This window comes from Rosa chinensis, chromosome 5 (assembly GCF_002994745.2).
Source record: "Rosa chinensis cultivar Old Blush chromosome 5, RchiOBHm-V2, whole genome shotgun sequence".
Taxonomy (NCBI): domain Eukaryota; kingdom Viridiplantae; phylum Streptophyta; class Magnoliopsida; order Rosales; family Rosaceae; genus Rosa; species Rosa chinensis.
The window spans coordinates 20,926,374-21,067,535 of NC_037092.1; the positions used below are offsets into that span (position 1 = coordinate 20,926,374).

General features: G+C 39.6%; 12 protein-coding genes and 1 long non-coding RNA gene across 20 annotated transcripts; 7 read left to right on the forward strand and 6 right to left on the reverse strand.

Annotated features, from left to right (window-relative positions):
- Positions 1-201: 201 nt before the first annotated feature.
- On the reverse strand, positions 202-1,844 carry LOC112165767 (trinucleotide repeat-containing gene 18 protein). The gene has a single exon (XM_024302411.2). The coding sequence runs from the start codon at positions 1,665-1,667 to the stop codon at positions 384-386; it is 1,284 nt and encodes a 427-aa protein (XP_024158179.1). The 5' UTR covers positions 1,668-1,844; the 3' UTR covers positions 202-383.
- Positions 1,845-13,103: 11,259 nt separating this feature from the next.
- On the reverse strand, positions 13,104-15,347 carry LOC112166916. The gene is made up of 6 exons (XR_002923487.2): positions 15,166-15,347; positions 14,945-15,015; positions 14,058-14,142; positions 13,877-13,975; positions 13,684-13,774; positions 13,104-13,289 (listed from the first exon to the last, which is right to left on the reverse strand). It is a non-coding gene; the product is annotated as an uncharacterized LOC112166916 (long non-coding RNA).
- A 7,633-nt stretch (positions 15,348-22,980) lies between these two features.
- On the forward strand, positions 22,981-31,931 carry LOC112166585 (protein RRNAD1). 4 transcript variants are annotated; one of them, XR_002923333.2, is made up of 15 exons: positions 23,001-23,686; positions 23,990-24,101; positions 24,179-24,274; positions 24,357-24,440; positions 24,698-24,772; positions 24,987-25,067; positions 25,355-25,494; positions 26,042-26,242; positions 26,803-26,977; positions 27,358-27,441; positions 28,162-28,360; positions 28,490-28,695; positions 29,977-30,185; positions 31,116-31,225; positions 31,555-31,931. XR_002923333.2 is itself a non-coding variant. In XM_024303459.2 (14 exons), the coding sequence occupies exons 1-13, from the start codon at positions 23,322-23,324 to the stop codon at positions 30,166-30,168; spliced, it is 2,010 nt and encodes a 669-aa protein (XP_024159227.1). In that variant the 5' UTR covers positions 23,001-23,321; the 3' UTR covers positions 30,169-30,185; positions 31,116-31,510. The 4 variants fall into 4 exon arrangements, 3 of the variants coding, with proteins under 3 accessions (XP_024159231.1, XP_024159227.1, XP_024159229.1); XM_024303459.2 differs by lacking the exon at positions 31,555-31,931 and having other exon boundaries at positions 31,116-31,510; XM_024303461.2 differs by lacking the exons at positions 23,001-23,686; positions 31,555-31,931 and having other exon boundaries at positions 23,693-24,101; positions 31,116-31,510.
- Positions 31,932-38,091: 6,160 nt separating this feature from the next.
- Positions 38,092-42,927, forward strand: LOC112165510 (NAC domain-containing protein 21/22). Its single transcript, XM_024302056.2, has 3 exons — positions 38,092-38,381; positions 41,205-41,482; positions 42,236-42,927. Exons 1-3 carry the CDS (start codon positions 38,216-38,218, stop codon positions 42,815-42,817), a joined length of 1,026 nt encoding a protein of 341 aa, XP_024157824.1. The 5' UTR covers positions 38,092-38,215; the 3' UTR covers positions 42,818-42,927.
- Positions 42,928-69,893: 26,966 nt separating this feature from the next.
- LOC112165793 (photosystem II 10 kDa polypeptide, chloroplastic) lies at positions 69,894-71,548 on the reverse strand. Its single transcript, XM_024302454.2, has 5 exons — positions 71,329-71,548; positions 71,165-71,223; positions 70,993-71,048; positions 70,329-70,381; positions 69,894-70,155 (listed from the first exon to the last, which is right to left on the reverse strand). The coding sequence occupies exons 1-5, from the start codon at positions 71,483-71,485 to the stop codon at positions 70,061-70,063; spliced, it is 420 nt and encodes a 139-aa protein (XP_024158222.1). The 5' UTR covers positions 71,486-71,548; the 3' UTR covers positions 69,894-70,060.
- Positions 71,549-71,885: 337 nt separating this feature from the next.
- Positions 71,886-76,172, reverse strand: LOC112165792 (renalase). Its single transcript, XM_024302453.2, has 9 exons — positions 75,920-76,172; positions 75,718-75,817; positions 74,891-75,071; positions 74,180-74,255; positions 73,893-74,072; positions 73,284-73,381; positions 73,006-73,094; positions 72,730-72,903; positions 71,886-72,265 (listed from the first exon to the last, which is right to left on the reverse strand). The coding sequence occupies exons 1-9, from the start codon at positions 75,954-75,956 to the stop codon at positions 72,094-72,096; spliced, it is 1,107 nt and encodes a 368-aa protein (XP_024158221.1). The 5' UTR covers positions 75,957-76,172; the 3' UTR covers positions 71,886-72,093.
- Positions 76,173-83,456: 7,284 nt separating this feature from the next.
- LOC112168461 (cold-responsive protein kinase 1) lies at positions 83,457-88,498 on the forward strand. 3 transcript variants are annotated; one of them, XM_024305580.2, is made up of 7 exons: positions 83,457-83,762; positions 85,184-85,334; positions 85,747-85,862; positions 85,989-86,199; positions 86,551-86,788; positions 86,916-87,066; positions 87,859-88,498. In XM_024305580.2, the coding sequence occupies exons 2-7, from the start codon at positions 85,265-85,267 to the stop codon at positions 88,294-88,296; spliced, it is 1,224 nt and encodes a 407-aa protein (XP_024161348.1). In that variant the 5' UTR covers positions 83,457-83,762; positions 85,184-85,264; the 3' UTR covers positions 88,297-88,498. The 3 variants fall into 3 exon arrangements, with proteins under 3 accessions (XP_024161348.1, XP_024161347.1, XP_024161349.1); XM_024305579.2 differs by having other exon boundaries at positions 83,458-83,762; positions 85,192-85,334; XM_024305581.2 differs by lacking the exon at positions 83,457-83,762 and adding an exon at positions 84,069-84,092 and having other exon boundaries at positions 85,192-85,334.
- A 773-nt stretch (positions 88,499-89,271) lies between these two features.
- On the forward strand, positions 89,272-96,140 carry LOC112168460. The gene is made up of 9 exons (XM_024305578.2): positions 89,272-90,484; positions 91,512-91,641; positions 92,535-93,025; positions 93,764-93,844; positions 93,973-94,077; positions 94,282-94,395; positions 94,522-94,605; positions 94,988-95,059; positions 95,301-96,140. The coding sequence occupies exons 1-9, from the start codon at positions 90,164-90,166 to the stop codon at positions 95,565-95,567; spliced, it is 1,665 nt and encodes a 554-aa protein (XP_024161346.1). The 5' UTR covers positions 89,272-90,163; the 3' UTR covers positions 95,568-96,140.
- On the reverse strand, positions 96,095-98,202 carry LOC112168462 (release factor glutamine methyltransferase). The gene is made up of 3 exons (XM_024305582.2): positions 97,469-98,202; positions 96,660-96,905; positions 96,095-96,342 (listed from the first exon to the last, which is right to left on the reverse strand). The coding sequence occupies exons 1-3, from the start codon at positions 98,165-98,167 to the stop codon at positions 96,211-96,213; spliced, it is 1,077 nt and encodes a 358-aa protein (XP_024161350.2). The 5' UTR covers positions 98,168-98,202; the 3' UTR covers positions 96,095-96,210.
- Positions 98,203-100,234: 2,032 nt separating this feature from the next.
- Positions 100,235-103,968, reverse strand: LOC112165639 (heat stress transcription factor A-1). Of its 2 annotated transcripts, XM_040506652.1 has the most exons (3): positions 103,437-103,579; positions 102,932-103,044; positions 100,235-101,804 (listed from the first exon to the last, which is right to left on the reverse strand). In XM_040506652.1, exons 2-3 carry the CDS (start codon positions 102,953-102,955, stop codon positions 100,551-100,553), a joined length of 1,278 nt encoding a protein of 425 aa, XP_040362586.1. In that variant the 5' UTR covers positions 102,956-103,044; positions 103,437-103,579; the 3' UTR covers positions 100,235-100,550. The 2 variants fall into 2 exon arrangements, with proteins under 2 accessions (XP_040362586.1, XP_024158000.1); XM_024302232.2 differs by lacking the exons at positions 102,932-103,044; positions 103,437-103,579 and adding an exon at positions 103,596-103,968.
- Positions 103,969-105,052: 1,084 nt separating this feature from the next.
- LOC112202816 (translation initiation factor IF-2, chloroplastic) lies at positions 105,053-112,726 on the forward strand. Its single transcript, XM_024343832.2, has 12 exons — positions 105,053-107,174; positions 107,327-107,359; positions 107,602-107,715; positions 107,868-108,017; positions 108,159-108,257; positions 108,350-108,412; positions 108,629-108,784; positions 108,921-108,986; positions 109,752-109,988; positions 110,826-111,101; positions 111,242-111,430; positions 112,185-112,726. The coding sequence occupies exons 1-12, from the start codon at positions 105,630-105,632 to the stop codon at positions 112,344-112,346; spliced, it is 3,090 nt and encodes a 1,029-aa protein (XP_024199600.1). The 5' UTR covers positions 105,053-105,629; the 3' UTR covers positions 112,347-112,726.
- Positions 112,727-113,071: 345 nt separating this feature from the next.
- Positions 113,072-118,794, forward strand: LOC112201366 (kinesin-like protein KIN-14Q). 2 transcript variants are annotated; one of them, XM_040519483.1, is made up of 16 exons: positions 113,072-113,330; positions 113,434-113,508; positions 113,698-113,781; positions 113,893-114,269; positions 114,352-114,568; positions 114,645-114,721; positions 114,820-114,919; positions 115,005-115,103; positions 115,186-115,362; positions 115,463-115,748; positions 116,234-116,395; positions 116,494-116,709; positions 116,803-116,840; positions 117,019-117,182; positions 117,283-117,408; positions 117,492-118,794. In XM_040519483.1, the coding sequence occupies exons 1-16, from the start codon at positions 113,258-113,260 to the stop codon at positions 118,341-118,343; spliced, it is 3,123 nt and encodes a 1,040-aa protein (XP_040375417.1). In that variant the 5' UTR covers positions 113,072-113,257; the 3' UTR covers positions 118,344-118,794. The 2 variants fall into 2 exon arrangements, with proteins under 2 accessions (XP_040375417.1, XP_024198019.1); XM_024342251.2 differs by having other exon boundaries at positions 114,358-114,568.
- Positions 118,795-122,222: 3,428 nt separating this feature from the next.
- On the forward strand, positions 122,223-125,263 carry LOC112203402 (ankyrin repeat-containing protein At5g02620). Its single transcript, XM_024344374.1, has 4 exons — positions 122,223-122,292; positions 122,803-122,838; positions 123,995-124,515; positions 125,216-125,263. The coding sequence occupies exons 1-4, from the start codon at positions 122,223-122,225 to the stop codon at positions 125,261-125,263; spliced, it is 675 nt and encodes a 224-aa protein (XP_024200142.1).
- The last annotated feature ends 15,899 nt before the right edge of the window (positions 125,264-141,162 follow it).

Sequence of the window (141,162 nt, forward strand, 5' to 3'; positions counted from 1 at the left end):
TGGCAGCACTTCCAAAAAGCCCTCAATTTTTAAAATTAAAATGGATAAGCTCAAACCATTTGATGCTATTTCATTACCCACGAGCAGGTCAAGCGCGTGCGTCACATTCGCCGGAACTCGGTCACAGTCAGATATGGACATGGGTAGAAGAAGAAGAAGAAGAAGAAGCTATGAACCTAGAAGACCATTTTAGCTCTAACATGAGGAACCAAACAAGGACAAATATAACTACATTATCAGAATCTTGCCGCATATTTACATTACACCAAAAAAAAAAAAAAAATTAAAGCTAACGAGAAAGAGGAAAACGGAAGCCGGAAAAAACGACGACGTTCATGTTAGAAACGTTTTTTTTTTTCTTTTTTTTTTTTGGTTACCGAATTTCAGTTACGGTCTGCCCGGTTCTTGTTGTTATGACTCTGACTCTGTTGAACGTAATGGCTGTGCTGGCCGCCTTTCCCGGAAACTGCGCCGTTTGAGTCTCGTTTCTGAGGAGAAGAGAATAGCTGCCCGAATCCGAACCCGGATTTGGAGGAGCCCCGGAGGGAGCAGACCGGGACGTTCAGAACCGGAGTCACTCTGACGTTGGCTGAGTACGACCGCTCCATTCCTCTGTGCTTCAGCCGGGGCCCACCGTTGAAGCTGCTTGGACTGCTCGAGCTCCGCTCTAAGCTTTGGAACACTATTTTCCCCGACGAGTTCATTCTCGGGCTATCCACCGAGACGCCTCTGCTGGTCGCCACGGTGGCGGGTTCAGCCGTAGCCGCCGGCCTCCTCATCGGGCTCCTTCCCACCCTCGCCGCCTGATCCGCCGCCGCCGCTCTCTGCTTGATTTCTCGAATCTTGATGGCCGTTTTGGCCCGCGCCGGTTTGCGGTGGAGGGAGAACATCGGATTCGGGTTCGGGTTCGGATTCGGTTTGTCCGAATCGAGGGAGAGCCGGGGCAGGTCGTCGTGCTCGTGCCCCGAGGACGAGGACGAGAGCGAGAGGCGCGAGGAGATGGAGACGGACTCGCAGTCGGAGTCTTTGAGCAGAGGCAAGCTCAGCGAGGCGTCGGAGGATGACGACGACGACGATTTCGAGCTTCTGTGAAGGAAGTGCTTCAGTGATTTGGGCGCCGCGTTTGCGGAGGTGCTGCACGACGTCGTTTTCTGACTGGCCTCGGCCTTCGCGCCGCCGTTACCGTTACCGTTGGAGGAATTCTGGTACAGCTTCTTCAATCCCAATAGCTCTCTCCAACGGCTCGAGCACCTCGGAGCTTTGGGAGAGAACACGTACGGGTCAGAAACAGAAATCTCCTGTCTCCGGCGGTACTTAGTCGTCTCCGGCGATCTGATCTCGGAAGACGAGGGCTCGTTGACGGGAGGTTTGACGGAGAAGATGTGGAGCGGCATGAGCTTCCCGCCGGAGAAGAGCTCATCGGCGGTCAGCATGGCGACCGGATCTTCCAGCCGGAACTCGAACTCTCCTCCAGAAAGCTCCGGATCTGGACCTTCCGGTTGATTCTTCGCCGCAGAAGAGGACTTAGCTCCGGGAAGCCGGCCACCATCGCCGGTGTTATCGCAGCTGAAGGAGACTCTCGGGCTGAGCCAGCCGTAGGAGGGGTAGGTCGCCGGCGCGAAATTCTCCGGCGACATGCCGATGTTGTTGACGCAAGCGGAGGCCATCGGAGGGGCAATGCGGATTAGAGTTTCGGCTGGAATCACATTGCCGGGAAGTGCGGCGTGGGGGGGAAGAGAGAGTGAGAGATCTGAGGGAGGAAGGGTGGGTGAGTTGGCGCCTTAGGGTTTGGGAGTTATAGTCAGAGTGTTTGTTTTGCTCGGTGTCATTGAATACGGAACATGAATAAGAAGACTTGGATATATATAGCACAAGTGTAAATGGGTTTGTTTTTATTTCCGGCTATTAGGGCCACGTCGTCCCCCCACCCTATCATTTGATATTTAATACTTTTCTTGTTTAGCTTTTTGTTGCTCTTTTAGGGCGATCCATTTCCAATATCCGAAACTTTGTTTAGGTTTATCAAAGTTTTTTAACTTTTTTTTTTTCGATGAAACAAAGAAATTACAACCTAAATTCTCTAATACCGTCACCATCAAAATTATCAAAGTAAAAAGCGGAACTAGTTGAAACAGGCAGGACATTGGTCCAAATTTGTGTTGCTTTGAGGTGACGAGATTTAGCAAATTTATTACCAAAGTTAAAAAAGGCAAAAGGTCTCTAAAGTTGGGTTTTTTTTTTTTTTAATCTCCAGAAATCTCTTTTATTTTATATTTTCTTTTTAATTTATCTTTTTTGATAAATACAAATTAGGGGAGATGTTTGCGATCCTGATGACCTACTCTTTTTCTTCGACAAGATCTTGATGATTTACTTAGCAGAGTCATTTAATTGTCCTCATATGAGATGAGGTGATGATTTAGGGCCCCGTGTCCTGTCTCATTTGTTCTTATGGTTGTTATCAAATTTTCTTAATAGTAATATATATAATAAATTGTAAATTGTTTGTGTGATATTGTTTCGTTTTGTTTTATTGACAAAAACGTGAATATCAACTAATATTTTATTTAAGATAAATGATATTAAAGTGTAATTAATTTATTAGAATATTGTTACGAACAATATTTTCATAAAAAGAATTAATGGTTAAATTCATGTCAAGTGTATATTAGTAAGCAATGAGCAAGCACTTCTTTTTCCTCGATCCAGCCCTCACCGTCATCCATTTAAGTCTCGACCTAGAGCTATAAACTTAACTTTATAATTTGGAATCACTGTCGTACTGATACTTGAGGTTTGTGAACGTCGCAAGACTAGTGGTATTGTGTTGTTGGATGGTCTCCACCTCTAAGATTGCCTTTATTGAGTCTTTTGGTACCTTGTACTTCTTGTGTATGTTATTCAGGTATAGAGAATAATGGTGAATAAATCTTTGGTCTCTAGAAGCAAATCTCTGGTCGATTCTCTTCTCATTACGGCTTGATGGTTGGTAGCCACAGTGACTCGTCTCTCAATGATAGTTAAATCTAGGTTTTTTTTGTTTGAGTTTTTGGACTTTGATTTCTTTATTTCTTATTTCAAAAAACTCTGGGTTAATTAATTTTTTTGTTTATTGTGTCTCTGAGTCTCTAAGGCTATGTTTGGTATGGCTGTGCTTTTCAGAAAAGCTGGCTTCTGCTTATTTCTGAGAATAAGTGGCTGAAAAGCAAAGCAGCTGAGTGTTTGGTAAACTGGCTTTTTATAAGTGCTGTCAGTGGCAAAAGCAGTGGCAAAATGTTTGGTAAATCAAAACTGGCTTGTGCTTTTTATTTGTGGAATGACCAATTTGGACATAAAAGATTAATTAAGACAAAATGTTTAGTAATACAATGTTGTTCAAATGCTCTTGTTATCATTTTTAATCTTTATTATGTCCTTATAAATTTTTGTTAACTTTCAATTTTTATAAATCATGGTGACCATATGATTAATATTGGACAATTTTTAAAATAATTTGTACAAATATATTAGTAACAACTTAGATTTTTCAATGTGGGCATCTATTCTCATTTCTCCAACATCATGAACCTAAAATTGATGACTCAAAGTATAAAGATACCAAAGAGCAACTTTTTCTTTTCGAAGATAGTCAATACTTTATTAATGAGAATAACCAAAGAAGAGTGCATCTCTGACTGATATAAAAGCTAAACACTGGAAAAAGAACTTCAAAAACATAGAGAAGGTAATAGAACACCCCATGATGATCATCATGTACTACATGTCAACTTCTAGTGACCAAGAAATCACAGTCTAATCAAGAGTAGTTGACCTTCCTGCAATTCTTTCTGATCTCTCCCCTTGAACCTGTAATTGGTGAAAGATTCCCCATACTAATCATGGACTTGGCAAATTGCTCGAGAAAAGCTCGTTGTTCACTGCATATTGCTGAACCAATTGCTTGGCTACTTCACTCTTTGTAACAAGAACTTGGTCAGAGTTAAGCAGGCCCTTGTTAGCCAATAAGTTCTTGAAGTAGCTGTTGTCAAGCTTTGTTGGGACCAAATGCCATACTGGGACCAAATGCCAGAGTTAAGCAGGCCCTTATTAGCCAATAAGTTCTTGCAGATGTACTGGGACCAAATGCCATACTAACAAGTTTTGATGAGTGAAAAGTAGCTGACCAAGTAAAACAGTAATCAAATTTCTTAGTCACGCAACACTACTGTGGAATACTATCTTTGCCATCGGTAATTTCACAAATGTAATATGGTCATATAGAGAGAGAATAGTTAATTTTCCCTCACATGGTTTTCTAGAAACCAGTACCAAGCGCAACAGCTACAACATCAATTCATCCATTTAAAATTCTCCATATCAATGTGAAAATAACAGAAATCTCCAAAAAGCATGTAAATGACACCGTTTCCATGAAACTAAATCTTAATGGGATCCTATTAGGAAAAACATGCGTGCACACACTAGCTAACCCCAATGCATTGAGCATGATTGAGAAATGACCTTTGTCTATCTTAATGTAAATATATGCAGCCTAGCTGCGTGACATATTCTGGTGGAAGTTAGTTAATGACATATTCTGACATATTATGTGAAATCACTAATAATATTATCACAGATGACAGACCTCAATTTCAAGTAAGTAAACTTTCACATCAAAACAGCTTGCATATCACTTGCAATATCATATTCAAAACTTGAGAACTCAATAATACTCAAACATCCACCACATTTCTCCAGCTGCATCAATACATTCCCCTACTGTTGTTGAGAATCATTGTGAATTAACCAAAATCAAAGTTCCATCTAATTACATGGGTGGATACCAATTTCAGAATCTCAACATCTCAAACATTTAAAAGCATCACAGAAGCCAAGCCCCGAGTTCTAAAATAACCCGAAAACAGCTTGAAGTTTTAGTCTTTTGTGTCTGTGCTAGAAGTAGAAATAAAAGGAATAAGCTTTACCTTGCTTATCTATGATGCCATGGGAAAGAAGTCGAAAGCAAAACCAGACAGAATAGAGAAGTCGGATTTAGTTTATGTCTATGTGAAGGCAGTAAAAGCGCAAAGCTTTCTCTTGAAGATACTGATTTGATCTCCAAAACTAGGAGGAGGAATGACAACCGAGGAGTGTTTATTGCTGCCCAAAACCAAAAAAGATATGTTAGTGAAGCCAAACCCTGCAAAGCTAGGTAAAGGAAGCACCAGAATAACATGAATAATGGCATTCCAGAAGGTTGGGAACAATGGAAACGTAGTAATCACAAAAATTAGACAACCATTTATAGAAGTTAAACATTATGTTGCAATCACTCTATGCAATCGTTCGAATAGTTCCTTTATCTAAAGCACCTTCTCAGGTTCAAATTATCTTCAATTCCATGTTTGATCGAAGCTACTTAAAGAAAACTACTCGATCTGGTTTTGATTTTCCCAAATCAACCTAACCCCCATTGATTCAGTACCCAATTACACGAATTGAAACTGAAATAGATAGAAAACTGAAATCAACCTATAATAGATACAAAACTAAAATTGAAACCCAAATCAACCTATAATACCTCTTTTTTCAAAGAAATTGAAACTGAAATAGATATAAACTAACCCTGAATCAAATTGCCAAGCAGCCAACAATCAACGATTGAGGCTTTGATTTCGAACACGGATGAGAGGCGAGGTGAAGGCAGTCAGCGAGAGAGAACGCCTGCGGTGCTGAGGCTTCGACTTTGAACACAGAAGAGAAGGTTTCATGGCATTGTGTAATTGCTGAACGGAAGAGAGGATAGAAACCGGTATTTCAAAAATTTCATTAAACTACAGTATATACCGCTACAGTGAGAGAAACCGTCTCCAGCTTTTAAAAGCATGGGGTTGGCAGCTTCTGCTTTTCGATCAAAGAAGCGGTGGCTTCTGGAAAAAGTCCAGCAAAAGCTGGTTTACCAAACGCAGACCCTTGAGGCGCTTCTAAGCGGGGGAGCAAAAAAGCCCCCCCAAACACAGCCTAAGACTCTTGCTTCCTTAGTTCCTTATGCTTATTAATGTTTGCTCTGCCAGCCAAGCTTTTCTTTTTGACAGTTTAGGTTTAAAGTGTTATTGTGGTTTTGTTTTGTAATTCTTTTTTACAGGACCTGCCCCGGATTTTATGGTGAAATCCGAAGTGGCCTTGTGGGGCCTACCTTAAAAGAAATTCTACCAAAAATTTGGCGGAACTTCCACTAAAAGTGGACTACCCAAAACCTGTAAAAAGACATTTACACTTCTAATATCAAACACTATTCTCAACTCCTGGAGCCACCATGCTTCCCAAATCACAAAACAATTATAATCCCACAAGTTATCAGAGTAATACTAATACGAAAGGTAAACTAGGAAAACAGAAATAAGATGAATACGCGGAAGCTGTGCTGTTGACTATGCCTTGACTCCCTCCATTTACGCCCGACCTCGGCATTTGAAACCGATTGGCCCAGGGGAAAATATCGAAAAACACATTAGCGTGAGTGGACAAAGATAAATAAATAAGATAATTTAACCGAAGTAAAGCTTTAATACTTTCCCACATGTTATTCCTTTAAAAACCTCAATGCATGCAACAGTGATAAAACGTTTATCTTTAAATTCGAGAATCTCGCAAAAACAAGCCAGCCCTGCTGGTTAAATAAAATCGAACTAGCTCCGCCAATCAAAAATAATATAATATAAGTAGGAGAAGATGATAGCCATACGAGTGAGCCTCTCAGGCTAACGTACTCCCATACTCCCATATATACCCTTACGCCACTAAGTGCGGTGAAAAGGGTACTAGGCTTCAGAGTTACCACCACAAAGGCAACAACCCAGCGCCACAAAGGTAGATAGGCTTTCGTGATCCCATCACGTCACCACAAAGGCGGACTACATGCTAGCATGATAATATAATCACCCAAAGTATGGCATAAGAAAAACATTCGAAAACCCATAAATCCATAAGGCTTCCCCCAAAATCTCGCAAATGAAGTCATGAGTACTATTCCCAACTATACTCGGAGAATCTCATGATAAATCAAATACATCAACAACGTGTCCCACACGCCAAAAGAATATTACATAAATCTCAAAATGGACGAATAGAGTATAATATGCAATTCCGGAAATCACCTTGAAAAATAATTTGTTGAAAATCAACATAAATCATAAATTCAAAACCGAGCATAACAAATTCATATACAAAAATCATGACCGAGATAAATCATAATCAATCTCTGAAAATCATCATTGAAAGCAAATCCACGAGATAAATCGAAATCAAATTCCAAAATCAAATCATATGCTCAAAATATAATATGATAATTAAATAAAATATTAATTCAAGAAATAAACGCATGCATAATTATTTAAAACAAAAGTCCACTCACAGTACTATTTAGGCTACCGCGCATATGGATTTCTTTATCAAGCAGTAGCTCGGCACGTCGCTCTGTACACAATTTTATTTTGTAAACAACTATTCGCAAATTAAACTAAATACAATTCTAAAATGAAATCAAAACTCGTTATCTTTGACCCTCCAAAATCTACAAGTTTCAAACTTCACCAACAACATCCTTTCATCAGTTCTAGCATTCTAGAATAAAAACAAGGGAAATCCAACGGTCGGATTTTTGGAAATAAACACTTGAAACTCCGAAACTTCGTAAATTTCCAATCAATGTCAAACTTTCTCCAATTTCCACCAAATCATATCTACAAGTTCTACAACTCACAATTAATTTATCTAGCCAAAAATAGTAAACCAAAACCTGCCCGATGCACCTCCATGGGCCACCTACAGTGGCGGCGCGTGGGCCCCATATATCGCCGGCCGACCCAAACTGGCGAACAATACCTATGCCACAATCTTCCTCTCATCAAGCCCAACATCTTTCCCAACTATGACAAAGTCTTGAAATACCTTGGTTGGCCGAAAATCACATTTGACAGCAAAGGGTCGACATGAATAGTGCAAAAATTCAAGGCTTCAATTCGTCCTCCACGCTTCGATTCGCTTCAAGAGACTTGGAGGGATTCAAGTGTGTCTCAAGGCGCTCCTAATGAGACCAATTTGTCGCCGATAGTAGCCAGAATCAGAAGAAATTGCCGGAAAACCCCAATATGCTACAGTGGACTATTTTGCTTCGATCCCTTCTTTTCTGGCAAAATTGCAGTGACCCACCACTATAGGCTTGAGAGAAAGGAGTAGACGGTTCGAACAAGACCGTGGCACGTCGTCAGGTGGCCTGACGGCGGAGAAATGTGGGAAAAATAGAGAATCCGAACAAACGGCGTTGCAGTTCTCTTCTTCTCCATCATGTGCTTTACATAGTCCAATCCAAGTCACCAAACTACCATATAATTGAACAGGAGGAAGAGAGCTTTCCAACGATACCTGTGGTGTCAAAATTCGTCGAAGGACGGAGGAGATATGGCCGGAAGAAGGTGACTAAGTTGGGGAGAGAGAAAGAGGGAGGAGAGAGAGAAGCTCGAGTAAGTTTCCGAAATAGAAACTTACTAAAGTAACTCGCCCTTTTTATAGAAAAATTACCATAAATAACAACTTTAATTTTTCGATCATAACTTTAGCATATGAACACCGATTTAAGCATACCACGTGTTCACGAACTCGGTTTAATGTCCTCTACAACTTTCATGAAGACAATTTTCTCAAAAATTGACCTTAACAAAAAGTCAACTTTTTGATCCACTAAAAGTATCGAAACAAAGTAAAAAGTGAAAATAATTATCGTTTACCGTCCAAATGACTAGTAAACTGATAACTTGAGATTCGGGACATAACACTTTTTCTTCCATCGAAAAAAAAAACATGTTTGTATATGCGATCCATTTAATGAGTTAGCTATTTGTCTATAAATAAAAGGGGGCATTGACCTAAAGCACCAAAATAGACTAAAATTATCCCACTTACTCCAGCAACAATTTTTATTCCCACTAACCAAATTTAATATAAAATGATAATTTTGCCCCCAACCTAATTAATAAATTACAACCAATGCCTCTCTCTCTCTCTCTCTCTCTCTCTCTCTCTCTCTCTCTCTCTCTCTCTCTCTCTCTCTCTCTCTCTCTCGTACCTCCGATCTGGGCTCACTATCCTCAACGAACGCGACCATGTCTACCCAGTGGCACCATCTCTTGCGTCAACTATGTAGGAGCTTCTCGAGGCTTTAGCCAAGGCTAATGCAAAGCTTTGAGAGTTCGAAATCTTCAATTCGGTTCAGATCATGCTTGATTCTGGCCCACCGGAGCTTCTAGGAAATGCCAACCTAATGGATGCCATCAGCTTTTTTGACTACAGGAGGCGACGTTGACCTCCTTCCTTTTTTTGACTTTCTTTGCTTCGCTTGCTTTGCAGGTACAACCTTGATTTTATGGTTCTTAAGGTCTCCACGGTTCCAGCACCCGTGTGGCATATTAAGGGTCATCATGGGTCGGGCTAGGGCCAGCCATACCCTAAATTTTAGGGCTTAGGGGAGGGCCGGGCCGGGCCTAGTCAAAGTCAACAAAATTTAGGGCCGGGTAGGGTCGGGTTGGAGCTTAAATATGCTAACCCTTACCCGCCTGAAAGGCCCGAGCCACTAGGGTCGGGTCGGGTAGGCCTTTCGAATAGGACCAAATAGGGCCGAAATGGGCCTTAATTTGTTTAACAAAAAGAATATACATTACTTTTATTTTTTATCTCAAAATGTAGCTCTCAATGGTTATATAGGTAATACAAGACTCATTATTTTTTATTGATCATATTTAATATAAATATATATATATATTGGAATTAACTTATAAGTTATAACATTTATAAATATTAGTTAAGATGGCTATATTCAATTAGCTTTCTCTCTAAATCTCCCAAAATTAATTGTTGTTTAACAAAGGAAACAAAAATTAAAGAAAATAAAGCTTAGGAAATCAATTACAGAAAATAGATATGTTGTATGTTATAAACTAAAGAGAAACATATTTAAGAAATAGAAAAAATAGAAAATTATTAGGGCTTAATTGGGTGGGCTTAAAGGGCCGGACCGGGCTTGGCCCTAACGGGCCGGGCCGTAGGGTAGGGCCGGGCTTCATTTGCATGACCCTTACCCTACCCTATTTGAGAAAGGGTAGGGCCGGCCAGCCCTAATGCAAGTTCCGGGTAGGGCTTCGGCCCTACGGGTCGAGCGGGCCTAGGGCGGGCTTAGGGCCGAAAGACTAAATGATGAGGCCTATGGCACATGATGAACATAGTGCTTCTTCACTAGTAGTATATTTTTTGATTCCTATTTGTGCAAAGCTTTCTTTGCTTTTCTTTTGAGTTTCTTTTGGGAGTTTAATAAAATTTACAAAAGTGTCAAGGTTGGGATAGTATGGATTGGTAAAAGTGGAGTTACTGTATCATCCATAAATTTCAGATTCACTATAAAAATTAAGAATGCAATAAGTCCTTTATCACAAATGATAATGATTATTTATTATTGATATGTGTGTATCATAGTGTTTGTATATGAGAGAGCTTATGTCCTCTGTGCAATTATGACGTTATGTCTACGGCGACACCATCAGGTTCGTCCTCGGGGTCAAGCCCCAGCCCAGCTCTCCTGCACCCACGATGTCGTTTTGCCCACCATCTCTCTTTCTTTTACTTTTTTTTTTTGGGTAAAAATGGGGGCCAAAGACTCAGAAGGAAAGAAAAAAAAAGTTTTATTATCTTCTAATAAAATATTTATTGCGGGTTTAAAATAAATGTTTATTGCCTCCCAATTAATGTTTTGAATTGATGTAATCTCCTCATCTTTTTCTTTAATCATAGTTTTATTTATCTAATTTTAAGGAGATTGGTTCCCATTCTGGCGATTTGAAGGTTTATTGGGGGGCAATAAAGGTGTATTGGGGAGGTAATAAACCTCTTCAGCGGCTTATGTGATCTCTGACAACCTCTTTGGAGACCTCTGGCAAGGTTTTCAGAGTAGTCTGGCGATCCGTGACTGGATTTGGGCAACCGGTAACCATATTCTGGCGACCGACCGCTAGTGCCTGGATTCCTGCGATTGGAATCCGGGAAGTCTCTTATGGCTTCTTTCTTTATGTGACAAAAGGGTGAGGGAAAAATTTTCTCAAAAATAACAAAAAAAAAAACTAAATTAGGTATCAGGGAACAACTTATTAGAGTAATTATGGGTTAGTGGGAAAAGAAATAAGTGAGTGGTGTAAGGGGGAAAAAATCTCTAGAATTATGGTAAGGGTGATTCTAGTTGGACCTACAAATTTGATATTTGGACCTCTATTAAACCTCTAATTCATTTTTTTGAATACTGAAAAAGCTAAGTACACCTCCTTAAATTACCAAAACACACTTGAACAATTAAATTTGTGTCTTCAACAATTTGTACGTTGTTCTTCTTTTTTATCTCTATCAATTTGACCACAAAAAATGTTGTGAGGGAGTTGCCTAGATTTTTGGTGTACTTTCAGTGGAGGAACCATAAAGTAATTCTTGGAGGGGCCGAACAAGTAGATAATTTTAAAGATATTTTATGTTAATCCAGATCATTGTTTTTTTTGTTTTTGTTTAGAAGATTTTTTTGTTTGTTTTGCAATATGGATAGTTCTAAAAAAGACTTTGGTTCTCAAATAAGTAATATATGTATCAGAAAAAGTACTGGCATATTGGAAACATCCTTCTAAAAGGCTAAATGTGATGGGTCTTTTCATTCAGAAACGAAGAAGGGGGGTTTAGGTTTTGTTATCGGGGATTCATTTGGAGCTTGCTATCAAGGAGGGGCTAAACCCTTGACAATATTCTCTTAGCTGAGCATACCGAAGCATTAGCCTGTCAAGCTATTTTGGTGCTTGCTAGATATCATAGCTTGATGCCAATTATTTTGGAAACATATTCTATTTTGGTGCAACGTCAAGTTTCATCTGGAGCTATAAGGAATACTTCCTTATTGGAAAGACTTTATGAGGACATTGCAGAGGTATTGAACTGCTATCCAAATATTAGTATACTACATACCAGAACGGGGGTCAATCTGGTGGCTCATCTTACAGCAGATTATGCCAAGTCTTTACGGCATGAGAGCTTTTTCTTTTCTATACCTAGTTTCCTTGTAGCTGCAGTTGTAACTGAATGTAGTGCTTGTAATTCTTCCCATATTCAATAAAGTATGGCCTCATTTTACTCAAAAAAAAATGTAATATATGTATCGATTAATCTAATTAAAAGGAGTCGATATTAGATCTTAATTAGTAATAACTACACGTAAATATTCAATGAATTTAGTTTAAAAAAATTTCAAATCAGATTGTTTTGAATTTACTTTTGTATTGAATGATGGGGTAATGTATAGAAATTAATTGTTTTTACTTAATTGTTTTAGGTAATTATAAAATTATTTTTACTTAATTCCTTAATTTTTTTCTCTCTTTAGCCTTATTTGTCTTTTTATATGAGTTGACAAAGTCTATTAACAACTAGAAAAAAGATTGAGCACTAGTACAAAAATTGAATCAGACGACGGCTAAAAACTGTCGTCTGATGCGGAGCTGACTGTCGTATATCTCGCTGCCGTCTGATGAAACATGATTTAGAGAACTGTCGTCTGAAGAACTCGGCATCCATGTCGACAGCATGTCGACAGGCTGTCGATAGCTTGTCGACATCATTAACTGTCGTGTGAACGTCACTCAGACGACGGGCAACTTAAGAACCCGTTGTGTGATTGTGATTCAAAAGTCTTTTTTTTTTTTTTTTTTTTTATAACTGTTGTGTGACTGTTATTCACACAACTAAAACATTGATAGCATCTGTGATCTGTATTACTCTCACACAACAGTTTTTATTGTATGGCTGTTGTGAACATTGTGTACGTACAACAGAAAATGAAATCAAAAATCACCAAATGAACAGTAATTACCAATACGTATCTAACTAGAAATTGTGTCCGTGCTTTGCTGCGGGACTTAAATCATGAACCAAATCAAGATACAGGCAGCAATTAGCAAAGGATAGCTGGAGGTATAAATTTTCGAAGTGATGCATCCATACAATTCAATGAGTGCAAAACAAATTTTCATAAAAAAATGCAAACTGTCTAAAAGTATGGATGCCAGTTGTTTAATGAAATTATAAATAGAATACGACATTGATATGGTTCAATGAAAATCTAAATAGAATACAACATTGATTTCATGCTGCTGTTGGTCAGCCTCAGAGTAAAACTTCTCTGCAGCAACTCTTCAAAACCTTTCTCCAACTTCTTGTTCAATGGATAAAGATAACTGAAAGAGAAAAGAAAACAGAGTAATGACATGTTAATTATACTCAGATCAAATACAATAAAGACACTCAATATTCTGAGTAATCATGACTAATATTGTGAATTTTTGAAGAGTAGGAACAGCTGTTAATTACCGAGCATTGTCTTTTTCTTCCAATGCATAAGCAGAGGGGTATTTTCTCATCATTCATATTATCTTAACTTGATCAAATAAATTGAACAAAATTTATAAGCTTTTAACAGAGTAACATCAAAATCTAGACATTTTTTTAAAATGAAATCATTGAAAAGAAAACATAAAAAATGATTGGGACAGATGCAAATTTAATATTACAGTGAAAACAACATAATTTACATCAATTTGTAACCTATCCTATGTTACAAACAATGCTTACCCTTCCAATTTTTCTTCTGGACACGTATCCCATCTCTGTTATAATTTCTCAATCCTCTTGAGCAAATGTCTTTTGACAATAGTTAGAAGAGCTAAAAAGAGGTTCCGAGCAATAGTGTAAGTGCTACAGAGATTAAAGAGAAATGCATAGACTGACAAAAAGCAGAATTTCATTGCATGAGAACAGAACTAACCAATGTATGAACAAAAATGTATTTATGTTTCTATTCTGATTCAACTGTTTTTACATTAGCTCCTCAGAGATGTCCTTGGTTGTCCGTTGCTGAGATTGGCTAGAACTGATTGTCAGGAATTAGTTAAACTGAAGTATTTCATAAGTATTTGAGGTCTGTCATAGAGGAGTTAGCAGATTACCTTCCTCACTTTTACTTTGGTATGAAGGGATATCCAAGTTCAATTGTCTGAGATTCCCAAATGTTGGCAAAGTTTGGAATGTTTTCTGTACATAAAGATATAATTATGAAAGTTAAAAGGCATCAAAACATGAATTTCATGCTTTGGTATCTCAAGTCAAAATATTAATAACCAAAAGATCAATTAGTATTATTGAAAAATTGAAAGTTGCAATAGTCTGAAACCATTAAGTCCTAAGTTCATTAGAAAATAGAGAATCAACACATTGGGATAGAAATGATATGATCAGTATAATTGATAGTTTAACCAAAAGACATGACTAAAATCACATATGTCAAAATCATTTAACCAAACAGTCACGATTAGTATCAAGGGACATCAATAGTTTGATGTTAGTGATCAATGAAGGATCAGTGAGGCTCAGGCAAGGAGGAGGAGGTTTAATATTGAAATCAAGATCAAAATGCGAAGACTGTGAGAATGAAGCAAAAAAATAATGTGTGTACATGAGATCCAAGACCAATAATCAATTTCTTTCAGTAAAACTAATCCACCTCTCAATCACAAATGAGCCAAATCCAATAACTATGTGAACGAAATTTGACAGATTCTGAAAAAAATTAACAACATTCAATAGCAACCAATGTAACCAACAAATTACAGAGCAAATTGTAAAAATTTGAGAAACGAAATCCATCGAATCAAATCAACCACATACCGTGCAACCCACATATATTAACTGAAAACCAAAATTCAGAAATGATCTAAAATAAAAACCCATGATCAATCAAATGCATAAACTTTGAGAACTCAGATACCAAACAATCAAACATAATGACTCAAATGAACAAAAATCAAATGGGCAAAAACTAAAATAGAATATAGACCTCCTTGTAAGCTGGGTTTTTGGGTTTAAAGCCATCAGCACCATATATGCCCAACCCAAAAGCTGCCATTCCTGTGTATCACAAAATCACAAATTGGGTTTTCTCAGATTGATACAAAATCACCAGACAAACACAATTTGATACAAAAGTCTTCACAAAACAGAGAATAAAAATGATAACTTTTCTAGTATGAGAAAAGAATCAAGAAGATGAGGTAGTACCAGAGACTGCAGCTAATTTGTGCCATAGTATAGGATTCATTGTTGTTTCTTCCCTTGCTTGGTTTCCTTTCGGAGATTTGATACAAACCACCAAATAAAAACCTGCAAATTGAAATCCAATACACATCCCACATTAGGATAAGAGAACAATTCAAAATTGAAAAAAAAAAAAAACCAACAATTGGGAATTTGGGACTGTGATCAAAATCCGAATCCCTCTCCCACTTCTTTCTTTGTGTACCTCTCCGATCACTGTCGTGATGAAGAGTAACTGACCTCTGCACTAAATAAACCAAAGAATTCAGATAAACAAAGATCACAAAAGGTTCCAACATCTTCTCGAACAACTCTAGTGCACTTGTTTACTCATCTTATTCAACAAAGATATAAACTTTACCCCAATATCAGTAACCCAACCTAAATTAAACAAACAAAACCTAAAACTCGCCTCAATTCAGAACCCAGTACCAATCGAAACAAACCCCAAAGCAGTCGAATTGAAATTTCCAGAACCAATTACTAGGGTTAGGGTTAAGGATTCAAAAAATTGAACTTTCAATTAGAAATAGAAGTGCACCTCTGGAATTGAGCTCGACTCTCTGGGCCTCGAGTTGATTGAGATTGTGGGTCTTCTGGGGGACCTGGAGCTGGAGCTCGTGAATGTGTTGGAGATAGTACGGTCGAAGCCCTTCGCCGAGTTTGGAGGGGGTTTGTTACCGGTGAGATTGTTGGATTTGATGTTAGCCTGAGCGCAGTCGGAGTAGAGCTCGGAGTTGTTGGGGTCGTGGCGATGGCCTGTGTGTAGAGGTTAACGGCGAGCTCAAAGTGGTCATCGATGAAGGCCTTCATTATTTCCCAGATCGAATAACCCATTAGGTTTTGGTCGGGGTTTGTCGAGGGGGGGGAGAGAGAGAGAGAGATTTAGTTGGGTTTGTGGAAGAACAGATAGGGTTTGTTGAAGAGAGAGAGAAAGGTCGGGGTTTGGAGAAGAGGGAGAGCTTTGTCGAAGAACAGATACAGTCGGGATTGCCAGTGAATGCCCGAGTGTCGAGAGTTTATGTCGACAGTGTCGATATGTTTTGTTATTTTTTTGATCGAGTGCGTTGACTTGGACAAGTGCTACAAGGACTCACAAGGACAAGCCTAGCCTACTGCATCAGTTTTAAATTTGACTTCCCTCCGTAGGGAGAGAGAAAAATGATGGTGGGAAATCTACCTCCTTTCTATCAAACATACTAATCAGACCACAGTTTTATTATTTTTAGTCGTATGATTAATACATGGTGGGGGAAATTTGGATTTTGAGATAGGGTTTGGCACCACTAACATGGTGGGAAACTTGGCGCTCAATTTTTTTTAGTGTCACACAACAGTTTTTATCTTAAGCGCCTTCTGAACTAATTCTTAAGTCTCTATCAAACGACGGCTCTTACAAAAACGACGTATGGAAAAAAAAAATTTAATCACACGACGGATAATTGCATAGCGTCGTCTGAGAGGTGTCGTCTGATTCAATTTTTGTAGTAGTGGAGGTTCAAATATCAAATTTGAAGGTACAACTAGAACCACCCTTAGGGTAAATGGTCAAAAACCCAAATAAAAAGTGAGCAAGCATATGATGCGTGAGACAAATGCTCTTTACTAATTGGCTATGCAATGATATAACCAATACTAAAGCTCTAACTCCTTGTGAACAGTAACGTCCATATTGGTTTATTGTTTTACCCCTCTTTGTTGTTTTACTATGACTATACTATTTAACATTCAATAGTGAACAATAATATTTGTGTGATTTTACTATTTTGCCTCTCCTGCAAGATCCACCACCCACTACAAATATATGCACATAATTTTGGCCTTAATATATAGGGTCCTTGACCAATAACACTAAAATGAGTTAAAATTATCTCACTTACCCCAACAATAGATTTTTATTCCCACTAACCCAATTTAATATCAAATGATCGTTTTGCCCTTAATTTAATTAACAAACTACGTCATGCCACTACTCTCTATCTCTCTCCTCCCTCCGACCCCCCCCTCTCTCTCTCTCTCTCTCTCCCCCTCCCCACCCCAACTCTGATCTATCTCCAACAGTGACAGATCCGACTCTCTCTCTCTCTCTCTCTCTCTCTCTCTCTCTCTCTCTCTCTCTCTCTCTCAATCTCTCACGATTTCGCTCTTGTCTTCCTCCGATCTCCAGATCCGGCAAGTTCCAAACGGCATCGTCTCAGTGCCGGCGGCTCGTGATTGCCTACGCTTCAGACAACTCCGACGATCTAATACGTCAGCTGGTCGGCGTCCTCGAGTCCGATTCGATTGAAGAGCAGAAGCAAGCGGCGATAGAGATCAGGCTCCTCACCAAAAAGAAATTGAAGAACTGCCTCAAAATCACGGAATACGGAGTGATTCGGCCGTTGATTTCACTGGTCTTCCTCCTAGGCCTGGGCGTCCGAACCAGAAAAATCAAGGACCCAACCTGAACAGATCAAAAAAGCCCGATTCGGTTTGGTTTTATATTGAAAAAAATCTGTTCAGTTCATGGACCGACCCGAACACAGTTTTTCAGTTCGGGTTAGGGCTTCATAATTTTTGAGACTGAAAGACCAAAGGAGACCGATTTCTCCTCTCATGCCACTTCCCATTATATGATTGGCTGGTAATAAAAACATAAAATTATTATTAATAAACCCTAAAACACTAACACATTCTAGTGGCATACCCTAACCCATTTTCGCGAACCATTCAGCCTCCCTCTTAAAACCATCTCAGCCTCTCTCTCGAAACTAATCCATGTTCTTCAGTTCTTCCCCAATTCATTCCCCATCTTTATCAAGCAATATTGAGATCAAGATCGAGAGAGAGAGAGAGACTGAGAGAGAGGTTGTCGTCGCTGCGTGAATCGAACTAAATCCGGAAATTCTCTCCCCTTGTCTTTGAATTGATTTGGGTGTCCATGTTTTGAGGTGTTCGAATTTGGGATTCGAGTGGTTGATTGGGACTTTGGGAGTGGACTAAGTGGCTGCGTCTTTACTCTGTAAGCCATTTGGAGGGTAGAGAAAATAGAAGAAAGAGTCTGTAGTTGATCAAAAGAAGAAACATGGATGCTTTTCTCAGGATTCAGTTCTATGATTAGTTTGTTTTATTGAGTATTAACTGTTTTCGCTATTGACGGACCAGTTCAAAAGAAATGTCCATCCCAGGAAGCATTTGCTGTGATCAGAGAGCCTAGTTGTAGGCATTCGTCCCTTTGACTTTCAACTCATAGGTACATTTATCCTTGGATTCTCTACATACTATCTCAATCTTGTTGAGTTCTTTTAGTTAATTAGTTCTGTTTGTTGGGTTTTGGTACAATTATTATATACTTTTGTTTATGTTTGTTAGAATAGTAAAAGCTTGGTAAGATTGGAAAAGTTTGGTTAGATTAACATTTTTTTTTTCTGGAAATTTTGCTTGCCAGTTCATTCCTATATCGCAGTTCATGGCATCAACGGAAAATTCATCCCACAGTTCGTCATCCGATGAGTTGTTTAATGAGTTCATGAATTCATCCCACAGTTCATGGATAGTTGTTTAATGAGTTGGACAATGTAATTGTGATTTGTGACTTTGCATTGTAAACTTTTAATAAACCATCTCAGCCATTAAGGTTGTAGTGTTGTATGATCAGTTATGTTAATGAGTTTGTCAATTTGATATGCATCCCAGATTTTCAGGTACCAAAATGAGTGGCAAAACTGCCAGGAAGTCCAAAATTTCAGATGATTCTTTGAAAAAGTGGGAAAACAGTAAGCTCTGACTATCTGGATTTTGGGACCAAAAAATCTGAAAGATCGAACCGACCCAAATGGGATCGGTTTCTGTCAGTTTCTATTTTTGAAGAAGCCCAAACCGGCCCGAACCGACTACTTGGGTCTCAGTCTCGATCTTACCAAATTTTGGGCCCAACCCGAGCCGAGCCCAGGCCTACTTCCTCCATCTCCGCCGCACATTCGACGTTTGTGACTCCGACCTCCATAACTTCGATCTCCTCCCCAACGACATCCTTTGCTTCAGGTATATCGTCCTCTTAACCACGTTGACGAGCTTCCTATCGTTGACAATAGAGTTGTGCACGCTTCCCGCCATGGGTCGAAACCCGACGAACAGAGGTAGGTTGTCGCGCCAGGTTCAGGATCTGCAACCGGAAAGAAGAGAGAAGAGGACCTGGGTGCCCAAATCTTTTTTTTTTTTTTTAAGTAATGGGACAGTAGGAAAGGAAAAAAATTTGTTTTGAATGTCTATTGGGGTGCAATAGACGTCTATTGGGGGGTAATAGACGTTTTGAATTAATGTAATCTCCTTATTTTTTTTCTGTAATCAAAGTTTTATTTGTCTAAATTTATGGAGATTAGTTCCAATTCTGGCGACTGAAAGTCCTATTGGGGGCAATAGATGTCTATTGGGGGCAAAAAAACCTTTCCGGTGAGATTTTCAGCAAATTCCAGTGGGCGGCGGCCAGTGACCAGGCTCCGGCGAAGCTTCCTATGGTTTCTCTTTCTCTCTGGGGTGAGGGTAAAATGGTATTAATTTTTTTTTTTTTAAATCTTAATGGGGTATTAAGGAAGACCTCCTTAGAGTGTTTTGGGTAAGAGAGAATTAAAAAAATTTAATGGAGTAAGTGGGAAAAAATCTCTAAAAATGGGGTAAATGAACAAAAACCCTAATATATAACTCACACACAATTCAAGTGGTGTGTTGGCAGTTTCTAGCTGTCTCTATTTTTTTTTTTTTTTTTTTTTTGAGTTGAAAAGGTCAATCTTATTAAGCATTTCAGCAAGCAGTACAATAATGGCCTGCCCATAGGGCCGTCAGAAAAAACCATTACACAGAGTACACTAAATAAGCACACCAAAAACAAATGTACCTCTAAGCACACCTACCTTTTAAACATGAAGCACAAAAACAAACAACAAACAAACTCCGAATTTAAATAAAACTACCTACAAAGTCTCTTTATTACTTGTCGATTCCTTCCACTCATGCAGAAGATAAATTCACCTCACTTACCACAGTTGAGGTAATCACATCCCCAACTGGAAGCGAGTCTTCCTCTACCGCGGAGCTCACTTCCGCATCCACTTTGGAAACCTGCTCACCCTCAGGCTCCTTCATTGCATCAAGTAAAGTCATCACCTTTTCAACTTGAACATTCTCTGCAGCTAACGACATCACTTCATCAACTAAAGAAGTTTTTCCTTTCACCGAAGAGGGCTCACTCACCTCCTCCTCTTCGAGTAGCTTGAGAAATCTCTTTCGTCCCTTAACTTTGACTCGAGCATCTTTCTCCACAGGAACTTTAGTCTTATTTTTTTAGCCCTTTGGATGACCTACCTTCTTCTTTTATGGCGAGATAATCAAGTGGTCATCGTTCTAAGGTAAGGCTAGGGACAGATCTCCAACCCCAGTCATAGCAGGAGCAGGTAAGGCGAGGAGCTTCTTACTCGGGCACACTAAAGAAAGGGCGGCACCACGCTTTTGGCCACAAATAATGCCATGAGCCTCCTGTATCTTGATAGTCTCGAATACTGGCCTCGTAAAGCCACCATCTTTGCATGTTTGGATGAATGGATCCCCAGGTGAGCTATGTAACATGCTACTGACGAAGCTACGCTTTGGTTCCACAGGTGGTCCTGGCTTCACCAATTTTTGTAGTAGACCAGCAGTCTTAAGGCCAGAATTGAGATGCTCCGAGAAGAAAGCTGCTTGACCACGGTGTTGTGTCGCATGCTCAACAACCTCTGGAGAAAGGAAACTCTTCTCCTCCTGTTGACCATGACCGACAGCCCTAACTTCAGAACTACGTCTTGCAGCCACTTGGGTGATACTAGATCGAACCATAGAAGGCCTTGCATCGGAGAAAAGAGTCAAACCGGCCATCGCATTCACAACTGCAACAGATTTGAGGGCTTCCTCCTCCTTGATAAATAACCGATCACACCCATCAGTCGGGTGTTCAAACAATCCACACTCGCGACACAGCCTACAGACTTTCTCATATTGAATTGTGACATCAACTTCGACAGAAGCAGAGAAAGAGGAGCTTCTGAAAACCCTAAATCTTCTCCTGGTATCAATGACTAACCGGATCCTCTGTTCCTCGTCCTTACGGTTCAAGGCCACCGTGTCAAGTCTCAAAACCCTACCAATGGCAGATCCTATCATAGAAAGAGAGAGTTGATTTGCGCAACGTAGGAGGGAGCCCTCGAACAGTGATCTAAAGCTCCAAAGAATGAAGCGGGATTGAATCTACATTAGCAATCCCATCATACAGAGCCAAGAGAAGCATGGTATTGCGGTAAAACCTCAGATCTCCGTGAAGATAACGATTGCGATCTTCCTCATGATCAAACTGGAAAACAAAGCGATTTCCAATCGCTCTGATTGACAAACCACCCTTCATTCGCCATATCATAGGCATCGTACCAATGAAACCGGCCAGATTTGACCTTTTTGTGAGGAGTTGTCCCACTATATAATGGTGGTTGTCTTGCAGCGCCGCTTCCCCTGTCAACCCGAGATCGACATGCGCATTATCATTGAGAGTGAAATCAGCCACTAGGCAAAATCAGCCGCTAGGCTGGAGATGGGATCCGACATGTTTGAAGGAAAAAGGTTTTTCGAAGAAAGGTCTTCGTAAACCCTAGCAGAGCACAGAGCGGCTAGGTTTTGTTCTAGTTGTCTCTATTTAACAAACTCTAAAACTGTGGAGTATTTTCTCAAATTTATGATGTGTAATTCTTGAATTTTCAATACACCCCATCACGTGTGACATAACTACAAGCATTGAGAATCTGATCGTTACTCATTTACTACATATTTTCGAATGCCCCAATCATCCCTTCAATATGTGGCCTTAGTCCTTCAAATTCAAACCCTTAGCTCTTAACACAATCAAAGAGAATATATAATCCACTCTATAACATGTGAAGAACGTGAGGAAACGTTGTAACATCTACTAATTAGCATTCAACGCCCTACATTGATTTACTCTTATGTGGTGTAAGCATTCGAAACCCTTCACGATTATGTTCCTTTGCTAGAGTTTCTCGAATCCTATATATATCGTTACAGAAAGCCTTACTTCATAATTCGGATCCACACACCTGGTTTCGGGTCATCGGTATTTTAAGGACAAAAAAAAAAAGGGATAATGACCATTTACACTATTTTAGAATTAAAATTGCCCACTTATCCAAACACTCTAAGAGATTGCCTATTTACCCAAACACTCTAAGAGATCATTTCCCCAGTACCCAATTAATTATTTTTTTTATTCATTTTTATTTATTTTTGGGACATTTTTGCCCTCTCTTTCTTTGTCACTTAGAGAGAGAAGTCATCGGAGATCTTACCGGACACCGGTGACCAGTGGCCGGCCGCGGACTCCTGTGACTAGTGGCCGGAATTCGAAATTCGGCGACCGGTGTCCGGAATCCGGATACAGGACTGGTGACCGGATTCCGGCGTCTGAATTTATTGCCCCCTAATAATACCTAGTAATCATATTATTGCCCCCCAATAACAAGTTCATTGGGGATCAATACTTATTGAAAAATGAAGATGTTTTAAATTTTGAATGTTTTTGTAGGTTTATCCAAATAAATAATCTAATTATTGCTCCCCAATAATCTTATTATTGCCTCACAATAATCTTATTATTGCCAGCCAAATTATAATAAAAAAGGAAAAATGTCCTTTTTCTCAGTGAGTGACGAGTCTCACTCTATGGCTCTCTCACTTTTAATAGAGAAGGAGAGATTGAAATAAGCTTGTAGTCCTTCACATGGAGACACGTTATCCGGGTTCGCACATGTAATTAATGTACTAGCTTTACTGACCAAATCATTCATTTGTGTCAATGCATCTATTGTACCCTCCTATAGGATATAACACATCCAGCTTCAGATTCCTATTACTTTCTGGTGACAACCCAAGAAGGAAACTCGTAATCCCTACAAAGTTAGCACTAAGAGCGACCACAGAAGCTGACCCCAAACCAACTAGGAGCCGCCGCTAGAACCTGGATGCCAGCAGTGCAAACTGCTCTGCCGGAGACCTCTCTACCTTGATCGTTACCACTTGCAAGGCCGCTTTCCGGTTGCTGGAGAATTATGGGTGTGGAGAGGTTCAGCGTGGTGGAGAAGCCGGCGTCCGATTGTGATTTCGGTTGGCTCAACGGGTTCCTATCCTACCCAAATTCCCACATTGGGACCAGCGCCTCCGGGAGCTTCCAGAACGAGGGTTTGGTGGCCGATACTAGTGCGAGCAGCAGCGACGCCGAGTTTGTGCTTTCGAGGGGCGAGTCTGGACGAGTCAACTCGCCGGGACGATGTAGTTTTATCAGAAGCTTTGACGGTGGGCTTGAGGTCGATGAAGATTGTGCTTGGGACGTGCTTGCCGGCGCGGGTCTCGGAGAAGAAGGTGTTGTCGCTCGGCAACTGGCCGTTTGGCTGGAGAGAGAGAGAGAGAGAAATCGGTGAGGGGAGGGGGGAGAGAGAGATAGTGTAATTTATTAACGAGAGCAATACTGTCGATAGATGTTAGATTGGATAAATGAGATTAAAAAAATCTTTAGTAGAGTAAATGATCAATTTTTAAGTTAAAATTGGGTAAGTGGTTATAGTCCAAAAAAAAAAAAAAAAAAAAGATAAGATGAACATAGAATAGGGCGGTCCTTCCGGTCAGAAAGATACAGCGGTTAGAATTTTTCTCATTCATATTGGGCCAGTCGGTTCCTACTTCCTAGTGTTAGTAGTACTCAGGCTTGTGCAATGTGCAGCAACTACTCGTGCGAGACTGCCAGCCAGACCCTGGCATGGATCAACGCCATCATCGACTTCATAAAACCCTTCTCTTTCTTGACCAACGCTCGAGTCGTCAATTTCTTCAAGGTTCCTTCTCGCTCTTCGGAGATTCCATTTCTACCGCAAATCAAAATAAGTATACTGATTTTATTTCTATTTTGCAGGATAGACTGTGGGAGGCGATTGATGAGGAATGGATGGATTGCTTACGGGAGGAAGCAGTCGAAAATCTGCTCCAAATTCCTCGCGGAGCGGTGCAGGTACTCTTTTGATTGCTTGCTTGCTTATTCTAAAATTAGAAGGAAGGAAATGAATTTGAGCTGAATTTGAATTTGTGGTTAGGATCACTGGCCGGCTTCGCTGAAGGAATTTATTGTTACTTTGAGGTCTCTTGCGCTTCCTCGACAGCAGGCCGACTTGCAGGCGGTATGGTCTTGAATTTGTGTTCGCATTTGGTTTCAGTGTGATTATGTATCTTGGGAAACTATAAAATCCGAAAAGTTCATGATACTTGTGTTAAAATGGGCGATACACAGGGTGAAAAATGATCTCGCGGTACTGCAGTATGGTTGGGAGTGTTAAGTTATTGGAGTAATGAGAGATTGAATCAGTGGAAAGATGTATTTTGGAAGAGTGAAAATTTATATTGTTTCCTCATGGTATATTCGTTTTTGAAATGACAGGTATTGCCTGGAATGTGCATGACTTCACTCAACAGTGTTCTTTCGACGGGCATGAATTCGAAAAAGAAACATGAAGTGAGTCTTGGCATTTGTTTTGAACCTTGTCCTTTCTTTTACCCCTCTTATAAGGCTCCTTATGCTTTTTCGAAGCATTGATTAATGATGAATTCGTTTGTTGATCTTGGTGTTCGATTCCTAGACTGGAATTTGTGATTTCAATCCTTCTTTTTCCATCTGATCAGTGATTGTGTAGGGATACTTCATTAAGAAAAGGTCCTGGTATGTGCAGGTAGAAGTTCTTTCTGCTGTTGTCAGTTCAGTTGCAAACAGCATCGGTGCTCACGCAATAATTGATGTTGGTGCTGGTCAGGTAGTCCTGCTTTATTATACATTTCATTTGTTGTGCGTGTGTGTTCATTCTGTTTCCCTTATGACCAAATGGCTAAACTTGACTTGGTCAACTTTATCCTAACAGTAGGTTCACGTCTCCCTACTTCCTTTGGCTGAAAGAAAGATGTTTCTTTTCTCCAAGATAGATTAGAAATTTGAATTAATCAGAAACTAATGGTAGGAAGTGCTTCTGCTCCCCCCTTAAATATGATGGTAGTAGTACTTGGTCTGAACTAATTTACCATTTTTGAATAAATTATTTTTCAGGGGTATCTTGCACAAGTACTTTCCTTCCACTACCAACATTCGGTAATTGCAATTGATGCCTGCTCTCACCATGGAAGGGTTACCAATGCACGAGCAGAGCAAATCAAGAAGCATTATGCTGCTCAGATGCGTAAATCTGTGTATGGGACATATCCTTTTCTCTCTCTCTCTCTCTCTCTCAGTTTTTATTTTTTATTTGTTATTAATTTTTTTTTTTTTTGTACTTTAATTATCTCTCATAGAAGAAAGACAATCTTTTTGTGTTGGTCATATGACAAATGTGGCATGCTGAGGGGTTGAACAATTATTTTTAGCTTTAGAAAGTCATACCATCGAATAACCCGATAAGTAGTTTGTAAATTTAATCGAGTTTATATTCAAGTTTTTGCTAGTTTGTCCAAGGGAGAGAGAGAGAACACTTAAACCATATGATTGGTCAACTCTGTATCCATCTCAAACCTCAAAGAGGCATATTTATTTGATGGGATGGGGTTCCCATTTCTCACAATTTATCCTTTTGGTCACTAAGTAGTTTATAGTTTGGGTAGTATGTGATTTGTTCAGGGAAGAAGGCTGCCTAGGTTAGATGCATCAATCACTTGCTCTTGCTTTATTTCAAAATATCGCATATTGTATCACATTTTGCAAGCCTTATACTTATAAATTGCTTTTTCTTTGGGGGGTTAGAGCAGGAAACAGGAGTTTGAATGTGCCTAAGACAGTCACATGCAATGTGATGTCTATTGACATGTTAAAAGCTTTGGCTGATACATCACTGCATAAAGATAATGCCTCTCTACTACAATCTTCCTGCAATGCAGATTGTGAAACATCATTGGTTCTTGCTGGGCTTCATGCTTGTGGAGATCTTTCGGTGACGATGCTCAAGTGAGTTCTCAAGTGTTCTTTGAATCTTATGTCTCTCTTTTAAAAATTAAAATAAGTTTAGCAGAAGTTACCCTTAGGCCTTTACTCTTCTTCTTCCATTACTATAGCTAAACAATCTTTCTACATTAGTTGATTCCTTAACTCCTATGGTAGTTAAAGTTCCTTCAACATTTTTAGCCATTCTATTATTGCTATAAAAAAATAAAAAATAAAATAAAATCAATAATTAAAATAAAATTAAAAAAAAAACCACTATATGAGAATTACTCTCTTAATCGCTACCATCCTCTTGAAATAATTGATCAGGATTCCCATAATGATCACCATTTAGTAATTGTTGACGATCAGTCATCACCTGTCCTAAGCTTGAGTTACTAATTTTGCTTTTCCATTACTCGATTCTGATTCTGCATAAACCATAAAACTTTATCGTCAACTTGTCACAGAGGCTACAACATTCAACAAAAGGATGTATTTGTTTTATGCCATGTATTTTATGGTATCATTTATGTTATATACCCTGTTAGTTGCAAAGGGATAAGTGTACCTTTTTGAAACAGGACCTTTATGGAGTGCGAAGAGGTTAAAGCAGTTGTTAGTGTTGGCTGCTGTTACAACTTATTGTCTGAAGAGGGTTTCAACCATGTGGGGTCTCAATGTGGTTTTCCCATGAGTTGTGGTGTTAAAGCTGCTGGCTTGTCACTTGGGAAAAGTTCGCGTGACCTTGCTTGTCAAGTAAGGGCATATGTTGTTTCTCTGATTACCTTCTTTCTGCCTTGCTTTCGCTCTTGTTTTTATTTGTTTTGTTCATAGAAGTACATGGAAATTCAGAAGGAGTGAGGTTTCATTTCACCTTATCAAAGAATAACAGCTCTTGGGTGTGGGGAGGACTTTGCTTAAATCTAATTGATGAAGAAAAATGAACATTAAGGAGGATCAAACTATTTTAAAGGTTTTGCTGATGGGAAAAGCAATATAATTACTAATGCTGTCATATTACATTAGTTCTCTCACAGTTCTAAGAAAAATTTGCAAAATTCATCCAGGAACTTTTGCAAGTTAGTTCTTTCTCTCAGGCTTGAGTCCATAACTTCATGTTTACTTTCTATTGTTAGAGTGCAGAGAGATGGAGTTGTCTGGAAAATGATGCCGGTCTCCATAATTTTGAGTTGCATACTTTCCGCGCTGCTTTTCAGATGGTATGCAATATTTAGACCTTGCAGTTAACCAGCAGTTTGAGTATTGAATATGTTATACATTTACTTTAAAAATTCTTTTCTGGTTGCAGTCATTTACATATTTTCAGACTGTGCATCAGTTTATACTATAATATGATATTTACCACTTAAATATTATGGTATCCAGGGTTTGTTTAGGTAAGAATAATGTCAAACCAAATTGGTTAGCATGGTTTTATTTTTCATTTTCATTTTTTTTCTTTTCTTTTTTGTGCATTGATTGCATTGCAGAAATTGTAATTGGATCTGACAAAATTGTTGAACTTTCCCAGAGCATGAAACTCTGATGCATGTATCTACATACTCGAGTTGTTAACAGTTCCTGGTCGAGTTCATGATTCTTTTACCCAACAAAAACGTTTCTATTTCTAAGTTAGAGAGAGATTAGAGAGAGATTTGAAGTAGGAGGAAAAGTTTTCTAATTTTGTTACAAGTTTAGTTTTGTTGCTTGCACTCCCTTGGCACTTCAAACTAATTGATGGACTTGTATAAAAAACTTATGGATTTTACAATCAGTTCCAATGCCCCTCACACAAATTTTAGTTGTTTATTCATGTTTTCATTATCATGTTCATTTCTACATGATAATTTTGTTTGTTCCTGAATGCTGTACAATCTTCTTATTTGAGTTTGTCTATAAAAGGCCTTTCTGTTATACATAACATACTGTTTGTTCTGAAGGTTTTGAGTCTATATTATCCTGAAGTTGTGATAACCAGTCCATCCATTGGGCGTCAAGGGAAGGCTTTGCGTCGCCAGCAACGAAGGGGCATTCCAGACTCTGCGAATCCGAAAGAAAGCACATGTTCAACATTGCCTCAATTAGCTTGTAATATGAAAGAAAGTGGCTCTCACCTAAGAACCACAAAAATCAAAGAAGGTAACAAAATGATCAATTGTAATTTGAAACTGGTAGCTTTCCAATATTGTGTAGCTGCTGCATCACATTATGGACTTTTCAACTGATTACAGTGCAGTATATAATTAGATAAACAAACATATGTCACAGATGACAGTTTTGAGATGGAGTTTGAGACGACAGCCATAGGCAATGGACATTCATCTAGTAAGGCCACGCAATGTGAGGGGACTCCACACATTAGCAAATATCCACTTTTTAAGAAATACTGTTTATCTGGATTATGTCGCCTGGGTCTTGAGCCTCCGAAGGATACAGATCTCCATGGAATATGGAAGAAAGTTCAGCCTTTTGCTGTATGTTACCTTAATACCATATATCTAGAAGTGCACTGATACTTATGCTTTACTTATGATAATCTGTACTTCATGTTGGAATCTCGTGCACTTGCAATGATGGTTGTTCATTAGCTCCATTGATAAAATGTTTTGAATATTCAAGTCCCAAATGCATATCATCTAAATTGCTTACCTTTTCCTCCTTTTTTTTTTGGAATCAATGTCTACATCCTTTCTGTTTACATATGTTGCGCATATGTATTATATTTGGCCTCTGGATCTGGATGATGCAAGAGTCTTTAGGATTCATTCTTCTACTTTACTTTGTCATCTATAATGATGGATTGTTATTCTTGCTAATGACCTATGAATTAAGAGAGGCTCATAGGCAGATATTACTGTGGCATTTAGTCAAATATGGTGGGCTAGGCTCCAAGGAGGCTACAAATTTAGGCCTTAATGGCTTTGTAAGAGCAATAGGAAGCCTAAGTTGTACACAAGGGGAAGGGCCAATTGGCTGTAGGATTACCAGGCTTTGTAGTAATGGGAAGGACCTATTTACATGTTTCCAGGAGAATCATATATTGGCTGCAGATTTTTGGTCATATTTATGTATTGATGGAAATTTTATAGAGATTCTATATATATCTTTGATCAGAATTAATTTTGATGAAAGAATGCATATGTTGGTTTTGGCTTTGAAGATTCAATATATAGTGAAATTTCTAAGAGAACTGTATTAAAAAAATTACAAATTACAAAGTCCAGATCCCCTATCTCATTGTTTGGATTAAATGTCTAGTAAAATATTATCGGAATCAACTTTGTACTGACATCTTGGTCCAGGCAATTGAGACTTGCAGTAGGGATGCTCTTCCTTTTAATTTCCTTTGTTAATGACAGTTATATTTAAGGGTTAAAGTAATTCTTACTTTGTTGCATATGAAAGGATTCCATTAGAATTTCAAATTATGTCTTCATGGTGTATGAAACAACACAGCCTCACATGGTACTTGGATTATATGGAAATGATATGGTTTACGCTTTACTTGAAGTCTAGGATCCACAGAAGAAATGCTTTCTCTCAAAAAAAGAAAGAAAGAAGAAGACGGTAACTAAATAGTAAATACTAAGCACAATATGTGGTTGTATGCTTGTATGTAATTTTCTTCTTTTTTCATCATTTACCTTCCCCTCATTTGCTGGATATCACATATCACTCTCTTTTCATGACGTGCCTGCTCTTTCATTTTTTCTTTCTTTTCTGAACAATAGATGTAACCATGCTGTTATGTACAGGAACTTATTGGACCTTATTGGACTCTTCGAGCTGCTTTCGGGCCTCTTTTGGAAACTTTACTTTTGCTTGATAGATTATTGTTCCTACAAGAGCAAGGCAGTTCAATTGAAGTAGTCATGTTACCTATTTTTGATCCAGCATTATCCCCAAGGAATGTGGGCATTATTGCTAAAAAGTTGACACAAATTTGACACTGGCATAAAATATAGTAAGTAATACAGTCTTCCCTCTGTTCCACCTTCTCTCATGCCATTGCATGGTGCACGTGTGTCAGAGAGCACTGTTATGCGCTCGTGCATTGTTATCCTAAAGTAGCTGTTTGTCTACCTAACTTGCTACAAGTCTAATGTGCTTGTAAATTATTTATATTTTGGACGACTTCTTTTCTTTTCAAGACTTCATATCGTTTTCTAATTTCAGTCTTGAAAATTTTTCAAACTTTAATAGTTGTCCTTGACTTTAGTTTTCATTATAAATCAATAATTAGCTCTCTCAATAAAGTATTCTGTACTGTACAATTAATTTGATTGAACCCTCTTGTTGGCTCTCTGGATGAAGATGCCTCTGATATCTGAAGCTAGATGTAGTCTGCTGGCATCAGTGAGCATCTTGCTAAATTCAGTAATAAAAATCTCAAACAAATTGATAGTTCAGCTTCAGCTTCAAGTCTCACTTAAATCCCACAGGATTGACAGATATTGTAATTTTTTGAAGCTATTTCTGTATTTGAAAGATGAAGAGGATATTAGTAGATGAAGGGTATTTTCGGTCTATAGTGCTATTTAAAGACTATAGACAACTAGTGTGCGGTTCTTTGTTTTGGTCTAAAACTTGTCTGCGGTCAAAACCTTCTTGCACTTTTTATTGGGTTGCAGTGTGGGGAGATCAGCAAATCACCTTGTAGTTGAGTTGACCATTTCTTTGCGAAAACTTAAACAAAGAAAAGTTAAAAAAGGAGAACAGCTAATCCAAGTTTAATTAATTTGTTTGTTGGGGGCATTAGTCTCTCTCTCTGTACATGAGCTCAAAGAAGATCTTTGAGGATTGATGAGCCTGCATATCTCCTTTTCATGCAAAATGCTATGCTTTGCCATGGTTTGGTATCCCAATTATTAATCACTTCCTCTTGGCTTTGCAGAAACTTGTTGTACGACTACGAACTTATTATCCTGCAATGCAGATTTAGACGATGTATACATCATCCCACTTTATACAGTCTCCTAGGGCAAGCTGGATTGAGAAAGACAGGTTTGTCTGTATTCACTTTTGTAATATTTTGAGTTTTTGACCCATTCCCGGAATGATTACTACTTGAAGAAGATCCACTATACTATTAAGAAATTTCAGATTGAATATCCTTGCGATACCTTGGAGATAATTTGTTCCTATTCTTGTATCTGGGAATCCAAGCGTTTTGTCGATATAAGAGACAAATATGGCAGCCATCTGCTGAATCATTTTCGTTAAGAAACTGTGCTGGCTGCGTTTCAAACACTAATTGATTTGGAGCTGTGTGGAAGCACAGAATCTACATGACTAGTTTGAGTGGAATAAGCAAAGTTTTCTTGTCTTTTCAGGTGTTGTTGCTAACTTCCTATAGTAAAGCCACTGGGAGGCTCGTGAGAGGGGACACGTATTAATATTTGACTGACTTTTGTCGTTTTCTGGAATAATAGGACACGTATTAATATTTGACTGACTTTTGTCGTTTTATGGAATAATAGGACATTTAATTCACTTCAAGTTCCTTTTGACTGGGTGGTCACAACCCACAACAGAACAGCAATGGGACTTTTAGATAATGCTTGCTTTGGTATGAGAAAAAAAACGACAAGGAAATAGTCGTCGCTGTAGTTTGGTCCATTTGTAGCTTGGGATGTACACGATTGATCTCATCTTATGTGTGTGTGGAAAGCTAGTTACTTGAGTCGAACACAACTTTTTGTGAATTGAAGTGAATTTAACGTTTGATTTAGACAAGATGCTCTCATTGTGAACTCCGACAGTGACTTGTGTTTTAGGGGTGGTTTTGTCTTTGGTACTTCGGGATAAACTTAGTCTCAAAGTACCAAAGAGAAGACATACTAAACTTGGTCTCAAAGTACCAAAGAGAAGACATACCATTGACGGTCTTGCTAGAACTGGTGCTCTAACCTTTCACCTTGCAAGTGACACTGATCCCAATGTGCACATCCATTCTTCTCATTTTTAAGGTGAATTTATCAAACATGGGAATATGCTTTCATAAAATTGAATCGTATTACCTTAGCAAATCAAACACTCCCTAAATTAGCCAAAGCCCTAATCAAATGTTTCATGGCTTTCCTTTTGTATATCATTTTGTTGCTGTTCAGATTTGATCAAAGCAAATGCTCTATGCTACCTACATTAGCTTGGAAACAGTACATAACATATTATGTACTACTGATTTCACTCCATCGTTCAGATTGCTTATTTTACAACAGTACATAACATATCGTCTGGTAAAAAAACATTAACATAGTCTAACGGATAATATTACAGTAAAAAAAAATGTAAAAAAAATTGACATTTATGTACTTTAAAATTTCTACCTGAAATTTTACATTATTAAGTTTCAGTAATAATCTTAATTAACTATTTCTCAATCTAACGACTCATCATATAATATGATATTTCATTTGGATTATCATATATAGGTGGATAAGGAGATTGTGTTGTAGGGGTTAATTCCAGCTAGAGGTGGCAAATGGGCCGCTAAGCACAAGCACGGCAAGGGCTCGGCACGCTTAAAAGCGGCCCGGCAAGGCTCAAGCCCGTTAGTGGCCCGACATGACCTGAGCACATTAGAATAATGGGTCGGGTTGGGCCTAGAAATATTGGCTCATTGGCCCGGCCATGCCCGAGCTCGTAATGGGCCCGGCACGGCCCGAGCATGACATATTATGGGTTAGCCCGTTACAAACACAAAATTTCACTTTGTTTTTAAAAATATTAAAAAACTACAATGATGACATTTGAATATTAGACATCTTTATTTAAAATCTCATGACAATTCCACTAATATTATTTCTTTTATGTTATCAAAATAGTGAAATAAAACATTATATCCTTGTTTTGACATAAGTATTTTTTCTAAATATTAAATATACGTTTATTTATTTTTTTAATCAAACCCAAACCCATAGGGCAGGTGTCAATATATTCTCAAGTCAGAATAAGCCGTTACATATCTTTCCGCTACCATCTATAGACAGACAAGAAGATTGTGGTAGTACCCACAACGATACATAGAAATAGACCCACTCATTAAACATGTTTCAGACGTAGACATAGCGGAGATCCTCCTTTGGTACTACTCTAGAGGCGCTAGAGATACATAGAGTGCATATAACGTGCATTAGCTTCCTAAAAGGAAATTATTGTAGATTAGCCTAACTAAAAAACATAGAAAAGGCGTAGGACTTAAAAACCCCGACCTAAATTTGATAGCCCAATAGGGCAGCCCTAAAGAGAGAAGGCCCAGCTCAAGGTCCAACAAGACTGGGTTGACCCAAACCCAGACCAGCCATCCACCATGCCGGCAGTAGCTTGTGTATCACCGCCCTCAAGACCCGCCACGAACCGATTACGCCACAAGCTAGCCTTACAATGAACCAGCCTTGCCACGAGCCACGCCGTCAAGCTCCGCCACAAGACAGTAATGTCTCAAGCCCCGAACCACTGTTGAAGCAGCGCCCAACCTCGATAACCACAAGCCGCCCCGTCGCCCAAACACCCACGATTCACGCCGCCGCCGGATCATTCCGTCCCTGCACAGAAAACCACCACAGACGCCCATAAAAGCCACCTACACCTACAGTCAAAACCAACCTACCAAACCACAAGCCACAACCATCTTCTCTCCCGAACAAAGCCTAGGGCATTGAAGTACCCATCCGGCAGCCAGCATGAAGACAACGCGGCCGAAGCCAGCGCTATCCATGGCCGCCGCCAGACAGGGAACGATCTGGTGGTGTTTGCGTGCTCTCGTGGCGCTAGGGTTAATCCCTTGTGAATTTTACATAATTATGTTTAAGCATACCTTAGCATTAAATATAAGTTTATTAATAAAAACTAATCTCATAATAATACAACTATAGAATGAAGGAAAAAAAATGATACTAAATCTTCATTATATTAATAAAGATTAATCTCACAATAATATACTAAAAACAATATATTTGAGGTATTTTTTTCTTTCTTTCTTTCTTACAGTGGAATATAAAAAATTATTATAAAACTAATCTTAAAAATCTAAGATTAAGAAAAACGTTGTCGAACTTAATTTATTTTAATTTTCTAAATAGTTAAATAAAATTAATTTTTAATTATTCAAATTAAGATTTTAAAATCATGCTTTATAGTGGGTAGGCACGAGCACGATCCGTTTATTGACCCGGCACGATATGGGCTAAGGCCATGCTCTTGACCGGGCTTAATGTTTAAGTAAATGAGCCAGCACGAGCCCAACACGATAATAAATGGGCTAACCTAAACACGGCACGAAGCACGACTAGGCCCGCTTAAAATAGACCTGGTCAGGCTGGCCTGGCCCGTTTGCCACCTCTAATTCCAGCATATCTTGTCAATTATTCGATTATTTTATGAGTTAATTACATATAAGTGCATCTTTGATTGTTTTTTTAGCCATAAGGCCATCAACTAGTTTTTTCCCTCATAAGGCCACTAAATTAAAAAAGGTGTTATATTTTGGATATTAAAAACCAACATATTTACATAAATACCACTAGAGTACAAAATCAACAATCATTCTCTCTCTCCTCTCCGGCGAACTCCGGCCAACTTCCGGCGGGTCTTCGGCAGACCTCTGGCGACCACAAAAGCTACTGTGGCTAGCAACAAAAGCTACTCTGATGAGATTCCCGGCCACCTCCGGCGAGGTCACAAAAGTTACTATCACTAGCAACAAAAGCTACAGTCACCAGCAACAAAAGCTACTATGGTGAAATTTCCTGCAACCTTTGGCGAGATAACAAAAACTACTATCACCAACAACAAAAGCTACTCCTTATCAAAAAATCTATGCTCCCCAAAACGAAAAAGCTACTATCTCCACCAACAAAAGATGCTGTCACCAATATCAAAAACTACTCTCATCAGCAACAAATGCTACTCTCACCAACACCAGAAAACTACTCTTACCAACACTAAAAACTACTTTCACCAACAACAAAAGTTACTGTCACCAATACCAACGAGCTACTCTCACTAACATTAGAGAGCTACTCTCACTAACATTAGAGAGCTACTAACACAGGTACAGAAAGCTATGATCACTATGATGGAAAACTACTATAATAGTTACAGAGAGCTACTGATTTGGAAAAAAAAAAAATTATTGACTAGCTTGAAAATATACTGATATAGACACATAAAGCTACTATCACGATATTGAAATGCCACTAGGACAATTACACGGAGCTGCTAACTTGAAATAATGAAAATGAAAATAGAAGCTATTGACATCATGTTGAAAAAATACTAACATAGATATAGAAAGATATTATCACTATGTTGAAAAACCGCTATAACAGTTATACAGAGTTACTAACTGCACTGCAACAAATAACATACAAGAAATGGTTCATTATTCATCAATCAAAATATATGACAACACCATCAGAAAACAGAATTCAACCACAAAACCATCCCCCCATCACACAAGAGCAAAACTCTCTCTCTCTCCCCTGCAAAATTCCACAACAGATGAGTTCAAACAAATCCAAGCCCATTTATTCCAATAAATCACAATCAAATCAAACCAAACTAAACAAATTCTAATCATGCCGTCTAATTTTTTTCCGAGAACAAAAATCATTAACAAAACCAAAAAAGTAAATTGGAGGTGTAATTAAGGTCGGTGATGACGAAACAGAGGTGGTGTGGGAAGGGACGTCAACGACACCGCATCAAAGAAGCAAATCGGAGCTCAGATATGCAATCTCATATCCTAATGGATTCAAATCGGAGCTTAGATGCAATCTCAGATCTCGGCGATAGGAACGAGTTCGAAGCCGCCAGAAGAGGTTGGGGTCGCCTTCGAAGGCGGAGACAAAGATTCAACTTACAGGTAGATGAAGCTAAAGTGGTTGCGGTCTGGTGATGAGGAAGACGGTGCTGATGAATCTCAGGTCGTTGAGAGCTCTTTGCGCGCTCAATCTCGTCCTTTGAAGCTTCGTCTTCAGCCTCCTCACCTCGCGTCGAGGGACTATCAAGTTGCCGGAGTTGGACGACACGGCGATGGGTTTGCCGTTTGGATTCGAAGATCTGAGGCCGAACTACTCCAGCTCGTCTCTGTTCGGGCCAGCTCTGGATGAGAAAGGTAATGAAGAACGGAATCGACGACTGAGTTGTCGCATCCGACGGTCCTGTGCTGCCGGAGCCGAATGAGATGGTGAGGAAGGATGCTGCCGGAGCTGAGCAAGATCGTGAGGATGGGTTTTCTCGCCGGGGGGAGAGAGAGAGAGATTTTCGTTTTTGCAATAGATAGAATGAATGGATGCAGTTGGTTTTCTTTTATGAAGGGTAAAATGGTCAGAAAAAATAATTTAAAGATGCAAAAATAATTTTTAAAGATGCAGTTGGTTTTTTACAAGAAAAATTAAGTAGCCTTGTGGCTAATTAAAGTTTCAAAATGACACTTGTGAGTAATTTTCTATTATTTTACTATGACGTGAACAAATTATTAATTTCCATCTCATAATTACACATGCGACAAAAATACACATGCTCCTTCCTTGAACATGTTCTTGTTCATCATTCATCTCCCTAATTCTATCTCTATCTTTCACCATTCTTTTTAATTATTTTCTTTTTGGAACAGATTCATATTCCTTCATCTAAGGTGACCGCGAAAAGCCTATTACATCTACATTAATGTAATCCAGCTTATTCTACAACTAATTTCAAAAATACATTTAATTTGACATAGTCTTTTTGGGGTTTAGGTTAAAAACAAAAAGGAAAAAAGAGAATGCCATCGCAGTGGACCCTCCTTTTCTGGTTCAGGTGCAAGTGCCAAGTGCCAAATTCCAACTCTCTTCTGAGTCTTCTCCATCCAAATTTTTGGTTTTAAATATTTAATTCCAAGAAGATGGAAAAGTAGAGAGGACCAAAATAACTACTACTGAATTCCCCAACTCCAACTCCAACTCCAACTCCAACTCCAACTCCATCACAATTATTAATGTACACATAAGCAGGTTGGCGCTAATCGGTTTGTCCGCAACTTCACATCATCTTGACACGTAACAAATTCTTACTCTCCTTGAAGTCCTGATTTTTCGTTGTATTAAGAATAGTGTTTTTAGACTACTATTATCCTGTTTGGGATTTGCTTTGTTTTTAAAAAAAATTAATTTTTGTTTAAAATTTTAAATTTTATTGTATTTAGTAAATAAATAAAAAGTAGCTTTAATAAAAAATTACATGTCACTAGTAGCAGATTTTATAAGCAACCCAATTTTAGAAATTGTTTTCGATTAAAACACGCTATGAAGTTGTTTTATGTATTGACAACACTTTTACTTTTAAAATTTATTAAACACGAATCTGTTTTAATTAACAGTTGATGATTCTCACAACACAACAGCAACCATTTTTTTTTTTTTTAAGTCACAGCAATCTCAAATTAGCCCTATCATTTGGTGAATATGTTTAATGACTGCGTATTTAAAAGGTTAGTAAAGGCAATACTTATCACTCAACCTTAAGTTTTTTTTATTGAATGATCTATAATTATATAATTTTTTGTTAATTTTTTTAAGATGCTAGATGAAATACTTCAAATAAGTAAAAATAGTAGAAGAAGTTGTACAGATTTAGAAAGTGAAAGAGTTGTTGGGAGTTTATCATTTTCTAAAGAAAAAAATTTATAGATCCGTCACTGCATCCGTGCATGTTTTTCATTTATTCAAACCCACCTTTCTTTTCTTACAATTTTACACGGAATAACCAGTTGACTTTACCCCCATTGTTTTCCCTCTTATTCATTTGTATATATAGCTCCACCCACTTGCCTTGGTTTGAGAATTGGGATCTCTCGAAGAGAAACATTTGCTCTCTGCTCCATAATCAACCCCCCCCCCCCCTCCCCTCCCCCAATAAACCTCTCCTCCTCCTCCTCCTCCTCCTCTCTCATCTCTCTATAACTCTCCCTCTCTGAGACTTTGGGGAATTAAAGACAAAAACCAGAAAATGAGCAACATAAGCATGGTGGAGGCAAAGTTGCCCCCTGGTTTTAGGTTCCATCCCAGAGATGAAGAGCTGGTCTGTGATTATCTGATGAAGAAGGTGACTCACTCCAACTCCACTCTCATGATCGAAGTCGACCTCAACAAGTGTGAGCCTTGGGACATTCCTGGTGAGTTTCTTCATTCTCATAATTCCTCTTCTGGTTCGATTAAAACTCATTTCTTAATTTGATTCATGTCCATTTCGTCTGCATGAAGTAATAATATACTACGGTATAAACCACCATATCATATGTACTGTTATTTTGAGCTCCTTTTTGGTTCGAAATGGTTCTTGCAAACACAAACAAAGCTAGTGATGAAACCTGAAAGCTAGTCTTCTCTTCTGTGGTCATAATTACAGACCATTAGGCTGTTGCAGCTGTCTTGCTCTATTAATTTGGTAATTGACAAAACGAAGAGGTCAGTAAAAACAAAACTGCAGGTTGAAATTTTCATCAATATGATTAGAACTCTATATTTTTAAGGGTGTCCAATCAGGTTGTGAATTTGGGTTTGTCATGGCCTCTACCAATCAAATAGAGTGGACCTGCTATCATGTGACCAATAGGATCAGTGATGCTGATATATTAGCATGTTCACACAATAATTGGGCACAAAGTTGCTCACATTTTATTTCATTGGAGAAAAGGAAAAGAAACAGACAACTTGTTTTTTTTTTTTTGACGAGGAAATAGACAACTTGTTGATCCACTATATATTTGATATATAGGTTTTCATTTCTACAGTAATTAGAATATGCCATTTATTTATGATATAATATATCATTGAAGTTGTTAATTTGACGTATTCTTGGCATTCTTTGTTGCTGATTTTTAAAAGACTTTGGATTATAAACAAAAATAAATTCGGTTTTATAACGTTGCTTTTCACTTTGTAAAATGTGAGCAACTTTGTGTACAATCATCAGATCTTCTTGATTTGTTACATGCATATGTTTATGACTAAAGTATTTTCTACCCCCATACACATGATTTATGTAAAACAAACTCAAATTACTTAAATAAGTTTTGTAGAGCCTACTTCGATGGTACTACGAACTCATCAATAACTCCCTAAATCGATGCGTTTTTGGCTTTGAATTTAAGATTTATTACCTAACTTTAACTGTAGGGAGAGTTAGCCATGTGCATGAGTGTACACGGCTTTGAACTGTACTGAGTTGTGTCTAAAGTCTATGGTCACTCGTTAACATGTGACATCCACCCACGTGCATATGTATGATTTCAATTTCTAGCATTCCATGATAATTTTTTAAATAATATTGTAAACTACTAATATGCAATTAATTAGTTATGGTCGATAGCCTATTCTTGCATACGATAAAACTCATGAGAGAAAATTATCTAGAGCGAGAGGACTTATACTCATCACAAACTGCTTGTAGATGACTTTAATTATATTTTTAGAGCTTTGAAATTAAGGTTCCTTTACCTAATTTTAACTGTACATAGCATGAGCAATCCACCGGCACGGATAAATGACTTTGAACCGTAGTTTGTTTGTACCTGAGTCTACACCTCATTTATTAGGTGTCATCGACGCCCACGTAAATAGAGAAGAATAATGTCAACATAATATGGACTGAAAAGATAATTTCACTAATTTCGAACTCTAGTGGATTTACGAATTGCATATTTAGTCAATTAGTTGAGTTCATATTCTTATATGCAATAGAACTTATTGGAGAGAATTATGGAGGCTTCCCTACCGCCATTTTGATGAGGTTGAGAGCTACATATGATCTTTATTTTGAATTCTCTGGAAGCTAGATAGCTCTCAAAATTCTATGTATAGGGGAAAATTCATTCCCCCATAAATGGCTCTATCTTAGTTTGTCACTATGATACAAAAGATTTCCCGTTCATTACTTTTTGAAGAAATGGACTTTCCCAATTGGTATGCTCCCAACCAAAAGTTGAGATAGTGATTGTGATAACAAAGCAAAACCCTAAAGTCTAGTTCCTACCCCATCGTGACCACACGCGTGTATGATCAGGTTAGAAAGGAATTAAACTTTGTTATCCATCCTCACCCAATCCATTTAGAGGCCGCTTAAGGCTTGTCACCATCATCCTCTAATGATATCGATCTCCTTTGATTTTTCACACATAAATCTTTTCTCAATCATCTCTATTTTATCTCAAAATAGCCAAACAATAGAAAAGGTCTTCCTCCTGACAGGTGTTCACTTATTTAATTATCAACAGATAATGACACAAAAAGCGTATAGAGTAGAATTTACATACATCAACGATTGATAAAACGATCATAAGTCGTATTATTTGTAATCATGTCCCCCTTTAAAGCAAAGAAACTTGTATTGTGAAATACCAAAAGGAAATAGAGACTTTAGTATTGTGACCTTAGCACACTTGACAGTTAATGCAACAATTTAGGTTGAACAGTTTTCTGAAGACTTGGACATTGACCTCTCAACTGCATAAACATAATAGTTTGGATATAGTTCAGCTGTTTTAGCCAAACATGGATGATGATGAGTCACCACCGATGCTTTTTTGTCGCCATGTGTTGGCTATCTATGCAAAGAAGTCTTCGCTTGACATCACTGCATATTAAACAGTTGATTAATACTGGCACTATCAGATTCGATCTGAAAATTTTACCAAAAGTATAAGATATCGAATATATTAGTACAGTGGATTAATACTACATATGTTATAAATAGTATTAGTAAATTCCGTAGTGCATGGCAAGGAATAAGTCAGAGCATTGTCTAGGGTTCTTCCTAGCTGGTGTAGCCGTTAATTATATCAGAAGGTGTTCACCTAATGTAAAACCCTGGAATTTCATTGAAACTTGAAAGCGCTTCTCATTCTATATAACATTATTTCATACATACTAACACTACCATTGTTTATTATCAAAATTTGTGATTAATTAGTGTTCACGATACATGTTTGACATGGCAGAAAGTGCATGTGTCGGAGGAAAGGAATGGTATTTCTACAGTCAGCGTGATCGGAAATATGCGACGGGGCTTCGAACAAACCGAGCAACTGCAACTGGGTATTGGAAGGCCACCGGAAAAGACAGGCCAATCTTTCGCAAAGAAACAACCCTAGTGGGTATGAGGAAAACCTTGGTGTTCTACCAGGGTAGGGCTCCCAAAGGCAGAAAATCCGACTGGGTGATGCATGAGTTCCGGCTTGAAGATCCCTTTGGTTCTCCCGAAATATCTTCACTCAAGGTACTTGCTGATATTGTGTTCATAGTTTTTGCATATCAAATCCTAAACACTAAATTGTAGAGTCAAAATAACCCTAATTAACCCTAAAATGAGGTCGTAATATCAACACCATTAAAAGATTATCAACGATTCCTATTTTCCTACTTCAATTAGTGGAGCAAGTGATATATTTGCAAATTAACAGCTGCCCATAATAGTTATTCTGACAAAGCACACAATAGTGTAGTTTCAATTATGCTAATTATATCATGAGAAACTTTAGGCTATTGGCGTTTTTCAACTTTAATTAGCTACCTGCTGCTAAACATCCAAATCCTCTTTGTTCTTGTTAATTAATTTCAATTGGTAATCTACTGAGAATTTTGAAGGAGTATGGGGTGGCAACTGGCAAGTGGCAACTTACAAAAGAATTTCTATTATTTATGATATTTGACTTCTTATGAAAATATTTCATCTCCATGTATATAGAGCCAAACGCATATTTGTCTACATTTGTCATGACAAATTTGCCAATTTTATCGTATCATATAAATTGTGGTAGCTGACCTAAGCACATTCTAGCCGTTTATTAAATACTAAGTCTATCTATAGTTAATTCTTGTCAGCTGTAATGCATTTTAAATGAAATAAAGGTCAGCAAAAACCCTAGTATTAACTAGTGGCTGCTAGTTAATTCTTAATTAATCTCATGTGTCATATATTTCCATTCTAAGTGTTTGTTTATTAAATTGTTGTTTATTTATGTATGTGCAGGAAGATTGGGTTCTATGCAGGGTGTTTTACAAAAACAGAGAACTGATTGCTGCCAAACCCAGCATGGGATCGTCGATTAGCTGCTATGACGATGATACAGGCTCTTCGTCTCATCAGCTTCCAGCTCTGATGGACTCTTACATCAGCTTCGATGGACAAACTCATCAACAGCAACAGCAACATCACCATGATTATGAGTATCAACATCATCAGCAAGTGCCCTGCTTCTCCATTGACACACTTTTCTCTCAAAACCAAGTGACTATCAACCCAATTTTCACCACTCAAAACAGCAACATTATGGAACAGAACGTACCCTCCACCGGCTGTGGCCAGTCGTCGAATGCGGCGACAACTACATTCCTTGACACTGCTAATTTTTCATGTGACAATAGGAAGGTACTGAAGGCTGTTTTGAGTCAGCTTACCAAGATGGAAAGCAGCTGCTACCCTAGCACACCGTCGTCGGTCTTGAAAGGCTCATCACCACAAAGCTTCGGAGGAGAAGCTGCTGGAAGTAGTTCGGATAACTACCTGTCTGATCATCAAGTTGGTATGCCCAACGTTTGGAGTCACTATTGATTGATATTTGCTCCATTTATGTACGTAGATTCAAACAAATATTCAACGAATTATATTGTAAAGTCAAGTTTAGAAGTATGCATATGCATGGAATTAGCAATTAGTTTGCATGTGGTGGTTTAACTTGTCTTGGCTTGCGTTTCGATGCAAGTCCTTGGGTGTATTATAAATATAAGGGTTTGTCTTGCTTCATAATTCATAAAAGAAAACCCTTAAATTTATAATATACGGATCGAGCTAGTAAAGAAAAAAAGAGACAATTAGAGAAATTAATTTATTTGGTAAGTATTGCATTTGAATTTCAATTGTAGTTTTAATTAATATTGCATTCCTCCATTAATTGTGTAATAACAATTTGAAAGGGAGCGGATAAGCAAATTGTTTTTTCTTCTAGGATTTTTCCTATAATGATGGAGTGCGTAGTATAGGGTACAGATTTGCTCACCTAAGGGACAGTTTTTAAGGGACTGTGAGGGACAAATGCATCTCAACCACATGTATTAATTATAAAAGTAGAAATTATTACAACTTAAAACTGTGCATTTATTTTCAGCCGTCAGATTCACTTGTCCCTCACAGTCCCTTAAAAACTGTCCCTTAGGTGAGCAGGCCTAGTATAGGGTAATAGGATATCGTATGCAGTTTGGAACAACAACAACAAAATCATTAATTATATATGTGAAGGTATACGTCTTCCTAGTTTGATCAATAACCTGTCTTCCTAGTTTCTTCAGAGCTCAGATGCATGGATGCTTGGCATTAGTAGGTAATGATCAGTGATGGCACCTAGTCTTTTTTAATTAGGCAGGCACGTACGTAGCAGTTTGCAGATCCCATCTTACTCCATGAAAACTGGCTATTTTTTTTTTTTTAGTAAAGGTCCATTGCATTAGATGATCAGCCAAAAAGTTAAAACTTACAGACACTTAAAGACAGAGGTCTAAGTACTGCAAACTCATTACAACTTTACAAGTCAAGTTGAACCCGCTATTAAAGTGAACTCATAAACAAAGAACGACTCTGTGTCTTCTGAGGAAAAATCATCTTCTAATCCTCCATCAGCCAGACACGCAATTGTGGTACGAAAAGAAGCGACTTCCCAGCAAATAAAGAGGAGCCAATTCCTCATCTATGAGCAGCTTCCGCCAGTCCAACTCAAGATAATTACCAATTCCATAGAACCATGATCTGAATTACGATTGACACTTTAAAGACCTTTAAAAAGCCCAAATAACCCAAGTAGGTCAAATTCTCAGGGCAGACCCGCCCGACACACTAAATAATGGATGAGGGTGGCAAGATACCCTCCTTGGCAGCCCACAATTTAGGCCTAGGTATAGAACCCAACAACCCAAGTTTGAGCCTAGGCCCAAACTCGAGCAAGCAAGACAGCAGCCTTAGCTCCCAGTAGCCAAGCCGCAGTCCATCCCTTCGACTGCCAACCGCGACCGAGCTTGACCATGGTGAACTCAAGCCACAAACCCAAATTAAAAACGTCTCCAAGCACCTACACAAAAACATTAACCAAGAATCGATCACCTTTGTTGAACAGCCCTGCACCGACAATCGAGATTGAAGGCGATCAAAACTGGTCCCCCATCCAGACCCCAGTCACGTTGGTATCAGCCCGACACACAAAGCCACAAACTAGTCGCACGTAGTTCGGTAGTTGTTCTGGCTCTCAGGAACCGCCACCAATCTTCCTTAATTTGACAGCACAAAGCCACAAACTGGTCGCCAAGATCCTAGCTAGAAACAAGCGGGATCTTTCCAACCCTCTGTCACCTCCAAACAGACATGAGATCTGCAACTTGAAACCTACGACAAGGGTTCGCCGGTGAAGATTATCGTGCCACCGCTACGGTCTGCTAAGAAACCCTAGAGGCTTTGCTTGATAATTAATAGAAAAACTCTACGCAAAAAGTTAACCCATTCACTATAACCTTCTTTTTTTCTTCTTTTCTTTCCTAAATAATGATTAATATAATAGAAAATTACAATATAACCTCTCCCAATTGAAAACTGGCTAGTTATCAAAACATAGTCTTGGTATTTATTATTTGGAACATCTTCTGATCCTCATCTTTCGCAGGTTTTTTTCATTTTTTGTTTTTTAAAGATAGTTTTGAATTAATGCCCCCATTTGGTCAGTGTGATGCCAAAAATAACCCAACAACCAAAGGATTTATACAGATTTTGTGACTGTCTCTTTCCTCTATAAAACTAATAATATATATAGGAAAAGACAATCCGGGGGATCGAGGAGAGAAAATAAAATCCTACTGACCTCAGCACACGGATTTGCTGACAAGTTTTCCAACAGTAACCAACTAGATTTAGATGTATTATTGTCCTAGAGCGCATAGAATACTTTTCCATGCTTGATATAAACAATGTTTGAAGAATCATCATTGTATTGATCTTTGAAATGTAATACAAGAAGTGATTATGGCAGGGAAGGCATAGAAAGCTCTCAATCTCTCTGTGATTCTGCTAAGAGCAAGAAAAGATTATAATTCACAGTTCATGAGAAAATGAAACTAATGGTGTCCTTGTTTATTGTAATTAATGATTAAAGTACCACTCTAATACAAAATATATTCTAACTTTGTTACACCAGTATTGCTCTTGAAATTTAGACTGTATGGAACCTTAGGGTTACAACCTCACAGACTTCATAGGTAGCTGTTGGATCATAATTCATATATATATATATATATATATATATATATATTTGTGCTGTAAAACATGAAAATTACTTGTTCTAAAAGTCCAATTTAGTGTTGACTAATCTAATTCCATGTTTTGTAGAAAATCTTGACAAGAGGAGAAAAAAGTGAAATTCCAGCAATTTTTACATGCACCACCACTTTTGGTGGCATAAGTACTTCATGAAGCAATCCTAGAAAAATAGGAGTTTAAATGGAGCAATGAAGCCATAGACCATAAAGTACTGATGCAAAGGACTAAGTTTGATCACTCTTTTGGCCGGAAATTACAAGGGAAGTCCACATAAATAATTATGCAAAACAATTGCTACAAAGCAGGAAACTTCAGTTTTAGAATCAGCTTTTCGGAAACAGTTTTGGAGAGCGTTTCTTGCATTCTTCCAAACTGCACCTTTACATAAAACATTCTTTAAATATATGATGTTGTACTTCAATATGAGCTAAAAACCTGGTCAGAATCATCAACGAGGCAGTAGGAAATCAAGTGCAAAATAGGCTTACCGATAAGGCAGTAACTGTTAGCTTTTCACGAAGCTTTTTGGGAGATCTTTTCTGGATACTTACTTGGAGTTTTTCTAGAAGATTATTGATCATTCTTAAAGATATATATATATATATATATATATATGTATATATATATATATATATATATGATGTTATAGATCATGGATAAGTCAAGAACCATCAAGAAACATGGCAATAGCAAGTCAAACCTAGTCCAAGAAGAAAGCTTCGGAAGCAGAAAACGAATCCTAGTCAAATAAGGGTATCTTGGCCGAGAATTCTTTTTGGATGATTTTTCTATGCATTTTTGGAAGGTTTATGATGCTGAGATTATCTAAGAAAATCCTAGAATAATCATACAAGATTATGGCAAGATTAATCTATCATATTATCTTTTAGAAAATAGGCATCTCTTGCACACTTTCTCTCTCATGCTTGTCACCTTGATTTTGGTGACCTAAAACCACTCCAACACTCTGGGAATCGAAGCACATCAGTCCCACATCGGAAACAAGAAGAAGATCAACCTCTTCCTCAACTATAAAAGGTTCTCTCCTCTCTCCTCATTAATTACGCAATTACTACTCATTTATTGTTATGCTGCACATATACAGTGACTGACTTAGGCATCGGAAAAGTGAAGACCGCCCAACGCGGTCTCCCTCTGACGCCCTGTCTCTCGTGTTGCAGTAAACGGAGATCATCTAATCCTCGGAGTAACGGTCCGCTCACCGGACCCGCGTTAAACAAGGATTCGGCTACCGCCGGACTTGAGCATTAACATTGGCGCCGTCTGTGGAAATCCTTGAACAAAAGGTCATCCCGCCACAATCACCATGACTAACGACAGCGGGGGGAACACTGAAGAGCAGGCAGATCAATCCGCCATTCCCCAACCCACCAACCCAGCGGTAGGCATCAACCGTGCGTTATTCACCACCCCGGTCAACCCCGGCGGTGAGACAAACCCAAGTAGCAGCCGCCCGCCAGGCCAAGACCTCGCCTCTCTATATGAGCTGGCACTAGCGGATCTTCACAAAGCGAACAGAGAGCGTGAACAAGAGCGCAAGGAAAAGGCCGAGGCCCAAAGGCAAGTGGCCACGCTTGTGTCCCGCTTTGATGAGCTAAAGAAAACGATGGAAGCAACCGCCAACCCGGCGTGAAGCAAGCAGTCACGAAGCACCAGGCACAGCCGACCTGGTACCGGAGCATTAGTACCAGCACCAGTCGTGCATCTGCAGGTCCCGCTGCACCCACCAGAGCTAGCGGGAATGGGACCACCCCCTGTACCCCAGCTAATGCTGGAACAGGAGGCAGAGTCATCACTGCACACCCACCGCTCGAGACCTCGGGCAAGAACAGAGGGAAACCCACCCGCTCCCAGGCGAGGATCAGTTCAGCGGAGTACCCGGCTAGACCCTGCCGGCGATGCAACCGCTCAAATACTGGAAAGGATGCAGCAGTTGGAACAAAGGTTAATTCGGGCGGAATCAGGCACCCCAGCACCAACTTCAAATCCACTTTTCGCGTCCAGGCCAGGACCATTTACTGCTGCAATTTTGCTGGCCGTCAGGCCGGCGTATGCAAAGACCCCGAAAATGTCACATTACAGGGTAAGACTGATCCCTTCGTCCATATGGACACCTTCAAGAAAGTCACCAACAACAAGGGATTCGATGACGCCACCCTGTGCCACTTGTTCAGCGAAACGCTGGACAATGAGGCAATGAATTGGTTCTTCGAATGCCGGCCGGGATCCATTGACTCATTCCAGGCATTATCGCACGCTTTCCTTTCCCGGTTCATCCTACTGTCCGCCGAGCACCACAACACAAGCCAATTGTTCAACGTCAAGCAGGGCACGGAGGAAACACTGAAGGTGTTCGTCACAAGGTGGCGAGCGGCGACATCCCAATGCCGTGATCTTGATAAAACAATGGCTTCGGCGACTTTTAAGCAGGGACTCCTCAAAGGGCCATTTCTCTATCACCTCAACTACAATCATCCAAATGTCGTATACGACCACCTCATGAGTGAGGCAGTCATTCATGCCCAAGCAGAATTCATTACATATGGAGAGACCCCACCGCCACCAGCAGCATTAGCAAAGTCGATACAACCCTCCTCCAGTCAGCAGGGGACCGCCAACAAAACCTCCACACCGCCAACTGGCAAAAAGAGAGAGTGGCAGCAGGGCCAGTACCAAAACAAGCGACAGAAGGACCAACACTACAAGGGGAACCGCCCATCCCATGGGGACTACCGCAACAAACATACAGAGTCTTCTCAGCGGTACGCAGTGTTTACAGTCCTCACAGCCTCGTATGAAGAAATATACAATCAGTGTAAGGATCAGATCCCACCGCCGCCCCAGGGAAAATACCCAAAAAGGGGAAAGCCAAGAAACACCGGCAGGTGGTGCAAATACCACGAGGACAGCGGTCATAATACCAACAGCTACAACGCCCTCAAAACAGCCATTGAGACCTTGTACCGTGATGGCAAGCTGGAGCAATTCAAGGTGCGCCAACCGCCACCTGTGATCGCCGACATTGAGCCCATGGGCCGCATCAACACAATCGACGGAGGTGCTCCAATCACCAACATGTCTCACAGAGCTAGAAAGCGTTATGCGCGAGCTAATCACCCAAAGGAAGTCTGCAACATCCGCTACGAAAGATCCACCAAACTCCCAAGGTCTGGTTGGGAACCTATTACCTTCTCAGATGAGGAGGAACGCGGAGTACATCTGCCCCATGACGATCCCTTCTTGATCGACACTATTCTGGGCAAAATGTCAGTAGGAAGAATCCTGGTTGATAGCGGGTCCGCTGTCAACGTTATATTCAGTGGTTGTTACAACGACCTTAAGCGGAACAGAAAATTGCTCCAAGATCATGAACCACTGCTCAGCTTCTCTGGTGACGTTGCGCAACCGCTGGGCTCTGACTATATGCGGCTAGTTATCGGTACTAGTCCATGTATGGCTGAAGTACCTACGGAGTTCATAGTTGTCGATTGTTTCAGCTCATACAACGCCATCATTGGTCGGCCAACGCTCAACAAACTCAAGTGCATTATCGCCGGGTACATGCTGCTCATGAAGTTCCCCACACCCAACGGCACAGGCTGTGTCAGGGGAAGTCAACAGTTGGCACGCGAGTGTTATTCTACTACTATAGCACAATCAACCCGCCACCATGAGATCCTAGCGGTAGGCAGTCAGGCACCGCCACCAAACATTTTTGAGGACCCCAGGGAGGACGAAAAGAAGTACGTAAGTAAGGAGCCGGTCAACCCAGAAACATCACTGAGGGTTTTCAGCATCTCGGACGAGCACCCTGAGCGGACAGTCCGCATAGGCGCTCAATTAGACCCAGAGCTGGCGGCGGAGCTCACTCAGTTCCTACGTGACAACGCTACGGTCTTCGCCTGGTCATATGCAGACATGCCAGGTATCTCCCCTGAAATCATCTCACACAAGTTGAGCATCAAACCATCCTTCTACCCTATCAAACAGAAACGCAGAGCCTTCTACGAAGAGAAGTACCGTGCTATAAGAGAGGAGGTTGCCAAGCTCCAGGGCATTGGGTTCATCCGCCAAGTCATCTATCCCCAGTGGATTTCCAACCTGGTTATGGTCAAAAAGGCTAGCGGCAGGTGGAGGATGTGCGTCGACTTCAAAAACCTTAACAAATCATGCCCGAAAGACAGCTTCCCCCTACCCCGCATCGATCAACTCGTCGATGCAACCGCTGGACACGAACTCCTCAGCATGATGGATGCGTTCTCCGGCTATAACCAGATCAGGATGCATCCCGACGACCAGGAGTGCACCACCTTCACTACCGACAAAGGCTTGTACTATTACAATGTAATGCCTTTCAGTTTGAAGAACGCAGGGGCAACCTATCAGCGATTGATGAACACCATGTTCGCGGAACATCTGGGCAAGATAATCGAGGTCTACGTAGACGACATGTTGGTCAAAAGTATAAAAGCCAGCGGACATGTGGCAAACCTAAAAATCATAGTAGCCATCCTGCTGACCTATGGTATGCGCCTCAACCCAGAAAAATGTTTCTTTGGCGTCACCGCCAGCAAGTTTCTGGGGTATATTGTCAGTGAGCGAGGCATCGAGGCCAACCCTGACAAGGTGCAGGCCATCCTCAACTTGAAGGACCCGGAATGGAAGGTGCACGTCCAATGCCTCCAGGGCAAGCTAACCGCCTTATCTCGATTCATCTCCATACTGACCAACAGGTGTGCCCCATTTTTCAAAGTCCTTAAAACAACCCACAAGAAGGTCATTGATTGGAACCCAGAGTGCCGGGCGGCGTTCCAAGGCTTGAAGGAATACCTGGCGGCAGTTCCACTCCTCTCCATTCCTGTCCAAGGAGAAACATTGTACAATTATCTAGCGGTATCTCAGTCAGCGGTGAGCTGCGCCATCGTCCGGCGGGAAGGCCAGGACGAGCTCCTGGTTTTCTATGCCGGTAGGGGCATGAATGGAGTAGAAACACGGTATCCTCCATTGGAGCAGCTTGCCCTCGCACTCATCGTTGCCGCCAGACGCCTCTGCCAGTACTTCCAAGCCCATACAATCCATGTGTTAACCAATCAACCGCTGAGACAAGTAATGAAGAACCCTGAACATTCGGGGCGCCTCAGCAAGTGGGCCATTGAGCTCAGCGAATTTGACATAGATTACAAACCACGAACCGCCATGAAGGGCCAGGCGGTGGCAGACTTCATTGCTGAGCTCACCGAGCGTTAGCCCGAAACCAAGATCGATGTACCGCCCGGAACGGAAATAGTTACGGCCGTGGAGCCGGCTCCCGAACAATCAAACTGGAACCTACACGTGGACGGTTCCGCTTCCGCCAAGGCCAGAGGCGCCGGAATCATCTTAACAGGACCAGGGGGGCTTAGCGTCGAATACGCGTTGAAATTCAACTTCAAGGCTTCTAACAACATGGCGGAATATGAGGCACTCATTGCCGGCCTACTCCTCGCCATTGATTCAGGGGCCGACAGTGTCAACATCTTCAGCGACTCTCAGTTGGTCGTTAACCAGGTCAACGACAGCTTTCAGGCCAAGGACCAGCAGTTAGCGGCATACTTAGGGTACGCCAAGACGCTGCTAAAAAAATTCAAGTTCCACACCATCACACAAATCCCCAGGGAAAAGAACGCCAAGGCTGATTCACTGGCAAGACTGGCAACCGCCCAGCCACACCAGAGCCCAGCGGACACAAGGGTAGAGTCTCTGGACAGGCCAAGTATCACAAAAACCCTGGCGGAGATCTTTAACATTGAGGCCAATCCTAGTTGGATGGACGAAATTATTCAGTACAAGCGCAACGGGACATTGCCAGAGGACAAGATCAAGGCGCGACAGCTCCAGCAGAGAGCAACCCGTTACAACATGCAGAGCGGCAAACTTTACCGCCAAGGATTCACTCACCCTAACCTCCACTGTCTAACCCCAGAGGAGGGAAAGGTCGTGCTGGCAACAATACATGGCGGGGAATGCGGAAATCATTCAGGCACCAGATCCTTGGCTAATCGCACAATGCGACAAGGCAACTTTTGGCCTACGCTTGGTGATGACGCCCGGCGGATATCAAAATCTTGTCACAAATGCCAACAATATGCTGATCTTCCACATGCCCCGGCGGAACCCCTGTCGGTTATCGTCAGTCCCTGGATTCACTCAACGTGGGGCCTGGACTTGATGGGAAAATTCCAAACCGCCAAAGGTCAGTTCAAATACATCATTGTCGCCATCGACTACAGCAGAAAATGGATTGAGGCGGAGCCTTTGACTGCAATAACTATCGCCAAAGTAATTCACTTCCTCTGGAAGAACATCTACTGCCGCTACGGTGTCCCGCATGTAATCATCACAGACAATGGCACACAGTTCAACAATAAGGAACTCATCTCTTTCACCGCCAACCTGGGCACCAAGATGCGTTTTGCATCAGTCGCCCACCCCCAAACCAACGGCCAGGTCGAAGCGGCAAACAAGATAATCAAGAAACTGTTACAGAAGAAGCTCGCTGAGGCCAAGGGTTTGTGGGCGGAGAAGCTCCCGGAGGTTCTAAGGGCCATCAGAACAACCCCAACCTCCGCCACAGGTGAAACCCCCTTTTGTATGATGTTTGGAACTGAGGCTGTCCTGCCTATCGAGGTAACCCAACCAACCGCTAGGGTCGAAGGCTACTGCCCCGAGACCAACAGCGACGGCGTTAACCTCGACAGGGATCTACTAGAGGAAAAGAGAGACGCAGCCCATTTGTTCAATCTCCAGAACAAGCGACGGGTATCACGTTTCTACAACGCCAGGGTCAAAGCCCGCAACCTCCAACTGGGGGACTGGGTAATGAAAGAAGTCATACCACCGCCAACAAAACTCCGCCCAACTTGGTAAGGTCCATACAAAATTGTAGAGGTCGTTAGCCCAGGCACCTTCTACTTAATGGACAAGGATGGCGTCACAACGACCCACCCTTGGAATACCGAACACCTTCGGTATTACGACAAATAGTCATACCGCTACCCAAGAGCATCTTGACTTAGCTAAATTTTTGTTCAATATTTAGCTAAGGGAAGCTACCCAACGGGTACGACCCCGCTTTTGTAAACGCTGTTCAGACAGCTATCAATGAAACGAGGAATTATTCAAACCATTGTTACCAAGTCTAGCACTGGGGGCAACTGGCAACGCCAGTCAGCGGACTACGTCGGCTACATTGTGCACTTGGACCAATTTTAATTCCTTTAATGTTTCATTCATGGCCAAAAAACGAAATTGTCAAGACCCCTAGCGGTACACACATCATCACAAACAAACAAAAAAATAGGGTATAGGAGCTTAGGTTCCAAAATTTCATTTATATCCCAAAGAGAATTACATAAAATATTTATGCCTCAGCGGCTACAAAAACTTTCCTACTCCTATTCAGGGGTTGGCGGGGTTGGCAGGGTTGGCGAGGTCGGCTCCGCTACCTTCAGCATTCCCACTGGCGGCCTGCGGTGGATGGGAATGGCTCGTCTGGTCGGACCCTCGGGCTGTGGGACCGGGGGTCTCTATTGTGCCATCCGCCTGGGTGTGGGCCGCCAAGAACCCAGCGCGGGACACCTCGAACTGTGTAGGCGTCCGCTGAGAGTCGCCCTCTGGAAGCCCGCCACTCTCCTCGCTACCCGAGCAGGCTCCTTCAACATGACCAGGGGCGGCAGTGGGAGCGGTACTTGTTGTCGGCGGAGCTTCCTTAGTTGGTTGCACGACCGGCATCGACGCTTTTGCCCAGTCGATGGCGCCCTTCTGCTGCAGCATCTCCACATTGGCCAGGGCACCAGCCCTCGCTGCTTTGGTCAGCGCCTTCTTGTACTCCGCTAACTGCTTGTATGACTCAACAGCAGCGGCTGCAGCACGGCTCCCCTCAGCCTCCAGGCGAGCGACTTCACCCTCTAGCCGCTTAACCTCGGCCTGTTTGGCAGCGGACTCCCGTTGAAGGATCTCAACCTTCTTATCCTTGGCGGCCACCCGATCCCGCAGCAGGGACATGTCTTGCTCCAACTTGGCGAACTGTTCGTTCCGCTCCAAGTGCCGCTCAATGGCAACGTTCAGCTTGCCACGGGCGTCTGCCGCATCGCAGTCGGCCTTTGTCAAGCGTCGCTCGACGTCAGCCAACTTTTCCTAGGCCTTCCCTAATTCCCTCTATAGACCCGCCACCTTCTCCCTGAGCTCCCGCTCAACCAGGGCTGTTTTGATGCCGCCTGGAACATCTCATGGAGCCCAACGGCGATGTGCCCAAAGGCTGTGCTGAAGGGCGATTCGCTGACGGCGGTCGACCGAACAATCCCCTCCAGGCCGCCGAACCCCAGCCGCTCGCACAGGTGATACAGGAACTCCCGTTCACCATCATTCAGAAACTCGGCGTAAGCGGCAAATGAGTCCAGGCCACTCGTACCCGCCGCTTTCGCAAAATCAGTGGGAGCCTCTGGCGGAGCCTGCCTTGACTTCTTCGGCTGCTCGCGGGCCCCAATTATCTCCACTTCCTCCTCTTCTTCGCCCGAGTCGGGTTAACGGCGTTTTCGCTGAAGCACCCGCGTGCTCCCAGCAGGCCTCGAACCCCCCGTCGGCGGCTCCAACCCCGCTATGGTCACACCCTCAGTTGGGCGCACCGCCTTCTTCGGCACCCCGCGCCGTATTGCCGGCGCTCTCTCTTTCCGCGACGCCGCCTCGCTCGCCACGCCTGTCCCCGCCCGAACAGCAGGCAACCCGTCACCACCAAGGTGAGATTGGTGCGGCATTGGCAGCGCCACCGGAACCTCGGACGGGCTCAGCGCAAGCGTCTCTGGGTTCACCACCGTCTTCTGAGCCGCCAGCCCAGACACGTACATGGCTTCTAGGAAATTGTCGATCTCAGCACGGTCCATAGCTTTTGCAAAAGCGTCACTGCTCGCCTTGTTTCCCGGTGGAGTCTCTACAAAAAATATATAATGGCAGGCCGGTTAGCATGAGGCAACCTCACAAAAGGTGCGATACGGCGGAGAGTACTTACCCACGGCACACGTCAGTTGTTGAGCTACCAACAACTCCCACCCGGTAAGGAGACGGAAGTCCAGCAAGTTGCGATTCCGCCAGCAACCCCTGATGCGTGCTACGCGGCACTCTTCCTCATGAGTTAGGTTGTACCGCAACCCCGCTGCACAAAAAAGGTCATTATCAGTACAGAGTACAAAAAAAAAAAAAAAAAAAAAAAAAACAGAAACCCCGCCAATCGTGTTCAGTGGAAACGGCAAACAACCTCGGATGGGCTGAAACTCCGACTTAATTCTAAACGTCGGCTCCCCCTCGTTAGACCCCGCTTGGTACTCCCACCCCGCCGTGGCAATGTAGAAGGAACCCCGCCAGTACGACATTGAGTCCCTCAGGTTCTCGATCAGCTTAGGCGCTCCTTGGCGACGACTGAGGTTTACTTGCCCTCTACAACGCTGGCGCTTCACGTACACCAGTTAGTAGAAGTGTAATACCTCCGCCACGGTTGGTCCTTCGCAACCAGACAATCGCCACAACGAGTTCAGCGCCAGCAGTAACCGCCACATGTTGGGGCACACTTGCCCAAAGGTGATGCCGAACTCGCACACCAGGATCTGTATGTTGGGCACCAGCGGGAAGGTCACTCCCTCGTGGAATATAGCCTCGTGCACCGCGGAGTGGCCCACTAGCAGGATTGAAGTCTTCTCCTCTACCGTCGGCGGACGTAGTTTCACCACGCCGGGCAACCGGAACACTCGCTTCAGCCGGTTGACGGCAACAACGATCATCCTACCACCCGCCTCGGCAACAGGGGTGCTGTCCTCAAACACCCAAGCCGACTCTGTATCATCCTCCGCTACACCTCCCCCCCCCCCCCCCCCCAGTGGAACTATTGCTTTCTAGGCGCTCTTCGTGCATAGTATGAGCAGCGGCAGCCTCCCCCACCCTAGAACTCTCCGGACTCGATGCACAACCCATAACTACGTCCCACGGTATGGTCTGTAGCGGCTCGAACTCTAGCGGTTCTGGCAGTGAGGTTCCTGCACGGGCAGACGGACACAACGAGTCAATAAAATTTCTATCCGCCGCGCTGAACGACACTTCATATCCGGAATCCTAACTGCTCGAAATCTCTATGACGTCGGCCATCCCAAAACCCTAAAACCCAAATCAGTTAGCTCACACAAGATCTAACCTATCCCTATATCAGTCAGTGCCCAAGAACATCAACAACACTCAACCCAGAAAATACCAAAACAAGAACAAACGCCCTCAAACCCAGATTCGACCATCAAGAAAATCCCTGAAAACCCCAATTTTGTCAAAAACAGCAACCCAACCCCTAACCCACTCACGCCCTCACAGGACATCAAAGAACATACCACAGGAATACCCAAAACCCAAAAAATCACCATGGCAGACATCCAATGAAACATGAATATACGTCAGAATACCAACCTCAACGATGGAGTCTCTGACAGCAGTGTGAGCACTTGTCTCCGGAGCCGCAGGTCGTCGGTTCTTCCACGTACGAAAACTCGGCAATATCGCCTCAACCTTCTTCTCCGATCTCAGACGCAGAAAGCTTGAAGACGACGAAGCACAGTTCAAAGTTTAGAGCAGTGTCAAATATGCCAACTTCCCCCCTTTTATGTCAAAGTCAAACAGTCCTACACCGTCCATTGAAAAACGACATCAACTGTCAGCCGTACACGTGTCCCACAACTACAGTTACTCTCCGGATTAACCGAGGCGTCGCCTCGGTTACGAAATCCATCATTACTCGACATTAATGGCGAGGAGACGGCTAGGCGGAGGAGACACACCTCCGCACGCTAACCCTTTAGGGGTTCGCCACGTGTCAACCACCATCAGATGAAGCGTCTGGTAGAAGCCACTACTTTTGGAAGGAAGGCGCCAATCGTCGGCGAAGTCCGCTGAACGGAACCCCGCTAGCGGAACTTCTCACTTGTCACTTTCCAAGTGTCGAAGTCACCGCTGAGCGAAACCCCTCTAGCGGAACTTCTCACTTGTCGTTTTCCAAGTGTCTAAGTCCGCTGAACGGAACCCCGCTCGCGGAACTTCTCACTTGTCACTTTCCAAGTGCCGAAGTCCGCTGAGCGGAACCCCGCTAGCGGAACTTCTCACTTGTCACTTTCCAAGTGTCGAAGTCACCGTTGAGCGAAACCCCGCTAGCGGAACTTCTCACTTGTCGCTTTCCATGTCGAAGTCACCGCTGAGCGGAACCCCGCTAGCGGAACTTCTCACTTGTCACTTTCCAAGTGCCGAAGTCCGCTGAGCGGAACCCCGCTAGCTGAACTTCTCACTTGTCGCTTTCCGTGTCGAAGTCCGCTGAGCGGAACCCCACTAGCGGAACTTCTCACTTGTCGCTTTCTAAGTGTCGAAGTCACCGCTGAGCGAAACCCCGCTAGCGGAACTTCTCACTTGTAGCTTTCCAAGTGTCGAAGTCACCGCTGAGCGAAACCCCGCTAGCGGAACTTCTCACTTGTCATCTTCCAAGTGTCGAAGTCACCGCTGAGCGAAACCCCGCTAGCGGAACTTCTCACTTGTCACTTTCCAAGTGCCGAAGTCACCGCTGAGCGAAACCCTGCTAGCGGAACTTTTCACTTGTCACTTTCCAAGTGTCGAAGTCACCGCTGAGCGAAACCCCGCTAGCAAAACTTCCACTTGTCAATTTGCAAGGGGCAGCCTCAGCTATACGTGACACTGCCGGCATAAGCCCCTTCATCTTGCAAACCCCGTGCGTTGCTGAGCGCAACTCCGCTCAGTAACCACCGCCGAACACGTCTACGCGACGCTGTTTCCTGCTACATCCAGCGAGGGGTATCCGCCAGCGGCGAATCCCGAGGCTACGCCTCACTCTGACAACGACCGCCACGTGGTGTTACGGTCAGATCGTCCCTACGGGACACAGGGACTTGTCAACAGTCTACGACGACCCTGATCAGGTACGTTGACTCCCGTCACTTGGGTACTAAGATTGGGCTCGCTACCCAACACCCTCTGCTCCGCGCAGCTTCCCCTCAACAAACAACTTGTCGACCATCCGGAGGTCCGTCTTGGCTAGAGAGTGGGGGACTCCCTGGCGGGCCTAAAAGGGGCCCACCCGGAAGGGTATAAAGCGTTCGCTCAGTAAATCCATGGTTGACAACGCACTGACGCTAATTATGATGTTGCAAGTCAAGCGGAAGTAACGTTCACACCGCCTATCAACTCCCCAACCAAGATTGCCCTCCTTGACTGGGGACTTGGGGGACTTGTACCTACATGTGCCAGAACGAGCATAATTAGCTATAATGAGTCACGCTCATTGTACCGCCAGAGGTACCGACTCCCAGCAAAGGGGTGACCTGCGAAGGCACGGCCAGGCAAGCTACCGCTTGAGCCCTGGACCGCCCCTAGATCACCGCTGACGCGCCGAGTCAAGATAGCATCAGAAGCTCCAGACACTGGGAATCGAAGCACATTAGTCCCACATTGGAAACAAGAAGAAGATCAACCTCTTCCTCAACTATAAAAGGTTTTCTCCTCTCTCCTCATTAATTACGCAATTACTACTCATTTATTGTTATGCTGCACATATACAGTGACTGACTTAGGCATCGGAGAAGTGAAGACCGCCCAACGCGGTCTCCCTCTGACACCCTGTCTCTCATGTAGTAAACGGAGATCATCTAATCCTCGGAGTAACGGTCCGCTCACCGGACCCGCGTTAAACAAGGATTCGGCTATCGCCGGACTTGAGCATTAACAATCATCGACATAAATAACCCGTCTCATGAAGATATTCCGGATTATGGTTATGTCCAAGAGACATCATTGGGGGACGCTCCAATGTTAGAACCAATTCCAGGGAATAGGGAGATCTCCATGAATTACACTAGTGTATATGAGGCGTTGAATCGAGATTCTATTATCCTTGATGATGTGTTTGCATATTCTATTGCTCAAGGAATTATAGAAAATGATGATATCGAACCTCGCTCCATTGAGGAATGTCAACAAAGAGCAGACTGGCCTAAATGGAAAGATGCGATCTAGGTTGAATTGGATTCACTAACAAAGAGACAGGTATTTGGACCTATAACGCTGACACCCTCAAGTATAAAGCCTGTTGGCCATAAATGGGTCTTTGTTAGAAAGCGTAATGAGAAAAATGAGGTTGTTAGATACAAAGCCCGCCTTGTGGCGCAAGGTTTCTCACAACGCCCTGAAATCGACTACGAGGAGACATATTCTCCCGTAATCGACGTTATAACGTTTCGCTACCTTGTCAGTTTGGTAGTTTCTGAAAAACTTGACATGCAGCTTATGGATGTGGTTACAGCATATCTCTATGGGGATCTAGATTCAGAGATATATATGAAGGTTCCAGATGGACTTCAATTACCCAAGTCAAGTGGCTCTAAATCACGGAGTGCGTTTTCAATAAGATTGAGACGCTCACTATATGGATTGAAATAATCTGGATGGATGTGGTATAACCGTCTAAGTGACTACTTGATTGGGAAGGGATATGTCAACAATGAAATATGCTCATGCGTGTTTATAAAGAGGACAAGTTCCGGATTTGCAATTGTAGCAGTTTATGTCGATGACATGAACCTAATTGGAACTCTAGATGAGTTAAAGGAAACTGCTAAGTACTTGAAATCCGAATTTGAGATGAAAGATCTTGGGAAAACACGGTTTTGCCTCGGACTAGAACTCGAGCACCGTAGTGATGGGATTATGATCCATCAGTCAGCATATACTCAAAAATTATTAAGGCGCTTTAATGAAGATAAAGCAAAGCCTGTGAGTACTCCCATGATCGGTAGTAGTCTTGAGTCTGAAAAAGATCCGTTTCGTCCAAGGGATGAGGACGAAGACTTATTAGAGGCTGAAGTGCCCTATCTAAGTGCAATAGGTGCATTATTGTACTTAGCTCAATGCACAAGACCGGACATCTCATTCGCAGTGAACTTGTTAGCTCGACACAGTTCTCTGCCAACATGCCTCCATTGGATTGGCATAAAGACAATCTTTCGATACTTGAGAGGTACGATTGATATGGGCTTGTTCTATCCCTACAGAGAGAAAAGAAATAACGGAAGTGTGGGATCGGACTCCACAAGGAAAAACGCCACCTTCCGTGCTCCTCCTCCCTTCCATCAAAATGACAACGATGTCTTGATAGGTTTTGCTGATGCAAGGTATCTCTCTGACCCTCACAAAGGTCGCTCCCAAACGGGTTATGTTTTTACCATGGGAAGCACTGCGATATCATGGAGGTCTACAAAGCAGACCCTTGTTGCTACTTCCTCAAATCATGCAAAGATTATCGCTCTACATGAAGCCGTGCGAGAATGCATATGGCTAAGGTCTGTAGTTAGACACATTTGAGGAACTTGTGGTTTGAAGTCTACCACAGATGAACCTACATGCATTTATGAAGATAATGCAGCTTGTATTAAGCAAATGAAGTTAGGTTTCATCAAGGGCAACAACACCAAACATATATCGCCTAAGTTCTTTTACAATCAGCAACAACAAACACTTCAAAATATTGAAGTGAATCAAATCCGTTCAGAGGATAATGTAGCGTACTTGTTTACCAAGTCGTTACCTAAATCCACCTTCGAGAAACATGTGAAGAGCATTGGATTAAGAAAGTTATCCGAACTCCCATAATTGTAGAAATCAGGGGGAGACCTTGACATCAGGGGGAGGTATGATGTCTACATGTTCGATCTTGAAGAGTGAAGGACGTGTTGTGCTCTTCTTCCCCTTCGACTAGGGTTATTTTTGTCCCACAGGGTTTTTGTTACCTGGCACGGTTTTTAGTGAGGCAACGATCAAAACGTCATCACCGAGTTTGAGCGGCTCAAGGGGGAGTGTGGAAGGATGTCGACTACTCCACATTCACGCGCGTTGTGCTCTTTTTCTCCTTCGACCAAGGTTATTTTTTCCCACAGGTTTATTACTTGGCAAGATTTTTGGCGAGGCAACTTAGAAACGCATAGCAGAGGCAACACTATTGACATGGAATATCCAAGGGGAAGTGTTGTAAATGATAATGACTATTCATACAATAGGTATTGCTTAACGTATGCGATTGACAGACTCGTAATGTATGCGATTGACATACTTGTAATGTGCGATTGATTAGTATAGCTATTACGTATTGCCTTTTGTATACATGATGTAACCCTATATAAACCTCATGGTGAAATGAATACAATTCAATTATCCAATTCTCTACAACACTCGTTTCGTTGGCTCAAATATATATATATATATATATATATATATATATATATATATATATATATATATAGAGGGCTTCCACTAAGGGATCCCTTTTTTTTATCTTTTATAGGGATAGGCATTAGATCAACTTTTAGATCATATTTTCACATCTTAACCGTTCAGTTTTTAGGTCCTAATGTATAGATCACTTCTGCATAAGTAATCTATACATTAGGACCTAAAAACTGAACGGTTAAGATGTGAAAATATGATCGAAAAGTTGGTATAATGCCTATCCCTATAAAAGACCCAAAAAAGGATCCCTCACTAGAAAGGCCCTGATATATATATATATATATATATATATATTTTTTTTTTTTTTTTAAGCTTTCCTGACGGAAACTGTGTCGGAAAAGTTTTTGTTCTTTTCTTTTTCTTTGTGATCTTTCCGACTACTGTTTGTCAGTAAAAGTATTGTTTTATTTTTGAGAACTTTGCCGTTGAATTTTCATTGGCACGAGCCTCTTTTTATTTTATTTTTTTGAACACTTTGCTGAAGGAAACTATGTCGCAAAAGTTTTTTCTTTTCTTTTCTTTTTCTTTGTGATCTTTCCGACTAATGTTTGTCAGTAAAAGTATTGTTTTATTTTTGAGAACTTTGCCGTTGAATTTTCATTGGCAAGAGCTTTTATTTATTTATTTTTATATCCCTGACAAATATGTGATCGACAAGTGTGTTTTTTAACTATGCATCTATTCAATTAATGAATGACAATGTATTTGGCTGAAATTTTGATTAGAAAAAATTATTGAAATTCGGCTCTAGGTCGCAACCATTCTATATATATAGCATGACCCTCCTCGTTTTTTTTAGGGTTGTCACTACGGCTATGCCTTCACGGCGGCGTTGTTTCTGAGATGACTGCAACCAACTCTGGTTTTGCTATGAGGGTTGCCTACCCTTGGGCATTCATGTGCCCTTTGGATGAGAGTTCTCCTCCACAGTTGCCAGTCCTTAAGGTGAAGAGTTTCGCTTTCATTCTCTCTGACTTGATTGAATCTTCTGTTTCAATTAGTCAATTGATGGCTCCAATTGTTCGTGGGGACAAAACATATGTGAAAATCAATGAGGCTCTATACCAAGAACAATTGAAAAAATTCAAAACCAATCTTGTTGGTAGGCTGCTGTTACGTAAGGGTTCAATGTCGTTGAAGACCATTGCTCTCAAGAAATTGCTCAATGATATCTGGAAACTGTCGGCCTAGTGGCGATTGGTTCTGCTTGGGAAAGGATATTTTGACATTCACTTTGCCACTGAGGATGATTTACAACGAGTTTGGGGAGGCGGAACTTGCACTCTTGCTAATGGTCTCTTCAGACTAGCTCAATGGAAGCCAGATTTTGTGCCAGGGGAGGCCCTCCCACAGACACACGCCCAAAATTAGGTAAGATTTTATGGATTAAGCCAGGATTACTGGCACCCCCAACACCTGATGGAGATTGCTCAGGGAGTGGGTACTCCAATGCAACTGGATAGAGCTACCAAAGAGCGTGAATTTGGATATTATGCGAGTATTGGTTGATGTAGATGTTGCTAGTGACTTGCCTTCTTCATTGATGGTGGAGAGGAGACTCATTGTTTCCCCATTGAGGTTGTATATGAGAATAAGTGAACCCACTGTGGTATAGTTGGGCACATTGCAGATCAATGTCGGCAACTAAATAGTGCTAAGGAGCTAAGAAACATTGGAGAAAAGCTTTCTAAAGCTCCGCAAAAGGTGACTCATTATGAGTACAGGGTGAAAACTACATCAAAATTACAAGAGCATACTAGTCTACATGTTAAGCCAACAATGACTACTAATCATGCAATTGAATCAGTAGCTCTGGAAAATGTTGATAATCATGTAATTACTCCAATTGGTGCAGCTTCTAATGGTGTAGTTGTGGGCATTGATCCTCCTAGTGTTGATCACGGCTCACCTCAAGAGCGCAAAATTCCTATTAAGAAGAGTGTTCAGCAGGATATGGTTGATAGGATAAGCCCTAATAATCAAAGGGAATCTTCAGGTTCAACACCATGATAATAAAGGCCTTTCCCCGGTTCTTCGAGAAAACCAATATGCTCTTTTGGCCCAAGAAGCCATTGAGGGTGTTGCCAATGATTTAATTGAGGACATTGCAGACTAGGTAATCAATGAAACAAGTGATCAATCCCTTGAGCTCAGGGAAAGACTTGAAACTTCGGATAAGGGTACAGTTTCAAATCTTACCTTACCAAGCGAGGTCAACGGAGATAAGGCAAATGATGTTGGCATGACACTGGTGCTTTCAAGATCACAACAAAAAGAATTTAAAAAGAAAATGTGTGAGGATAGCATACCTCCAACAAGATCTACATGTAATGGCAATGTTTCGACTTGTAACAGCTTTAAGATCCTTGCTCAAGTACAACAAGATGAGCCCATTATTGTAAATGAACAAGAGATAGTTGAACTCCCCTTAAACACTTTGGTCGACACTGAGGTTTTGGTAGAATGTTAAGATAATGTTCCAAAGATGTGTTGGGCTGATTTAGAAAATGAAGAACCTCTTGGCAATATACTTCATGCTCAACCTGAGATCAATTATCAAACTTGGTTTGATGAGGGTGAAGCAGCTTTAGATGAGAATCATCTTCGCGGTCTCCCAAAGCCTCAACACAAAAAATCCAAGGCAAAACAATGTCAAATGAGTTCAAGGTACCAGGCACGCAAGCGGACACCTACGGTGCGTCTCAATCTTTAATTGTTGGGAATTGGTTTATCTTCAACCATATTCATAGTTTGGTAATGTTTTTTGCATTTTTTTTTCTTTTTAAGGGTTTTTGATCTCATGTCTCCCCCTTTTGATGTTTGATCTCTCTTTCATTTAATAAATTTTTTTTCCTTTGCCAAAATAATAATAATAATAATAGATTTCCTCACAGCCGATTCATCACGCTTAGCCCCTCTGAGTCTAATAATTGCCCTTTACTCATTGAAGCCTATAGTGAAAGACAAATTCGAAGAAAAATCAATCGGCCCTTTTGTTTTGAGGAGTGTTGGTTTGGCAGAGAAGAGTGCATGAGTATCAATGTATCATTTAGCAACAATGGGCAGTGCCTACCACCGGTAACACACTACAATAGATTGGAAACAAAACAAAAACTCTCGGTGACAAGTTGAGTAGCTGGCATCAGACGAACTTTAACCAACAGCAAACGGAGATGAGGGTAATTCAGGAGAAGCTCAGAGAACTAATGAAGCAACCTCACTCCTCAACTCTATGAGAAGCAAAGGAAACTTCATGTTCGTTATAGTCAATTGTTATCACTGTAGAAGAAATATTAGAGACAAAGATCTCGAGCCCTGTGGTTGAAGGACGGTGATCGAAACACGGCATACTTTCATAGGAAAGCAAGTAACAAAAGAAGTCATAATCTCATAAAAAAGCTCTTGGATTAATAGGGTGTGTGGCATAATGAACCACAAGAAATACAAAGGCTTCTCATGAAATATTTTCCAAACATATTCTCAGCAGAGCAAGATGATGAGGAGGCAATTGAAACTGCTGTTGCTGCAACTCTATCTCGAGTAACACAACAAATGAATGAATCACTTTTGTCTTCATACACAAATGAGGAAATATAGAAGGCCCTCTTCCAAATACATCCATCAAAAAGTCCTGGACCTGATGGTATGTCTCCCATTTTTACCAAAAATATTGGAACATTGTTTGTGAAGATCGATGTTTGCGGTCCGAAACTTGCTTGAAAATGGTGATATGTGGCCGAATTCAAAGTATACCTACCTATGTTTGATACCAAAGATCCAAGACCCCAAAGAAGAAATGCACTTTAGAACCATAGCCCTATGTAATGTCATTTGCAGAATTAGATCCAAAGTTGTGGCACACAAACTCAAACTCTGGGTTCTTGAAATTGTCTCTCTTTTGCAAAGTGCTTATGTCCAGGTAGACTGATTTCAGACAATAGTTTAGTGGCAAACGAAGCAGCACACTTCATGCACAAGGTCAAGCATCAAGAAGCAGGTTTCTTCTCTTTAAAGCTTGATATCAGTAAAGCCTATGACAGATTTGATTGGTCTTTTATTTCTACTATCTTGACAAAGCTAGGTTTTGATTCTCATTGGATTGAGATCATTATGAATTGTGTAACATCTATTGCTTATTCCATTCTACTTTATGGTGAGTCATCTTCCTTAATTACACCTACTAGAGGTATTAGACAAGGTGATCCACCTTCACCCTATCTGTTTATCTTATATGGTGAAGGCTTATCAGCGCTAATCTCACAAGCAGTGCAGCAGCATACCATTCAAGGCCTCAAAATGTGCCCTCAAGCCCCTACACTACATCACCTTTTCTTTGCTGATGATAATATACTCTTTGGCTCTGCTACAAATGAAGAACGTGTGCATTACATAATGATCCTTGATACATATGAAAAAGCCTCAGGGCAAAAGGTGAATTTTCAGAAAAGTAGTGTTGTCTTTAGCAATTATGTCAGTGAAGATAGACAACAAGAATTGCAGCTACTTTGGATGTTCAATGTGTCAAAGAACATGATAAGTACTTGAGATTACCTATGAGAGTAGGGAGGTCCAAGTCTGCATTTTTGGTTACATTCAGGAGCACCTCACAAAGAAACTGGTTAACTGGAAAGCAAAAATTCTAAGTGCAATAGGAAAAGAAATCCTCATCAACGCAGTACCCCAAACCATGCCTTTATATGCAATGAATTGCTACTTGCTACCAAAAAGCCTCTGTGATAACATCCATCAATTATGTGCTTCATTCTATTGGGGAGACACAGATGACAAGAAGAAAATTCATTGACGAAGTTGGGAAAAACTATGTCTAAAAAAATGAAAGTGGAATAGGTTTTAAGAACATCTTTGCTTACAACCTTGCCATGCTAGCTAAACAAGGGTGGAGGTTGATTTCCAACCCAAACTCCTTGATTGCAAGACTTTACAAAGCCAAGTATTATCCCAACACGTCCTTCTGGGATGCAGACTTGGGTGACTCGCCATCCTTCTCTTGGAGAAGCTTACTCCAAGGAAGGCCGATATTGAAAGCTGAAGTTCAATGGTGCATTGGCAACGAAACACAAGTCAACATTTGGAAGGATAGATGGATTCCAAACTGTCAACAATACTTAATTCAGAAGACACCAGATTATGTGTGTGAGTTGGTTTCAGACCTAATTGATTCTAGTACGAGGCAATGGATTCCTGCTGCCATCCATGCCATTTTCCCACCTGCCATTGCTCAATAGGTACTCTGCATTCCTCTTAGTCATCGAAATACGGTTGACAAGCTTTGTTGGAGCCCTGAGAAGAAGAGCTTTTATTATGTTAAAACTACTTATTAGATAGCAAGAACAAAAGTGTTGGAAAACACTCTTGCTTCCACTTCTCAGGGTAACCCTTATCAAGCACTGTGGAAACACATTTGGAAAGTAAATGTACATGGAAAAGTTTGGATCTGTATCTGGAGAGCTTGCTCTAATTTATTACCCACAAGAGCCTAGCTATACACTAAAGGTTATAGGGGTGATCTACATTGCCTGTCTGTTCCCATTCTAATGAAGATATTACTCATGTCTTCTGCAAATGTCCCACTGCAATACATACCCTAACGACACCACCGTTTCACTTAGAGAGAAGTCTGCTACCTAATATTGACTTTAGAGAATGGCTGCTTGATCATGCTTTGCACCTTAAGCAAGATTTGATTGAAAAGCTCTTGATGGTCTTGTGGGCCTTATGGAAGAATAGGAACCATATGCTATGCGAAGGCAAGTGTCAATGTGTGAAGGACTTGACTCTAGCTTCATTGACATGGCTGGAAAAGTTTGGTCGAGCTAGCAAGACGGAAAAACTAACTGAACTGAAACAAAAGAAGCACTGGCAACCAGCAACTCAGGGTCGATGGAAACTCAATGTAAATGGTAGTTTTCTACCCCAAATAACTCATGGTGGAGCTGGAGGCATACTGAGAAACAATGCAGGAAATTTTCAAGCTGCATTTGCAGCCCCTGTTCACTCAATTACCTCGGCCAAACAGGTGGAGTTATGTGTGAAAATACAAGGATAGAATGTGTTTTCTGGAAAACGGGGATTGCAATGCACGGATCAATCCTTACTGGGCAGCAGAAACCAAAATTAACAAACAGAACACCAAATTTTAGTTACGCAGTGAAAATCTCAACTTCTGAGATTAAAAACACTTCGGGGCTCTTACTCTTGAGAACCCAAAATAAGAATTAACTTATGATGAAGGATATTTTCTTTACGAACTTGAATAGCACTAGCTCGGCTACAATGATTAGATGAAAACTAATACCAAGTTTGTCTTCCGTCTTGAACTCCTTCTTCACTTGAACGATCACCAAATATCGCTCTCCTTTCTTCACAGCTCCTCTACTGATCTCAAGAGAAGTTATGCATATGAAACAATGATCAAGAACACTTAAACATGGACCAAGTATTTTGACTCTTGTGAAGATTTTATCTTAGGCAAACAAGCAAGACTCACCAACTAATTCTTGAGTCCCTAGATGCATACCCATTGACCGTGTATATTTCTGAATATATGAAGGACCAACGGCCAAACCTCTAACGCAAAAATTCTACCCTAATTCTCCTTTAATTAGGAAAGAAACTTTCCATATAAGAAATCCAACAAATCTTAAGGAAAATCAATTAGGAATAGACAAGTCCTAAAAACCCTAGAACATCAACACCATGATTTTAACAATCAGAAAAATCTTTAAAAACGTAAATACATAAAACCCAAAACTTTCCAAAATCAGACTCCACATGAAACTGACTACTGACTCGGGGATTGCAACACACATTGCAATCCCATGCATATGCAGATGCATTTACCTGTGATTCTCCGAGAACAGTAAATAGATTTTGTCATAACTTTGTATGGGAATGCCAACACGACCTGTACAAGAATTGTACCTACAATGTGCTATTGCGGAGGGGCTCCAACTAATGAAGAGTTGCAGGTAAGCAATGTTGTCATTGAGATAGACTGCTTAGAAGTTGTATCAGAAATTGCATAATAAGATTTTACTGAAGGGATCATAGATGACATTTGACCTGAGCGCTTAGAAGTTGTATGAGAAATTGCAGAACAAGATTTTACTCATGTTGCTACTGAAGGGATCATGGATGACATTCGACCTGAGCTGCAATTGCTGCCAAACATCACATTGCAGCATGCACCTAGAATTTGTAATAGAGTATTACACTGTTTGGCTAACACTGCCTATGAAGCTAATACTAGCTCTACTTGGCTTGACCATCCTCCAGATTTCATTCTGGACTTGATCAAGTTTGATTGTAAGCATATGGAATAATTATCTCTCCCATTAATATATGTTTTGATTAAAAAAAAAGAAGTGTTTTTTATTTTTTAGACCACTGCCGATCAATTTTTAGGGTTATTATCACAAATGGTACCTGAACTTATCCTCTATTTTATCGATGGTACCTGAACTTCAATTTTGATCACAACCAGTACCTGAACTTTTCGATTTCATTTTAAATGGTACCTAAGGCCACATTCGGTCACTATTCAGGCCAAAAAGCCAAATCTAAGAAAACAAAAAAAACAAGTTCAAGGCAAGTCTAGTACTAAAAAATCATCACTATATGTGATCGCAACCCTCGAAATCATCAAAAATCATCACTATGATCGCCTCTCATGTAGTTTTTAGTCGGAATAGTGACCGGATGTGGCTCTAGGTACCATTTAAAATGAAATCGAAAAGTTCGAGTACTGGTTGTGATCAAAATTGAAGTTCAGGTACCATCGATAAGATTGATGTATAGTTCAGGTATCATTTGTGATAATAACCCCAATTTTTATTAGCAAACTGTTTTTATTTTTGAATAATTGCTCCCTAGCTAAAACAATAAATTTGTTTAAAAATAAATAAATGAAAAACACAAACTAGTAAACTCGAACTTTAATGATGAAGATTTCGTCCGCAGAGGTTGTTTATTTCATTTCTATGTTACTCTGTAAAACGGTAAAACCTATAAGATATCTCACTTTGTTGCTCAAAACATCGTGTACTCATATCTGGGATTACTAACTAGCTCCGGGGTAAAGTTTTTAGAAAAATTTTGAATACGAAATTCTTGGGCTGGTAGCACACATCATATTTTTTGTTTGGCCATGCTCCACTATAATTAAATACGATGTATAACATAGTTCTTGGTTCTCAATTATGACCCTAAGAGGATCCAAAAAAAACTGCCTAAGGAACTAACCTTATTCAGTTGTTCATCAAGAGAGAGGTTTTCTGCTATTCTGTTTTATTCTTACTTTGGGCAGCAAAAGAACTTGACCAACAAAAAATCTGCAATGGAGAGGCCCAAATTATCACAAGCACTTTTTCACTGTTACTTATTTTCCGATGTGGGAAGACACTACATATCTCATCTCTTTAGGCGGGAAGAAATCATAACGTGTGATAGCAGATTAGAGAAAAAAAACAAACACAAGAACTTATTTATAGGACCATGTTACAAGACGGCATATTGGTGATGGTTTATGTGTGAAGATTTGGGGTGATGGTTCAAACTACAGCATACAAAGCATTCTGTTTTATTTAATTTATTTATTTATTTATTTTTTAGTATAAAATCTCTTGCAAGAAGTTAAATCTTCTCCAGGTAAAAAATGGTGATCTCCAGATTATACCAGAAAGGAGCTAAACTTTGATGGGGCTTGGGAAAATTTGAACGGGAAGCGTGGCGTATACAGTGGCGGTCCTGCAATATCACAATAAGGTTCTTCCACGGGAAAAAGAATAGGGCATTGAGGTAGCTAGCAAATGCCTTGAGTTGGAAATAGCACTTCTCATTGCCTTGTACGTCAAGGCTTGGTGATGGAAGGGGGTATTTCTATGGAGTCTATATATATATATAGACACAGCCCTACTCTGCCAACTAAAAAAATGAACAGGTCATGGAGAAACGAAGGTGAAGTTCAACAGCAAATATTACAGGCATCAAATTTAATCCTGGCGAAAACATTACAAGTACACATTTGCACAGAGTAGTTCTTTAATGTTCTTGTTTAGGATAGCTAGTTGGAATAGGCTACAACAATTTACATCACAAGAGAGAATTACTTTTCTACTGTGACAATGCACTGGTGTTGTAGACAAGAAGAGCACCCCCGACAAGAATGCCGAAAAGGGTCACAGCCCAGATAGCCAAGCCAGTGGCACCTGCAATTTCATGCATACATATTACTTAGATTCGATTTAATTTAATTTACCTCCCGAAGTATTACTATGAAGCCTACATACTAGTTACAGGAGCAGGAAGGAAACACAACTGTGCCTTTTGAATAAAGGAAATTATTCAAGGAAATTCTTGTTATAAAGTTGAAGATGCTTACCACCAGCGTAGCTATCACCACTTGCGGACCATTCCTCAGGGCTGTAGATGGGACTGCATTCATACCAATAGAATAGTTAGACACTATCAAGCTGATTAATTAAAAGGATAGTTATTCTCAACCCAGATACCAAGAAAGTATAGCAAAAAGAGTTTGTATCCGGGATCTGATATATTGAAGTCTAAAATTGGAACTGTTTGATAATTAAACAAAGGGTATTTTGAGTCTCAGTCATCTATTAGGCATGTGATTGTTTATCGAATCAATCTATGAAACTACTGAGCAAGAAGAAGATCAAGGAACTCCTCTTACAGCAATTGTTACTATATAACAGACTCTATTACAGTCAATTCAGTAGATTTAGAGGTATAGGGGTTGAACATGGTAAACTAGAAAGTAAAAGATTTCGTAAAAATTGTTAGTCTGGAAATTTCCTGTAAATTAAGCTAATCATAGGTTCTTCTCTCTATCAATACAACAGGGATGTTATGCTCATTATGAAACTTTTAAGGCGGTGAATTAAACTCGTTGTAACAATTCTAGACATTTATGGATAAGTGATGTTATTACTTTGTTAATGTATCAAAACCAAATCAAAAGAAGAGTGGAATTACTAAAGAATCAAAGATATTTATGGCCAACATTACTGAAGTTACATGTATACCTGTATCCATCAACATTAGCACCATATTTGTCTACAAACTGGTAGACACCCTTTCCCTGAACCAAGTGAATTAGGTCAAAAACTAATTACAAGGTAGCAGATTAGTACAAATCTTACAATTCAAACAAAAAGCAAAGAGTGAAACTAAAATGCAAAAGACCAATTAATTTACTTTAGGCTTCCTTCCTGATGCATCTTTCCCTTCCCTCAAGTTCATGCCACCACCAGTTCCTGCACCAAATTTTGTTTATCAGAAATGAACCATGCATGATATGTATCTTTATCACACAGGGTTTGTCAAATTAAGGCAAAGCCTACATATATATTTGAACATACCATAGGGTGTATCAGTCTTGATCTTCTTGCCACCACTGGCTTGGACCTTGAATGAGGCAGAGGTCCTAGCAAGAGAGGGAAGGCCTCTCCCTGCTGACTTCTCAAAACTGAAAGGAGCTGGTTTCAAGCTCACTGAGGCCATAACTGAGGCTGCCATTTACTCGACCTTCTGCTAATTTGCTTCTCTTGCTGATTGTTTTTTGTGTGGTGTGTGACTTGTATAACTCCTTGATAAATCATAATAACAGTAAACAAGGTGCAGAAGTGATTGCAGTGGTGACACGTGGCAATGGTTATGTGGTTCAATCTGGATATGGTATTGCCAACATTATCATTTATCAAGATGGGAAATTCTTTGTCAATCAAAAAAAAAAGAAAAAAAGGGGGAAATTATTAGTTCCATTGGAGAGGCGCAAATCCAGGACCCCATCTTATATCATGACACGTGGACAAAGGGCCAAACATAAAATGGTCTTGAAATTATCTGCTTCTGGTTTTGCCTTATTTTTGTTATTATGACTACAAATGAGCTCAGACATCATTACCTACAAATAGAATTTGAGAATTAACATTCTGTTCTTTTATAGTTCACAACTTTATTGAATACCAAATTCATAGAATCTAGTCGGATAGCAATTTGCTTACAACATTGAGATTATTTTCTGGTAAAGTCGGATCATGTTACAAATTTCCGCAATGAATACCAAATCCAGAGGAAACAAAAGCAAATTACTTGTTGAACTTGTTAGTCATAAACGCCGAGTATCATAAGCAGCTGAAGACCTCCGAAAGTTTGGAAGCTGCGGCCAGGCCACTAACTATAGCACCTTCAACATCTGGACTAACACAGAAATCACCGCAGATGGCAAACCTCTTGTTCCCATCCCAAAGACATTTCTCCTCTCTGGCTATGCTTGTAGCTGGAAAAGCACTTCCCCTATAAACAAAACCAAGATATATCAGATCGCTTGTCGTTCTTTTACATTCTGAAAGCTGCACTTTCCAAAGATTTTGGACAATGCAATGCAAGGTTTCTATGTTCTTGCAATCTAAACAGGAAAAACTTTTAATCTCCTCATCAAAATCTTGTATCATGAACATGGTCATTTTGCTTTGTAAAACTATATCAGCATGGATTCATTAAGAGAATGCCATCTTCCTCATTGTCAAGAGAATGAGGTGCAACTCCAAACATGGTTATTGCTGTCAAATAATTATCACGTAAGAGAAGAACAAACAAAATTTATCTACCAGACACCTCATAAGCCATAGTGCCATACCTGAACTCATAAGTTTCTTATTTAATTTGTAGTTAGTGTACCAAATGCATTCCCAATGGGTATAGACTGGTGCTCATACAACTAACACTAAAACTTTGGGTCTAAAGTAATATATACTGACCATCTATGAGCTTTCTTGAAAAAGGGCTGTGAAATATTAAGTCCCAGGCTTTGTAATTCTTGGAATAGTTCTTCAGCCACTTTGGTCAATGTTGCATCTGAAAGCTTCTGAAGTCCAGTTTGAGCAATTATTCTCTGAGCATACTCCATTGTAGAATGCAGAACCCATCGCTCACTTCAAAAGAGATTAAAAAAAAAAAGGCTGATAAGTGAAAACTCATTGACAATGGAAAGAAAAGAATGTAAGGAGAGGTAGACCATTATATTACATCACTACCTAGAGGTAGAACGGCCAGGCTTGCTGCTATCACAATGAGCCCAGCTTAAAACTTCAGAATTTTTTATTGAGAAGCCTTTAAAGGGTATCTGAATCAAAGATTAGGTACCACGGTCATCCCATGCGAAAAAAAGGTTCAAAAATAAAATTTAAGACATAAAGCCGAAACCAAGCATCCCAAGAGAAAAAGGGATGCTAAACCATGTAGAATTTTATTGATCCACAGAGTTTGCAAATGATTACAAAGCTCATTTGAGACTGCATAATAAGTATCTCACCGATGTCAGAGGTTCTGCAAAGGCTATCATTAGAGCAAAGCACGGACGAACAGGAATGTCATTCAACTTAACTGCTAACTCTGGAAATAATTTCAAATCTGCAGAGATTGGAAATGGTTAGGCCACCCTTATGCTATGCTTCAATAACAATGCATGTACCAGACAACGATTATAACAGAGATTGACAGAGGAAAAAGACATGCCAGTCTCACAACAATGCCTGAAACAGCACATATTCCTTTACTTATACTGGTTTTTCTAATTCACAGAATAGGCATCCTAATGTTTATAAAGCAAAATAATTTCTAGATGCCATTTTGGAGAAAAGGGGGAGACATTAAACCAATTCATGTCACTTTCCAGCATGTTTTACCAAGTGGAATTGTTGTAGCAATCTCTACCTAATGATTAATGATGACAGCAAGGTCACCAATATGTCCGTCATCAAGACAAAGCATGCGTTAAGTAACTTGCTACAAAAAATGATAAGCTTTATCAAACTGTCACCTAATGCTCAGAAATATATCTATTGATTTCGACCGAAAAGTTCTGCAGACTTTTATCTACACATTCTTCCGTCAAAAAGAACTTGAAAGAGAGCATTATTACCAAGAGGTAGCGGTTTTCCTGTAACACTTGTAAACCTGGGTGAAACTATGTTTTTGTCTGTTGCAACCACTCCCTTAAACTGACCAAGATTTTGTCCATCCAAACCAATCAATGACCACAAATTTTGATCCTCTAGCCACTCCAATCTTCCAACACTTGTCCCAAACTTACTTTCAACACCTAAAGAAAAAAAGAGAGAAACACATGCAATCTTTTTACTATGCACAGTCCCACATAACCTTCAATGGAAATCCTTCCAATGAAAAAGCTGTACGATTAAAACATACCAGGCTCACGGCATAATGCTCTGCACACGGAATTCATCCCTGGGATACCCAGATATCTCTTACTTATTAATCCTTCCTAAATGAAATTGATATTCAGAACATGTGATATAAACAATATATATCCCAACAAAACACAATCATATCAGTGCAACTGATGCCTTTGTGTTATAGTCTTGGGTTCAATCTTTGCATGTATTCAAGTTATTATCATGCTGTTTAGTTTTAAAGAAAAGAAGAATTGCCATAGGTTCACATTAGTTGGCAAAAACTGTAGTTCATCTCAAACATTACTTGATTGGTACAAACACAAGATGCAGCTTCAAAAGATAACAGGTTTTGGTACAATTGGCAGACATGACAAGCCTCCTAAACAAAATGAACGTCACAGGACATTCTTTCATTCATGGAAGCTTGGCTAGAAATTAACAATAGAAACAAGGATAAGAATTCCATTATCCTAAAAGAACACCATACAGCAGAAAAGAAATCCCACAAAGCCATATTAAAAAGTTTGGAACCAAGCCAACACAACAATGCTAGAAAAATACACTAATTAATCAAAGATAGCCCCTAACAAGGAAGGGGGCAAGGGATTAATGATTTTAAACAAGATGGAGCATAGCTATCAATGGGCTGGCCTATTTCACTAATCAAATATCTTGCCAAGCAATTATAAACCACGTATGTTAAAATACAGGAATACTTGCAAACCTGTTCTAGGTCAACAAATTTGTTCGACGTGCGATCAAAAGAACCAAATTTCTCTTTCCAGATAGCTGCCAGACCCTTCGATTCCCACTCATGGACAAGACTCAGAACCTCGGTGTTGTTGGCAGTGAAAAACGGAGCACCATGGTCAAACAATAGCTCCTTCCCGTCTTCAACATTTTCTCTACATGATTTCAAGAGGATATGGAAACTAAAATTTTAGTACTGAAAGAAAGGGATGCTCATATCGAACAACTCGTTCCCACATATAAGCTTGGGATTCCAAATAACAGCAAAATCAAAGCCCATTTCTCTCAAGGAAACTCTCAATGTACTAAGTAGTCATATCAATTTGTAAAATGGTGACAAACAGACATGGCATTTAACAAGCAGTCATATCGGTGATAAAGTAATCTGGGGTTCACATCCAAAACCAATTGGCAATGGATGGAGTGACCCAAACCCTTATAAACCCATAGGCAAGGTCCCATTTTTCCCATGTGGGATGTGTATATTCTCAACAATCGGTTCATAAATCAATTTCCTGACTATTTACTAATCACAGAGATGGAATTATGGAGGGAAAAAACAGTAGAAAACCCAGTCATACAGATAAAAAGGCCAAAGTTCAAAGTTCAAAATTGGCAATCAACAATAAAGGGATTGAGACTTGTAATCCTGGTCAATCTGCTCAAATGCTTTCACATTGCCCAAAAAGACCCAACTCGAATCAGAAACTCCTATAGCTAAATTTATTGCACCTCTAATCTCATTAAGTAAAGGTAAAAACTTTAACAGAAAAAATGGATGTGAAACCAGAAAAAAGGTACCTTCTTTGAGACATGCGGCCACCTGGGCCTCTAGCAGACTCGAACAGTGTCACAGAGAGTCCATTTCTGGCAAGACTTGATGCGCACACAGCTCCTGAAACTATGTATAAGTTTCCAGAAAAGGAAACTAGCGGTTAGACAAAACTGAATAAAATAAACCAGAGTACAAAAGGGGTTTTGAATTTTGATGCCCTTTACTTACTTCCACTTCCCACCACTGCAACCTTAGTGCCTTTCATATTCCTACGACGTCGGCTTGTCTCCGAACAAAAGAGATCCAGCTGCTGAAAAAGAAAACCCAGTTTTCGCGGCACGAAGGTAGTTGGTAGTTGAGTGTTGACGCGGTAATTTACTGACTGGTTAAACCCAACCAGGCCAGTTTAAGGTTCTCCGTCTTGGTCTCGACTCTCGAGTGGGGTGTAGGTGTAGACTATAGAGGTGCACTAGGACATAGTTGACTGCCGTCATCAACGGGTAGGACCATTAATGACTGATCCTGCGGGTCGTTGACAGCATTACCAAGGAGCCCGACTGATGGCCCATGCTTCACCCACAAGTTATGGCAAACTTACAAGTCATTATGCCATAAACAAAGTTTACCTTTTTTTGTAAGGAATTGGTGGATTGGTAAGTTTGGTTGCACTTTTGATCACTCACTTAAGAATCAAGTCAATCAACCCTCTTGGTTTTGATAAAGTTTGATTGGTAGGACGATCGTGAGATTGAGTTATAAAAAGCACACAATCGGTCAAATCTCTGTCGATTGTGTGAACCTTATTAACAAACACGTTGTATGTACGAGTTAGAGGGTCAATTCACGCGGTATGCATTCTTTCCTAGTTGGTGCACACCAACTTGATATTCGAGGACGTAGTTTAAATTCATAATCATATGTAATCTTGCACCGCGAAAATTAATATTATGGTATGGATGATTTCTTGACTAGAAATTATAAATTCAGCTTCTTTTAACAGCCTAAATCACCAACTTCTTCTTCTTCTTCGCACCTACACTTGGGGGGCCAATTGGAGAATTTAAAAGCTCATTAGGTTTATTCTAACTCGATTTGGGTAAATTAAATTATGACAATGTCACAAGAGTATCAACATCATCTTTCATCCGAGTGAAAACCAACCCATAAACTATTGGACATAGGGAAACTCCAAAGCCAATGGGTCAACACAACTAACCAGCTCAATGAAGAGAATATAATAAGGGAGTGAAATTCACATTCCCCATTTTACAATCCACACTTCATGTTTCCTTTTTTAGTAACTTAAACTTTTGTCTTTAGTAACTTAGTTTTGTTTTTTTTACAAGAATTTCAATCAAAAAGGAAAAGAATGAGTGTGAATTATAAAATGAAAAGTATGGTTTTCAGTCGGGTCCTTGACCACCAGCCCCAAAATAGGCTAATTTTAGCCCACTTACACCATCAACAAAAAACTGTTCTCACTAACCCAAAAACAGATTAAAAAGACGATTTTACCCACTAAAAATTAAAAAATTACACAATAGCAGCACTACATCTCCTCTCTGTCTCCACGATAAGCACAGCTCTCCTAAAACTGTTTCATTCTCTCTCTCTCTCTCTCTCTCTCTCTCTCTCTCTCTCTCTCTCTCTCTCTCTCTCTCTCTCTCTCTCTCTCTCTCTCTCTCTCTCTCTCTCTCTCTCTCTCCCTCGGATTCCGAACCCGATGCGTCCGAGCCCGGTGAGCTCCACGACGGAGGCTCCGGTGAGTACTCCATCATCGATGGCGCTGCAGGCTGTCGTTATCAAGTCCGGCACGACGAGGAATCGGAGAGAGATCCACCACTCACCGGATCCTTCATGGGCGGAAGACGACGTCGATTGCATACGACGAAGAAGCTCCGGTTGTGGCGTTTGCTTCCGAGTCGGAGAGGAACTGGATTAATGCTAGAGCGGCAGCCGGAGTTCGAGTCCGAGTCCGGGTCGGGTCCGGAGTTCAAGCTGGAGTTCGGTGCCCTCTCTCTGAGTTCGACACTCTTCCTCTGTCAACGACGTCGTTCTTCTGTCTCTCTTCCCCGATCTCCACCTCCGGTCTTTCTCTCTCTCTGATCTCTAACTCCGGCGCGGCGTCGAAACAGGATTTAGGTCGAGGAGATGAGCAGGATCGGTCCACATCGTCGGAAGTCCGGTGGTGGACTAGTGGTTGTCGTCGAAACACGGGCAGAAGCACAACATCTCTCACCGGAAGATTCCGATTCCGGTTTCAAATGGTTTCGCCTTCAACAGCCAAAGATCGACTGACATCATCAACGTCGATTATCCTCCAGTGCTCGACGCAGGTTGTGGCAGAGAAGAAAGATGATTGGGTGCCCACCAAGTCCGACGCCGGCAGGTTTGTCGACTGAGGGTGCTCTGGTCTTGGGTGCCCAGAGCATTTTTTTTTTTTTTTGTAAACTGTGGGAAGAAATCCGAGAAGGAAAGGAAAAAAAAAAGAAAAAAAAGTTGTATTGGGGGCAAATCAAAATGGTTCTACTTCTGTTTTGCAACAGAAGGCCCGAAAGGAAAGAAAACAGGAAAAATAATATTCTATTGCTCCCCAATAGACATCTATTGGGGAGCAATAGACATTTGAATTAATGTAATCTACTAGTTTTTTGCTTAATCAAAGTTTTATTTATCTAATTTTAGGAAGATTAGTTCTCATTTTGGCTATCGAAAGTTCTATTGGGGGGCAATAGACGGCTATTGGGGCGCAATAGACGTTTTGAATTGATGTAATCTCCTTGTTTTTTTTCAGTAATCAAAGTTTTATTTGTCTAAATTTAGGGAGATTAGTTCCCATTTTGGCAACTGAAAGTCGTATTGGGGGGCAATAGGCTTCTATTGGGGGGCAATACATGGTTGATAGTCGTCTATTGGGGGGCAATACATGGCTGATAGTCGTCTATTGGAGGGTAATAGACGTCTATTGGGAGGCAATAGACGTCTATTGGGGGGCAATAGAGGTTTATTGCCCATCTACTAGGGGGCAATAGATGTCTATTGGGGGCAAAAAAACTTTCCGGTGAGATTTTCAGCAAATTCCGGTGGGCGGCAGTAGGTGACCGAAATCCGGCGACCGGTGACCGGATTCCGGCGAAAGTTGGCCGGAATCCGGTGAACGTTGGCCGGAATCCGGCGGCCGGTGACCGGAATCCGGCTACCGGTGACCGGATTCCGGCGGCCGGTGACGGGCTCCGGCGAAGTCTCCCATGGTTTATCTCTCTTCTATTTTTTTTCTCTCTCTCTCTCTAAGTAACAAGGGGGTGAGGGTAAAATGGTATTAAAAAAAAATTAAAAACAAAAAAAAAGGTATTAGGGAAGACTCCCTTAGAGTGTATTGGGTAAGAGAGAATTAAAAAAACTTAATGGGGTAAGTGGGAAAAAAATCCCTAGAAATGGGGTAAATGGACAAAATCCCGTTTTCAGTCCCCTATAATAAATATAATCATTTTAGTCCCCTATAATGTCTTTATTCCAATCCCATAAATAGTGAAAAAATCAAAGAAAATGAATTTTGATTTGGAGAATATGTACTTTTCTCTTGAGAATGGTTTCAACAAGGTTGGAGGGAAAAGAGACTCCAAAGTCCTCATAACATATATTTGTGGCAAAGTTTATTTGTTCCATGACGTAACAAAAGAGTAGTTGGGGCCTTGAGGGCATTCGACACCTTGGCTCTTCCTTTCTTTCAAGAGCTTGTTCAAATATATTTTTCGAGAGACCTTCTCGAATATAAGTTGTAGTTAATTGATTATTTGAAAAACAAACATCGTGGATGTCAAGAGTTTGAATCTCACTATCATGTGAGAATTGATGAGATGAGGTTAAAGAAGCCAATTTCACCATTGAGTCTTTGTCAAAGTCATGACAGTTCTTCAGCTCGTTCCACATGCTTCCATATGTACGTGTTATCTTTTGCTAATAGTAAATAGTTTTAAGCTTTCGAGAAAGAGATTTAGAGCACTGACATGCACTTGCATTAACATGAACATGAACATACAGTTAGATAACATCAAGTGTATTTTTTTGTTATTAAAAAATAAATTGACTACAAATATCAAGAACTGAGATTAATTAATAGATGTAGGGTCACTTATACTACCTGTGCATAGAAGCAATTTTATTATTGTCCTCCCATTTTTTCCTTTTTTTTTTGTTTTTCAAAAAACCCATTTTTTCCTTTTAGATTGTTAGTCTTTTTTATATAATAAAAAAAAAAATACCTAACCAATAATAATAACCAGCTAGTTGCCATAAAGTTTCAAATATTTTGTTATCTGTGGCTTAATGTGGATCTCTAATCATTATTAGTTTTTTTAAGGCGTTTGGATAATTGCGGGGACAACATGTGTTTCTTGGAACTTAGTAGTTGATCTGTGCCAACCTTGCAAAGGGGAAAGGCTGCTATAGAATATGTGACACTGTGACATGTAAAAGATACATGCACGTGGTAGTCTCTTATATTATATCTTAACAATAATCAAACAATTCTATTGAGCAACAATATAAATCTGCCCTCGTTTTCTCAACGTTTAGACCTCCAATTTGTTTTTGGGTGTAGTTATAATCTTTGCATTCTCATTGATGATCAGACTGTTTTTCATAATAATTCAAACTTATATTTCAATATGACATGTAAAAGATACATGCACGTGGTAGTCTCTTATATTTTAACTTAACAATAATCAAACAATTCTATTGAGCAACAACATAAATCTACCCTCGTTTTCTCAACCTATATATAGACCTCTAATTTGTTTTTGGTTGTAGTTATAATCTTTGCATTCTCATTGATGATCAGACTGTTTTTCCTAATGATTCAAACTTATATTTCAATAAATGATAATTTAATTTCAAGATATAAATTTAAATTTATAAGGTAGAACTCATAAATTCAATTCTCGTAATAGTTTACTCGTTGGGGTATATAATAATAATAATAAAAAGCCTTCTAGCCTTTAACCAAAAATCATTATGAAACAAGACCAAAGATGCCATTGTGTGGCCGCAAAATCTAGAAATTTATAACAGACCATAACATCAATTTAAAGTCATATATATGTCAATATCAAAATGTGAACATTATACCTTCAACGAAGAAACTCTTCATGAACCTTTAAATTAAAAAAATAAAGTCTCCTACCTCCCATTAATCAACTAGAAGAATTATTGATGATATAAAAAAAGCTAAATCTTTATTTTATTACTATATTTAGTTGGGACCCTAATGAGGTGGATTGGTATGGATAAACCATTTTCTTAAAAACCCTAGGTATATAATATCTTCAAGAGGCAAGAGCAAAAGAGAGTTGTGTGAAAGCTTGGATGAGTAGGATATAATTTTGGTCCACGATAACGTGGGTTGAAGACTTGAAGTTTTGATCAACCACTGAATGAATTCTTAGACCAAAAAAAGGGAGATTAGCTATTCATTTCTAAGTGATTATAAGAATTTAAAGTCGTGATAAGAAATCAATTATTTTATTTCTATCGAAAAAAATACCAGTTATTTTATTTCATTAATTGATAGTTCATGTTTCAAATAGGATGAGCATAAGATCCTAGGTTAAAAAACCTATGCTTTCTCTATTGGATGGTGGATTATTTTTCTTCTTGTTGACTTTAGAGTAAAAACAAGCACAACTATTAGATTCAAACTCTCGTAGAAAACCAACACTCAATCGTTCGATACATTTGATTTATGAGCAATTGTACAAATCTGAAATTTATTTCATAGTCTTACACGTAATAAAAAGCCATGTGTTAAATCTAATCAATTTGAGTTTATGTAACTGTTTTATCTATACTATTATTAAGAGAAGATGATTTGTAGAAACTGACTATTTCATCAAGCAACGCAAACCCTAGCGTTGAGCAGAGAGACCGGCGGCGTCGTGGTCGTGGTGTCAAGTCTGGCAGTGGTGTCGCTTCGTCGCAGGGTGTGCGTCGTGGTCGTGCGCTGGCAAGCTTTGAGTGCGACAAGTTTGGTCACTGTGGTGTTCAGAGATCGTCGGCGAAAATTGCAGAGAGTTTAGTTAGGAGGCTGTGGCAGATCCTAACGCCAGGCGAGCAGAGGGGGCTGGTTTTGGTGACGCTGTTTCGTCGGGCGAAGAGGACCAGGGCGGGTCGGCGTCCGGACTCCGGCCGGTCTTGGCAGGGAATTCTCTGGGTTCTTGCTAGATTCTACTACCGGCTGCAAGGGAGGTTACTGATCTGTAGCTTGACGGGGATGCGGTGCTGGAGTGGTCGGCCGCCGGAAAACTTGGTGGCGACGGTGATGGATGGGCAGATGTATTCTAGGGTTTCTGCTCACTTTGCTCAGGTTTGGACTTGGGTCTTTGGGCCTGGGTTCAAGCTTGAGTTGTTGGGCCCTATGTGGTGGGCTAGAGGGGAGGGTGCCTTGCCACCCTTTGTTATCAGTTAGTGGATGGGCCTGGCCTAAGAGGTGGACTTTCTTGGGCAGTTGGGCTAATATATGGTCCATGACCAATCGTTTGCGGATCATGACTTCTTCAAGAGTTGGTAATTATCTGGAATAAGATTGACATTTTTTCAAGCGGCTTATGGATAAGGAATTGCTCCTATTTGTTTGTTAGGAAGTGGCTCTCTGTTGATACCGCAATTGCGCGCCTGGCTAATGGGGATACTAGTCATTGATTTTGCCCTAGAAGACACGGAGTTGTTTTTTGTTTATGGGTTCGCTTACAAAGCGGGCTCAAAATTGACTTGTAATGAGTTTACATTACTTAGATAGGAGCGTGGTTGTTACCCCGCCATTTTTCTGTCTTCAAGTGTATGTTAGACTTTGGCTTTTTGGCTGGTAATGCAATGAACCATTGTTTCAAAAAAACAGAGAAGGTAATTTGTTAGCCAAAACAAATGTTTTTTACTGAAATAGCCCTCAAATATTAAAAATATTTAAATGTGCAAGGATAAAGCTGTAAATTACAAAAGAAAAAAGATAAAGAAAAATATAAAAATAAATATTATCCATCTGCTCTCTCAAACTGTCGCCACTATAGTTGGGGTTATATCCCTAGGGAGTGTAATAAGGCTGCCCATTGTGTGGCAAGAGCTGCTATTTCTTTACCATTTCCTACATATTAGTGGAGGATGACGCCGGAGTGGCTAAATCCACTCCTAGTTGCAGAGTTAAGTTATTGAGTCTTTAAATAGAGTGTGGTACTCTTCCCTATGGTTGTTATAGGGTTAAATGAAGCCACTATATACTCCTTGATGTAGTACTTTATTATTGATGAATGAATTCACTTTCAATAAAACAAAAACAAAAAATTATTGCCACTAACTTTAACTGTTTTCCATATTCAACTGCTAAAAATTGGTTTCATTATTTTAAAATACTGTTTTTTTTTTTACAAAATTAAATGCAAACTCATAATGTGTGTTTTCCTTCTAGTCTCTCTAGTTGAACTCTGAACCTCTTACAGTAACTCGATCGATTTTTCGCCCATCCGCCACCTCCACTAGAAAAAAGAAATTGAAAAGAAAGCTTGAGGGAGACTCAAGACTCGTCAAAATAAAACGTGGCAGTAGGAAACTGGTGACGACTGGTTCGTGCTGACGATCAAGCTTGACTTTTGACAATGTCTATTCCACTCTTTGCAAGTAAACGCTGTATAATGTACGCGCCACATTCTCTCTTCCTCATTTCAGCTCTTACATAAGGAAATCCTTTAAATCCTATATTATTAGTGGTGTGGGGTTTGTATGTATAAGCCTTTTTGGCTAGTTTGAGAAGTGAGTTAAGAGTACCAGACGCAGAAAATTCAAAGGGGGCGTTCGCATACATTAGTAGACTTTGCCAAGACTTACCAAGAAGCTACTTGGTTCCGTTTCACATCAACTCACAAAACCCAAATATTGTTGCACCCAAAACCCACGTATTTATTTTCATTTCTATTTCTTCAAAGGCCACACTACTCTCTCTTTTTTTTTTTTTTCCAGCAAGAAGCCATTTTCCGGCAAGAAGCCAAGAACAACTACTGGTCTTTCATTCCCTGAGCCACCTGAGGTGATTTTCTCTTCTGGGTCTTTTACAAGTTTCCTCCTTTCTTTCTTTAGAACCGTGATGCTTCCCTTGGCTGGCTTAAAGCTTCTGTCTTTTGTTTGTTTTGGATAAGACTGCTGATTCAAGTAGAGATTTTTGTGTTGTTCATGATGGTCTTGATTCATGATCTATTATGGTTTGTGTTTTGTTTTGTTGAATGTTGGGACTTTTTGAGTGATTTGGTGAATTCAATACCGAATGGAACAAACCCTCATGATGAATCTTCTTCCTGATTGGTCTTTCATGCTGTCAATATCATCAAACAGCAAGATTTGCTGATTTCAATTTGCATAGGTTCGGTCATTTCCAATGACGATGGAATTCCGATTCTTGCTTGTTTGTGTGTTTTACTGCACTGCAAATAATTGAGAGGAAAAATCAAGCTTGAACTAGAGTCAATAGGCTTGAAATACCGGTGCATTTATTCGTTCCTGTCAACTCCTTGTAGTAGTAGATAGTTTGAACTTGAAAGATTAGTCGTAAATTCGTGAGCCACAATTTCATCTTGTTTTGCGTCTTATGCTCTTGTGGTAACTCGTACTTAATCTGTATGCTCTTGTGGTAACTCGTACTTAATCTGTATGCTCTTGTGGTAACTCATACTTAATCTGTATGCTCTTGTGGTAACTCGTACTTAATCTGTATGCTCTTGTGGTAACTCATACTTAATCTGTATGCTCTTGTGGTAACTCGTACTTAATCTGTATGCTCTTGTGGTAACTCGTACTTAATCTGAATAGATGGATGAACTCTAGTTTCTATACAAGCATGAAATGTACTAGTTCAAACTTGCTAATCAGTGTAGTTAGCATTGCTAAACAGTCTGTAACATAAATGACAATCCACAAGTAGTTGAAAGAGTCTATATTTGGTATAATCTTTTCTCTTGGCACTCTAAACCTGGCTGAGAATAAAGTAGTGATCATAATTTTTGTTTAGTTTAGAGAGGGGAGAGCTCTCAAGTCAAGACTCGAGAGCGTTCCTGATAGGTTGCATGCTAATTGCTGTTTCAACTTTAAACAAGTTGCAATACTGGTGAACATTTCTTTTAAAAGGAATTAATTTTCGGTAATATGTATCAGTTAACATTAGCATGTCTGAATAAAAAACAAAAAATGTCACTGAATAATACATAATGCGATTGAATAAATAGTCTAATTGCACTTTAGTAACTCCAAGCTCCACCCAGATTTTAGATTGCTTACGTCTCTGATTTTATGCACATAATATTAGGTTTTGATTGTTATCCTGGCCTAGTTTTAATTTTGATATGGTTTGGAGTTGGTTCAGGATCTGGAGAAACCAGTGACATTTTCTTAAATGTACCGTTTACTGAAATCTTTTCATATTTAGTTCCCTAAACACACATGCTCACAATGATGCAGTTTTGCAGGCCTTGAAGCGGCTTTGTTTAAACACTTGTAGACATTTGACCTTGAAAACGTGGTCGCTGGTGTATCACAGTTATGAGTTGTTTATCCTTCATACTCGGTAGAAAGGACTCATCAAGAAAACTTGGGTTTGAAGTTGATGACGGTAGGCTGCAACTTTGATCATAGTAATAATGGAGGAGCTTGATAATCTCTCTGGAGATATTATTCCTACACAATACTTTCAATTTGAGATCAATGCTAGAGACACCATAGGTCTTCCCAAAATGTTTTTCACGAAATTGTGTGGCGAAGGACGTTATTAATATTTTGAGTGAGACATAAAATGAACAAATGAAATGCTAGTTTAATTATGCAACAAATCAGATTGGCATGCATATTTTGAAATTTGTTTTGGTGTCTGTAGCATTGATCTTATCAAAATGCTTGCTTATTTTTGAGATCATATACCTAAACTAAGTAAATAGAAGACTCTTCTCTTGACATGATATCTCAAGTCCCAAAGTTGCCTTGTGTCTACCCCTATAAGAATCTGAACAAGTTTTCTCTGTCAACAGAACTTTCTGGCATTCATGATGTTAAACTATACACGTATAGAGAGTTGAAGTTGGTGACTGAAGATTTTGATATAGCGAATAAAATCGGGGAAGGTGGTTTTGGTTCTGTCTATAAGGTAACTGCAAATTTTCTGTTTTTACATATTTTTCAGTATATTGCTTGTCTTATCAGTGTTGTATATGGTATAGTAGTGGAAAAGATTATTTCTCACTCTAATTGAATTGCTGTTCTGGAAAACCAGGGACGACTTAAAGATGGAAATCTTGCTGCTATAAAAGTTCTTTCAGCTGAATCAAGACAAGGGGTGAAGGAGTTTTTGACTGAGATAGATGTGATCTCAAAAATAGAGCATGAAAATCTAGTTAAGCTCTATGGCTGTTGTATAGAAGGGGACCAGAGAATTTTGGTCTACAACTACCTCGAGAATAATAGTCTTGCACAAACTCTTCTTGGTAAGTATATAACTTTGTCCATCAGCTTAAATTCCTTGTTGGTGTTTACAAGTGTCTGAGTTTGTGTACGTGTGTGGTTTTGATATATACATATATAATATGTGTGTGTGTGTGGGGCCTGCGTGCTCTCTACTGTGAGGATCAGTTCTGAATCTTCTGAGGCAATGATGCTGACAATTTTCAGGAATAGTTTTATGAATGTAGTTCTATATTCTTGCCTTATAATTATGAATGCCAACAGTTATCTAAGATCTAGTGATCTGTCATTTTCCATTAGAATTGAAATCAGTCGTTGTCTAATATTATTATTTTTTATTCGGGAAACTTATGTTCTTAGATGGTTTGTTACAGGTGGAGGTTTCAGTAATATCCAGTTTAATTGGCGAACACGGCGTGGAATATGTATCGGAATTGCATGTGGGCTTGCGTTCCTTCATGAGGATGTACGTCCACATATTATTCACAGGGATATCAAAGCCAGCAATATTCTCCTTGATAAAGACCTAATGCCTAAAATTTCAGATTTTGGCCTTGCAAAACTTATCCCGGCCAACGTGACTCATGTTAGCACACGAGTGGCAGGAACAATGTAAGTTGTGATGCTTTGATAAGCTCATAGAACACTCAGTTCTTGCATTATCATACTTCGATAAGCTCACATTAAATTTCTCTCTGTCCAAATATTTACCCTTGTAATTTTATGTTTGTGGTTTTAGAGGTTATCTGGCGCCAGAATACGCAATACGAGGGCAATTGACGAGGAAAGCAGATGTTTATAGTTTTGGGGTACTCCTTGTGGAAATAGTCAGTGGCAGATGCAATACTAATACACTACTACCCATTGAGGAACAGTATCTGCTTGAAAGGGTATGGATTTTAGTTTTGCTGTTTTTACAATATATTCTTTCCTGAAAAAAAATAAAAATAATAATAGGTGGTGAAGGTGTAATATCTGATCTTTGTAGAAGCTACTGCTTTGTTATTTCCCAGTTAGAAAAACCTTTTATTTCTTAAATTAAGTCAAAGAGCAACGCCATTAAAGGCTGAAATGATCAGAGTAATTCATGAAACTGGTAAACCTAAACCTCTGTTATTGGACATAGGTGTAATATCTGATCTTTGTAGAAGCTACTGCTTTGTTATTTCCCAGTTAAAAAAACCTTTTATTTCTTAAATTAAGTCAAAGAGCAACGCCATTAAAGGCTGAAATGAGCAGAGTAATTCAAGAAACTGGTAAACCTAAACTTTTGTTCTTGGACATACTGGACCTACACTGATGAGGCTTCTGAAGTTTTAAACTTCATTTCCCTTCACATTGTTTGTTGAGGATGCCGGTAAACTTTGTCAGTTGCATTTTTAAAGTCTGGAATCTCTTAAATATTAGAAAAGTGATTTCATAGAGTTATATTGTATGTATAGTATAGGCGCCAATTCTGGATGTGGAAATCAGATTGATAAGATAATATTTTGAAGAGGTGGTGAAGAAAAAATGGAATGGGGGGAGTCATACGTAACTTTTGGAGACTTTGCCTTGGTTTTCATTTATGCCATGTTGACTACCAAAAATCATTTTGGATGGCTTGTTTATATAGAGTTTCTGCAGATGACATATCATTTACTTTAGGCACTGTTGGTAATAATTGCATTCTTCTATTGCAGACATGGAATCTCTATGAACGCAGGGAGCTGGTTGGTCTGGTAGACACAGCATTGAACGGGGATTTTGATGCTGAGGAGGCTTGTAGATTCTTAAAGATTGGTCTTCTCTGCACACAAGACACTCCGAAGCTCAGACCATCCATGTCAACTGTGGTGAAGATGCTAAAGGGTCAGAAGGAAATCGACGATACTAAGATAACAAAGCCAGGCTTGATATCTGATTTCATGGATCTCAAAATACGAAGCCAACCGAATGGTAAGAAGCCTAGTGAAAAGACCACTGCTTCGTCCTACAATGAGTCCTCTGGTTCAGACAACCCGGACAATTCAAACCTGTCATCAGAAACCTCAGCTGCTGCTACTTCCACTTTCATCACAAACTTGTCGTTTGAAACCATGCCTCCGGGTACTACAACCTTCAGCTTCAAAACCATATGAACTGAGCGGTTACAGAATGTGTCGATTTGATTTATTCTTATATATAGGGTTTTGCGGCTTCTTGTAAATTGTATAATTATGTTTCTTTTTTCCTCTTTTTTTTTCTTTTTTCTTTCCATACTACACCTTCCTAGCTGGAGGTACTCCAATGTAAATGGATCATACTTGGTAATTCAGAGAAATTTTTCCTGGCTTCAATGTCTTTCCGGCACCACAGTAGTACAGTCATCTTCTCGAAATGTATCTAATGTGTTTTATGGACTATATTTACCATTGCAATTAGGGTGCTGTGGTGGACCGTAATGATTTCCATCATTGTTGTATCTTGACTTGCTAACACATTGCTTAGAGCATCTTGATTTCATCAGCCTTGTATCTTGACTTGGTAACATATTGCTTTTATAAGCACAAACAATCTTTTCCTTGTGCCTTCATATGTTCCATCTAGTAGTCAATCAATTCTTAAATTGAAAGGTTATAGTCACACCTCTCAAGTTGTTAACTCACCAACTTTCTATAGTATCCTATGATCTTTAGCTCTCATTGAAAGCCACCACACTCGATAGTCATTTGGTTTGACATCGTCACTTGAATCTTTGATTTTGAGTCCACGTAAAATTGGGTTCGCAAAGAGACTTGCCCGGCGGCAATACTAGAACGCCGATGAGGCCTAGAGGGAAGGGGGTGTGACTAACAATTAGGTCATTTAGGTGTGACCACCACCTCTCTTCCTAGACAGAGACACAAATGTATGGCTATAATCAATCTAGTTGTTTGTTGTGTGTACGCATTACACTAAATTGCCTATCAACATCACACTTATCCAGTATTGACAAAAAGAAGGTAAAGCAATAAAGTGGCAAAACCAATAGTTGGTGGTGACTTATATCTATGATTGGTATGTGGATTTAAAACATGGGGGTAGCGGCAGTTTAGAATCACTAAAAAACCCAACCAACATTTCTATATATTCTCATGGGTGTTCTTCATTTCCCTTTTTTTGTTTTCTATTAACCATTAGGTTATATCACTTGCAAAAAAAGATAGGACCCACTTCAAAAGCTCAAAGAATCCAACCCCAATCCACAAAGTGACAAAGCCAGAGCCAGAGCCAGAGCCCAACTCTACTCCGCTCCCCTCTTCTTCTTCTTCCCCCTTCACCTTTTCCCAACTTTCCAACTTCTTTTTCACGAGCTATCCCTGCAAATAAAGCTAGGGTTTCTCTCTCTCTCTCTCTCTCTCTCCTTCTCTCTCTCTATCTCTCCTACTCCGAATCCATTAAAGCTTCAACCTTTAAGGCTTTGACCCCTCCTAACTCACCTGTCGGTGCTCCAATTCCTTCTCTCATTCCCCAAGTTCTCAACTTTCCACCACACCCAGATCATCTTCATCAAACCCATTTCACTTATTTTCAAAGAGACTGAGTCTGATAAGCTGCTATTGGTTTTGGGTATCGTTGTGGGTTCAATAGACATTCAGACATTGCAGTCAGAAAAGCACAGAGAAGAAGCATTATTTCTTAAAAGTGGAATCTTTGCATTATTTTTCCTACTTGTACTCCTTTAGCTTTAGTGCGTGTTTCTGTTGGCTTTTGCCCAAGCTTGCATGTGAAGCAATATCAAATGAGGACCGTGATTGAATTTTTGGGAGGTTGGGAGCTTCTAGATCTTGCTCTTAATCCGTGAATTCGAGCTAGGCTTTTTTTTTTTTTTGCTTTTGCAGCTTGGTATTATATCAGATCAGGGTTTTGTTTTTTCTCTGTTCTATGGACTACATTGATGGAATTCGGATTGGAATCCATGGTTGTAGATAGCAACATCTCTAGTAAGCAGTAATTGGTGTGTGTTGAATCAACGAGGCTGCAGTGATGGAGGATATAGGGCTATACAAGCAAGGCTTGAAATGGCTGCAGTCTCAGAAGCATGTTTATTTTAGATCGAAAACAGCTGTCAGTGGATATAGAGATAAAATGGGGGTGTTTGCAGAGCGGCATTGGCCGATGGTGTGCAGTGGGTGCTCCAGAATGGGGCGGCTGTTGCTCTTGTTGTTGTGTTATTGGAGGGACTGTGTTGTAAGAGGCTTTCGGTCATTTATGGGGTTTGGTTCTGCAGCTTTGCTTCTTATAATGTGGAGTTGCTTTCTCAGTTTGACTTCCATGTCTTGCTTGGTTTATGTGCTTCTCAGTATGGTATGATTTCTTCTCATTTCTTTTTGCCTCTTGATCTTTTAATTGTTTTTTTCTGCCACTGATTTGACTTCTGGTTTACCTAACAGTTGTATGTTATTTATCTTCTTTTCATTGTCCAATAAAAACTTTTTTAGGAGTTTAGTTTGATCATACAAATGGGGAAATGATAATTGGGTTGTCTCTGATTTCTGGGCTTTTCCGTACGTTTGGTTAATAGGTTCAATCATTTACCAAAGAAAGAAAGAAAAAGATAATTGGGTTGTACAAGGTGGAACTGATATGTGACAGCACCAAACCCATCAAAGAATGATAATTACTTTTAAAGTTCTAACACCTTGGAAGGATTTGATTGATATTTTGTATAGGGGGTTAGAAGTAATGTGAATCAGATGAGCAATTTATGATATAGGATATGCCTTTAGTTGGCCTCTGGGAAAGCACTAGTGGGGCCAACATTTGGTGGTTGATCTATGTGGATCCTTGAAATAGAGCCCGGGTCTCAACAGAATCCCAATTAGTAAAAAGCTGAGTAGTTTGGTTTCTGCAGAGATTTACACAATTATAAGAAATTCGATTTAACTTCTAATTCAACTGGAATATACTGTCTCGAAAGCTGAATCTTTTTGTATTATTTTGTTGTACATTGTGTTTCATTTGTAGTATATGGAATCATTTCCTCAAAATGAAATTCATCTATGTGTCAAATAATCTAGGAGATTAGTAACTCAATGTCGTCATATGAAGCAGCTTTATTTCAGGAAGATTTTCTTTAGGAGGCCAATGAGATACCACTTTTGGGATAACAGCATGTATAGGTCCTGCTCATTAGATTTACTCTTTAACTTTGTCGAACCTTCGTAGACTTATTGCCATAAATCCTGATATCAGGTGACAATATAGATAGCTATGAGGTGAGAGTAGTGGATTTTGAAACTCAAAAGTAGATACTTTACTTGAATAAGTAATATACATAAATGCAGAATACAGTTTGAAAAACTGCCACTTACAGTTGGGCCCAATATTTCAGGGAGCCGCTGGAGCTGCTGTTCATTACTTGGGATACACTCCCGGAATTTTTATTGTAGGGCTCTTCGCTATTCTGATCTTATGGATGTATGCTAACTTTTGGATAACAGGAACATTATTTATAGTTGGAGGTATGTTCGATTTCTTGTGAACCTTAAATTTAATTTCAGTAACATGATGCAATGGTGTTATCCTATTTAGTGTGTAATGTGTCTACCATTCTTTTCACTCTAGCTCTGTTGCCAATTTATTTATGTTGTATGAAGCATGCAAGCTAGATACTTACCACTCACCGGCTTAGCAAAAAGTGATGAACAGAAAACAGATTCTGGTCATCTATAGCTGACTGTTACTTGACCATCAATATGTATCCTTCTTTTTTCTTTTTGCTCTCCTCTTATCTTGGGTAGCGTGAGGAGTTTGTTTCCACGATACAGACCCCTTGACTATGGATTTTCTGCAAATTTTGTGGGGATTTTTCATGGAAAAGAAAGCACCTATATCTGTCTGGTGATTTTGGAAACCTTCTTTATGAGAAGTTTTTATTGCTTTTTCTTTAGGCTGCATAGGCGTGACATGTGCCTGAGAAAAACTTGCAGTATATCAATGGGCTAGCGGCCTGGGAGGGTGTGCATAGTAACTCTTTTTTCACTTGCTCAATACAAATTCCTGAACTCTTAGATTCACATAGAAAAATCTGAATATAGTTATATCTTCTCACAATAATAAATTTTTTAGGTGGCTAGTACATGCCCTTAGATAACCAGTTACATTCTGCTGATGGTTGGTGGTGAAGGTTCTATGGCAGATGGGAGACACAAGGCCTGAAATAAAAGATAAAAACCTTAAATTTCTCATAGATTTTATTTTTACTTTCGCCATTTAGTCATGTCTTATGTGCATTTGGTAATGTATTTGCATTTATTTTCATCTCTTTCATTCATAGTGTGTGCTGTCAATCCCGGATGACCTCAAGTGCTTTTCGCATGATGATAAACCTACTTCAAATTCTATGCAAATGCAGGTTATTTGTTCTCCCTTAATCATGCACGGTTGGTGGTCTTGATGGCAACTGTATATGCTATTTATTGTGTCAAAGTACAAGTTGGATGGCATGGGGTTCTGCTCGCAATAAACCTTGCCTTCTTCTCCAACGATGTATTAAATTATATTCTCCAATGGTGTGATAAGGTGACTGAGAGCCCACATTTTGAAGAGCAGAAACAATCGGAAGAAGTTATGGAAGATGACTTTTCTACAGAGTGTGATTACTCTATTCCTACTGATGAACCTGAAAAGGTGCACTCATGTAAATCATCGAGCAAGCCAGCTACTTCAGCTGTCATTAATATTGAGAAAGAATCCTGTTCTAGTAGTAAGGTGGTCAAAGAGGAAACAAGTTCAGCTGATGAGATGCAAAAAATACTAAGCAGTATTAATCATTATGAAGCACTGGGATTTCCTCGCCACCAGAAAATTGATGCTGCAACTTTGAAAAAGGAATACCGGAAGAAGGTGAATATTAAATTTCCTTTATTATTTCTCTTCTGATGGATTGAATGACTAATAAGATCTGTTTTCCTCCCTCTTTCTATGTACTAAATTTTATATAATTACTTGAGGGAGAGGAGGTACTTTAATCGCTTTGACTAAACTCTAGGACCATCTAGTAGTGACTAATGAAAATTTATTAGAATCTATGCACCGTCTTTTTATGAATATAATCATCCTCTAATCAGGTTCTTAAATAATGATTTATCAACTATCAGATATTGACAACTGGGCCACATGGGTCAGATGCATCTTAGTTGCCTAGATAATCTGATTTTACAGTTAAGAAAGAAGTCCCCATTAAGTATCTTATTACAGAATATTTACTTATAATGATAGTCTCCTACCATATAATTTGACATGCTATGGTATAGACTGTGAATCATGATTGTATGTATATTGCATTAGCCATTTAAACATTATTCTGTCTAATTTCTGGTTTTGTTTGACTTCTTAACAACACTGCATGCCATAAATGTACATGTAAAGGGACTAATCCTGAGCCTTTAGATATCTGTTCAACAATGAAGGTTAAAACACTTAAGATGAGAATGTGTGTTTACTTCTCAACCTAGTGATGCAGGAGTTGTTACTTGTTTTAGTACTCTCTCTTGTGGGGTCATTTATGGATATATTTATGAGCTGTTATTTAAAAGCTTACTAATCTCCTCTTTCTCAATTATTGCCTGTTAACTTGTATAGGCCATGCTTGTGCATCCTGATAAAAATATGGGAAGTGCACTAGCAAGTGAGTCATTTAAGAGACTTCAATGTGCATATGAGGTATGTGTAAATAATGCACTGTTTTTATTCTACTTTTGATTTTGATATAATTATCTAGTTATTACTTAGAGACGTTAATGTTTTCATTGTAATCCTGCTCTGCTACTCACAAAGGTATATGTTTTTAGGTTCTTTCGGATTCCATAAAGAAAAGAGATTATGATGAGCAATTGCGGAAGGAAGAATCAAAGACTAAAAGTGTGTGCCAGACCTCTTATGCTACTTCAGCTCAGGTTAGTGATGTTTGGTTGCGTGCTGGGCAAGTATGATGCATTTACAATATATAATGTCTGACTTGTCCTCTGGTATGAATACTCATTTCCATATATTAAAATTGTAGAGTTGCATTTGTAGGGTGTCTTATCTAATGTTAGTAAACGCTAGTTTCTGTAATTTGTCTGATCAAGATTGTGTCAATATACTTCTACTGTAAGCAGGACGGTCCAGGTTATTGTTCTGAAGAGTCGCGACGTATACAATGCACCAAGTGTGGAAATTCTCATATATGGGTGTGCACAAATAGAAGTAAGACCAAGGCTAGATGGTGTCAGGTCAGACATTATATTGTTATATTTTATTTTTTCAAATTTTAACACTGTTAAGTGTGCACTGTCTATCTTATCAACTTTTCAGTTTGTTGCATGAGATATAATTGTTTGGATCTGTTGTGGGACTAGGATTGCTGCCAATATCATCAAGCAAAGGATGGAGATGGATGGGTCGAGTACAAAGGATCCATAGTCTTTGATAGGCCTCAGAAGGTAGTTTTCTTGCAATAAGTGCTTTTCTTTTATGTTTCTGTATCTACTTCTTAGACCTCATGAGTTCTTAACCTTTCTCAAATTTCAATCAATTTTATTTTTCCTTTGTTTAGTAACTTGGGAAAGAATGATAATTTGGAAGGATGTAAGTTCAAGTAAACTCTCAATTGCATAGAGATGAGAGCCAGCTATCAATGATTCTTTTGAACGATTTTCACATGATTTCCCTGTTTCAATGTCTATAATGCATGTTCTAAGGAATTATTTTCAACTTCAATATAAAAAGATGCTTTATTGAATGGAATCGAATTATGATGAATTTCCTTCTTGCCAACACTGTACATATAAGCAATCCCTCTTATCTATGTTGAATATTTGGTAGGTGGAAATACCGCGAGCTTTTGTTTGTGCTGAGAGCAAAATCTTTGATGTGTCAGAATGGGCAATTTGTCAGGTCAGTGTTCGCAAGTGTGGCCTTGTTCTACATTATTCAGTGCAGTTTGAACAAAATACTTTCCAGAGTGGATTGGCCAATTAATTTATTGTAAAAAGTGATCCTGAAGTTGTCAGATTTTTGTAAATGGACGCTTAACTTGCCATTTAGAACATGCTGATCCTTTTCAGTACATAAGAAAGCACCTCGTAAGAGGAAGATCATGGTTTGACATCTTACAGCTTCAACTTCTTCCGTACAGGGAATGGCATGCAGGCCCAACACCCATCGGCCTAGTTTCCATGTAAACATGGTTGGTTTGGAGAAAACTCAAAGATCCCACTCAAGTAGATTCCCATGGGATTTGGATGCTGAAATGATGGATGAAGATGAAGAAGAATTTGAGGTGTGGCTTCAGCAAGCTCTGGCCTCGGGTCTCTTTTGTGAGTCCTCAAAACGCCGAAAAAGTTGGGCTCCATTCAAGTTTCATCAATTGGGGAAGAAGCAATGGCGAAGAACTTCGTGCTAATTAACTCTCCAAGGTTGTGCCAGAAAAACATCTGCACATCCCATTGAGAAAAGGATCGGACTATTCTGGAAGCAAATAGTGAGGATTGTCAAGATAAAGATTGGCAGCCTTGCTTACTTTGAGAGAGGTGGGTAGGTATCAAATTAAGAGAGGCAAATGGCTTGGTATCTTATGATCAAAAATGGATAGACCCTTTGTATCACTGCCCCAAAGACAGGCATAAGAGCTCAGGTTTTTGTTGCTTTTCTCAAGCATTTAACCCTTTGTGTTCAATCAATTTTGGTATATAATGCTTCCTACCCAAATGATGCAGCAAAATCCACCATCAACTGAGCCTTTTTGTACATATTCTTTTCTTAATAAAACTTCTTTCCACAGTAGAAACCAGAAAAAGTGGTGTGTGTGTGTGTGTGTAGTTTGCTTGTATAAGAGGGGATTTCAATTTTGATGATTCCGTTCTAAAAAGTTGTTTATATCCATTAGCCATTGGCTATTTTCAAGAAAACACAACATTTTCCAATTGTTCATATGATGCAAGCTTCTTTCAAATTGCATTCTATTTTAACTGGTGCAGACAGCAGACTGGATAACACTTTTGGATACTTCTTTTTATACTCTTGAAAGCCAATACAGGAATCTGGAGTTATTTATGGAATCCGGTAACAAATCTATGAATACCCGCAAAATCAGGAATTATACTCAAATTACAAAAGCTGCCTCTAGCCTCATTTTCCATGTACTCCACAAGATACTTGCACTGCTTCTCACCATTTGTCTGCAACAAAGAGCAAGTGGAATAGAGGTTAGAAAAATGAGTCAATTTACCAATTACAAACTAGTGGAAACAACAATACATTTAGCCAGATCTTGCACAAGAAACACCTTATAGTCACCAAGTTAGAGCAGTAGGTGTCTCAGCTTCACCAAGAACCTGTATTTATCTCTAAAGTTCTATTACACTATCTCATTTACAGAATACTTGATCATTAACCAACTATATCGCTGTGCAACTTCAGCTGATTTCATTCAAGTACTGTTATTAACTAATCATACTCAGCTAATTAAAACTTTCAGAGAACAAAGAATAGATACCTCAAAAGCAAAAAATCCACCAGGTTTCAAAATGGAAGCAGCCCCTTTGCAAAGATGTAAGAGATCATCCATGCCATCAACACCGCCATCCAGTGCAACTCTGGGTTCATGTCTTCCAACTTCAGCTTGTAGCCCCGAGATATTGTCACTTGGTATGTACGGTGGATTACTTACGAACCCCGCAAGTTTACCTTCCACATCCTTTAATGGGTCAAACCAAGATCCTTTCCTTAGCTCCACTACATCCTGATTAGCACATTAAGAAGGAGCTTGAGGGCAGAACAACATAGAAAACTTTGAAAGTAGTAAAATGGATATGAAAGTTCATATATTGGAAAACTACATCTCCAAGTCACCTGGCAATCAATATGTTTGTATCATTCTTCATGAAAAAAAATCAGAAGCATACATTACCAAACAGCTATAGCTAAATAAAGTGTGTAATTGCACTATCTTCTTAAAAAGCCCACATGTGCCAGTTCATAAGATCCCAAAGATCCAGATAAAGAAATTTATCGTCTTTTTTTTAAGTGTGTATTCGAGCCTAGAGCTGAACCTAATAGCGAATACCAAGGTGATAAAGCTCGACTCTTTTTCTTGCATTTTCATTCAACAACTCATATCAGCAAACATTCTCATTCCCCAAAACTAATCCAATGCATTACAAAGCTATAACCCTAGCATTCTCTATCTACCTCAACACAACTTCAAAACACAGCATAGCATGTCAACTCAACTACAACCATGTCATTTTCGCAATCCAAATGTCCCAACTCTTCTAACCTATAAGCACAATGCCAAACACTAACCTGCAAACCATACCTCTCCACATTAAACCCCGCAACCGAAATCGCAGTGGGACTCAAATCAGTTGCAATGACTCTGCCACCACCAGTCCCCAAAACCCTGGCAATCCCAATAGCAATAGCCCCACTCCCAGTCCCCAAATCTGCCCACAAACCCTCTCGTAAACCCTCCTCACCCTTCACCACATCACCCACCAAATCCACAATGAGCTCAGTCTCCGGCCTCGGAATCAAAACCCCTTCTTGAACACACAGCACCAGCTCCCTCCAATGCTCGCACCCAACAATGTACTGAAAGGGCTTCCTCTCTTCAATCCTCTGCTTCCACAACAAGTACAGCTCCTCCAGACTCACTCTCAATCTAATCTTTCTTTGACCATTTTCGATTCCTTGTTGAACTGCGTCGTCTACGAGCCAGTTGAGCTCTCTGAGCAAAAGGGTCGAGTCGGGGCCGTTGTCTGAGTTGGCGAAGGTCGACCCAACTGAGGAAGCGAGGGTTTTGGCCCAGTCCTGCCATTGCTGGAGGTCTGAGGAGGTGGCTGAGTGAATGGGTGGTCTCAGAAAGAGAGGGGTTTGGGGTTTTAGAGAAATGGGTGGTGGTGGTGGTGATGGTGAAGAAGAGCAAAGAGAGCGACGGAGGGGAGTAGACGCAAGGGAGGGTTTAAGGAAGGTTGAGAGTTTTGGAGTGAGGCTTAGCTTCATCTTTCGTACTGGTGAACAAAACTTGCAGGATGGGCTTCCTATTATACCCACCTCCATTTTATTTTATTTATTTAACTATAATCCTATATATTTCAAAATAATTATAGCATCTCCCTTTCAAAACACCACACTACCCTAACAATATAGCATTTTTTTTTTCTTTTGAAATAGGTATGGAACCAAATCAAGCCGGAGGCTCACCTCCACACTTACATTATTCGGTAAAAACGTATATATTGAGAGAACGTAAGATATAAATTCTATCAGTCAGAACTGATAAATAAATTTTTATCAATACAAACTAAGAGGCAAGAAAGTACTCTCTCTAATCAAAAATGATAAACACTATTTCGGACAATGAATTTTTTTTTTTCCCCCTTGTTACATGTGTATCACACAATTGATAGAGAATTTCAAAAACAATCAACTCCATCAGCAGCATAATAGTCCTCTTCTTTATTTACTAGAGACACGACTTCTCTACAATTAGACTCAATGATCAGAGGGAAGAAAGAACAATGCAAATTCCAGACATGTATTAATAGCAAAGAGCTCAGTTTCCAAGATGAAGATATAACATTCCTATTGCTCAGCAACCGCTCTCGTTACGAGTCCCTCATGATTGCAAACAACGCCACCGACTCCCTGCTTGGTGCCTTAGTTTTACCATTTACCGTAGCTCCATCCACATTAAGTTTGTAATAATCCACTAGTGGAGGCGGTCAAATTCCTTGTGGACTTCTATTTGTGGCAGAGGATACATGATGGTCATGGTGAAAGCTACTAACTCTCAAAATCTCTCTCCGACTCTAGTCACAAACAAAAAATCCCTAATAAACCACATAATCAAGGCTCTATAATAATAGTTCAGAAGAGATTTTAATCGGTTTAATCTATACAATCGAAACAATATAATAATAGAATTATCAATAAAAAAATTTCTTGAATATCAACTAACAAAGAAGAGAAAAGAATTGAAAAAGTTGGAATTGAATTCTCTTTGTAAGTTTTTGTGTTTTAGCAGCAAGTAAAATGAGAATAACCTAAACCATAGAAATGCGGTTATAGAAGAGCAATACAAGCGTCACATTACACCTTGAGTGAGAATTCGTCCCTTTTATTTTATTTTATTTATTTGAACGGGAGGCTTTTAACAACAAATAAGTAATCAACAAATATGCATCTCTTTTATTTTATTTTTTCAAAGAGAAACTTTAAACCAATGAATAATTCATGGAAAATGTGCTTTATTTTCGAACTGTTGGTGACTTTTACTGACAAGACATTTATTGCTAGGAATTTTTTTTTTTAAAATTTCGTGCCGAATTATACAACGCAATGACGCATGATATGCTTTCACTTCTAGCCATTGCTTCTCTATCAACCACTTCCATCCTCTCGTTCACAGGTTTTTTCTATAAATTTGTTTCCTTGGTGTTTTATTGCTCAATTTATCAACTTGATTGGAGGCCAGAGCTATCTGTTACTTTATGATATGCTCACAATAGTGTTTGGCAACAGAAATAACAGTGAGAGGTTAGGACTTCTTTTGGTGATGCAAACACAAGCACAAACACAAGCAGTCGATAAATTCGTTGCCGCTCAAATATGCCAAGAACAAAAAAATCCACACCAACAGTCGACAACTTGCTTTGGCCACTTTCAAGATGTTAATTTCTGCTATGTTATTAACCAAAAAATCGCAGAAGTTTCTACCATATCCTAAATGCTTCATGTAAACAAGCAAAAAACGAAAACATTAAACCAAGACAGATTTCATAAACCACCTCATAACTCATAAGGAGTATATATATGTACGATTACCAGCCTTTCTCTAACCCCAATTCCTAGTGACAACAGAAACCATAAGGTCTTGGTCAACATATAGCAAATCCTAGCTGATTGAAAAGCTTTGTCTGCACACCAGTACATAACCGATAACTGTGCATGAACCATGAAAATTTGCCTAATTGGGAACCCAAGAATTGAAAGAAAGATATTCTGCAGCTCAGAAACTTTAAATTGCATCCACTTTATGAAAACAGTGAGGGGGAACCAGGCCATATATTTAACAACAATTAACATCATGCCAACCCATGAAGTTGAAAATACAATATCGTCTAGCATGTTTATATTTTGCATGTTAATGAGTAATAACAAGTATTTTTATTACATACATTTGAGGCAAGGGTGAGGTGAGAAGGTAGTACTGGGGCAAAAATTGTCAATTCAAGGGTACATATGTTCTTAATCTTCTGGACATTGCAAGATTAAGATTTGAGGGATGTTGACTATAAAATTCTTCTAATGGTAAGTAGCAGATTAGATATACCTCTTGATGGCAAGAAACATATATATACAACTGGAAACTGGAAAGACAAGGTCAACCAATCATGCCCTCAAGCCCTGTTTGCTGAGGAGCAATTGGACTTATATGTTGAATCTTGTCCCATCCATTTCCCTTCCCTGACTGCATCTCCTGATCCTTGGTCACCCCAACAACTGAACTCAAATCAATTTCATCTGTGTCAAAAAACTTATCCCAGAAGACATCATTAATTCCCGGAAGGTTAGGCTCTCCATCTTGCGAGACATCTGCATCAGGATTGATCTCAGGAGAAAAGACCTCAGTTTTTGTAGGCATTGCCTGATCCAAAACTGACACATCCATGTACTCTGTATTCACCGTCTCAGAGGGCATAAAGTTTGCATTAGGGATCTCCACAGTGCTTGGTGGGGCAATACCTTGCATTGCAGTTAGTTCAGGCAAAACTGTATCTTCTTGAAGATTGTAGATGTTCTCTTCTGAAATTTGAGTTGCTGTAACACAGTCAGTAGCCACAGAAGGGGAAGGCTGGACCTGAGAAGTAGCTCTAGAATGACAAGTGACAGGAAATCCAGATTCTGCTGTCATATAAGTCGGTGAAACCTCTGAAAGGGTGACTCCCAAATTCCGGCTACAGTTCCTACTGTCTAATACATTGGAAGAAGGAACATTGTCAATCAGAAAAGCATCAGGATTGTTCATTGACGGTTCCCGCCTAGGAGATATATTCATCTTCATAATCTGCCGTAGCATTGCTTTTGCTGCTTCATTCATTGAAGGCTGGTATTTCACAATTTGTCCATCCAGAGTTTTACTGCTAAGCTTCCCCACCAAAATTTCGTCTTCTTGCCTCGGAAGTCTCCTTTTCTTGTTGCTTCCAGTGATGCGCCTGTTGCTCTCATTCTGATGCTGTACAAGCTGGGATAAAAAGCCAGGACTATGCATAGCCTTTGCAAGAAATGACATCATTTGCTTCTGCCGCTGTTCCATTCCCTGCACACGTTGACCAACATTCTGTAATTGGTTATCTGTTGCTTGCTGCTCCTGCCTCAAACTAATAAGTTCCTGCATAAGAGTGTTCTTGTCCCTTTTAAGCCTTTCAACCTCCTCCTCCAGTCCAAGTTTTCCCACCTCTACGCATGCAGCAACTTGGGAGCTCTTTACTTTAGGTGCTGGTACTGGTGCTGATTGTTGATGACTCTGTACATTAACTGGCTTTCGCCTATTGACAGTCTTCAAAAGATGTTTCTGACCTCTTAGAAACCCTTCATTTGCGAATTCCCATCGGTCTGGATGAACTTTTCTAAAACCCTGCAAAAATTAAAAGCAACACCATAAATTATTATACAAACAGAGATAATTAATTTTCATTGGGAGCACAAAACAAAGAAACAAATTTCTCATATCATGACTGTTTCGGGCAATAGACACTATTCTCATAGTAATAATTGTTGTATTCAACCTCCAACAGTCATAAGCTGGAGATGAACTATTAGCTTTTGCCTTCTTCTTTACTCTTCTTATTCCTTTCTTTCCAGTAACCACAAATCAAAAGCCCCTTTTTTTAATAGTAATAAACAAGGATAGGCGACCGGGTAAATAAAACAGAGCTCACTGACATTTGCCTCAAAAAGAAGATATTTCAGGCATCACATTCTTTTAATAAAGAAAGACATCATATTCTCTAAATTACTTTTTATAGAGAGTATTTCCCAGTCGCAAGATCACCAAATCATTTAGGATTGGAACAATAGTTTAGTAAATTTTATAATAACAGTCACAAATTCCAGAGGAAGTAACATTAGAACAACCCTAAGACATCATAGTCTCTTAATTACTTTTTATAGAGAGTATTTACCAGTCGCATGATCACCAAATCATTTAGGATTGGAACAATAGTTTAGTAAATTTTATGATAACAGTCACAAATTCCAGAGGAAGTACCATTAAAACAGCCATTCACATAACAAAAGAGAACAGAGCCATTGTTTCCAGCCACTACTAGTGCTATAATGTTCATCAAACCTAAAAATCCGAGCTAACAGCAGAAGAAAAAACTATAACATGATCTCAAATAGACCTGAAGACAAAACAATTAATACCTAATGTCAGCTGCTAAATTTTAGTTTCCCTTTCAACCACATAAGCAAGTAGGAGGTCATGACTGTACTGCATAAATACTTATGTATGTATATATAGAGGTTACTCCATTAAAAATTATCATTCCATGGATTTAATTTATGACTATGCTTATTCAAACACATCAATAATACAACTGCAAAAACAAAATGGCCTAGCTTCACCTCTTATATCGTTCTAAAATAAAAAAAACCCAAGTATTGTCACACAGTTTCTCTATCGTATATGAATTTCAAGGGATGGAAGGGTTAGTTTCGCAACCTTAATCTAGGATGTAAGAGAAGAGGAAAGGAACAAACCTCACATGTAAGATACCTGTTCATTGAAATATTACATGGCGCTAGTTTTTCTATTAACAATGCTCATAAGTAATTACCAAAACCGGAACACTACTTGATACCTGTCATCTGTAAGAGTTCAGACAACATGATTACTACATCTAGTGTAATCACCAACTACAAACCAACTAGCTCCAGATGAAAAAACCTCAAGCTACCAAAAGGTGAGAAGATGAGATTTTATTGCCAAAAAAAAAAAGATGAAATTTTGAGGCTTAAGAAACGGTGACATGCAAATCATTTCGAATTTCATTGGAATTCACTTAAAAAATTATTGGACATTATTATACCAAATCTGCAAATGTCAAAGCAAATTTTTTTAGTGAAAAAGAAAAAGATTGTATTTAATGGAGGAGCGTTTCATTTAGACTCGAAATTGTAGAACCATGAGCAACAGTGATCATCAGACTCGAAATTTAAATCTTTTCTGAAATGAATGACCTTGAATCCAATTCTTTAACTCTTATCAACTTTTCACAAAAACCTAAACCGCATATTGATCCTGCATAACAAACCCCCAAATTGAATTTTCACCACATAAAGCACCGATCTTTCATCCAAACACCGATCAAGAAAACTCAAACAAGATCAAAATGGGAAAGAAGGGAGGAAAGGGGAAACCCACATAAGTATTGAGCTGGCGGACGAAGCTGGAGAAGTTGTTGTGCTTGAAGAACTTGGGCAACAGGTCCCGGGCGAACTGGGCGTCGTTCCAAACGACGAAACTGTTGTTGGCGTCGGTCCATGAGACCAAGTAGTCGGTGGAGGGGTCGTCGACCATGTCGTAGGTCTTGTTCAGAAACGGCGGGATGCTCGTCGCCGAGTTGATCATCGTCGCCGCGTCTTCCATGGTTGAATCGGAATTGGGGGTTTTAGAGAGAGAGAGAGAGAGAGAGAGAGAGTGGGGGGTTTGCAGTGAGGAGTGAAGACCTAGATTGCAGGGTTGATGATGAGTCAATAGAGGGGGAGAGAGAGAGAGAGAGAGAGAGAGAGTAAAAGAGCGAAGGGTGGCAGGGTTGGAAATACACACCTCCACACTTAAATACTTTTCGGCCTAAAACTAAATTGAAAACTATCCAGTTTTTTTTTTTGGGTAAGGTAATAAGAAATCCAATTCTAGATTTACATAGGTGAACTTACCTTTTTTTTTTCCATAGAGACGAGATGTTTTATTGATTCTTTTACTTTTATTACGGAACAACTATTGTTGCGATGAGGTTAATTTCGAGGTGGGGTGAAATTGAAATGACGAATGATGATTTCTTTTCCACGAGCCATTCAATCAAGAGGATCATCATTGACCTTTCAAATAACATCGATTTTTAGAGCTTATTTCCAGCTTTGATCTATATTGCTGCGGTCTGTTTTCTAATCAGTACCAGAGTAATCGAACTATTAATTCTACTTGTTGATACACATAAATGAACAAGTAATCATTATGAGTTTAGGTTGGATTGAAAATATCGATGAGACAATGCACAATAAGTCTATGGACACTAAATTAACAGATACTTGCGATAAGAACAATACCAATAACTGCGATGATGTTAGTTTTAGAAAACTTGCTTCTTGTACGAATCACATGATTATAGCACACTTAAAACCATCATCCGTCTCATTGCCATATCACATTTTGCCACAATTTCATTAGATCAGATTTTTACTACGGAAAATTGGTTAGAGGCATGTAAACATTTTTTTTTTGAAAAGAGGTTTGGAATCCAATCAAGCTAGGAGACTCATCCCCACACTCATATTATTATTTATTTCATTACATCGCATAAGAGGGGACGTAATATCTGAACCCCTAGCGCTCATATGGCATGTAAACATTTTTAAGATGACCAGATAATGATCTTTCCTTATATTCCTAAGAGCAATTAGTGTTGTAATAATATATATATATATATATTTTTTAATAAAAGTCCTTCTGTATAACAGTAACATTTTTCAATAATTAAAAAATATGTTCAAGGTAAAAATGAGTAATTCATTGACTGATAGTTACTCACGAAGATGAGTAATTTGATCGTGTTTCACACAGGGAATCTCCAACACAAATCCCAGCAGCGTTGTGGAAGCTGCCAAAAACCCAACCCAATTGCGTCGCCCACACTCTGCGTCAAAATGATATTATGCTCACCTTCACCACCACTGCAAATAAAACGCCCATAATTCATGATTTTACAAAAACCTTGCCTTATCGCCAATGTAATTTGACAGGCACACAACCAGCCACATATTCTTTCAAATTTCGTACCCCAAATTTGTTTTTGGCCTTTTAGCTTTTAGCTTCTTTCCACCTCCACTATTATCCCCAACCTTCATCACCACAATCTCTCTTCCCACTTCACACACACTCTGTCTCTCCCAGCTCAACAATCCCCAAGTTTTGGAATTCCCACTACAGTTGAGAGGTAAAGTTGCCGTCTTTATCTCGAAAGTGTTAGAATTTGGGGTTCTGGGTTTCCATTTTTCTGTGTTTATCTGCTGGGAAACAGAGGTGTTGTTGTTAGTTTGTTTAATTCCAGTTCTGGGTAGCTTGAATTTGATTGAAAGTTCATTGCTTTACTTAGAAATTTACATTTTGTGTGGAGCTATAGTAGTATAGGGTGGTAGTGTAGGAAATACACATGGGCAGTTGTGTTGTGGAGTTTACATGTTCATATTAGTTGGAAGCATGCAGGGAACAATGGTTTCTTTGGCTTCCCTTGTTAGTTTGGGAAGTGTTGTTACGCTTGCGGGTTCATCCGAAAGGTCTGGCTCGCTTGTTAGGAAGGTTTCGTTGTCTAAGAGTAGTTTTAGGGGTAATAGGAGATGGCATTGTGTGAGATTGTCAGTTTGTAAATTTTCGGTCACAACAACTGATTTCGTTGCTGAGCATAGCAATGAGGTATCCCTTGATTCTAACTATAGAGGAAGTAGTAATGATGCTTCTGTTGCCAATGCTGATTTTGTACTTAAGCCGTCCCCGAAGCCAGTATTGAAGCCCTCTGAGGGGTCCAATGCTGAACCGCCCCTTTTAAGCCTTAATGCTGCTGATTGGGACGCCTCAAAAACTAGTGGGGATTCGGATGTGGAAGAGGAAGATAAGAGTAATGTGATTGAGTCACTTGGAGAGGTTTTGGAGAAGGCTGAAAAGCTAGAAGCTCCAAAAGTGGATGATTTGAGTACTAAGAAAGCCAGTAAGCCTGTAAATAGACCTGCACCTTCTAATGCAACTACTACTTCAGGAAATGCTAGACCAGTAAACTCGACAGCTAGTACCAAGGCTAAAACTTTGAAGAGTGTGTGGCGAAAAGGAGACACAGTTGCAGCTGTGCAAAAGGTTGTAAAGGAATTACCTAAGGTTAATAATACAGTTCGGAGAGAAGAACCAAAAACAGGGGGAGGGGTGAAGGTAGAGTCTACACCCGGTCCTCCTTTAAGACCTCCTCCTCCACCTTTGAGACCCCAACCAACATTACAAGCAAAGCCTTCTACAGCTCCTCCACCCACGATAAAGAAACCTGTAGTTCTGAAGGATCTTGGGGCAGCTCCAAAGTCGGCCGTGATTGATGACACTGGTTCACCCCCAAAAACTAAAGAAAGGAAGCCAATTTTGATTGACAAATTTTCTACCAAGAAGCCAGGGGTCGATTCTGTGGTTTCTCAAGCAGTTTTAGCTCCTACAAAACCAGCCAAGGGCTCTCCGCCTGGCAGATTCAAAGATGGGTTCCGGAAGAAAAATGCTCAACCTGGAGGACTACGAAGGCGGAAGGCTAATGATGAGCTCACTGATGATGAGAGTTCGGAACTCAATGTCTCTAAAGCAGCAAGGAAAGGGAGGAAGTGGAGTAAAGCAAGCAGGAAGGCGGCAAGACTCCAGGCTGCCAAAGATGCAGCTCCTGTTAAAGTAGATATTCTAGAGGTTGATGACGATGGCATGTTAATAGATGAGTTGGCCTTCAATTTGGCTATTAATGAATCCGAAATTCTCGGATCTCTGTACTCCAGGGGAATTAAGCCTGATGGGGTTCAAACTCTGAGCAAAGATATGGTGAAGATGATTTGTAAAGAGTATGATGTGGAAGTCATAGATGTTGACCCAGTAAAGGTGGAAGAAGGGGCAAGAAAGAAAGAAATACTCGATGAAGATGACCTAGACAAACTAGAAGACAGGCCTCCTGTCCTTACTATAATGGGTCATGTGGATCATGGCAAGGTAAATGGCTTTCTATCATTTTACTTGCTAGTCAATTCTTTTACATCCTTTTTTACTTTCTTAATTTCTCTTGATTATTGTATTTTATAATCTGTACTGCTAATAGGTTAATATTGCTAATTTTTTTTTTTTTTGTGTTGATCACTTGGCAGACAACTCTATTGGATTACATCCGGAAGAGCAAGGTACATGGCAGCTCAACAGTTAATTTCTTCTTTCAGTTTATTTTGCATTGAGCTTAGTGGTATATGGTTATATGGCTTTGGTGATATTGGTAATATCTAAACACTCTGGTGGTTTGAATATACACTATTTTGATTGTCATACAATACGGTATCGGTGTCCTAGACTTTGGAGCTTTGTGGGAATTGGTTCTAGCATAAAATACTGATGATTGAACTGAGGCCTGACTGGTAGATACATACAGGTTGCTGCCTCCGAGGCTGGTGGAATTACGCAAGGAATTGGGGCATACAAGGTGCTTGTGCCAGTTGATGGCAAGTTGCAATCATGTATTTTCCTTGATACTCCTGGACATGAGGTATACTCACTTTCTTGGCCCATATAGCACTCTGTTATTCCTTGATTTTCCTGGATCATATTCAGTGTTCTCTAATCCTTGACTCAGTCATGAACTGTAACTTGCTGTCACTCTTCTTTTCTTTTAGATAATATCTGTATCCACTTCTGTAGGCATTTGGAGCAATGAGAGCTCGTGGAGCAAGGGTGACAGACATAGCTATCATTGTTGTGGCTGCTGATGATGGAATCCGCCCTCAAACAAAAGAGGCCATCGCTCATGCTAAAGCTGCTGGTGTGCCGATAGTAATAGCTATAAATAAGGTATGGCAACTATAATGGCACTTTTTTCTTTTAACCTTTAATCACAATAAAAATAAGGAAGAAATAAATGCTTTGCTTGCATTGCATTGCATATGGCATCGGATTTGTTAAATCTCAACTTTTTTATTCTAATTGTACCAGATAGACAAGGATGGAGCTAATCCAGAACGAGTCATGCAAGAGCTTTCTTCTATAGGTCTAATGCCGGAGGATTGGGGTGGTGACGTCCCCATGGTCCAGGTTGTTATTTCTTGAATGGATGAATTGTACTTACATATTTTGTTTTAGGCCTTATACTTTTCTTCTGAGCCCAATCTTGTGTCTTTAAACAGATTAGTGCTCTTAAAGGGAAGAATATAGATGACCTTTTGGAAACTGTAATGCTAGTTGCAGAGGTAAGTCAGATGGGTAATGATGTTGAAACATTAGCTTTGATATGCTTCTTGCAAAATAGATGTGTAATCCTACTGTCATCATAATAGTTTGTCTTAATTTACCTTCCCGTAACCTCTAGGCTTTGTACACTTATGATCAGTATTTACAATTCACACCGCTTCCTTGCATTTTGGTTACCTCCTCCATTTATCTAACCTTTTGTATGGTTGTGTTAGTTGCAAGAGTTAAAGGCCAATCCTGATAGAAGTGCAAAAGGCACGGTTATTGAGGCCGGTCTTGATAAATCCAGAGGACCTTTAGTTACACTTATCGTGCAAAATGGAACCCTTAGAAAGGGGGACATAGTAGTTTGTGGAGAAGCCTTTGGAAAGGTTGGTTGATGAAATTGGATTTTTGATATAACTGTATGTAATGTTGCTCAAGCGGTCAATATTGATAAACTGAGTAATGTACCATTACTTTCGCATTTTGACTAAAATGAAGGACCTTTTTTTATGCCTTGGTTAGGTACGGGCTTTATTTGATGATGGTGGAAATCGTGTCAGTGAAGCTGGACCCTCTATACCAGTTCAGGTTAGTTGTTCATACTCTTATTTTGTTTTATTTTATTTTATTTTTGTTATGTTATTTCTTTTTTAGTTACCAGGTTTTCTTTGACTAGTTTTTAGCAGCGTCTTAATTCAGAATCATCAGTGGGATCTAAAGTAGGTCCAGATTTAAAATTGTTTGTTGTAATATATTAGCTAGAAATTGCTATAGGGGTTTATTTGGAGAAAAAGGACACATTTTCAAGAAAGTTACCTTATGTATACCTATATTATATGTTGAAATTTGGTTAGTTGTTTTGCATTTAAAGCATATAATAAGCCGGGGCTTATTTGTAAGCAATATAGATATGCTGTGATAGAACTGAAATGTTAATATGGGTTTTCCAGATGCTGTGATGGCTGTAGAATAATAATCTCTTGTGTAAATTTATATGGCTCTGGAGATGCTACTGCTTGTATAAGAATATGTTCATTATACTCTACTTGCCATTTTGTTGGTATTTTGAAAGCTAGACACATTTACAGTTTGGAAGATGAATGTCAAAGATTTCTCTGATCAACAAAATATATGTAAAATAACTGAAAAACAATTCATGAATTAACACAGATTTTGTCTGGTTGTTAATAAGCTTAAAAGCTTATAGGAGCAGCCATCTTATCTCATTCTAGAAGTTGCTTTGGTGCCTTAATTATTTCAAAATGTGTTTTGGCTGATGTTTTATTCTGCCATCGTTGTTGCATGATTCTTGTTTCAATACCCTGAATAACATTTTCAGTGTCTTTATTGCAGGTTATTGGATTAAATAATGTTCCTATTGCTGGTGATGAATTTGAGGTCGTGAGCTCCCTTGATATTGCACGTGAAAGGGCAGAGTCACGTGCAGAGTCATTGCGAAATGAACGCATATCAGCTAAGGCTGGCGATGGGAAGGTTACTCTTTCTTCTTTAGCTTCTGCAGTCTCGGCAGGAAAGCTGGCTGGACTTGACTTGCACCAGCTAAATGTTATTCTGAAGGTTGATCTTCAGGTATGCACATCCTTCTTATAAAGAAATTTTAGAAAGTATGTCGTTTACTCTTTTTATTCTGTTGCACTTGGACTTAAATACTGATGAGCTGAAATTTGAGATTGTCTAATTGATGACACTATATATCAGAATAAAACACAGAAGGGAGTGATCATTAATATTGAAATATCAGATATTTTCTTAAATTGTATCCTAACAAGGTACAACCTATATATTTAATATGCAGAGATATCTAGAAATGTAAATAAGGCGTGATCTGTAGAATTGGCCAAAAAAAAAAAAAAGAACAATATGTAGGATTGGTGAAAATAAATAGCTCTAGAACATTGCTAGAACAGATGTAAATAAGGCATAAAAAAATCTGCAGAATATCAAAAGTAGAGTTTTTACTTGTTAGTACTCTTTCTTGCTTAGTAGTTTGGAATCTTAGGACTAGTTGGGTATAATTGGCATAATTGTTGAGCATATAAAGACAGCATGGAAATGAAGAATTGGCATAATTGTTGAGCATCTACTGGAATATTAATTAGACATCATGAACCAAATGAGAAACAACAGCAGAGGTTCAATTTATTTTAGATGTTCATTACCGGCTTTATTTTCATTGGGAAATGGGTACACATATAGTTTGGTGATTGGCCTTTAAGTAATTGCAAATTTTATCATCTGTTCTACTTGCCATTAATCAATATTCAGTCTGGTAACTGGCCCTACCAATTCAAGTTTCACAGAACTGTTTGGATGTTTTTTCTTTCTCTTTTCTCTGTTTGGATTCAATTCTACTGCAATTACATGATGATTTTATTTATTTATTATTATTTTTTGGGTCTTGTATAGGGATCTATTGAGGCTGTCAGACAAGCCCTGCAGGTGCTCCCTCAAGATAATGTCACCTTGAAGTTTCTCATGGAAACAACAGGTGATGTAAACACCAGCGATGTTGATCTTGCTGCGGCCAGCAAAGCCATAATTTTGGGATTCAATATCAAAGCTCCAGGTTCTGTTAAAAGCTATGCTGAAAACAAGGGTGTGGAGATTCGGCTATATAAAGTTATCTATGACCTTATTGATGATGTACGAAATGCAATGGAAGGACTCCTACAGCCTGTTGAGGTATGTATGAACTTAAACACCAGATCTCTTGAGTTTGTTTAAGGCATTGGCTCTTGGGGCACACTGCTTATGCTGTAATATTGTTTGAAATGTCTAGATTGAAATTTTGGACTGACATTATGACTTGTGTGTATTGATAGGAACAAGTAACAATTGGTTCTGCAGAAGTCCGAGCCATATTCAGCAGTGGCAGTGGACGTGTTGCTGGTTGTATGGTAAATGAAGGAAAAGTTGTTAAAGGCTGTGGCATTCAGGTCATTCGAAGGGGAAAAGTAGTTCATGTTGGTGTTCTTGATTCTTTAAAACGGGTTAAGGAAGTCGTGAAAGAGGTATTATATCCTAGCCTGCATTTACTTATATGAGCCACTTTGTAGAATTTATGGTAAATTGCAAAAGTGGGAGCAACCTAGCACATTGGTAATATAAATTAAATATACACCCTTATATATTTGCATGTTTTTAGTGAATATAGAACACCCACATGATCTCAGGGCATTATTTCATTCTTTATGGCAGACTAAGAATTATATTGAGCCTGTTGCCTTTCTTGCATGTTCTGTACTTCTGAAGCCAGTCTGGGTTTTAAATCCCTTTGCGGTGTGCAAATAGATGAATCATAGAAACTACGTCTTCAGTTGCCTTCTTGCTTTATATAGCAATTGTCTTCTTAGTTACGTCAGATACTGCAAGATGAAGATATGATATAAGGTTTAGGTGTGTCTTCCTTGCCATTATGGGATAAATGGCTAAGTTATTATGTAGTTATAGTATGGAAGTTAAAGAATGCATTTCCATTGCGACTTATGAAAACTAGATATTAATTTTGATTAAGGTATTAGACTACTACATTCCATTAAATGTGATAAGATATAGAAGCTTTGTTGGTAGATCTAGGCTTCAATTTTGTTCCTGGCACAATGACTGGTTTCAGCCTCTTTGAAAGAGGATCAATTTTATTTTTGCACATCTTAAATTGACCTCATGCTGTTGTGGTGACTATCTATTCTCAGCTTTCTATCAGTTTTGGCATGCTTTTATTTGTCTTCTGTTTCACAATAAGCTGTACTTTCTCCTCTTTACTAGGTAAATGCTGGACTAGAGTGTGGAATTGGGGTGGAAGACTATGACGATTTTGAGGAGGGAGACATACTCGAGGCCTTCAACACAGTCCAAAAGAAGCGGACACTTGAAGAGGCGTCTGCTTCCATGGCAGCTGCAGTGGAAGGAACAGGAGTCGAATACTAGAGAGGTGTGTGTAGTTGCAAATGAAGCCCTTACGTGCATGTTCTGGTGGAATGAAAATATGTTTTGATCTCAATCAGGCATGAGGAATAGCACCATCTGCTCAGTGCTTTGACATAATGCTCAGCAGGTCTCAATCGGTTAGCTCCCACATGCTCCATTTATTTCGAGTGTGGGCTGCTAAGGATGTCCTGTGCTCGCCATGAATGTACCAAAGTTGTATGCTATACACTGTATATAACAACTTTACACTATAGCTTTCAGCTTCTTTTGTAAAGAGAGGACATTCGTTCAAATTCCTTATAGTTCCAATGTGGAGAGATCACTTGTAACAGATACATTCAATTTGAAAAAAGTTACCAATTTTTTTTGTGATGCTCTAACTTGGATGCATCATCTTAGTCGACGTCGGATCGGTTTTAGACTGAATTTGGTCCGTCTCGTACACGTTAACAGATAAAATCTGCACAGCCATGTTTTGCCAAAGATGTGTGATACAAGTCCAGCAATAGACTAGGAATCTGAAGAGTTCTAAGCCTTGCTTGCCAGAATGCTAGTGCATGCTTTGCCCAACAATTATAGATAATGACTAATTATTAGCTGCTTAAAATCAAATAGTATGACTTAAAATCGATCCGACGTGGCAGCATCTACAGTGTCCAGAAAGGCGATGACAGATGTGCCCGGTCAAAAACTTTCAAAATTCGAAAAAACAGCCTAACGGTCATAAGTGTCCGAAAACGCAGATTGAATCCCCAAACGAAATTAAAGCTTTTACCTTTCTCTTCTCTGTAAAAAGATTCAAAAGCAACGTTCTTCCTTTTTGGGGTTTCCTCTTTCTTAGAGTGTGATCATTATCCCAGTCTTCAATTCTCACTCGAATTCAAAAAACACAGTCCTCGCTATTTATCCAAATGGATTACGACCCTCTTCTCCTAACCGACGTCTCTCGCCAGCAAAACACCTCCATTTCCACTCACTCCGACTGTAACCCCACTCTTAAACCCTCTTCTTCGTCAACAATCAAAACTACCCAAGATTTAATTTCCTTGAATTCGTTCTCTGATTTGTTGGTTTCTTACTTTTGTAGACTCGGTACTGTGCTCGAAATTGAAAAGCTTGACCATGGTGGATCCCGATTCTTCTTGCTCTGATGCAAATGAAGGTAATTTCGAGAACACCCCCTTTTGTTTTTTAGGGTTTTTTTCTGTAAAGCTTTGGTCTTTTTCTTCTTTGGGACCTAATTTTGAAAATTGAATCACATTGCGTGTTACCCAATTGATCTAATTTAAGGTTAATTAAGTCAAGAATATGGAACCCATTTATTTGAATTTTCTGATTTCTGTCCGTGTAGATTTTGCTCGGGAAAATTGTTATAGCCCAGAAGTTATTAGCACTACAAAATTCAGGGATGCAGTTGCAAATGACGTTCTTGATGGTAAACTAGACTAGTATTTTTTTTTTCCTTTGTTTTGTGATGAAATTGGCCCGAAGTCTTTGATTTGAGTTCAGGGTTTTCAAGAATTTGATGTATTTTGATACATTTCAGGCCCGGCCATGATAGGATTTTCACTTACATCTCCTGATTTGGTTATGTGTGCCGGGTCACCGGATATACCCCGAACCAGCTGTGCGGAGTCCCCTGAGTTCTTGGAGAGTCGATGCCATCAGAAGCTGGATACTTCGATGGAGCTCTCTTTCGAGAATGGAATCGATGCGTCTCAAGTTAAGGATACTAATAGGACCCCAACTGTGAAGTTCTCAACCACGTTGTGCGAAACCTATAAGGAGGATTTGTCTCCTGAAGCTTCATTTGAGCTTCTTCCGCCTACGGTGATTGAGGACAAGTCGAAGGAAGGTCCCCTTCTTGATGTAAACAACAATGTAGGTTCTGCAGATGGCTTCCTGGGCGGTGAATCACCTAAAGTAAAGCTTCTTCTTAGATTCAGCTCATTTTAGTTTGTTAGAAAACAAATCGACAAGTTATATTTTTGTGCAACCTATTTCGTGGCAGGATGATGGCAATGCCATGTGTGAAGGAGACTATCAGAAGTTGCTAATCGGTTATGAGAACCAGAGAAAGGAATTAGCAGAGATGAGGAGTGCATTCGAGGAGCTCAAAAAGCAGAACCAATCCAAGAATAATGAATGCCGAGAAGCATGGAAGTCTTTAAAGGACCTCCAAAATGAACTCATGCGCAAGTCGATGCATGTTGGATCTTTGGGTATGGTACTGATATCCTGAACCTCTTAAAAATTTGACCATTTGTCAAATTGGTAATTGATGCTGGTCTGTTGCAGCTTTTGCCATCGAGGGACAGGTGAAAGAGAAAAGCAAGTGGTTTGCATCATTGAGAGATTTGACAAGAAAACTTAAGGTATCAATTTGGAAAATGAAATTAAGATGTATATGGATCCCTAATGATGTGATTAGATTATGAAGATGGAAACTGGTCTGAAATTTTTCATTTTATAGATTATGAAGATGGACCACATTAAGCTATCAGAGGAGGCATTGGCTTATAAGAACTGTCTTGCAAATATGAACGAGATGAGGTCTACCATTCATTCCGCTTGTAAGTGAAACGTGCTCATGTTATCAATCTTTTGAGATATAATATCAGTTTTTGCTTTTTTGACACTGCCTTTTTATCCCAACAGTAAATCAGCAAGTAAGTTTGCATAATGATCTGAAGACAAAGTTTATTGAAGGGGCCAAAGAACGTAAAGAACTCTACAACAAGGTGTTAGAGTTGAAAGGTTAGGTGTATGTTGTTTTATAGAGGTCCAAGCAATTGTGATACTAAAGAGGGTTTCTGACGTCAGTTTTGCTCTCTTGTAGGAAACATAAGGGTCTTTTGCAGGTGTAGGCCTCTAAACACTGAGGAAGTTTCAGCAGGAGCTTCAATGGCTATTGACTTTGAATCTGAGAAAGAAGGTGAGCTTGCTGTCAAGTCAAATGGGGTTACAAGAAGGACCTTTAAGTTTGATGCAGTATTCGGCCCTCAAGCAGACCAAGGTACAAGCACAATATGATGCAGCAAGTTTTCTGTTGGTTATCTACTGAACTGCAAAAAGCACCTTTGAATAACATACATCCTTTTTGTTTGTCATATCAGCTGATGTCTTCGAAGACACAGCTCCATTTGCAACCTCAGTTCTAGATGGGTACAATGTCTGCATATTTGCTTACGGGCAGACTGGAAGTGGAAAAACCTTTACAATGGAGGGAACGGAAGAAGCTCGGGGAGTCAATTTTAGGACTCTTGAGCAACTGTTTCGTATAATAAAAGAGCGAGAAAAGTTGCATAGATATGATGTGTCTGTTAGTGTTTTAGAAGTGTACAACGAGCAAATACGGGATCTACTTGTTCCAGGGAATCAGCCAGGAGCAACTGCCAAAAGGTCCAAGAGATCCTTAACCATTTCTCTTATTTTTCGGTTTTTCCCCCTTCGTGAATATGTTGAAAGTTCTGTATGATCTTGCTTGTATCTTACTATATGGCGATAATCTTGTATGTTTCTTGATATATGGGTTCTCTTATCTCCATGTTTAGATGGAAAGTCATTTACCTATTCAGACATTGCATCTATTTTTCATGAATTGCCACCTGTTTAGCTGGCAGTTAGAATAGAACAGCCTCTCATTTCTGTATCTCGAAGTTGAAATCTTTTCTGTTACTGTTGTATAACTCTCCTTTCAAAATGTGAAGATAGTGTTATATGTGATATCCATTTTTTCTCCGTACTTGTTGCTACATTTTCATTTCTAACAATTCACCAATCTGTTGGGTACTCTTGATGAGCCACGTCTTTTCAGTACTATGAAGGACAACAAGTGAGGTGAATTCCAAGATAATGGTATCTAACAATACTGCAATATTTTGTAGGCTTGAAATTAGACAAGCTGGAGAAGGGACACATCATGTTCCAGGACTTGTTGAGGCACATGTGAAAAACATGAATGAAGTCTGGGAAGTTCTCCAAACTGGCAGTAATGCAAGGGCTGTTGGCTCAACCAATGCCAATGAGCATAGCAGCCGGTCGCACTGGTCTGTTTATCTTGTTTACAACTTATACATTTATGTTTCACAGAATGTGGTTGAATGACAGATCGCTAAATGTTAGTTTGGTATTCTTATTAATGCAGCATACACTGTGTAATGGTGAAGGGGGAGAACTTGTTGAATGGGGAATGCACAAGAAGCAAGCTCTGGTTGGTGGATCTAGCAGGGAGTGAGCGTATAGCAAAGACAGAGGTGCAAGGAGAACGACTCAAGGAAACTCAAAATATCAATAGATCTCTATCTGCACTAGGTGATGTCATATCTGCACTTGCAACTAAAACCTCACACATACCCTTCAGGTATATAAGTAACAATTAGTTCCTGATTTAAATACTGTCAATGTGCCTATGCATCTAGTGGTAACCTTCTTCCAAATCATGTGTCATGTGCAGGAACTCCAAGCTAACCCACTTGCTTCAAGACTCTCTAGGTAATTCATTGGAGTCATAGAAGAAGTCAACCCATGATTCACCACTACTTATTCTCATTTGTTTAATATTCCAAGTTCATATACTATTTCATTTCTTTTGGGATGAAATTAAATTCAACTATATATAGGGTGGAGGCATAAAACTGTAAAACTAATGGAACATCCGTCTTTGTTTTAGGTGGAGACTCCAAGACGCTTATGTTTCTTCAAATTAGTCCTAATGAAAATGACTTGAGTGAGACCCTTTGCTCACTGAACTTTGCGAGTAGAGTTAGAGGGATAGAGTTGGGTCCTGCAAAGAGACAAATGGACACTTCTGAACTTTTAAGATACAAACAGATGGTAAATTACTTGTGCTCTTGTAGCAACTGCACATTCATTATTCTTGCGGTTGAAATTTATCTATTTCATTTCTAACAATCTTGAACCTTCTGTTTGCTAGTTTGAGAAAACAAAGCTAGACATCAAGAGCAAAGATGTACAGATAAGGAAGATGGAGGAAACAGTCCATGGGTTAGAACTGAAGATAAGAGAGAGAGACCTGAAAAATAAATGCCTGCAAGACAAGGTATTGTGCAGCAACTCGGTTCCCTACTGTATCTTACATATAACTAAAGGAACATTTAGGTACTATTTTAATTTGTGTGTCAGGTGAAAGAATTGGAATCACAACTTTTAATTGAGAGAAAGCTAGCACGTCAGCATGTGGACACAAAAATAGCCGAGCAGCACCTGCAGCAACTGAAACATCAACAAGACGAGCAAACTACTGCACTTGCAAGACCACCTCTAACAAACCGACCATTAACAACTCACAAGATTCTCAATGAGACAGCCATTAATACATTGGGGAAGGACCAAGTAAACCCCACGCAACAACTAACTGAGAAGGCCAACAACAAAATTCCAGTACCTACAATGGATGGTTTTGTCAAGTATATTGATCCTATAGAGAAAGAAAACAACCCCGACATGGCTGAACAATTTGTTCTACCAAAGAGAACTGGAAGAGCCTCTATCTGCCCAACAGTTCAGCGGATTCCTGCTACATCTGCTCCAAGACGCAACTCTCTAATTCCACTCCCTACTGTACCAAACCGCCTCCAATCCCCAATGCCTGTATTATCATTAGCACCAATATCAGCATACCATGCTGATAAGAAAGCTGAAATGGATTATGTGTCTGAAATTGACTGCTTGTCTGAACAGACACCATGTAGTAGTCCTAAAGTTACCAGAACTGGTGGCAAGAAGTTCAACAGCATACTGAGACGGAGCATCCAAAAGAAAGCTCAGATGAAGTCCCCAATGCCGCCACACATGAGAAAAGGTGTGAATGTAGGGATGGAGAAGGTTAGAGTATCTATTGGAAGTCGAGGCAGGATGCCACACAGGGTGTTACTTGGAAATGGTAGAAGGGCAGGTACTAAAGAAGGTCAGAAGCAGATTAGGGAAAAGGAGAGGGGGTGGAACATTGGTACAGCAGGGAGAAATGCTATTTAAAAGCGTAATGGTGATGGCCTGTATGTAGTATGTTCAGCTATGGTCATCATAAAGGCTATGTTCTTGTAGCCTCAGGCATGCAACATGAGAGGTTTTATTCTTTGTTGATGCTAACAATTAATTTGTTTACTTCTCATATTTAATGGATCTGCTCATGTACAGAACTACAAATTCAGTTTGCAATGGTATGTGCTTTTGTGTGATATTTGAGAGTTCATTTACATAAAGTTGTATTATTTGATTCAGTTTGGATTGGCATATCTGAGGCAGCAACATTGCATGATGCATGTTTGTTTCAGATCTGGTGATGTTGATGAGGGAGAACAGAGACTGTTTTGGGGAAACATGAACTAAGCAAAATAAAAACTGCTGTACATGAGCCCGGACGAGAAAACCACCCTCTCTCGCAAACAATCAATTAATCTAGATCTTGTCGGAGGAGGAAGGGAGGACGAAGGAGGATGGATGAGGTTTTTTCATTTTTAGAGAAATGGCACTCTCTCTCTCTAGAAGAACTAGTTAACTATAGAACCTCGTACTTTAATGGCACAACATATGAGGTCAAGTCTTATATTTTTTGTTTGGTGAAATGTGAGTTTAGATATAGTTTGTCATGTTAAAAGCTCTGCATGAAATTTTCAATTCAACCGTACTATAGTTAGTTAGGAAGAGGTACGTTGAGGATGGATCTTATTAGCTGTGCAAAGTAATTATATCTGATGTAAAGGAGCATCTCTAATAGTGAAGTTATTTTTTTAGCTATATTTGGCTAAAAGAGATATATAGGCAGTTAAATTAAATTGAACGTAAGAAAATATAAGTTTTTAGTTAAATTATCTCCCCTCTTAAATATAACTAGACAATTTAGCAGAAATTAAATTAAATTTTTATTTAGCTATTCTGCTAGAGTGAAATATTATTATGAAATGAGCTAAATTTTAAAATTATTTTAAGCGGAAATATCACCAATGGTCACTGAGTTATGACTTATTCCACACTTAACTCACTGTATTTTCAACAATATCACTTAACTCACTCAGTTTTACATCCGTCTTTCACTTAACTCACTGCTGTTAATTCTACTGTTAGAAACCGTTAAAATTGAGGGTATATTTGTCAAAACACTTAAAAATCATTTTTAACTTAAAAAAGCTACATTTATTAGATTTTTTTTCAATTTTTTTTAAATTTCTGAACATTCTAATAAAAAATGATTTTTTAACTTAAATATAATTTGAAATTAAAAAAAAAAAAAAGTTAGAAATGCATTTTTTTAGTGTTTAGACAAATATACCCCAAATTTACATTTATTACACTTTTTTCAATTTTTAAATTTCTGAGATTTCTAATAAAAATTATTTTTTTAACCTAAATATAATTTGAAAAAAAAATTGCCTTTTAAAAAAGAAGAAGAAGTTAGAAATGCATTTTTTTAGTGTTTAGACAAATATACCCTCAATTTTAATAACTTTTAACGGCAGAATTAACGACAGTGAGTTAAGTGAAAGACGGATGTAAAACTGAGTGAATTAAGTGATATTGTTGAAAATACAGTGAGTTAAGTGTCGAATAAGTCATAACTTAATGACCATTAGTAATGTTTTCTCTTATTTTAAAATAAATAGTCCGTTAATATCACAATTTTCTTCTAACAATAAAACCGTACTAGCCATGAAGAGGTAAGTTGAGATCCGTTGTGTAAGTGCCATGCACTTATAAATGTCTATCCAAAACTAGCTTGTTTCCACATTTCTGAAAAATCCTACACTTATTACATGATCGTGCAGTAAATCACTATGTGTGTCGGTATGGTAAGCTTCAAGTAATTGCTTCATTACCTTTCCTATACACGCATGTCAACTAAGTCGTCTCTCTTTGTTTTCTTGTCTAAATATTTAATATATTCCAACGACCCGAAGTCCCGGAGTATGTCCCCATTTTCTTAGAAACGAGCTACCATCAAATAAAGACTCCACTTTAATAAAGCCTTCTGTCATCTCGATTACTATACACAAAAAACAGAGAAAAGAAGACAACCAGATATAATTATAGATGAATTAAAAATTAATCTAATCAGTCGGGCGGCGGGAGGAGGGGCATTCTCTGTTAATTTCATAGCAGTTTCTTACAAGACCCAGCTAGGACAGATGGGCAGTCTTTGTCTAAATAATAATATAAAAAAATTATATAGTTTGTTTAAAATGTGAACACCTGAGTTTTGTGTTCCCACGAGCATTGGTCATTGTTTAACATCTGAAAGTAACATCAGAGCAGTACCAGTAGAGTAGGCATGATTTTTCTCATAAGACTAAAAGATGGATGCCCTAACGGCGATGCCACAACCAAATTTCACTTAGCTTATCAGAATTCAAAGTCAAAGCGGCGCGGGACTGTGCTCTTGGTTTCTCCCCGGCGTATGTCTGATCCAGATGAAACAACCTGCCCCTCAGATACCCCCGACCAAGTAACTCCCTGGTGAGAAGATCCTGAAAAACCACATACATAGGATAAAAGGTTACGGAGCATTTAGACTCAGTATTCAACTGTGGAACAGATATCAAGTGATGAGACAAGTCAGACACATATAACACATTATGAAGTTCTAAAGTGGGAGTAATACGCACAGTCCCTGACCCTAACACAGGAAAAGCCTCACCATTGGCATTGGTGACATATGACACTGGTGGGGAAGACAATTTAGTAAAATAAGATTTATCATAAGTCATATGGTCAGAGGCACCAGAATCAATAATCCATGTATCAGAACCAACAAAGTGAGAAACCTTTAAAGCCATACCAATCTTACCACGACCAGCTATAGAGGCTGTAGGAATTGCCCCACCTGTTGTATGATGATCCTGTCCAGCCACTCCATAGAAATCTGGTTCTTGAACCAATTGAACAGCAGCTGCTTTCGCCTTAGGACGATAACCTTGCTTTTTAGGTTTGAGATGTGGGTGCAGTTTCCAACAAGTCTCTCGAACATGCCCAATATCATTGCAATAAGAGCACTGAGGACGAGGGCGGTGGGCAAAACCTGGTGGAGGTCCTTGTTGATGAAGTGGACCGAATGTTGCTGCTGCTGGAGTAAAGGTGCTGGTGCTTGAATGGCTAGGCTAGAAACTTCAACTTGTGCCTGTTTGAGACTTTCCTGCTGAGATTCATCCTTACGAATATACGTAAAAGCTGTGGTTAAGCTAGGAGGGTCTGACATTCTGAGCAACTCTCCCTTGGCACTATTATGTTTCGCATCAAGTCCTCTCAAGAATGCATGAACCCGCTCAAGTTCTTTCTCTTTCTGGTACCATGTAATATCCTCTTGATTCTTGATCTTGCAAGGACGCTTCTGGTCAATCTCAGCCCATACATTCTTTAGCTTGGTGAAAAACACTGACACTGGTTGCCCATTCTGTTGCATTCCTGCAGCTTTGCACATCAGTTCATGAACTTGTATAAAATCAGACTCATTGGTATAGAGATCTCCCAACGTCTTCCATATTGCCTCAGCAGTTTCACATTCCTCTACCATCTGTAGCACATCATCAGTCATAGCTCTAAATAGAATGGACATTACAAACCCATCATCATCTTCCCACTTAGCATAAGCCTCCACGTCATCTTCACTAGGAACCTTGATTGTTCCAGTCACATGTCCCATCTTGTGTAACAGAAACCTTCTTTCTTTTTTTTTTTTTTTTTTTTTTGAGGGTATCTGTTGCTGACCGAGTGAGACTGAGTTGACTCTGACCGAGTTGACTCAGTTGGCTCTGATCGAGTTGACCGACTATGGCTGTTTCGACCAGGTGAGGCGAGCGACCGGAGGAAGACGCCGGACTGAGCCAAGTCTGGGCACAATCGTGGACGAAAGCACAGTTGGAGATGGACCAGGTGGCCGGATGGGACTGGATCGAGACCGGTGCCGAAAGAGATCGGTGCCTGGAGCGACCAGGTGATGCGAGCGACTGGAGGACGACGCCGGATTGAGCCAAGTCTGGGCAGACGATCTGGGTGTTCTTCAGCGACGCCGGGAAATCCGACCTGAAGATGAAGATGGGCCGACGATCTGAGGACCCTTCAACGACGCCGGGAACTGACGAATTCGAGGAAGTGATGACTTCGATCGGAAGAGATGGAAGAGATGGAGGTGACCCGGGCGATCCGAAGAGATGAAGGCCGGTCTTGAATGTGAAGCTGATGTAGACAGGTGAAGTTAACCTTGAAGGGAACAGACGACCTGAAGAAGAGAGAGGACACCGCCGATCTTTTGATAAATGAAGGCTGATGTCAGCTGGAGTTAAAACCCTAACAAATGGGGTTCTAAAACCTTTTTGTTTTTTCAATTAAGAGAAAAACAAAGAGAGAATAAGGAGACAAAGTCCGGTTTGGATCTTTGCTCTGATACCAAGTCAAATAAGACAAGATTGAGAGTGAATTTTCTAATATTTGATTCCTCTCACAGTGGAGGTATATAAAGAAGATTACAGGAATATAACAGGTAAGTGCTAACTACGTAATAATTACAATATATTCTATTCCTAACGTTAAGCCATGACTCACGCTAACATACAACATTTCATGTAGCTGTCCAATATGGTCACAATGAAGTGGTGAATTTGTTAATGGCGGCTGATCCCGAATTGTGCTGTTTTACTAACAGCGCCAATGAGTCGCCGCTCTTCATAGCTGTTCGCAAGGAAGTCTCGTAGCGCGTTCCATTTTAGTCGAGTGTCCTGTTTCTCCTTCTTTCGCGGGAACGGATGGTGTGACAGCTTTGCATGCCGCAGTAACCCACAGGCACATACGTATGAGACGTAAGTACATGACTGACTATATGTTTGCCATATTTTTCTTCGTATTTTTCCTACCTAGAGATCAATGATTAATTATTACATTATAGAAATATACGCTAGAGATGATCAATTAGCTTTATATTAAATCACTTGGTGTAGTAAGGTTGGTCGAGCTGCTTAGTATGGAACCTCTATGTCTAGAGTTCGAATCCTAACTCCCACAAGTTTGTGGCCAGCATATTTGAGGGGATTTCGGGTTCATGCGCCTGCGGCGGAAGATTAGTTTGGTTTTGTTGGGGGACCTATGTCTGAACACTGACTGGGTGAGTGTATTACTAACTCACTAACGTAACCAAGGTAACTTGCTACCTCACTCCCGATAAAATTAGCTTTATATTATCATATTATGAAGTAATCACATTCTACACTCTCGGATCAGTTTAATGACTTATATGAAAACACATTTAATATCCAACTTGAAAAATCCGATCCAGTTCAGTTATCATTATAACCCAACATTAACCCTCATATTCTTATTATGACGTATGACATTTGATTAGACTATAGTTAATGAAATTTTATGAGATGCCCTCTTGAGCGATCTTAATTTCTAGTCTAATGATTTTTTTTTAATTATAATTAATATCCAATTTAAAATAGTATTCTCTCTCAAAACTCATAAAATTTCCAAATATACTTTTTTTAGGTTTAATATTCATATTAAGGATTCTTTAAACAAAAATAAAACTGCACAGGGCACCCTATAAGGCCGGCCTTGGTTTGAGGAGACATGACTCATTAACCTCCTTTATCCCTCGCTTTTTTTTGTTTTTTGATAAATCTCATTTCTATGTACTTCAGGCCTTGTGAAGATTATGGTATTAAAAAGGCCAGACATTGTAAAAACGACTGATGCAATTGGATGGACTCCGTTGCACTACGCAGCATTGAGAGGGTACCTTAACGTAACTAGAGTATTGCTGAATTGCGATAGTTCTACACTTTATATTTTGGATAAAACTGGAATGTCGGCTCTCCATGTCGCGGCTTGTGCAGGTCACACTAAAGTATTGAAAGAGTTCATTCGACGTCGGCCTGATGCTTGTGATTTGCTCAATGATAAAGGCCAAAACATTCTTCACTATGCAATTTTAGGTGAATGTATATTTGTCGTCAAGTACATATTGAAGACCGCTAAACTTGCCAGGCTCATAAATGAAGCAGATAATGATGGAAACACTCCTCTGCATCTAGCTGCCATTTACAGAATAGAGGACTCTATTATCGGAAGTTTCGCATCCGATCCTAGAGTTGATAGGACTGCTATTAATAACGAGTTCTTACATGCCGTCGACATCTATGTTCGCCGCAATTTTAAACTGGTACGTGTCCATACGAAAGATAAGATCTCTCTATCTCCAACTAGATCACATTTGTCCATCATCTTATTAATTTTGTGGCCATAACTCCGTTAATTGTTGTTTTTTCTTATTAATTATTTTATTATCAAATAACTTCTTTTTTATTTTAATCAATTTTGCTTTAGTTGTTGTATTTTTTGGAATTGACAAATTACTAGCCGCCGACTATATTAGATGTCACAAGAATATCAAGTGTACGGCCCTCTAATATTATTCTCATCTTTTTTTTTTTTGAGAATAAGAAAACCTTTATTGATAATAACCAAAATTACATTATACGGGAATGACCGGTGGTGGATATGAACTCCCCACTCTCCTCCCTAAAACCTAAACCAGTTACGAGTCCGTCATCAAGAATGACCTCCATGAGCCGAAAGGGCTCAACCTCTTGGGCTACAAGAAATCCCGAGAATCTTGATACCACCTCATTGACAATCGCCATAAAAACCAACGCCCTCTTCCACACCGTGTCCCAAAGATACCAGACCACGTGCAAGGATCGCTCGTCAACACATTGACCATAGGGGAATGTGGATCCCCTCACACCTATAGAATTCACTTTCTCTGCATTAATTGCCTACTCTAGAGACCATTTTAAAGGGTAAATTACCAATTTTATTCAAGAAACTTTTGAATCTTGAATTGCTTATGTTGGATCCAGATCCTTGTTAGCCAAATAGCTGCCCTAAAGTATAAGAGGCACAAGTAATAGTATAGGGATTTAAGAAAGGTTGTAAAGCTAGAGTGTTAACCTAAGGAGAGCTAAGGAGAGCTAGAATATGTAAATATACAATCACAAACCTAAATTCACAAGGAAATCTAGGCTCATGGTGAGTATGTGCATTGTGGTGGTAGTGAAATTTTTTGTTGGATAGAGTGTTGAACCAAATTAAAATAAATGCTCAAAATGTAAACTAAACTAGTAGTATAATGGATGAAGTTAGGGGTTGGATTGTCTACCATTAACCTCCCTTGTAAGTATTGAAGTTCAATACAAGTGATGCGATTCTAATTTCCCAATTACTCTCTTTGCATCCAGATAATACTACAAAGGCTTAAACTCCTTTAATGTTATCAATTTCAACTAGATAAGTCTAGAATTAACTACCTAAGAACAAATCCTATTATCGGTTAAGTCTCAATCCATTGTTCCTAGATGTATAAAGCTTTGAGTTTAAATACTCATGCAAGCAAATCAATCCTAGATCTAGGTGATTTTAACTCACAACCTTCACATGCACATAGAGGATGCTATCATGCTATCAATGCTCCAGGTTAACTGCTCTCTAAACATTTTTTCATGAGATGACAAACACAACACATTCAAAGTAGTTAAGTTTGAATGAATGCATTCACTTCTTGAATTAGCATATGAAGATGAAAATCACAAATAGCATCAAATGTAAATTAAAACATCAATTCATACAAGTTTGGCTAGGGCATTCAACCCTAGTCCCAACATAGTAACTACTCACTCATAATCATACAAATTAACATCAAATCTATAAAGTACATCAAGGTAAATTTAAAAAGTTAAGGAGATAATGAACTAGTTGAAGCTTGACAAATCAATGGGTAGCTTCTCCTTCGTTTTCATCCTTCAATGCTCCTTGAATCCTGTTTAATGATGGAATGGATGGATGATGAACTTCTTGATGGTGATGAAGATATGATGCTCATTTGGCCAACTTTGAGTGGTAGTGATGGAGTAGTGGTGGTGGTGGTGATGTAATAGTGGTGGTGATGATGGAGTAGTGGTGGCGGTGATGATTGAGGTTGAGCAGTATGGATATTATGAGTTTGGATTTTGGGAGGTGAAAATGGATGTTTTGTGGAGGAGATTGCGAGAAAGAAGATGTAATGGAGTGGTATGGGTGATTGTTCAAGAGTGTAATGAATGGATGCTTATATAGGGAAGAGAGAGGTGTAAAATGATGAAGAAAGGCAAAGGGAGCAGCTATGTCTCTTGGAGGAAATGAAAGGGGCAACGAGATGGAGTGTTAGAGTGGGTTTAGGTTACTAAAGTCAAGGGGAAAAGCATGAGAGGTAAGGTGTGTGATTGGGTATGGAAATGATGAAAAAACATGATGATTGGCCCTTACAAAAACATGGAAGATTTTTGTGTGTGATAGAGTGGACTTTTGGTGTAACATGGGGAGTAGAGATGGTGTGGAAAAAGGGGAAAGATGGTGGTTGATTTGTAACCAAAAAGTTGAGATTTGGTTATGGGAGATGATGGTGAATGGATGTAATGTTACTCCTCCATGAATATGGCGGGAAAATACATGGCACCACCATAAGTGGTGGTTGGTCGCCACTTGTGCCACCATTTGTGGTGGTTCGCCAAAATTCACAATTTTACTTTTTGCTCCATATTTGACCATCATTTTTTCTAACTCCAATTCTCCACTTCAAAGCACAAAATGAATATTTTCTTCACTCTTCCAATATTCCTAGATAAATAAAAAAATAATTTATTGAAGCTAAAATAGACTCAAAAACAAGTTAAATTCAATATTTAGGGAATGCATATATATGCAAATTATGGTCCTCTCCATGGCTCCCTTTAGGCCTTGTTTCTCCTTGGCTTTTAATCCTGCCATTGGGGACATGGTGCCTATACTCCAGATTACAATATGCATCAAGAGAACTTACTGAAATAATAACAAGAGTCTCAACTAAATAAATATATTCTAACAAACATAAACTAGCGAAGAGGTGCTCTATTGGATACTTCGTTCGCTTTCCATTTGTGGTGACATACCAGAAATATAACTTTATTACGAATAAACATTATTAATAGCACTACTTTCCCAATATGCTGCCACTAGAATATAAATCCCATGACACTTAGTTTCACCCTACCACTAGGAGGCTGCAATTATTTGGTCAAGCAAAGAACTCACCACCTACCTGGAGCAGACAAGGCACACAAGGTGCATAGACTCTCCCACTCCCATGGAATTCATTTTTGAACATACTTTCTCTGCATTAATTGCCTACACTAGAGACCATTTTAAAGATTTTAAATTACCAATTTTATTCAAAATTACTTTTTAGCTACTTTAACTAAAATTTAACAAAAAAATAGCTAGAATTACTAAAGATGCTCTTAGTCATATGAACTCATTCATAGTATATTACTAAATAGTATAAAGTCAAACTCATGAATTACTTAACTTACTCTTTATTGATAAATAACTAGAAAATTTATTGAAATGGAGTTGGCATGTAATATCTAATTTTAATTACTAAGGGTCTGGCTCATTTGACACTTTATTTTTACATATTTTTCGCTTCTTTTCAGTCATTAGATTTAAATACTTTTTTTTTTCTTTTTGAAAATGGGCTTGGGTCTCCCGCTAGGTTGGAGTAGTGGTCCTCCACCCTATGTTATTATTAATAAGAGTTTGAGAGTACAATGAGGGGGACAAAGAACCTATACCTCGTAAGAAGATACACCCATCCTCAATAAGTACATCCTGAATAATATCAGGAATGTTCTCAACCCAATATTCATCAATCTCGGATATATTAGCAAGGTGTGCAAGTCTATTTACAACGCCATTTGCTTCACGAAAAACATGTCTAAGGGAAATAAAACTGAAACTTTGTAAATAAGACTTACAATCATTCAATATAGCACCGACCTCAGACAAGTCTTCCCCTTCTTTTGCCAGGGCAGTCAACACTATAGCACTGTCACTCTCTAGTTCCACATCACTCCATTGTTCATGTATGGCTATAAGAAGACCAGCACGTAACGCTTCAGCCTCCATATGCAAAGCAGATCGTGCATATGGTATATGTCTTGCCAAGGCTACAGCACAACGTCCCTCCTCATCCTTAGCAATAACCCCCACTCCACCATGGCCGCTAGTAGCACAATAAGCCCCGTCAACATTGATTTTCAGTCTGCCACTCGGAGGACAGCTCCACTTTGCCTGGGGACGCCGCCTCCCCTTCTTCTCAGTCTTGACGTGAAGTCGCTGATAATCTTCTAGGAGCTTCAACGCCCAAGCTGACATGTTTATTAGGTTACAATCACTACCTTCCCAAACTACCTTGTTTCTCTCACACCATATGGCCCATAAGGACACAAAGAACACATCAACTTCATGTTTAGAAAGAGAATCCATAATAGCCATAACCTAGTCAAACATACACGTTGCTGGGAAAGACCTACTCTTCAAGTGGATGGGGTTGTGGGCCCAAAAGCTGCATGTTATTGGGCAATCATGAAACACATGCATGCAAGTCTTTACGTCCCCTTCACAAAAAGCACATTCTAGCGTAGGAAGAGAAACCTTACGTGATAGCGATGTCCTTGTAGGAAGAATTTCTCTACCTAGCCTCCAGATAAAGGATTTGACCTTAGGGGAACATTTGACCTCCAAATCTTATTCCAAAACTGCCCAAATGTGCCTCCAGTTCTGGAGGAAGATGATGCATGCTCCGTGAGTCTAGCAATGGTTATGGCAATGTAATAGCCACTCTTCATTGAATAGGACCCATGCTTATCAAAATGCCACATATATCTATCATTTGTTTCTCTCAAACTAAGAGGAATACTGGCAATGAGAACAACTTCTTCCACCATAAAAGATCATTAATCATTGGTAAACACCATTCCCGATCATCCTGAGTGATAATATCACAAACCCTGAACTCTTCCGTCCCCTTCATTGGTAGAGAATAAGGCTTGAAACTGTAGGGAAGTGGAAGCCAAGGATCTTCCCAAAGAGACACAGACCTGCCACTACCAATCTGAACTCGGACCCCTTTTCTAACACAGAACTGCCAACAAGGATGCTTCTCCACGCATATGATGCATCATACCCAAGCGTAGCTTTCATGAAGTTTGTAGATGGGTAATACTTGGCTTTGAGTAATCTAGTCACCAGAGATTGAGGTCGTTGCAGAAGCCGCTACCCTTGCTTGGCTAGAAGAGCATGATTGAACATCACCATGTTACGAAAGCCCAATCTACCCTCCAATGAACTTTCTTTGCATCACCTTTGTCTCCCCACGAAAACTTCGCCATCGTCATATGAATAGCATGGCAAAGATGTTTGAGGAGCTCAAAACAACTCATCACATAGTTGGGAATGGATTGTAGTACTACTTTAATGAGGATCTCTTTCCCCGCCACACTCAAAGTTCTATCCCTCCAACCTTGGGTTCGCTTATCAATCTTCTTTGCCAAGAAACGAAACGCCTCATCTTTAGAATAACTCAGCTCTATGGGGAGGCCTAGATACTTATCATGCTTCTTCACTCTCACCACACCTAGAGACTCTGCTAGCTGGAATTGGAAGGGAACAGGTACATTTCTACTAAAAGAGACAAAATTCTCGTCAAAATTAATTTGTTGGCTTGACACCATTGCATAATTTAGGAGGATGTCCCTCAACACATTACACTCTTCCGAAGCAGCTCTGAAAAAGATAAAAGAGTCGTCAGCGAAGAACAGATGGGGCAAAACCATCAGGTCCTGGTGCTTTCGACGGGTTCATCTGCTTCAGGGCACCCCAGACTTCCTCCTTAGTAATCTCGTGCACTAGGGCTGCATTAATATCATCAGTCACCATTGTGGGCAGAACCCTACTAACCCTCGAAATATTAGTGGGGTTAGACGACCGGAATAACTCTCTATAATATGAGTGAACCACCGCTTCAATATCTGACTCCTCTGACCTTCATACCCCATTAGTATCACGCAACCCTTTATCATATTTTTCTTCTTCCTATTAGTCGCACTCTGGTGAAAAAACCTGGTGTTCATGTCTCCATCAGAAAGCCAGAGAACCCTAGATCATTGTCTCCAAAACACTTGTTCCTTTTGCAATAGGTCATGAAGTTTGGTTTCAAGCTCCAACCTGCATGGTAGTGGCTGTGTCGAATAAGACTTGTCATAAAAAAACTCCCAACTGAGCCCTAACAATATCAATCTCTTTTTGTAGACTTCCAAATCACTCTAGACTCCAATTTAACAAGGCATCCCTTGTAGTAGCGAGTTTGTTACAGGCTATCACCAAGGGATTAGGACCGGCCGCAGAGTCTCACCCCACTGCAACAACCTCCTTGCAATCATCCTCACATAACCAGAATTCTTCGAAGCGAAACTGTTTCTTCTGCTTCCTAGGTCGCCTCCTTGACTTTCGCACCTCCAGGAGTATGGGCAAGTGATTAGACTCATTAGGGCTCAGGTGGATAACCCGAGATTTCGGGAACTGCTGGGACCAAGATTCACTAGCCGCAAACCTGTCCAACCTCACCTTCACGTCAATACCATGTCTAACCCCTTTCCATATGAAACAAGGCCCAGTGTAGTGTAAATCCTTCAAAGAACAATCCCCCAAACGTCCTTTTAAAATCATCCATCTGTTTGTACCTCCTCCTTGGGCCCCCCTCTTTTTCATGTAAAGCAATAATCTCATTAAAATCTCCTCCTATCACCCAAGGAAGGGAACATCTCCCATGCAGACTAATCAACAAGTTCCACATTAAACGCCTCAGGTTAGTCCTAGGTTGGCCATATATACCTGTGAACCTCCATTGTGGGGACGTAGACCCTTCATGCACTATCACATCAATGTGATTATCTGAGTACGTATTCAACGACACTTTAATATCATCCGACCACAGTAAACATAATCCTCCAGCTCTACTTATTCTTTTCCTTTTCCTCTTTGTCACAAGTTTACAAGCCACCGTGAAAGCCCCCTAATTGTTTCTTTACCGTGCCATCTCCGCCTCCGTACACTTAGTCTCACTCAAAAAAATCACTTTGGGAAGGTTTAGGGCAATAAGCCCTTTAAGCCCATTAACTGTCCAAGGGTTCCCAATCCCTTAGCAGTTCTAGCATAAGATATTCATGGCTCGTGATGGGTCAAGACCGGACCCATCACTAAGAGACGTTTAGGAGTACGTCCTAGACTCGACGTAGCAGACTTTCTAGCATGACCAACCTGACCTGTGTTCCGTGCCAATATAACCTTCTTCTTCTTGGGAGAGAAATAAGTTTTGGGCCTAGTCCCAGAAGGAGAAAGGTCGGCCCGTGCCTTTCTCCCCGGCCCATTACCCAACTCCTTCTTGGGCCCCTGAACACTCTTCTTAAGATGCCCCGAGTCTACTGCCAAATTATTAACATTGAAGGCTTCCACGTTGGAAAAAGAATTTAAACGAGAAATCAGCTTCCCGCCCTCTTGTGACACCTGCTTAACTTTCTCTGGGGGGGGGGTTTTGGGGAAATTATTACATGGTCCCGGACCATAGTACACGTGGTGGTCCGGGGTGATGTTATTGGGCCATGTGACTCGTAGTGATTTCTGATTGGTCTCTTAAATTAATTTTTTTTTCACCCCCTGCATGGTCCCCACCACATTCAAGTGATATTATTGGCTTGGACTACCACATGGCAGTGCCAGGTGGTACTCCAGAACCACCTAATAATTCTTCTACTAGGGTTAGTATGGCAAGGTCCCCAGATCTCGCATCCAATAAAGTTGGCGAATCTAGATCCCCAATCATCTTTGTAGACTTTAATGCGTCCATAATGGACGTACATACCATAACCGAAACATCCCTGAGCTCCGACCTTTCCACCAGTATTTCAGCCGTACGACATTTCTTAGACGCCCGCCCTTGCTAACCCTCATCACCATCATCCGCGCCGTCCACCTCTATCCCGTTCTCACCCAGCTGTCCTCATGGGCGGATCCAAGTAGTAGCTTGGGCAGGCTGGAGCCCGTCCGAGATTTTTAGGCTTAAAAAAAAAAAATAGATGTATATTTTAATTGATGTGGGTTTAAATGTTTAATTGACGTGGGTAAGTGGGTTTAATTGATTTCAAAACTTATCAAGGTCGATCAATGGGTCTTCTTTCTGCTGTGCAATTGTTGTGGGTTTAATTGATTTCAATACTTATCATTTTATCAATTGTTGTGCTATCTCAATATCTCGGCCAGGAGCTTGGCCTCATTCAAATGTCGAGTAATCAATTCAAGTTTATAGAGTTAACTTTGCAGATTGGGCTTGGGTTTATTTGCTAACTATTTCGTCCTATCCATGGCTTTATATTCAGAACAAACTTTTGGGTTGAAAAAAAAAACTATATATATGATGTATATTTTTTGTTTATATGTATGTTTGTTTAACAAAGCCACCCGAACTCTCAAATTATCGAAGTTAAACTCCTCTCTGGCTCTTCCATTCTCTCCGTCCATCACAAATTCTCATTCTTCTTCTTCGCAAAAAGGCCTAAATTACGGACTAAATTCAATCTTTGAACACTTGAACTCTCAAGTTTTCATCTCCCCACTCTTGCATTCGCACACCTGTGCATTATTGTACTAAAAAAAAATTTTGGGCTTCGCCCAAAGGGACATATAAATATGTAGCCCTCCCTATTTTCAAATCCTAGATCCGCCACTGGCTGTCCTGGTAAAGAGTCATCTGAATCTCTTTCCTCCCTGGTACGAACTAAGCCCGAGACCGGAAAGTCTGGTTCAATCATCATCCAACCCTTCTTCTTTGGCTGTCCCAGGCCAAACCGGCGTCCGCCAAACCCCAGCACAGACTCCTCCTCTTTTGATTCCTGGTGGGATCGTAACCATTGTTCCTTCTTTTCTGCATTCAGCAGGACCGAGTAGCAGGGTTCTATTATTTCTCCCGCCTCCCTGTTTGGACAACTCTTCCCGGTATGATCAAGTAGACCACAGTACAAACAAAAAACGGGGAGATGTTCATATTCCAAATAATAGAACCTGCTAATTTGCTCCCCAGCAGCCCTGAACGAGAAGCCTTTCTTTAAAGGTTCCTCCACATCCACACCCACACCCACACCCACACGAATCTTGAGATAACTACCCAGGCTACTCCTCCCTCTGATGAAACCAATTCTGGCATAAATCCCCACCGCCGCACCAATACACTTACCAGTTTCTTCACGCCTTCCATCCTCCAACACCACTGGTGGAAGTCCTCGAATTCTTGGCCAGATTTAAATACTTTAAATGGTCTTGTTTAGTTTCATATATGATGTGGCAAATGACGTAAAAATAATTTTTTTTTCCAAAAAAAAAAAAACTTAAATTAAAGGGATATTGATCATTTACACAATTTGAGCCTAAAAATTGCCCACTTGCTCCACTAAGAGTTTTTTACTCCCATTTACCCAATTTAACATTTATTGACAGTTTTGCCCTCATTTTAATTAATAAACTACACTCCTCTCAGACTCTCTCTCTCTCTCTCTCTCTCAGTTCATTGTAGGAACTTCGCTGAGACCCTCTGGTTGAACTACTTGGCCACCAAGTACGATTATGTCCTCTGCCACCTCCAAGTCCGATCACTTCCTCTTCTTTATCTTTCTCCGACGTCCCTCTGCTTCTCAATCTCCGATCGACGGTGTGCTGGATCAGTTGTCGTCGCCTCCGACGTCCCTCTGCCCCTCAATCTCCGATCGGTGGTGTGCTTGATCAGTTGTCGTCGCCGTCGACCTCGACTAAATCTCCTATTTCGAGCACCACCGCCACGTGAAGAAGACACATGAAGAAGATGATTGTCGCAATTGCAGCCTCTGCAAGTCCTGGAGTCCAGGTCCGGGTTTTGTTCCGGATCAGGGCTCGCACATGCGTCGTCTGTCCAAGACCTCACGCCAGCCACTTTAGTCTCGATTCGGCCAGTCCTTCAACCTCATCGCCCAAAAGTCGTCCTTTCCGACCTCGCTTCCCGATTTCCTTCGCCAACCTCGCTTCCCAATTCAACTTCTGCACTACGGGTTTCAACATTTTTTTCTTTTTTTTTTTGGTCTGAGAACGACGATGTCTACACCATTCCTATTCTTTTTTTTTTTTGGGCAGACCACATGCCACAAGTTGTCTAGTATGAGAAAATATGCAAAAAAGATGTTTTAATTCCAGTTATGTAATAGCATGTGTTTGGTAGATTTTGTAGATTGGTGACTGACTGTACTAATGTTTAACTGTTGTAATCATCTTGTTGGCATTTTATTGGGGGGCAATAAAAAGATTATTGGAGGGGCAATAATACGATTATTGGGAGTAATAATATGATTGCTGGGTATTATTAGGGGGCAATAAAATCGGACGCTGAAATCCGGCCATCGGTCCGGTAACCGGATTCGAGATTCTTGTCACCGGTTGCCGGATCTCGGTCACCAGAGTCCGCGGCTGGCCACCCGTCACTGGAGTCCGACGAGGTCTCCAATGACTTATCTCTCTAAGTGACAAAGAAGGAAAAGGCAAAATTATCCTAAAAATAAATAAAAAGCAATAAGACCTGAGAAGAAGAGCGATAAAAACTTGTAGTACAATTACTAATACTAGCTTGATGGAATAAAAGAAGTTGACTAGGGGAGGATGAATTTTTATAATACAAACTTTAGCAAGACAAAATGATTTGGGTGTGAAGCTTTTTTGAGGCAAATCGTGTGAAACTTAAATGAAATGAAATCAAGAATGTACCATTGAAAAAAAAAAAAAAATTGAACAACTCAACGAAAAGAAGAAGACGGTGCTGAAAGGCAGTGGCAGAGCTATGTTTAATATCAGGAGGGGCATTCACAAAATCACAAGTCGACTAAAAACTTCAAACATAAAAAATAAAATAAAATCAAAGTGATATCTTATAGACCGTTAATTGTGAGCAATTATCTTAATGTTTTTATGTATAGTATGATAATTAGTCAAAAATTAATTTAGAAAAGAAAAAGTAGAAAAATAATGTGCCAAAAAAAAAAAACCACAAAAGCTGCAACTTGGTTGGATAAAACAGTAAAAACTCAAAAGTTAGAGAGTGGTGTGCATGCAAGACCACTACGCTAGATAAGTAGTATAAGGATATGAGAAAACTAATTATTAGATAAGCTATGTTGTTACATTTTTTAGAAAAAGTAAAACAAAAGTGGGGCACGAGACCTACCGTGCCCTAAAGTGGCTCCGCCCCTACTGAAAGAAGAGCGCAAGGCCTCTCATATTTTCTAGAAGAAGATGTTCATCTTCTATTTATGATTTTTTATTTTCCTTATAAAATTATTCCTATTTTTTTTGTGACAATATATATAGGGCCCTTCTACTAAGGAATTTTTTTTTGGCCATTTAAAATTTTTAAGAGCTCCCTTGTAGGACCCACTTTTCAATTACATTTCAACATCTCGACCGTTTAGTTTTTAGATCCTAATGTGTAGATCATTTCTGTAAATTTTCAGCCAAATTGATGTTCGTTAAGGTATTGAATTGGATTAAATCAATGGACGAACCAAATCTATCTAACCTGAACCATTCATGTTTATAACTGTAAATCGCAGTTATGAATGCCTTAATGATTATCAATTTGGCTAAAAACTTGCAAGGGTGATCTACTCATATAGACCTAAAAATTGAACGGTTGAAATATGTATATGTGATCGAAAAGTGAATCTAATAAACGATCCCTTAAAATGGCCAAAAAAATGAATCCCTCACTAGAATGGCCTTGTGTGTGTATATATATAATTTTTTCATGTAATTTGCCACATCATGCTTATAATGAATCAAGACCATTGAAAACACTTAAATCTAATGGATAAAAAATATGTGTAAAATAAAGTGTTCCAAGATCCGGAAGCTATTACTAAATTGGCTTTTAGGAAAATTCACTTATTTTGCTTGGATGATTAGAGTCTTTTATCTACATATGTATGCTGGCTTTGAATAAGTTATCGATAATGTATTAACGACGATACTGAACGTTTCCTAAATTACTTTGGTCATTAATTTAGAGTACAAGGATTGGGATATTTATGTGTCATTATGGCTTTAGGATTTATGAAATCTCTATTCTTTAAAAAAAAAGAAAAAAAAAAAGGGCTTTTAGGGCACGTTTCTAACACACCCAATCTCTTCTTCTTCTTTTTTTGTTACAATGTAGGGAATCAAACCTATGACCTAATTTAGTCCTAACACTAGTCCCAAACCCACTCGTCTCCCCTTAACTAGTCGTGACATTAGTTACAAGAACTCGATTAAAAAATTAACTAGTCGTGACATTTTGTGAATAGTATCTGATTGGTCAAGCTCAATAGTGGAAATATAAGGCAAAAAAAGCAATGAATAGTCTTGACCGGTCAAGCTCATCGGGTGAACTTGCTCTTAAACATTTGGGCTCACCCTAAGTGCTAATTTGTCACAACTTTAAATCAGTGAGGTTGTTTATACACATTAATTATTGATTTCACGTGTTCATTACAATTTCTTTATGTTGTAGAATCCTTTCACAGCTCTCCCCTCCATCCGCTTGGGGAATTCTGTTGGCGTACCATTTCTTCACGAAAAAATCCTTCACGAGTTCGTGGCATTAGAATCTAAGAAGAAGGATATGTCCGACATACAACCCAATATTGCAGACAAGAGCGAAAAGTTGCAAGACAATGGAGATACACTTCCACAATTATATGATAGCAATCTACTGGTAGCAGTGCTAATTGCCACGGTTACATTTACGGCAGCTTTGACAATGCCGGGAGGATATAAGAGCGACGGGACACCAGTTTTACAAGGAAAGGCATTCTTCGTACTGTTTCTGTTAACCAACACCTTATCTTTCTTTACATCAATTTTTGCGGTGTTTGCCCATTTTCTGAGTACAAATGTTGTTCCGGTAAAAGTTTTCAACCAGACCATCCCACGCATGATTGTGTCTGCCCTTGTTGAAATGGTGATAGCATTTTCTTCAGCTATTTATGCAGTGGTGTCCAAACACAATCAACCCTTCTCCATTTTATTCATCGTAGCATGTGGCTGTTATTGCAGTTATGTCATTAATTTGTTCTACGGGTTACCGCGGAAACGCCTCAGGGAGATGCGATGGTTCCGAACCCGTAGATTGTGATCGACACTGTTCGGTGAAGACTCAACTTAGCTTTTTATCTTTCAATATTGTGTAAATTTAAGTTGCAACATATCCTTGCAAAAAAAGTTGCGCCATATATTAATTAACGCTGGTAACTTTACAAGAAAGATGCATTTAAATTTAAAGGGAAACTTTTACTTACGCCTTATTTTTGTATTTCTCATTGCTACTTCCATCTACATTCTTTTTCATACACAGACAGAGAGAGGGGCCTTCTAAATGTTTCTCTTTGGTAAATTAAGAAGTTTAGTCATATCTGAAAAAAAAAAAAAAAGAGTAATATATACCACAATTTTACCTCGTATACACTTGGACATTTATTGATTAGGCTGACATCTCTGAATATGGAGAATGGTTTTGAGAACAAATAACTTTATTCAGGGACATAGCCAGGAATTGAAAATGGGTTAGACTCATTTTAACTATGTAAAAGTGGGTCTAAAAGGAATGATTTTCCCCTCTCTCAGGAAAATACTTCTAAAATTTGTGGCTATCAAACAAAGGAAATAACTTTCCTTTCCTGATTCCCCAAATCCTTGAGCCAAACATGGCCTTAGGATAGCTAAGATGATGTTTTTTTTTTACAGTAATAGTCAACCACTTTATTAATAATAATAATAAGAAAGATTACAACTTATAGATGTAGAGACTACATCAAAATGAAAAATAGCAAAAACAATACTAGATGCAATAAAGCATCGGAAATAAAACCTAGCGAGAATAGTAAGGGATGCTAAAAAGCATTTAATGAGGCACCGTGCAGACCCGGGCTATGTAAAATAGTACCAATAGTGTGGTCAACCATGCTTCCATGCAAAAAAATGAGTCTAATAGAGAGTAACTTTCTATCAAGGTAACCGGCGGTAGTGTGACTGACCTTGCCCACTCCGCGCAAAATAATACGTCAAGTAGAAAGCAATGTTCTACCTAAGTAGTTGATATTCCAATTCCAAAGTGCAGCAAAAGATAGGACCTATAGACAGTCTCTTGAGTCCCAAATGCGAATCCCACCAGCAACAAGCTCACACCCTTTTGCCGGACAGTAAAGCCCAAGCAGAAGACCATCTTAAGAAAATTAAAGGAATAGAAGCCCAAGCCCACAAAGTATTCATTTGGACACCCGAAGTTTTCCTGGGCACCCAGACAGAGCCTGTCTAGACCCTCTCCACTGCTCCGCAATCCTTTGCCTGAGAAGATCAGTCCCAACCTCATTACTTCGATGCCAAACACCCTCACCAACTGTCACATCCCAACTTTTTTCTTTTTTAGATGCAACTCATACTCCAATCACGGAAATAAATTTCTGAAATCGAAATATGAAAAATTGAAAAAGAACGATGCTTGATAAGGTTCCGAAATTGAAACACAACGTTTATTACATGAGGAGTTTACACCAACAGTTACAACAAAAGACCAACTATATTCCAAGTTCTTGTCTAGGAAATCAAGCACGATTAATAACACACATGTATATCACATTATTAAAAACATCCTTGTAGAAAAATAACGTCAAACTTATTTATTCCTCACCTGCAAAATAGAAAAAGGGGTGAGCATACATTGCCCAGTAGGAGAATAAAACCTCTTTGAAGATTATAGATTAAAATAGCAATAATGAATGGATGCAAACTACTATCTATTCCCAGTAATCCACATTGCAGAATAAATCGGGCCTACATGTCCCATACCATATATTTTACCACAAAGGTGGCTCAAAGTATTTAACGATGTGAACTACCCCCAACCCAAAATCAATCCCCCTAACCCTCTTTTGCTAGTCATCTTGTCCATTCCCCTTTCGCCAGTCCCGAATTACCCTTTCAATATCCTATACTAAGTGCACATTAACAAGTGGGCAAATTTGAGATCTAGTACCTGCTGAGGTTATAGACTTAACTACACAAAAGATAAACTACCAACATCTACACATATTACCATCACCACCCTTATACTTCATGTCTTACTGATGCATCAGTTCATCATATACACTTTGAATATATAAATGTATTCAATATTCAGCCATTCCAAACAAGCAGGACAGAGAACATATATGCATACAATCATGTAAACAAGCATCCTATACAAACATAGAGGCTCCCCAAGTTTGCCCCTACCTTGATTGATTTTCACATTATGTATCCGGATGAAAACAAGTTCCTATTGAAAGAACAAAATTTATTAGTTCCACACACATAGAATTAAATCAGAACTCAGCCAAAATTCTTTGACAATCTGAGTAGTGAGTTATTTTGACCAAAACAGATTTTACTTGACAAACTGAAATACTGCAGTTTTCTGACCCAGTCACCTATACGTTATAAACTGTAAAAATATGTTTAGAATCTGCTTTTGTGTCCTTCTGACGATTTGTAGCTGACATCCTAAAGAAACTCACACAGTTTGAATCACCTGAAAATGATTTTTCTAGAATTAGTTATGAATTTTTAAAATTCAGCTACAGTTCCACGTTTTTTCTGCAAAAACGGCTGCTGTGCTTACCTCTTCTATTTTAATGTAACTTTCTAAAACTCTAATTTGTGTGAAACTTCCAGTACTGAAAGTAGACATTCTAATGTTTCAAATAAATGAAACCACACTCTCAACAAGGCTCTAAAGGATGAGTTAAGGCCCTGTACATTTAACTCTAAAACTGCCTATGTTTCCTACTTGATTCTTGACTCTTCTCATGTCAGCTTCTATTAATCTATGTTTTCCAAAAACTCTAATGACTAAAGGAAGCAACAAACCAGATGATAAGTGATTTCAAATTCTACTTTGGATAAATTCAAATACCAAAGATACAAACTATTTTCCAGAAAACTAGTGAAATCAAATAAAAGATGAGAAAAGAATCAATTCTGTTCCAGTAACAACAACTTTATTCCTAACTGAACTTCATATCTATTTCAAGTTTTTCTATCAGCATGAATCACCTATTCAAATTTGCAGGTCTTATAATAGCCTATGAATATTTAAAGCAGAAACATTACCCAATTTCCAAATTGAATTAACCATTAGAACCAACAAATAATTTATCAAATCAGAAAAAGAATCACACCTGACCTCATACTCCTCCACTTCTAAGACACCAAAACTCTCTCTCTCTCTCTCCCTCCCTCCCTTGTTTATTTACGTATCTAGCAACTCAAAGAACTGTATGGAAAGTATAGATGGTTCAGCCTATTTATAATGTCTGGAAAGAAGGTGAAAACGTAGAAAGCAAGATAGGTCTAACATAAACAAATTTGGATATTCTAATTGAAATCTTACCCATATAGTACTAGACTAACCACCTCCAGATTTCTAGAGTTCCAGCTCCTGATTCTAGGGTTCCAACTCTAGCTTCATAGCTTTGGGGAATCACCAATTCTGAAATTTGATTTCCAAGCCCTTTGACACCTCCTACTTGTCCATAACGGCGGCAATGACCTTTGTACTTTCCTAAGGAGGTGGCTGGTATATCCGATGGAAGAGAATTTCAAGGTGAGGAATGCGATGAAGAGAAGGGACAAAGTTTTGAGTTTAGAACGTTATTTGATCTAGTTTGGTCGTGGAATTTCGTTCTATAAGCTGTTAAGCCAATTGGGTTTGGGTTTTGGGAAACTCTTTCTACTTAAACCCATAAACAAGTAAAATTATCTCTACATTATATAGTACATATATACAAAAATAATATTTAAACAAATAGTTTGA

Bases quoted from the DNA above. Each gene is read 5' to 3' on its own strand.
- LOC112165510 (XM_024302056.2), top strand. From the start codon at position 38,216: ATGAGCAACATAAGCATGGTGGAGGCAAAGTTGCCCCCTGGTTTTAGG. The intron at 38,382-41,204 runs GTGAGTTTCTTC...TTGACATGGCAG, and splicing joins TGAGCCTTGGGACATTCCTG to AAAGTGCATGTGTCGGAGGA. The intron at 41,483-42,235 runs GTACTTGCTGAT...ATGTATGTGCAG, and splicing joins CCGAAATATCTTCACTCAAG to GAAGATTGGGTTCTATGCAG.
- LOC112168460 (XM_024305578.2), top strand. From the start codon at position 90,164: ATGGAGGATATAGGGCTATACAAGCAAGGCTTGAAATGGCTGCAGTCT. The intron at 94,078-94,281 runs GTTAGTGATGTT...TACTGTAAGCAG, and splicing joins CTTATGCTACTTCAGCTCAG to GACGGTCCAGGTTATTGTTC. The intron at 94,396-94,521 runs GTCAGACATTAT...TTGTGGGACTAG, and splicing joins CCAAGGCTAGATGGTGTCAG to GATTGCTGCCAATATCATCA.
- LOC112202816 (XM_024343832.2), top strand. From the start codon at position 105,630: ATGTTCATATTAGTTGGAAGCATGCAGGGAACAATGGTTTCTTTGGCT. The intron at 108,018-108,158 runs GTATGGCAACTA...TAATTGTACCAG, and splicing joins TAGTAATAGCTATAAATAAG to ATAGACAAGGATGGAGCTAA. The intron at 108,987-109,751 runs GTTAGTTGTTCA...TCTTTATTGCAG, and splicing joins GACCCTCTATACCAGTTCAG to GTTATTGGATTAAATAATGT.
- LOC112165792 (XM_024302453.2), bottom strand. From the start codon at position 75,956: ATGAAAGGCACTAAGGTTGCAGTGGTGGGAAGTGGAA. The intron at 74,073-74,179 runs GTATGTTTTAAT...TTTTTTCTTTAG, and splicing joins AGCATTATGCCGTGAGCCTG to GTGTTGAAAGTAAGTTTGGG. The intron at 72,904-73,005 runs GTAGTGATGTAA...TCTCTTTTGAAG, and splicing joins CCTGGCCGTTCTACCTCTAG to TGAGCGATGGGTTCTGCATT.
- LOC112166585 (XM_024303459.2), top strand. From the start codon at position 23,322: ATGGGTGTGGAGAGGTTCAGCGTGGTGGAGAAGCCGGCGTCCGATTGT. The intron at 26,978-27,357 runs GTAAGGGCATAT...TTCTATTGTTAG, and splicing joins CGCGTGACCTTGCTTGTCAA to AGTGCAGAGAGATGGAGTTG. The intron at 27,442-28,161 runs GTATGCAATATT...TTTGTTCTGAAG, and splicing joins TCCGCGCTGCTTTTCAGATG to GTTTTGAGTCTATATTATCC.
- LOC112165639 (XM_024302232.2), bottom strand. From the start codon at position 103,820: ATGGAAGACGCGGCGACGATGATCAACTCGGCGACGAGCATCCCGCCG. The intron at 101,805-103,595 runs GTGGGTTTCCCC...TAATTTTTGCAG, and splicing joins TCCGCCAGCTCAATACTTAT to GGTTTTAGAAAAGTTCATCC.
- LOC112165767 (XM_024302411.2), bottom strand. From the start codon at position 1,667: ATGGCCTCCGCTTGCGTCAACAACATCGGCATGTCGCCGGAGAATTTC.
- LOC112203402 (XM_024344374.1), top strand. From the start codon at position 122,223: ATGGACCAGGTGGCCGGATGGGACTGGATCGAGACCGGTGCCGAAAGA. The intron at 122,293-122,802 runs GTGATGCGAGCG...TTCCTCTCACAG, and splicing joins TCGGTGCCTGGAGCGACCAG to TGGAGGTATATAAAGAAGAT. The intron at 124,516-125,215 runs GTACGTGTCCAT...TGTTGGATCCAG, and splicing joins TTCGCCGCAATTTTAAACTG to ATCCTTGTTAGCCAAATAGC.
- LOC112165793 (XM_024302454.2), bottom strand. From the start codon at position 71,485: ATGGCAGCCTCAGTTATGGCCTCAGTGAGCTTGAAACCAGCTCCTTTC. The intron at 71,224-71,328 runs GTATGTTCAAAT...AATTTGGTGCAG, and splicing joins CAAGACTGATACACCCTATG to GAACTGGTGGTGGCATGAAC. The intron at 70,382-70,992 runs GTATACATGTAA...GTATGAATGCAG, and splicing joins GCTAATGTTGATGGATACAG to TCCCATCTACAGCCCTGAGG.
- LOC112168461 (XM_024305580.2), top strand. From the start codon at position 85,265: ATGAGTTGTTTATCCTTCATACTCGGTAGAAAGGACTCATCAAGAAAA. The intron at 86,200-86,550 runs GTAAGTATATAA...GGTTTGTTACAG, and splicing joins TCTTGCACAAACTCTTCTTG to GTGGAGGTTTCAGTAATATC. The intron at 87,067-87,858 runs GTATGGATTTTA...CTTCTATTGCAG, and splicing joins AACAGTATCTGCTTGAAAGG to ACATGGAATCTCTATGAACG.
- LOC112201366 (XM_040519483.1), top strand. From the start codon at position 113,258: ATGGATTACGACCCTCTTCTCCTAACCGACGTCTCTCGCCAGCAAAAC. The intron at 114,569-114,644 runs GTATGGTACTGA...GGTCTGTTGCAG, and splicing joins GATGCATGTTGGATCTTTGG to CTTTTGCCATCGAGGGACAG. The intron at 117,409-117,491 runs GTATTGTGCAGC...TTTGTGTGTCAG, and splicing joins ATAAATGCCTGCAAGACAAG to GTGAAAGAATTGGAATCACA.
- LOC112168462 (XM_024305582.2), bottom strand. From the start codon at position 98,167: ATGAAGCTAAGCCTCACTCCAAAACTCTCAACCTTCCTTAAACCCTCC. The intron at 96,906-97,468 runs GTTAGTGTTTGG...TGTGCTAATCAG, and splicing joins TGGAGAGGTATGGTTTGCAG to GATGTAGTGGAGCTAAGGAA. The intron at 96,343-96,659 runs GTATCTATTCTT...TCTTTGTTGCAG, and splicing joins GTGGATTTTTTGCTTTTGAG to ACAAATGGTGAGAAGCAGTG.